At 43.9% G+C, this 144,179-nt stretch overlaps 1 protein-coding gene across 1 annotated transcript; it reads right to left on the reverse strand.

Annotated features, from left to right (window-relative positions):
• Positions 1-26,868: 26,868 nt before the first annotated feature.
• LOC121278251 (amine sulfotransferase-like) lies at positions 26,869-86,344 on the reverse strand. The gene is made up of 8 exons (XM_041188478.1): positions 86,264-86,344; positions 85,672-85,763; positions 79,354-79,514; positions 63,710-63,912; positions 60,949-61,075; positions 54,456-54,550; positions 46,484-46,655; positions 26,869-26,984 (listed from the first exon to the last, which is right to left on the reverse strand). The coding sequence occupies exons 3-8, from the start codon at positions 79,493-79,495 to the stop codon at positions 26,869-26,871; spliced, it is 855 nt and encodes a 284-aa protein (XP_041044412.1). The 5' UTR covers positions 79,496-79,514; positions 85,672-85,763; positions 86,264-86,344.
• Between the last annotated feature and the right edge of the window lie 57,835 nt (positions 86,345-144,179).

Below are 144,179 nucleotides of genomic sequence, written 5' to 3' on the forward strand. Positions count from 1 at the left end.
CCCTCCCAGCATACTCCACGACTCCTGTGCATAGCAGGAGTGGGCAGGCAGGAGTACTCAACCAGCCGGGTCCAATGGCAACCAGGCTGCCTGTATAAGGGAAGGCCTGGCATCCTTGGAAAGGCCGTTTGCAATGGTTGGGTTAAGGGCTCAGCAGAGGGGCAATGGAGGTTATGCAAATCCAGAGGGTAGGCCATCAGGGCAGGCCAGGCCGGAGGGTAGACCATTGGGGCAGGCCAGGCCGGACGGTATGGCAGGGGCCCTGTGTGTCCCTCGTTTTTCTGATGACTGCCTTGCTGCTCTCCTCAGGGAGGTGGCAACACGGTGGGAGGTGCTGGTTCCCCAGGACGGGAGCAGGAGGCCTTCCCACATGACGAAACATGCCTGGGAGGAGGTGGCAGAGGTGGTGAGCTCCCGCGATGTGATGCGGGGCACCTGGATCCAGTTTTGTAAGTGCTTTAACAACTTGTTGTGGTCTGGAAGGGTGAGGACTATGTTGACACTGGTCCCTTAACCCAGCAGGTAGGCTTTCCCCCTTGCTGAGTCTGAGTGTAGTTTCTGCATTGAATCCTTTGTTGGGTGGGCCAGCAGACATTGCCCATGCCGATGTCAGCCTGAGAGGGTGGTGAAGAGATGGGTTCTGCGCCCACAGCATGTGGTACACTGAGACCCACATGACTGTTTTGGGGGCAACCTGGAGGAGCTGCACCTAGGTGCAGTGCTGGAACTCCAGGACATGTCAAAGTCAGGGTCATGAATGCTGGGAGGGGAGCTTCAATGTGGAGTGGCAACAAACCACCTGCTGCCCTCTGCGCTTCACTTGCTTGCGCCTCCTTGCTATGGAAGGATATACCGTGTGGTGCGTAATGTGATGTAGGCAGCATGTGGCAGGCACAGCAGCTGCTTGTCGGCTCTGTGGGCACTTCTCAGGGTGCTCTGGATGAGGGTGGCAGCTCCTCTGCATACCACCCCTTCCCCCCCCCCACCGCCCCCCCACCACCACCACCCAGTGACTGTAGCATCCGGTGAGGCTGCAGCAACTGGGGGGATGCCAGCTGTGGGACTAACAGCTCCCTCCCAGGCTGGGCCAGCACAGGCTCCACAGGCCAGAGGACGACCGCCAAGGTCATCGAGGCCAACAGGACAGCAGAGTCAGCAGGCTGGCTCAGATGCCAGTGCCAGTGAGGGGACAGCACCAAACGCAGCACCCAGAAAAGTAAACATAAGGCATCTTAGGTATAGCATGGGTTTATCACTGGTGCTTTTGTGTTGGGCCGAGATGAGGTCCTTATGATTTGCTTTGAATTGGAACACCATTGCCATTTTGCTTCATTAAGTTTCTTTGCTTATGATATTAAATTCAGACATGTGAACAAAGCTGACAGTGCCTCTTTTCTTCTTCTTATGGTTTCCAAAAATGTTAAGAGTGCGTTGTGGGACATTCAGCTTTATTAACAAGGCCCTTTGTTACTATTCCTAACCTGGAAGATTTGGCACTTCGGTATCGAGTATGGAGCCTACAGCCTAGGCTTGTCCTGGAGGTCCATATGTGGCGTGCTAACTGAAGGTTCATTGGATTAAAGCATCTGAGGTGTCCCTGCCTCCCTGGAGTAGTCCCGGGTCAGCGCCTACCCCCTCAGCATTTCCCTGTGCGTGCTCATCCTCGGAATCACTGCAGGACTCATCATGTGCAGCCGCAGCCACTGCGTCTACATCTCCATAGTCCACTGCATCCGCACTTTCCAGCCCAAGATTGTGGAGAGCGCAGCATGCAACCACTATCACTGAGACAAGATCTGGGGGGGTACTGGCATCGGAAGTGCATCTTGAGAAGACCAATGGTTCTCTCCACCACTGCCGTTGTGGAGGCATGGCTCCTATTGTCCATCTGCTCAGCTTCTGTTCTTGGGTGGCGGAGAGGCGTTATGAGCCACCTTCTGAGGGGATAGCCCTTGTCACCCAGCAGCCATTTATCAAGCCCGACTGGAGCACTGAAGAGCCCCAGCACCTGGGAGTGTCTGAGGATGTGAGCACCATGGGAGCTGCCAGGGTACCCTGCACAGACTTGTAGAATCTGCATCCTATGCAGTTCACTATCTGCATGTTCATGGAGTGGAATCCCTTCCTGTTTACGAAGGCACCGGGCTCACCTCCTGGCACCTTGCTGGCCACATGCGTACAGTCTATTGCACCCTGGATGCAGGGGAAGCCAGCAATGGCTCACTGTGATAGGCTTGACTTGTCCCAAAGGAAGTGGATGAAGGTCAATGCACACCTGCACAGATCGTCTGTAACCTGCTTGACACAAGTGTGGACAGCTGATTGGGAGACACCACAAAGATCATCCACCGACCCCTGGAAAGAGCCAGAAGCATAGAGGTTGAGGGCAGCTGTGACCTTCAGAGCCACTGGCATGGGGTGTCCACCCACACAGTTAGCGGAGATCTCAGGCCCAATCATCTGACAGATATAGTTGACCGTCTCCCTTGAGAGATGGAGCCTCCTTCTGCACTGCACCTCAGACATATTGAGGTAGCTGCTTCACTGCCTGTATACCCTGGCAGCAGGATAGTGGCATCTTCTGTGGCCCCTTCCACTTTGGTCTATCTCTTGGCCCTGCACCCCTTGTGCCTGCGCCTGTTCTCCCAAAGGTGGCTCCCCTGGAGGCTGAATGCGTACTCCTGGCCTCCTCCTGATTCTATCCCTCCCTTCCTCCTCAGAGGAGGTGCCTTCAGTGGACAGTTCAGCTCCCATTCCCAACTATGGGAATGTTTTCAGAAACCTGCAGGCCCAGAAAAGATTCCTCACTGCAGAGTGCTGACCTGAAGGTTAGGAGTCCAGACAAAGCAGCTGGTATGCGCTTTGAAATATTGCAGAGCACACAGGCTAGTTTCACAAAGTTTGAAAAATCAATGCTTGAGAGAGTACACTTGCGACCCCAGTGAGCTCTCCTATCCTGCCCGTGGATGAGGTTTATACAAATGTGTCCCACCCGCCTGCCCGTGTGCCCATGCGCCGACACGAACATTGCACGGGCGCTGAAAAATCAACATTGATTGGTGAGTCGAGGGCCTTAAGTGGCCCGTTAATTAATGGCGGGCGCACAGTGGATAACATTGCGCACCCGCCCAATGAAATATCACGGTGGCGCGTGGTGACGTCGGGAAAATTCTTCCCATTGTCTCAGAGACAGGTCCATTATCTTTCCAAGTACAAGTGGAAGGTAGAATCATTCTTAAGCACGTAGATCATATTCGTGTTAGAAAGACATTCCAACAACCAACTATTCCACTTGTGATTAACATTGAACCATCAATTCCTAAGCTGACAGATCATCTGAGGAGGCGAAGGTGTAGTGGTATTGTTATCAGACTAATGATCCAGAGACCCAGGGTAATGTTCTGGGGTATCGGGTTTGAATCCCACCATGGCAGATGGTGGAAATTTGAATTCATTAAAAATCTGGAATTAAAAGTCTAATGATGACCATTGTCAATTGTTGTAAAAATCCATCTGGTTCCTTAATCCCCTTTAGGGACGGAAATCTTACCTGGTCATCCTTACCTGGCCTGGCCTACATCTGACTCTAGACTCTTAAATGCCCGCTGAAATGGCCTAGCAAGCCACTCGGTTGTAACAAACTGCTACAAAATCACAAAAAAGGAATGAATCCGTATGGGCCATCCTGGCGTCGATCTAAGCACCGGAAATGACAACGGCAATCTCAGCCCTGTCAATCCTGCAAAGTCCTCCAACTAACATCTGAGCACCAGTGCCAAAATTGGGAGAGCTGTCTCACAGACTAGTCAAGCAACAGCCTGAAATAATCATCCTCATGGAATCATATCTTACAGATAATGTCCCAGAGTCTACCATCACCATCCCTGGAAGGACATGCTTAGCAGACATAGCAGCACAGTGGTATATAGTCAGGAGGGAGTTGCCCTGGGAGTCCTCCACATCAACTCCAGACCCCATGAAATCACATGGCATCAGGTCGAACATGGGCAAGGAAACCTCCTACTGATTACTATGTACCGCCCTCCCTCAGCTGATGAATCAGTGCTCCTCCATGTTGAACTCCAGTTGGAGGAAGCACTGAGGGTGGCAATGTACTCTGGGTGAGAGGCTTGAATGTCCACCACCAAGAGTGGCTCGGTAGCACCACTACTGACTGACATGGCCGAATCTTAAATGACATAGTTGCTAGACTGGGTCTGCAGCAGGTGGTGAGGGAACCAACAAGGGGAAAAACATACTTGACCTCTTCCTCACCAACCTGCCTGCTGCAGATGCATCTGTCCATGTCACCGCATAGTTGTTGTGGAAATGAAGTCCTGGTCTCACGTTGAGCCAACACTTCATCATGTTGTGTGGCACTACTACAATGCTAAATAGGATAGATTTCCAACAGATCCAGCAGCTCAAGACTAGCATCCATGAGGTGCTATGGGCCATCAACAGCAGCAGAATTGTACTCAAACACAATCTCATGGCCCGGCATATCCTCCACTCTACCATTACCATCAAGCCAGGGGATCAACCCTGGTTCAATGAAGAGTGCAGGAGGGCATGCCAGGAGCAGCACTAGGCATACCTAAAATTGAAGTGTCAACCTGGTGAAGCTATAACACAGGACTACTTGCATGCCAAACAGTATAAGCAGTAAGTGATAGACGGGGCTAAGTGGTCCCACAACCAATGGATCAGATCTAAGCTCTGCAGTCCTGCTATGTCCAGTCATGAATGGTGGTGCATAATTAAACAACTCACTGGAGGAAAAGACTCCACAAATATCCCCATCCTCAATGATGGAGGAGCCCAGTACATCAGTGCAAAAGGTAAGGCTGAAGCATTTGCAACAATCTTCAGCCAGAAATGCCAAGTGGATGGTCCATCTCAGCCTCGTCCAGAGGTCCCCAACATCACAGATTCCAGTTTTCATTCAATTCAATTCACTTCACATGATATCAAGAAACAGTTGAAGGCACTGGATACTGCAAAGGCTATGGACCCTGACAATATTCCGGCAATAGTACTGAAGACTTGTGCTCCAGAACTTGCTGCACCCCTAGTCAAGCTGTTCCAGTACAGCTGCAACACTGGCATCTACATGGCTTTGTGAAAAATTGCCCTGGTATGTCCTGTACACAAAAAGCAGGACAAGTCCAAACCAGCCTATTACCACCCCATCAGTCTACCCTTGATCATCAGTAAAATAATGGAAGGGGTCATCAGCAGTGCTATTAAGCGGCACTTGCTTAGCAATAACCTGCTCAATGACACCCAGTTTGGGTTTCGCCACGGGCACTCTGCTCCTGACCTCATTTCAGCCTTGGTTCAAACGTGGACAAAAGAGCTGAACTCCTGGGTTGAGGAAAGAGTGACTGTTCTTGACCTCAAGGCCACATTTGACCAAGTGTGGCATCAAGGAGCCCTAGCAAAACTGGAGTCAGAAGGAAAACTCTCTGTTGGTTGGAGTCATACCTAACACAAAGGAAGATGGTTGTGGTTGTTGAAGGTCTGTCATCTTAGCTAAAGAACATCACTGCAGGAGTTCCTCAGGGTAGTGTCCTAGGCCTAGGCCCAACCATCTTCAGTTGCTTCAGCAATGACCTTCCTTCCAACTTAAGGTCAGAAGTGGGGATGTTGATTGCAGAATGTTCAGCACCATTTGTGATTTCTCAGATACTGAAATAGTCCATGTCCAAATGCAGCAAAACCTGGACAACGTCCAGTTTTTGGTTGACAAGCGGCAAATAACATTCGCACCACACAAGTGTCAAGTAATGACCATCTCCAACAAGAGAGAATCCAACCATCACCCCTTGATGTTAAATGGTATTACCATTACTGAATCCCACACTATCAACACCCTGGGGGTTACCATTGACCAGAAACTGAACTGGAATAGCCATATAAATACTGCGGCTACAAGAGTAGGCCAGAGGCTAGGAATAGTGCGACGAGTAACTTACCTCCTGACTCTCCAAAGCCTATCCACAAGGCACAAGTCAGGAGTATGATGGAATAATCCCCACTTGCCTTGATGAGTGCAGCTCCCACAACACTCAAGAAGGTTGATACCACCCAGGCAAAAGCAGCCCGCTTGATTGGCACCACATCCACAAACATTCACTAGGATATTCAATGTTTCCCTGTGAATAGAAATTTTAAAAAAAACTAAATGGGGAGGAAATGTAGTAACTGTGGGTATAGCCCCTCCTGCTCTCTATCAGGGGTTGTGTGATGATCTGGCAGGCACCGATCAATGAGCCTTAAGCAAGGGCAATCCAGGGGCGTGGGGGCTTCCCGTCTATAGTCCTGATCGAGCATGTTGCACCTGAAAAGCTCTCTGTAATAAAGCATATCTGTTTCTTTTTAAAACCTGTCCGCTTCATCAAGTCATTTACACTCCCATGAGGTTCTCTTGTAAATTACCTGCAATCTATGTTTTTTGGTTACCAATCCACCTGCCGGCAGCAACAATTTATCCTTATTTACTCAATCTGTGTTTCTCATAATGTTGAACACCTCTATTAAATCTCACCTTAATCTACTTCAAACAATGTAATGATGCTGAAAAGGTTATGTCAAAAGTAAAGTTTTAAAGAAACCTGCCTTGACTAATACAATTTCCCCATTAAGTGGTTGGGAAATTATGTCAACTATTTTTTTAAAATCAGAAACCAGTAAGCCATAAAGTGAAATTCTCATGTCATCATTAACCAACAATTAATATGCAGTAGTTTGCAGACATATCATGTGACAAAGGGCAGTGAATAGTGTAAATATGTACAAAGTGGATCCTAAATTGTTCCTGAATTAGCTACTCAGTTCAGTTCTCCTGAAGGTTGGGTCTGTACAATGCTAGAAAAATTACCAACACGGTAAAATAAAGCAGATCTTTACAGCTAAGTTATTGGGAATAGAAAACATTTCTGTTTTCTGTTTTCCTTCTCCATTCAGTATCAGACAACCTTCTGACAAACCCAGAGGAACATGAGGCAGGAGGCTAGAATCATACCCTGCTGCCTCATTTCCATGCTGAGTCTACATCTATTGTAGATGTAAATGTGAACTCTGCACCCAACCCCTTGGGAGTAATGTAATGGACTAGACATTATGATACCATTCTGCAAATGCAAATCACAAGAAAATCGAGCCTTGGTTTAATATCGCATCTGACAAATAGCAGCTAAAATAATTCAGCACACTCTTGGTGCTGCAGTGAAGTGCTGGCACGGTTTATTTGTTAATATTCTAGGCTTGGAAAATCTGTTGGATGCCATTTCTTGGTTTAATTGCGAAGTTGAGCCTGCCCCTGGCCTTTGTCACTGATGTTGCTAAACTTTGCAGGGTCTCACAATTTAAATATCTTTGCTAATCTAGGTCTCCCTGCCAGAATATGGCTGATTTGGCTTAATGGTGCACTCCTGCCCTGCAGTCAGGTGGTTATGGGTTCAAAAGCCACTCCAGTGCCTTGAGTACAGAATCCGGTCTGACAATATAGTCCATTCACAGCTTTACAAAGGTGCTATGTTTCAGATTTGGTGTTAACTGAGGTCTTCAGAGTCCTGTTAGGTAGATTTAAAAGATCCCATTCAAAGGAAAGCAAGGGAGTCCTCCTGCTGTGCTGGACAGTATTTATCTCTCAATTAACATCACTAAAACAGATTACCTGGTTATTATTTCATTGAAGCTTATGGGACTTTGCTGTGTGAACACTGGTGCTGCTTTTGCCTACATTTAAACAGAAACTAGACTTCAAATGTACTTCATTGTCCGTGAAGTGTTTTGGGCTGAGCTGAGGTTATGGAAGACTATGTAAATATATATTGCTCCTTCTTTCAACACATTGAGATATCAGCCTAGTTCTGGCTACTTTAGTGGATTCCTGCCAAAGTTATCATGGGACTCTGGAGATTTTCAGGGTTCTGGATTGGGGATTGAACCCATAACCTTATTACTTCTAGTTGGGAGTGCTACCAACTGATATTTCCATTTCACTTTTACCATCTCATTTTGACTACTTACCTTGGCTATTGTACGAATAGAACATATGATGACAAGCTATGGGACACTGACAACAACACAACTGTGACTTCATTACCAGTGATTTATCAGGTCAACCACTCATGGGATATAAATTGTTTTCCAAGGCTCCTCATCAAGTGTTCATCCCAGTTTTGTTTTACTGTAAGATTCTTAATAAAAGTTTGTTGTGCATTGTATTCAATATGACTACATTTGTAATATTTGGAGACCTTGCCATCAGGACTTCAGATAAAACTGATACTTAGTTGGATTTAGTCTGCACAAAGATTGAAATGTAAACACATTCAAACCACATGCCTGAATAGATTGTTTAAATTGTGACTATGCTTCTGCTATAATCTGCCAAATAATATTGTGTGGCTTACCTCAGTATCCTTTAGTCCTTGGTACCTCATACTAAAGAAATTTAGCCAAAGCTGAAAACAAAAATAGCCATTTATATAGAGTTCAGAATAAGTAGAGAAAATCTGAAGTGGCAATTAAGCTGATAAGATGAATTGTAATGTCTTCCAAAGTTCAATCACCCAATGTTGCCTGGGAAATTAATACGCAACCATTGTTCCCACGAGGAAATCTTAATCCAGCATTAGTTTTTTTTTAAAGTCTTTTGTTTGAGATTGCACTTGGTGCTCATCGGTGCAAGAGAATTGATATCCTTTTCCATTTTTGCCAACAAAAGGCAACATCATGCACTTCCAAATCAGGCATCAGCACAGCCAGCTGCAGAGTTAGGGGCCTCAATTTTGATGGGTAAGCAGGTATAGCGCCTCAAAATGGGCAGCACACCTGGAGCGTCCTGTGTTATTGTGGCCCAGACTAATTTACATAAATGACCCCAGAGACCTGCCTGTGTCTGGTCACATCCATTAGTTGCTTGACTGGACAGCAGATGGGTCTTCAGCAGTGGGAGACCATAGCTGGGGAGTCATGAGAGACAGTGCCTGGCAGTCAGTGGTGGGTCTAGAAGTGATTGGGCTGGGATTTAGCTGCAATTGACTCTGGACAGGGGGGATGGGAGGGAATGGGAGATGGTAGGACAAGCTCTGGCTGTGATCAGGGGGAGTCTAGGGCAAGGGAAGCCACCCCTTTCCATAACACCCAAGGCCTCCTTCTGAGGCTTGAAGGAACAATCCCATCTTCAGGATGATAGAAAGACCTGGAATGAGCCAGATAATGGAGCCCACAGGGGGCCATGGTAAAGCAAAGCCATATTTATCTGAATGAGCAAAAGAGGAATTTGGAGATTGTCTCAACTATGTCAGGTCAATAACCCCCTTTTTATGGTAAATTTAAAATTCTCTAAGTGGGGGTGCATGCTTTTTAGACCTGCGCTCTTCCATGTGGTTATCACAGAGAGAGGTGGGACTGACAGCCTAACATTACTTCTGACTTCTGTAGTTGCATTTCACAGGCATTCTTATGTTTGTTGTGAAAAGCTCTTAATGTTCCATCTCCTTCACTCCAAATCCTCAAGAGTAATACAACTTTAACTTCTGTCCTCCAAGTGGTCAATTTAAGTCATCAATTTAAGTCCCTGACAGAAACCCCGCTCCCTTCCGGAATTTGTTTAGGCTGAACCAGATCATACAAATTGCTAGTGCCCTAATTACAGAGCTGAGCTTTAAACTCCACATCCTATCCATCAATAAAATTGCTTATTTTCACCCTTTCATATCACAAGGTAATTTATGATGAGGAAGGCCATTTGAATCATCTTAGTTCTTAGTTCTTAGAATATAATTTGCTTCATATATTGAACACTGTGTGTAAAGAAGAACCTTTTGATATGCTGAATTTGTCTTTTATTTGTTTAAACCTATGGTCTCCTGTTCTACTCTTGCAATTTAATTGAAAGTAGTATTCCAGATTTACTTTCCCCTTACATATGAACATATGAATATACGGATTAGGAGAATAATTAGACACTTGGCCCTTTGAGCCCGCTTCGCCATTCAACAAAATCTTGGCTGATCTGATTTTAATCTCAACTCCACATTCCTGCCTACCCCCAATAACCTTTCATCCCCTCACTTATCAAAAATCTACCTACTTCTGCCTTGAAAATATTCAAAGACCCTGGCTCCAACATCATTTGAGGAAGAGAATTCCAAAGATACACAACTCTTGAAATCTTGTACATGAGGTTCCCAGCTACCGGTATAGTGAGTGTATTTGTGGTTTGACATCTAGAGCAAGGCAAGATCCTGCAGTATTTGGCAAGTTACCTGGGGTAAAGATGCTACAACACTGAGAAATTTAACTCCACCCCTGTTCCCCACCAAATCCATTCTAACTGGGTGGGCAAGGTTAAAGTTGGGGTTACTAATAGTGCCAATTTGCTTGCTATTTTCAGTGTTGTAGTGTTGTGAAAATGTTACAACAGCCTTTTCTGTCTTAAAATTTCAATAGGGACTCATTTCTGATGAATTTCCATATAACTTTATTGTCAGGTCATCTGATTTTGAACTTGCTGACTCATTTTTCTCTCTGTCTTATCTCTGAGTGAGTGCTCATTTAGAGTTACACAAATCATGGGGCTGCTGTAGTTAGACCAAATCCCATAATTTGCAGCAAAAGCAGAAAAAGCTGGAAAAACTCAGCAGGTCTGCCAGCATCTGTGGAGGGAGAAAAACAAAGTTAACGTTTCGAGTCCGTATGACCCTTCTTCAGAAGTTATTCCAGCATTTTTTGTTTTTGTTTCAGATTTCCAGCATCCTCAGCATTTTGCTTTTCCCATCATTTGCAATGCCATTGCAGTCAGTGTAACAGCAAGTTAAAAGAGATGCGCCTGTTACCAGCATCATTGGATACTGTTAGAGAAGAAAGCTTTCATCTGATCAACCAAGAGCCATGAAATCTTCGCTCGTGCTCATATTAATATTCCTATCATATTCTTTTGGTTTGACAGATAGGGAGAAATAAGAGTGGGGAAGCATCTGAGGAGGATGCAGCCACCCAATATTAACCCACACCAAGGGGACAATTTTAACTTCTGAGGAATTGACAAAATCGGGTGCAATGCTGGTTTCACAGCACCTGGCTTTCCTCTCCATTAACATCAACAGAGAATAATACTGGCCAGGATATAAGATCGGTGTTACACTCAATCCTGCAGGTTTCCCATTCTATAAGTTAGGTAAAAATGCACTCAATTGCTCTCTTCTCATGCAGTATAAGTTGTCGTTCCCTTTATAATTGGTATTCTCATGAATTGTCCTGATGACTGCAAGATGAAAATCTACAACAGCATGTTTCTTTTTTCAGCAATACTCAAGTTCTATACTACCAAACAACTACTCAGTGATTTCAACCTTTCTTTCATCCTTTTATGGCCAATATCCTGGAATACTCTACCTAACACCATCGTGGGAGTAACCAGGAAAAGGACTGCAATGGTTCAAGGAGAAGGCCCCACCACCACTTTCACAGGGCAACTGGAGATGGACATTTAGAATATCCCAAAAACAAATGTTAAGAAAAAGTCCTTGCATTCATTTTCCTTATGCTATTTGCTGCAGTGGATCCAGCTAAGAATGGATAAGCAGAATCTGAAGAGACTGAAGAGGCAGTGAAAGGTGAGGATTTTTCTGCTAGTTTGCTACTTTACAGGGTCATATGGTGAATGTATAGGTGACATGGCATCTTGTCCACTGACTGGGTAGCCAGCGAGGGCTCTGCCACATTTATTCAGGAAGACTTGCCATATTAAGCCAATCAGGCACTTAACTGGGCAGTGGTGGACCTTCCCCAGGATCAAGGACACCGGGGATGGAAGCTCCTTCTGCCGAAAACTACCGGCCAATCAGTGGCTTTTCTTCATTGCTTGGCAGCACCACTGGGGAGGCAGTGACTGCTGCTAGTAATGCACCTACCAAAGCCCAGAATTGCCGAAGGACCCAGGTCAAAGATGAGTGATGGGGCTTGTGGACGGAAGGAGAGTCAGCAACAAGTGCTGGAGGTGGCTGTCAGTATGCATTCCCTTCTCAATGCCAGGTTCCTCAATCAGGCTCTAAGTGCCTGACAACAAAGGACTCCCTGCACCCCCCAGAAACCTGCAAGTGACCCCGACAGGATTTGCTTTGCAGGTTTCCCACATGGCAAGTCGTCCCCTCCACCGCTGGAAGAATACCTATGACAGAGGGATGAGCTGCTAAAGTGGACATTAATTGCCCACTTAAGAACCTTAATTGACAGCAGGCCAGTAAGTTGTCCATGAGCCTTCCTGACACAGATTTAATCAGGGCAGACACGAGAAGGTGGCGGTGTCCCCTCCCCCCCACACTCTCGTCCAATTAAATGCCCCCCTGGCTGCCAATTTCACTACGAGGGATTCATCACATTAAATTCCACCCTAGGTCTTCACCCACTAACTTGAGGCTTGCACTATCCCACCAAGTTACGGTTAATGGCGAGTGTCTTGGTTTACCCTTTGTAGGTAGGACATTGGCTCTTTCACGATAGGAAAGTAGTTTCTGACCATCTGCTTTTCATTGGCATCAATGAGCCAGTTTCTACTGAATGAAAATTGAGTGCTTGAGTTGAAGGCTCGTGTGTGAAGGAAGTATTTCATTTTGCACAAGGCTGCTGAAGTTATAGTAACAACATTTATTTAACAACTTTTCACTCCTTCCACAACCAACGCACAGTAGCAGCAGTGTGTACAAGATGCAGTGCAGGAATTCACCAAGGCTCCTTCAACAGCATCTTCCAAATCCACAACCACTACCATCTAGAAGGGCAAGGGCAGCAGATAGATGTGGAAGTTCCCCTCCTAGTCACTCACCATCCTGACTTGGAAATATATTGCCCTTCTTTCACTGTCACTGGGTAAAAATCCTGGAACTCCCTTCCTATCAGCACTGTGGGTGCACCTACACCACATGGACTGCAGCAGTTAAAGAAGGCAGCTCATCATCACATTCTCAAGGGCACCTAGGGATGGGCAATAAACCCACATCCCATGAATGAATAATAAAAAAAAACCTTCACAGAGGGTCGAATGTGGGAAGCCAGCCACGAGGGTATTGGAATAGTTAGGTGTTGAGGTAACAAAGGCATAAATACGGGTCTCAGTAGCTGATGAACTGAGGCTGGGTGAAATCAGGCAATGTCACAGAGGTGGAACTCTGTGATCTTATTGATGATGTGGATGTGTGTTCAGAAGCTCCCCTGGTTTCAATTTGACACTAGGTTTGCAAACACTCCAGTTTATTCTCAGACAGTTACTCAGGAAGAGGGATGGAGTCAGTAGTTAGGGAACAGAGTTTAGAGTAGAGGCAGAAAGCAATGGCTTCAATCTTCACAATATTTAAAATGAGGAAATTTTTTCTCATCTAGTACTGGATGCCATTAAGCAGTCTGATAGTTTAGCAAAAGTGGAACAATTGAGAGAGAGAGAGGTGGCGTGAGCAAAAGCTGGATGTCTTCAGAGTACATGTGACAATTAATGCTGTACTTTTTGATGATGTCACCGAGGGGCCCCATGTAGGTAATAAATAGGAGGGGGCCCCTGTAGATCCTTAGGGGACAACAGAAGTAACTGCGCTGTTGGATCTGCTGTTAGAAATTTGTCAATGACAGTTGTAAGCAGCAGTGACCACTTGCCTAACAGGTAGTGTGATCCTAAAATGGCATGCAATGGCAAGCTTACCAGTATGTTGCATTGGTAAGTTATGATTTGGGAATTTCTTTTTTGTTGATCCAGCTCCATTGTCATAACTTCCCTGAAATTGCAGCTGAAATCACACTTACATTGTCAGGGTGAGACCATCTTCATGGAAATACCTGGTCATTTGCAGTCTACCTGTACATACATTTGGCTACTGTCAACCTGCAGCTAGATTCTCTGAATTTAGCTAATTGTGATGTGTCCTGTAAGGAGAGGGGTTTGAACTCTTAAATCAGGCAGACTTGCTTGGTGTGCCTTGGATCTGAGGCAGAAGGCCGTGAGTTCAAGAGCCACATCAGAGAGTTATGCACATTATTTAAACTGACTGATATAGTGCTACAATGCTGACTTTTGAATGAGACTTTGTCGAATTCCCATCTGCCTTTTCAAATGGGTATAAAAGATCCCATGGCACCATTCAAAAGGAGCAGATTTCAAAGCACACTCATTAATCTGCTGCCACAATCAGCCAACCCCAACATATTCTAGAAATTGTTGATGATTAAATAGCTAACTTGACTCATCTGGAGGAATAGACTCTCAGTGGAAGCTGGGATTGTTTCCACTCAGCTCTAGGTAGCTCTGTTAGCTAGACCCTTTCAAATTGGGTTGTCATAACCTTGGTAAGTAGTAGTGAGTTTATCAGTCACTGCACTAAGTTAATAAGTTGCGCGTTTCATTGGAGCTGATCCAGCTTTGTAGAGGAACACGAATGGGCCATTTCACCCATTGAGTCTGTTCCGCCATTCAAGTAAGATCAAGGCTGATCTATGGCCTAACTACATAAGCCTCCATAGGTCTTTGTCCCATATCCCTTAATGCCATTGGGTAGACTTCCATAACTTCATCGGAAGTGTGGTGAAAGCCTTTTTCACTTAGTGCTCTGGACAACATTTAACTCAACCTTGCATTTTAGTTTGTTTCGGACTAGCTGTATTAGTGGTGCGCCCTTACCTACCCCAATCACTTACGCAAGGAGCAATTGTCTGGACTTTGCTATTATTTCCTGGCATCGGAACAACCTATTGGCTCAATTAAGGAAAGTTAGCTGCTGTGCTCCCCTACATTACAAAAGTCACTATACTTGAAAATACATCATTGGTTATGCAGAGCCTTGGGACATCCTGAGTTTGTGAATAGGAGTACATGAATATATGGCTGTTCTTTCTTTACTAATGTGGATTTTTCAGTGGCTTGATTTGGAGATTTTCAATTATGGTGAGGGTTTCTGCATGTGACAAATACCCAAATATTGGCCAAAACTAACTTAAATTTGTCACCAGTTTCTCTTCCCTGTTGCCAGGCCAGTTTGCTAATGTTCTCAATTTCAGAAACCCTAGCTTTCTTTAAAACTCATGTACGTCTTTTCAGCTGATTCAAACTAATAAGCACAGTGTATCGGTAAGCTTGTCACTGCCCGGGCTGGTTCCATCCCCTATGTTGGGAGGAACTAATATACTGAGATATCAGAATGGGAAAAATTGTGAAGGGGGGAGAAAATAACAAAAAAAAGCACACCATGTTAAAATGTAATTAATTGAAAAGGACAAAAATCATTAATGGTTAATAAGATTTATTTCCTAGCATCAGTTTTTGTATCCAGTTCACCGTCTGAAATAACTAATTATTGAATAATGAAAGAAGTTAATCACTGAAATAAAAATCTCACATTAACATTAGATGATGTGATCTACTTAGTTTGAACATGATAAAAAAGTAAATACTCATGTAATTCATTATATATTAATTACCATTTCCAGGGTTTTCAGAATAAAAGGAAAATGCCCAAGCACAAAACAACTAATAGAACATCTCCCTCTAAACATAGCAAACAATACTTACACAAAAAAGTAACAAGCCTTATTGTGTTTCTTTATAAACACATAGATGAATATCATAAATCACAACATTGTGTCACATCTACTTGTGACAATATCCTGGCTCTTTTGCTTCCTCTCCACCCCCAAGAAAAACAAACCCTTTCCCAATATGGAGATGAAATTCTTTAAACAATCTTGCTATGAAACCAAGTATAGTGTCCTGGCAAATTGGAGGTGTGTGGGGCCAGAAGGAAAACTCACCCAATGGCTGGAATCATATCTGACACAAAGGAGTTGAGATTGCTCCACTTGGGAGTTTGCTGGAGATCAAACACCACAACCCCAGGATATTGCTATGGGAGTTACTCAGGGACATTGTTCTCAACCTAACAATCAACAATTTTACCAATTGCCTTTACTCCATCATAATATGAGGAGTGACCTTCTAATAATGATTCTGTACTATCTTATCAACATTCACAACTTTTCTGTTACTGAAACAGTTTATGTCAACCGACAACTGAACCAAGGCATCATCCAGGCTTGGGTTGACCAGTGCCAGATAACATTTGCACTATGTAAGTGTCTGAGCATGAATATTTTCAACAAATAATGCCAGTCACATCCATTCATGACCATCACTGAGTCCCCCTTTATCAACATCCATGGGGTTACTATTTACCAGGGGCTTAATTCGATTAGCCACAGTAGTCCAGGGGCTGCAAGGAAGTAACAGGCACTGGGGTGGAATCTTTAAATGATAGTTGCACCTAAAACAATGGGGCCAGTAATGGGTCAGGAAACAGTTGGGATCTGCAGGGACAGCAACAGAGAGTCCCAGTCGGAGGGAGCAGGGCGTAGATGTTGAGCCTCTGGGACCATCCAGGGAAAGGGAGATTCTGGAGCAGCAGCGGGAAATGTTTCAGCTTCTGTCAGCATTTGCTGGGACTGTGCTCTGCACTGTTTGGAGAGAGATGGGAGGTTTCAATTTCTACCAGAGTGTCATTATGTCTAACTCATTCGCACTGATGCTCATCTCCATGGAAAGAGTGACCACTTGCAAGGGACCTCAGTCACAGTAGACCATGAGTGAATGCTGGTCCAGGCCAATGGCCTGCAAAATCTGTCTGCCGTTTTACACATGATAGAAGAAAGCCCTGATGTGGTGAGTCATTGCCTCACTGAAATGTAATAAAGTGTTCTCCAGCTCTCTGCTAGAAAAGAAGTGCAGGTGAGCCATGAGGGGAGGGTAGAGAAATGACACAAGGAAATGGGGACTCATCTCAAGGTGCTCCCATTTCTTATGCCTTTGTACCTTCCCCTGCACTCTGATACAGAGCCCCACGCTTTGCCTCTGGCCCTGATGACCGAGTCTGCCCCTGCAGATGTCCAGATGAGGCATTATTTGGTGGAGTCATCATGGGCTCCCAATCACAAAGGATATCTGCCGCAGGCATTTCTTATGTCAAAGCAGGGGAACAAGCAGCCTGCCTCCAGCTCTGCTGAAGCCACTGAGGTAACCCTATATAGGAGTGGTAGAAAGTAAAAAAGGAAAACTTTGTAGATTGCACAAGGGGATTCATCTGGGTGATAGTAATTATGTTTTTTTAAATTTATTCCGTGGATATGATCATTAAAAGGTCAGCATTTATTGCTTCTCCCTAATTTCCATTGAGCTGCCTTCTTGAAGCGCTGCTATCTATGTGATGTAAATACAACCACAGTGCTTAGCAAGAGGTTTCCAGGATTTTGACCCAGCGACAGTGAAGGAACAGTGAGTTTCTGCAGTGCATCATGTAGATGGTACACACTGCTGCCACTGTGCGATGGTGGTGGAGGGAGTGAATGTTTGTGGATGGGGTGCCAATTAAGTAGGCTGCTTTTCCTTGGATGGTGTTGAGCTTCTTGAGTGTTGTTGGAGCTGCACTCATCCAGGCAATTGAAGAGTATTCCATCACCTTGTAAATGGTAGATAGGCTTTGGGGAGTCAGGGGGTGAGCTACTTGCTGCAAAATTCCCAGCCTCTGGTGTGCTCTTGTGGCCACAGTATTTACATGGCAGGTCCAGTTCAGTTTCTGGTCAATGGTAACCCCAGGAAATTGATGGGAGATTCAGAAATAGAAATGCCACTGAATGTCAAGGGGAGATGGTACACACTGCTGCCACTGTGCGACGGTGGTGGAGGGAGTGAATATTTGTAGATGGGGTGCCAATTAAGTAGGCTGCTTTTCCTTGGATGGTGTTGAGCTTCTTGAGTGTTGTTGGAGCTGCACTCATCCAGGCAATTGAAGAGTATTCCATCACCTTGTAAATGGTAGATAGGCTTTGGGGAGTCAGGGGGTGAGCTACTTGCTGCAAAATTCCCAGCCTCTGGTGTGCTCTTGTGGCCACAGTATTTACATGGCAGGTCCAGTTCAGTTTCTGGTCAATGGTAACCCCAGGAAATTGATGGGAGATTCAGAGATAGAAATGCCACTGAATGTCAAGGGGAGATTCTGTGATTTTCTTTTAATGGAGATGGTCATTGCCTGGCACTTGCGTGGCATGAATGTTACATACGACTTAATAGCCCAAGCCTGAAGGTTGTCCAGGTCTTGCTGCATGCAGGCATGAGACTGTTTCATTAGCTAAGGAATTGCCAATGATACTGAACACTACACAGTCATCAGTGAACATACCCACTTGTGATCTTATGATGGAGGGAAGGTCACTGATGAAGCATCTGAAGATGGTTGGGCCTAGGACACGATCTGAGAAACTCCTGTAGAAATGTCAATGTTGTTTCATTTATGCAGTTGTAAATGAAGAAAATTTTTATATGCCTCTCCATCATCTTGCCCTCTTTATTGCTGCATTTCAATTTCTTGATGGACAAAAGACTTCATCACAATGGAAGACATGTAAAATATGTGCTTCTAATGAAGCAATTTAAGAGTCTGCGAATGAAGGCTTGTGCTGAGGATGGGTGGCAGTGGGGGGGGAGGTGGCAAGGGGCCAGGTGGTGACTGACCATTCAGGGGTACAATGCCACATGACTTCAAGCTTGTATGTTATCTGAATTGTGTCTCGACAAGACTGTCACAGGCTTCTCTGGCAGCCAGATGTGTGTCTGCAGCTATCCTGGCCACATTATGCTCCTCTTCCTCCTGCTTGAATGCCAAGCAGTCTGTAGATTCCTCCTCCTGAAGCTCCATTCCTCTCATCAGCGCCATGTTGTCCAAGGCACAGTGAATCGGCCTCCTTGCTGCCTACTGAAGGCTGCTTCCAAATTTAACAAGCCAATGGCTTGCTCAATGATTGCTCTTGTGGTGATTTCGCTTCTGTTGTATCTCTCCTCGGTATTATTGCCTAATCTCCTGACAGGGGTCATCAGTCAAGTCCTTAGAGGGTAGTTCTTGCCTCCAAGGAGCCAGCTGCTCTGTACACATGAAGATGCAAATATCTGTGGTAGACTTGACTGGCACAGGATGTAGGAGTCATGGCAGCTTTCAAGAAATCTTTTGCAAACGGATGTAATAAACTTTCGTGATCATAAACAATCTGAACGAGAAGTGGAGTTCCTTCCATTTGGTGAACATACCAGGATGTTTCAAGGGTGTCTTGATTGTCATGTGTGTACAGTTTTTGATCCCCTGAACCTGTGGAAACCAGCCACTGTAGCAAAGGCGAGAGCTCTCTGTGTCTGGCTGGCTCCAGCAGAGTCAAAATGCATATGTTGGCTGCTGTTCCATAGCATCTGTGAATTGGGACATGGAGTTGTAAGCTGCAGAATGTGAAATCCTGCAATGTCCCAAGCTGATGCCCGGAAGGAACCAGAGGTGAAGAAATTCAGGATGGTGGTGATCTTGAAAATGTGTGCTGACCTGGCCATCTTAGAAGGAATTCTGGTTTCATGAGGCTGCAGATGTCAGCAAGAAGCTGACATGAGAGCCTGAGCCTCCTAAGGTGCTGTTACTTTGTCATTTCGAAGATGCTGGGCAGAATTTTACGTTCATCGGTCCGTTGGGCCCAACTGACTTGGCGGCAGGTGGGTGGCCGATTACCGCTGGCAGAACGGGCCGCGCCACTTTCCGCCGGCAGGCCAATTAAGGCCCACCCAGCGGGTTAGTGACTCCCGAGGAGAATGTGAAAATAGTCACGGGGGCGGGCAGCCTCAGACTGCTGGTTCCAGTGGGGAGCTGGCAGCCTGTTTAAAGAGTGGCCAGGCAGCCTGTTTGAGGCAGTGCACCATGGCCACTTAGAGAGGTAGAAATGCTTCAAGGAGGGCAGAGGAGGAGGAGGTGGAGGAGGAGGGGGGTAGGCTGCAGGAGAGGCTAGCAGGGGGCCACTGTGCACCCAGATTCTCGGACGCATGCCTTGCTGTCCTCCTGGGAGAGGTGGGCCAGCAACATGATGTTCTGTATCCTGAGGATGGGAGGAGGAGGGCCCCCCATGTTACCCGCAAGGCGTGGGAGGAGGTGATGTGAGGCTGTAATTGCCCATGATGACGTCCGGCGCACTGGCACACAGTTCCGAAAACACTTCAATGATTTGCTGCACTCTGGTTGGGTGAGTACCATGTCTGTCTGGGCTATTTGAGGCAGAAGGCAGCCTTAGCCTTTGCCCACCACATCCCACCTCCCCCCAACCATGTATGGCTGCCATTACTGCATTGGGCATCTGTCGCATGCTGGGTGGGCAAATGGGTACTGAAAATGCTTACAGCATCCTTAGTGGTTGAGGAGAAGGACTTTCTGCGTAGCATATGTTGGTTTCTGTGGCATTTGGGTCAACCTGCAGGGGAGGCCAGTAGACACCTACTCAGAACTCCAACACGTGTCATATCGATAGTAATGACATGGTCCAGGGGATGCCTCAAGGTCTTTTGGGCAAGTCCCATCTGCTGGCATCGGCGCTGCAGCTATCTGATCCTGCTTTCCATGGGCACTAGGACCCATGTGCTATTCAATGTGATGGACGCCGAATGTGTCCAAGGGCACCGTTGGGGGAGGGGTTTGGGACCAGTCGTACTATCTTCTGGGGACTCATCACTAGTAGTGTGGACAGGAGCCGCTGGAGGCCTCAGATGGCCCACTGTGATTGGGGTGCGGCGTGTGCATGCAGAGTACATGAGCGGCCTGCCCCAATAAATCCTCATGTGTTTTGCAGGCAAAAAGTAACCACAAAGCTCCTCCAGCGCCTCACCCCATTTGAAGAGCAGGCCATGGAGCTGCGCAGGAGGCAGGAGGCCAGGGCGGCTGGGGGCAGTGAGACTGGGGTCCAGCGGGCAGTTATTTGAGGTCCACAGTCCCAATCACTCTGTCTGTCCACCATCCAAACCACTAATGGTTGCTGCAATCGTTAATGCTGCAATGATGCTCATTCACAGACTACCTTATACCATTTGTCCAATATCACCATGGTCTCACATGCCATTGGATTGTCGCTGCACACCCAAAGACTTATTCCATTTTCGGGGGTTTGGGATCTCCTGCACCCTTTCAGGGCCCCACATTTCTTTGTCCAGAAGGTCCTTAGCACCTCAGCTGTGAACCTCATGGCACTCAACATAGATGAATGCCACCAGGTTACTCATCCCTGCGCTAAGGGGAAATGTTGCTTTCTGGCCACCCGGTCTATATCCCTCCTTACAGAATGAAGGGCAATAACATGACCTCTCAATTTCCTGAGTTCGGCGGAAAATAACACAACTGTTTGAAATGTTTCCTCAGCCGCGCAACTATCCAGGCAACAATTCATCCATATCAGATACTCGAGCACTTTCCCCACCTTCTGGATCTTTACAAGCCATGTGCCATTTATGAGACCATTTAACCAGCCTGTTTGCATGAGCGTTTAATGCTTGGGGCCCATCGTGACTCATTTGGATCTCACCAATGTTCTCCTTTTAAGGGTCTTTAAGGGTGAGCTACTTGTGAGGCTGGGGGGGGTGGGGAAGGGATGAAAGGTTGAAGTGAATGCACGCTAACTGATACACTGTCCTTGTTGTTAATTTCAGCATCACCAACAGAGTGACCAACACGTCCTCAACGCAGCCCCCCCCCTCCACACCTGAGGGGCAACATGTGCAACTTGCAGCACATCATTTCAGCCAGCCAGGCACCAGCGCAGACACACACACCTCGGTGGGGACTTTACCGTCTGCTAGTGTCCCGGGTCACAGTGGAGACGGCACATCACGATTGCTGGAGGAGATGGTAGGGGCAGAGAGTGCTGATGGCTCCAGCAGCCGGAGGGCTGCAGGGAACGAGGCACATGCTGAGTCCAGCAATGATGATGTGCCTTTGGAGTTGTCCCCAATGCAGCAACTGCAGGGAAGGTGGCAGGAAGTGCATTTGCATCTGGCAGAGTTGCATGAGGAAATGGTTCAGTTGCTTTCTGCGACCGAGGAGTCTAGGCAGAGTGCACGTGAAGGTTTGGCCCTTAAGGCAGAGCTTCAGGCTTCCTCCAATTAGTGATTGGCGACTCTCATAGAGAGGGGCTTCCATCAAAAGGATCAAAATATGATTGGGTTACGCTCTGACCAGCAAGCCCTCACAACGGTTCTGGCCACAGGTGGTGTTTTCCATTGTGGGAGATATTGTGGACACCAAGCGCTGGCAATCGGTGCCCATGCATCTGCGGTGAGCAGGGAGGTAGATTTGGACCTCACGTTGGCGCAGCAGCTGCCTGTCGTCGCTGCGAGCTCCTCTCAGGGCGCTCCGGATGAGGGCAGCAGTTCCTCCGGCCCTCTGCCAGTCAATGTTGCTTTCGTTGAGGCTGCGACAACTGGGGAGGTACCAGTTCAGGAGCTGGCCACTCCCTCCCAGGTGGGGCCATCACAGACTCCACGGGCCAGAGGACACCCGCCAAGGTCAACTAGGCCAATAGGACAGCAGAGTCAGCAGGCTGTCTCACAAGCCACTCCGAGCGATGGGGCGGCACCTAGACTTGGCACCCGGAAATGAAAACATACGGGACGTTAGGCACTCCCTGGGTATGTCACTGGTGATTTTGTGTTGGCCTTAGAATAGGGACCCTTTTTTGTAACATTGTCGAATAACCATGTGGGCTTTAATTGTGAACAGAATAAAGTCAACCTTTGTTACCATGGCTGAGTGTCTTTTCATTGCGATGCTTTTTGCATTTTCACATAATTATCATGTGTTAGAATGGAGATTGATGTTTCTGTACTAAGGCCTTATTTGCAGCTGATCAGGTGGAAGAGGTAGCATCTAAGTGCCATGTGTGGAAGTTCCAGGCAATGCTGCTCCTGCTGATCCATGTGTGTGGAGCTAGCTGAAGGTTCTTTGGATTAATTTGTCCTGGGTGTCCCTGCCTCCTTGGTGTAAACGCAGGTTGTCGTTGTGGCCCTCATCATTACCCTGTACTTTCTCACCCTCTGAGCACTGGTGGATTCATCATGTGCAGCCTCATCCAGGGCGTCAAGGTCTTCATCATCAACTGCATCCCCCCTTTCCAGCACAAGATTGTGCAGAGCGCAGCAGACTACCAATATCAGAGAGACGCGATCTGGAGGGTACTGGAGTGCGCCTCCTGAGCGGTCCAGGCAACGGAAGCGCATCTTAAGAAGACCAATGGCTCTTTCCACCACAGCCCTTGTGGCGCCCTGGCTCCTATTGTATCGATGCTCAGCTTCTGCTCTTGGATGGCGTACTGGCGTCATGAGCCACCTTCACAGGGGATAGTCCTTGTCATCCAGCAGCCAACCATCTAGCCGAGCCAGAGTACGGAATAGCCCCGGCACCTGAGAGTGTCTCAGGATGGAGGTGTCATGGGAGCTGCACAGACTTGTAGAATCAGCATTCTGTGATCGCACATCATCTGCACATTCATGGAGTGGAAGCACTTCCTGTTGATGAAGGCACCGGGCTCACCAGCTGGCGCCTTGATGTCTGCAGTCTATAACACCCTGGATGTGGAGGATGCCAGCAATGGCTGCGAGGCCTCTGTTTCGCTGTGTCTGACTTGCCTGGTCACAGTGGAAGTGGATGAAGGTCAATGCCCATCTGAACAGAGCGTCTGTAACCTGCTTGACACAAGTATGGACAGCTGATTGGGAGACACCACAAAGATCACCCACCAAGCCCTTGAAGGAGCCAGAGGCATAGAAGTGGAGGGCAACAGTGAACTTCAGAGCTGCTGGCATGGGGTGTCCTCCCACACAGTTAGGGGAGATCCCAGGGCCAATCATCTAACAGATATAGTTGATTGTCTCCCTTGAGAATGGGACCCTCCTTTGGCACTGCACCTCAGTCATATTGAGGTAGCTACTTCGCCACCTGTATACTCTAGCAGCAGGATAATGGCATCGTCTGCGGCCCTTGAACCTTGGACAACCTCTTGGCCCTGCGCCCCTTGTGCTTGCGCCTGAACACCCAAAGGTGGCTCCCTTGGAGGCTGATTGTCCAGTCCTGGCCTCCTCCTGATTCTATCTCTTCCTTCCTCCTCAGGGGAGCTGCCTCCACTGGAGAGGTCAGAACCCATAGCTCCAGGCTAAATGGAGGCCTCTGGAAAGCTACAAGGCCAAAAAAGAATGCTGTCTGCAGAATGCTTTCACTTTACACAAAAACCTCTTGGACATTGATGAGAACTACGAACAATCACACAGGTATGTCTTAAACACTTTCATCAATTATAACTTCATGAAAAACATGAACAACCCCTCTGAGTCCACATATCCTAACATTGCAAAAGTTTTCTTAAATAATCTCCTACCCACCTTCCCGTTGGGCCCGTGCGCTGACCCGGGCACGGGCTCCTCAAAATCATGGACAACTGGCAAGTTAAGGGCCTTAACGAGCCCTTCAATTAATGGCGGGTGAACTGAGCGCGCCCGCCCACTGATATATCGCGATGGCGCGTGCTGACCTCGGCATGCTCGCATGTCATTTTACATGCGGGCTATGCCATCTGCACGTCAGCCGGAAAATTCTGGCCGCTAACGTGTGTCGGCCTTATTTTTGGGGTATTGCCTCCTTTCATCTGCTGCTCTGAGAGTCCTATGGAGTGATCATACTGCCGTGAAGGCTGACAGCAGGTAAGATTAGAAGATATGTAAAATGACTTCCACTAAAAGTTATTATCCTGTAAATCGGGGAACTCACATTCCATAGACACAAGCTATGGCTTTCCTATAGGCATGGCTCCAGCTATTTAGTTTCCCTATTTAAGTGATTCCGGTTTCAATGGTACATGACGTCCTGCTGTGCTCTCAACTTGTGGACACTGGTCCACAACCTGTGCTCGGGCAGTTAAATCTAGAATGTTAGGTTAAATTGTGAATTAATTGCTAGTTAACATCTTTAAATTTCTGGCCCGACAGTTTCATGGGGGTTTCCTGCTCACTTCCGAGCATGCCCCTGTTAAACGCAGAGGTCAGCGGGAACATTTGAGTCCCCCAGACACTCTCATTTTTGGGGGTGTGGGGGCACTTTAAATCCTCGCATGCACCTGGGCTGCCCTCTCAACCCTTGCCAGATAAAATTCCACCCTTGCTACTTTGGGACAAGTGACTCACTTTGACCCCTCAAAGCCTCTTCACCATCTACAAGGATCAAGTCAAGAGTGTGATGGAATTGTCATCACCTCCCTGAATGAATGCAGCTGCAACACACGTGCAAGCTCAGTATCATCCAGGATAGTAAATGATCAGCATCCCTGCCACAGGAATTAATATCCATGTACTATCTAGGAGATGCACGGAGTCAAACAAACAGCATGCAGATGGTGACAAAGTTATGAAAGCTGTTGTTCCATAGGGGAGAGGAAAGACAAACAGACAGTGAGTCTATACTAAATGTGGAAGTCGCTAGTACAACAATAAAAGCAACTTGGCTTTAAAAAGCACCTTTTGTATAACAAAACATCCCAAGGTGCTTCACAAGAGCAATACCAATAAAAACATTTTTTGACACTGAGCCACAGAAGCAGGGCAGATGATCAAAATCTTGGTCAAGGAAGGTCATTTTGGAAGTGAGTCTTAAAAAAGAAAGAGTTAGAGAGACAGAGATGTTTAGGGAGAAAATTTCAGAGCTTAGCATCAAGGCACCTAAAAGCATGGTAGCCAATGGTGGAGCAATTAAAGATGGACAAGTGGACAGATTTGGAGTGGTGCAGAGATGACAATGGCCTGTAGGGGGAGCAGGTTACAGAGATGGTGAGGGATGAGGTCATAGAGGGATTTGAAAACAAGGATGTGGATTTTAAAATTGAGGTGCTGTGGGAACCAGCGTATATTATCAAGCACAGGGGTGGTGGGTGAATGAGACATGGAGTTAAGATACGGGCAGCAGAGTTTTGGATGAGCACAAGTTTAGGTAGGGTGGTGGATGGGAGGGCAGACAGGAATACATTGAACTAGTAATATCAAGAGGTAAAAAGGCATATAAACGGATTTCAGCAGCAGGTGAGCTGAGGCAGCATCAACTTTCATGTGACGTTACAGAACTGAAAGTAAACAATCCTAGTGATAGAGTAGATATGTGATCAGAAGCTCATCTTGGGGTCAAACACAACACCAAGATTTCAAACAGTACCACATAGGGTGGTTGAGGCAAATATCATAAATGCAGTTAAGGGAAGCTGGTACACAAGGGAAAAAGTAATTGGAGAATATGTTGAAAAGGGGATGAGAGGGAGGAGGCATAGTTCATAATTGGGCTGAGTGGCCTGTTCCTGTGCAGTAAATGTAATTCTATGTGATGTCTTTAGTGTTTTGTGGTGATTGATTTTTAAATCTTACAGCTGAATATCTACATTTATACATCTTTTCATGGAAAAATAAAACAATCATTAACTAGCTGAAAGAACTTCCAACAGAAACTAATATATCCAAACTCTGATGTTGGATTTAAAAAATCATTGAGACTATGCATGCTCCATTGCTTTTCCCAAGCATTAACTTTAAGAAATACATGACAAAATTCTATTCTTTTTGGAAATAATACATAGCTATTCTCTACTTTACACATTTTTTTAATATGGTTGAAAATCTCTTCAGTTTTGAGATTCTACCTCATTGCTTTCCATGCAGAAATTATAAGTGTATTCTCCAACCATAAAACAAAAAAGAAAATCCAAATTATCAATTTTTTGCCAATCCACAGGATTTAATTGATTAATAGTGGTCAAATGGTTAATGCTCATCCTGTAACTAAGCTTTCATACGTTGAATGATTCATCTATATTTAAAATGTATAAATTCACTCTTAGCATAACTCACCACAAATAACCTGTTTAGACATACATTTATGCACTGTCTGCAAACATTTTCTTTCATTTGTTTCTAGAATGTCACATACTGTTAACATTTACATTTTATTATTCATTATCCCAGATAAACTCTATTGGCACATCTTTCATTCTTTCTTGGAAAATTCTGTCAAACATTTCAGATTGAGTCACGGTGAAATGGTTTTTCCAGTCTCCAATTGTACCTGAAACCAAAAATGAAAATACATGAAAATGATCATTCCAATAAGCAAATGAAAAGAGGAAGGGCAGGGGAGATGGTGTCTTGGGATGTGGGGTTGGGACAGCATCTTATCCCTCCTGGATTTACAGGTGGCATTTCTGAATTTTTAAAAGAAACTTGCTTTTCGTGGGTAGCTGCTGCTTCGGCTGCAATGGTCACTGAAGAAGCCTAAGGAGAGCAGCCCTATTTCCTGTTCTACATATCATATTTCAATTATGATAAGGTGGTCATAGATGGTCTTTCATTTAGTTATAATGTTTGTTTTAGATGTTTGGCAAGGACACTTGGAAAAATGGCCCAACCCAACAATAAATCAGCCTTTCAAGAATCCTTTGGTCCTTTGCCCATTTTATGCCAATAAGACAGGTACAATGACATCCATAGAACCATAGAAAAATTATGGCATAGATATAGGCCCATTCAGCCCATTGCGTCTGCGCAGCCATAAAGAGAGAAAAAAGAAACTAGCTGCTCATTTTTAATCCCACTTTCCAGCACCTGCTTCATAATCTTACAGGTTACAGCACTTCAGGTGCAGGTCCAGGTACCTTTTAAATGTGTTCAGCTTTTTAGCTTCAACCACCAAATTAGGCAGTGAATTCCAGACGCCCACCACCCTCTGGGTGAAAAAGGTTTTTCTCATGTCTGATCTAATCCTTCTACCAATCACCTTAAATCTATGGCCCCTGGTAATTGACCCCTCAGCTAGGGGAAACAGGACTTTCCTGTCTACTCAGAAACATAGAAACTAGGAGCAGGAGTAGGCTATTCAGCCCTTTGAGCCTGCTCTGCTATTCATTATGATCATGGCTGATTATCCAACTCAATAGCCTGCTCCCGCTTTCTCCCCATATCCTTTGATCCTTTTGCCCCAAGAGCTATTTCTAACTCTTTCTTGAAAACATACAATGTTTTGGCCTCAACTACTTTCTTTGGTAGTGAATTACACAGGCTCACCATTCACTGGGTGAAGAAATTTCTCCTCATCTCAGTCCTAAACGGTCTACCCCGTATCCTCAGACTGTGACCCCTGGTTCTGGACTCCTCCTCCAACGGGAACATCCTTCCTGCATCTACCTTGTCTAGTTCTGTTAGAATTTTATAGGTTTCTATGAGATCCCCCCTCATTCTTCTGAACCCCAGCGAATATAATCTTAACCGACTCAATCTCTCTTCAGATGTCAATCTCGCCGTCCCAGGAATCCGTCTGGTAAACCTCTTTAGCAAGAACGTCCTTCCTCAGATAAGGAGACCAAAACTGCACATAATATTCCAGGTGTGGCCTCACCAAGGCCCTGTATAATTGCAGCAAGGCATCCCTGCTCCTGTACTCGAATCCTCTCGCTATGAAGGCCAACATACAATTTGCCTTCTTTACCACCTGCTGCACCTGCATGCTTACCTTCAGTGTCTGATGTACGAGGGCACCCAGGTCTCATTGCACGCTCCCCTCTCTCAATTTATAGCCATTCAGATAATAACCTGCTTCCTGGTTTTGCTACCAAAGTGGATAACCTCACATTTATCCACATTATACTGCATCTGCCATGCATTTGCCCACTCACTCAGCTTGTCCAAATCACACTGAAGTATCTCTGCATCCTCCTCACAGCTCACCCTCCCACCCAACTTTGTGTCATCTGCAAATTTGGAGATATTACATTTAGTTCCCTCAACTAAATCATTAATATATATTGTGAATAGCTGGTCCCAACACTGATCCCTGTGGTACCCCACTATTCATTGCCTGCCATTCAGAAAAAGACCTGTTTATTCCTACTCTTTGTTTCCTGTCTGCCAACCAGTTTTCTATCCATCTCAATACACTACCCCCAATCCCATGTGCTTTAATTTTACATGCTAATCTCTTATGTGGGACTTTGTCGAAAGCCTTCTGAAAGTCATGACTGTGGCCTCTCATAATTTTGTCACCCCTCAGCCTCCTCTGTTCTAAGGAAAACAACCCTAGTCTATCCAATCTTTCCTTATAGCTGCAATTTTCCAGCCCTAGCAACATTCTTGTAAATCTCATCTGTACTCTTTACAAGAAGGATATAATTGCTCTGGAATGTGGTGACCAGAACTGTACACAAAATTGCAGCTGAGGCCTAACCATAGTTTTATACAGATCCAGCATTATATCCCTGCTTTTGTATTCAATAGCTTGTCCAATAAAGGAGAGCATTCTATATGCTTTCTTTACCACCTTATCTAACTGACTTACCACCCTCAGGAACCTGTGGACATGGTCTCCACTTCAAGAGACTCCAAGGTCTCCCACTTCCTCAACCCCTCTTAATAGCCTCCCCATTTATTGAGTATCCCCTTGCTTTGTTAGCCCTCCTTAAATGCATTACCTCTCACTTTTCTGGACTGAATTCCATTAGCCACTTGTCCACCCACTCAACCAAACCATTGATAACTTTCTGGGGACAACAACTATCAACTGCACAGCCAATCTTTGTGTCATTTGCAAATTTCCCAAAGATGCCTTCTATATTTAAGCCCAATTCATTAACACATACAACAAACAGCAAAGGCCTCAACACTGAGCCCTGTAGAACACTACTGGAAACCGCTTTCCAATCACAAAAACACTCATCGACCATTATCCTTTGTTTCCTGTCACTGAGCCAATTTTGGATCTTCCCTTGTATCCCATGAGATCTTACTTTTCTGACCAGTCTGCCATTTGGGGCCTTGTCAAATGCCTTACTAAAACCCACGTAGACAACATCCACTGTACTACCTTCATCAATCCTCCTTGTTACTTCCCAAAAAATTCTAATAAGTTAGTAAGACATGATCTCCCCCTAACAAAACCACGCTGACTATCCCTGATCAATCCGTGCCTTTCTAAGTGACATCCTGTCTCTGCGAATTGATTCAAGTAATTTGCCCACCATCAAAGTCAAACTGACCAGCGATAATTTTCTGGCCTATCCCTCGCACCCTTTTTAAAGTCCAATTTCTGCCTCTTGATTTACTGGAGGCAGCTGTAACCCGGGTGGACTATGATATGCCTTATGACATGGTCATATCTAGGCTTTCAGAGGGTATTTGATAATGGTTCTCTATAAAAGGCTATTAAGCTTAAAGCTGTGGTGATCTGGGCTTCCACTTCAAAGAGCTGCCGATGACTAAATGTTGCAGAATGGCACATTCTAAGGGCCAGGACTACATGCTGAGGGATGTGCTAAAGCTGGAGTCAGCCTGTGCAAAGGTACAAAAGCCAGCAGGAAAAGTGATCCAACCATGGCTAACAAGAGAAGTTAAGGAAAAACTCAGCAGGTCTGGCAGCATCGGCGGAGAAGAAAAGAGTCCTCATGACCCTTCGACAGAACTTGAGTTCGAGTCCAGGAAAGAGCTGAAATATAAGCTGGTTTAAGGTGTGTGTGTGGGGGGTGGAGAGATAGAGAGACAGAGAGGTGGAGGGGGTTGGTGTGGTTGTAGGGACAAACAAACAGTGATAGAAGCAGATCATCAAAAGATGTCAATGACAATAGTACAATAGAACACATAGGTGTTAAAGTTAAAGTTGGTGATATTATCTAAACGAATGTGCTAATTAAGAATGGATGGTAGGGCACTCAAGGTATAGCTCTAGTGGGTTTTTTTTAATAATGGAAAAGGAAAATCTTTATAATTTGTTGGGAAAAAAAAAAGAGAAGGGGGAAACAGAAAGTGGGTGGGGATGGGGGAGGGAGCTCACGACCTAAAGTTGTTGAATTCAATATTCAGTCCGGAAGGCTGTAAAGTCCCTAGTCGGAAGATGAGGTGTTGTTCCTCCAGTTTGCGTTGGGCTTCACTTGAACAATGCAGCAAGCCAAGGACAGACATGTGGGCAAGAGAGCAGGGTGGAGTGTTAAAATGGCAAGCGACAGGGAGGTTTGGGTCATTCTTGCGGACAGACCGCAGGTCTCCAAACCTCCCTGTCGCTTGCCATTTTAACACTCCACTCTGCTCTCTTGCCCACATGTCTGTCCTTGGCTTGCTGCATTGTTCAAGTGAAGCCCAACGCAAACTGGAGGAACAACACCTCATCTTCCGACTAGGGACTTTACAGCCTTCCGGACTGAATATTGAATTCAACAACTTTAGGTCATGAGCTCCCTCCCCCATCCCCACCCACTTTCTGTTTCCCCCTTCTCTTTTTTTTTTCCCAACAAATTATAAAGATTTTCCTTTTCCATTATTAAAAAAAAAACCCACTAGAGCTATACCTTGAGTGCCCTACCATCCATTCCTAATTAGCACATTCGTTTAGATAATATCACCAACTTTAACTTTAACACCTATGTGTTCTATTGTACTATTGTCGTTGACATCTTTTGATGATCTGCTTCTATCACTGCTTGTTTGTCCCTACAACCACACCAACCCCCTCCACCTCTCTGTCTCTCTATCTCTCCGCCCCCCACACACACACCTTAAACCAGCTTATATTTCAGCTCTTTCCTGGACTCGAACTCAAGTTCTGTCGAAGGGTCATGAGGACTCGAAACGTCAACTCTTTTCTTCTCCGCCGATGCTGCCAGACCTGCTGAGTTTTTCCAGGTAATTCTGTTTTTGTTTTGGATTTCCAGCATCCGCAGTTTTTTTGTTTTTATAAGAGAAGTTAAGGGCTCTATCAGACCAAAGGAAGAGGCTTATAAATTTGCTGAAAAAAAGTAGTAAGCCTGAAGATTGGGAGCATTTTAAAATTCAAAGGAGAACCAAGAAATTGATAAAGAAAGAGAAAATAGAAAATGAAATTTAACTAGCATGGAGCATAAAAACAGACCGCAAAAGTTTATATAGATATGTAAGAAGGAAAAGGTTAGTAAAGACAAATGTGAGCCCATTACAGGCAGAGAATGGAGAATTAATAATCGGTAATACGGAAATAGCAGAGAAACTAAAGAAATACTCTGTGTCTCTCTTCATGGAGGAAGATACAAAAAACTTCCCTGAAATAATAGGGAGCCAATGGTCTAGTGAGATTGAGGATCTGAAGGAAATTGGTATTAGTAAGAAAGTAGTACTGGAAAAATTAATGGGCCTGAAAGTTAATAAATCTCCTGAACCTGATGATCTACATCCTGGAGTGTTGAAAGAGGTGGCTGTAGAGATAATGGATGCGCTGGTGACCATCTTTCAAAATTCTATACATCCTGGGATGTTTCCTGCAGATTGGAAGGTTGTTAATGTAACCCCACAATTTAAGAAAGGAGAGAGAGAAAAAGCAGGGAACTACAGACCTGTTAGCCTGACAATCAGTAGTTGGGAAAATGCTAGAATCTATTCTAAAGGATGTGATAACTGGGCAGTTAGCAAATAATGATGTGATTGGGCAAAGTCAACACGGATTTATGAAAGGGAATCATGTTTGATAAATATGTTTTTTGAGGATATTACTAGCTGAATAGAACAGAAGGAGCCTGTGGATGTGGCGTATTTGGATTTTCAAAAGACTTTCCAAAAGGTCTCACACAGGAAATTAGTAAACAATATTAGAGCTCATGGGATCGGAAGAAATATACTGGCATGGATTGAGGATTGGTTTATGAACGGAAAACAGAGAGTAGGGATAAAAGGATCATTGTCAGGTTGGCAGGCTGTGACTAGTGGGGTATCACAAGGATCAGTGCTATTCTTAATCTTATCGTGTCCATGGACAGTCTATACATGGCTTAGCCAGAACTGGACACATTTTTGCGCCTTGTTGTCGAATTCAGCAAGATCAGCAACAGTGCAGGGTTCCTCTAGCGATAGGCATTGCAGGAGATATTGCATAGTCTGTGGCTCAGTTCCACGTTTACAAGTTGTCGGGCTGGCTGTATATCCCTGTTTGCTTAGTGCAATTCACAATCTATATCAATGATTTGGATGTGGGGACCAAACGTAATATTTCCAAGTTTGCTGATGACACAAAACTTGGTGGAAATATGAATTGTGAGGAGGACGCAAAGAAGCTTCAAGGAGATTTAGACAGACTAAATGAGTGGGCAAGAATATGGCAAAGGAATATAATGTGGAAAAATGTGAAGTTATCCACTTTGGCAGGAAAAACAGAAATGCAGAATATTTCTTGATTGGGAAGTGTTGATGTTCAAAGAGACCTGGGTGTTCTTGTTCATAAGTCACTGAAAGCTAACATGCAGGTACAACAAGCAATAGGAAAGCAAGTGGTAGCCTTTATTGCAAGGGGATTTGAGTACAGGAGTAAGGAAGTCTTGCTGCAATCGTATAGAGCCTTCGTGAGACCACACCTGGAGTACTGTGTACAGTTTTTGTTTCCTTACCTAAGGAAGGATGTACTGGCCATAGAGGGAGTGCAACAAAGGTTCACTAGACTTATGCTTGGGATGGCAGGATTGTTTTATGAGAAGAGATTGAGGAAATGGCCTGAATGAGAGGTGATCTTACTGAAGTGTACAGAATTCTTAAAGGGCTCGACAGGGTAGATGCAGGAAGGATGTTTCCCCTGGTTGGATTAATCTTAAAATATGAGGTAGGCCATTTAGGACTGAGATGAGGAGGAATTTCTTCAGTCAGAGGGTAGTGAATCTTTGGAATTCTCTACCCCAGAGGGATTTGGAGGCTCAGTCACTGAATATGTTCAAAGCAAGGTTAGATTTCTAGATACCAATGACATCAAGGGATACGGGGAGAGTATGGGAAGGTGGAGTAGAGGTAGAAGATCAGCCATGATCCAGTTAAATGGCAGAGCAACCTCGAGGGGCTGAATGGCCTATTCCTGTTCCTATGTACTCCAACAGATTTTATAGTTTCCGGTCATTCGGGCTGTATGTTCGACATGAAGTGAGAACTGTAAATATAATTTGTAATTATAGGTAGAATTTTCTGCCTACCGGGCAGGCAGGCCCAACCCAATCTCCGGTGGGCGGGGAGCAGATCCCCGCTGGAGAAGTGGGCCCTGCTGACATATTAAGTGGGCGGGCCAATTAGGTCCTGCCCGGCGGGAAGCACTATGCGCTTCCTGTGCGGGCAGGGGGGAGGATTCACCAATTGCGAGAGTGCGCTCTTTCACGCATGCGCACAAAAGAGCGCACATCTCCCTGAGGCTAAATGCTGCCTCAGGGAGATCGCTGTCAGTTGTACAAACATTAAAAGTAGAGAAAAAAAATCCTTAACATGTCCACCTCATATGAAAATGTCACATGAGATGGGACATGTTAATAAATTTCATTAAAACTTTACTCAACTTTTTAAATCCCAACATGAAACCTTCAATGGATGAGGTTTCATGTTTTATCTATTAGCTGGCGGGGCTCCTGGCCTGCCCACCAACCTTAATGTTGGATGGGCAGGTCCTTTAATTGTTTTAATGATCCTGTCAATGGCCTCAATTGGCCATTGACAGGTCAGCAGGCCCGCAGCTGATTTTGCTGCGCCCCTGCCTTCCCGAAGATTTAAAATGGGGTGGGATGACATCGGGGGTTCCGCCTGATGTCATTCTGAGTCATTTTGCGCGTCAGCAAGCGGGCCCCGGCCCCTGCTTGCCGACGGCAAAATTCAGCCTTATAAGTGTGATGAGGCACCTCAAAGTACCACAAAATATATTGAAAGAAACTCATCTGTTTTGCACATTTTGTAATGTCAACTTTGAAATGTTACATAATGTACTTTTATAAATTTTATGAATAAAGTATATTTTGGGAAAATGTGGGGGTTCAGGTAAATCTTGGGTATAGATAAGCAATTGGGTGAAGGTAAGAAAACAGTTGGTACTTATAAGGGGGGAGTTACCTTTGGATGGAAGTGCTAAATAAGATCCTCCTGGGCCTGAATCTTCTGGACGGCATGCGGGGGCAGGCCCTGCTTGCCAACACGTAAAATGACACGCAGTGACATCAGGCATGCATCCTGACATCACCGAGCATCATTCCAATCTACAGTTCGGCGGTGCGTGCCCACTGAACTGTCAAAGACCTATTAAGACTGGGATGAGGTTTCATGAAGACTTTATAATGGAATAAAAATTTTCATTAAAATTCATTGACATGTCCCAGCTCATGTGACACTGTCACATGAGGGGGCATGTCTGAATTTTTTTTTTCTTTATTTCAATTCATAATAATCAAGCTAATCCTTCTGAGGCAGCTCTGTGCCTCCGGGAGATTTCTGCGCTCTTTTGCCTGCATGCGAGAGCCCCGACTCTCTCTCCTCCTCCCGCCCACACAGGGAATGCTCAGCTCCCTCTTCCTATTCATAAACTTAGTTTTTGCTTCTATTGGAGGAAGAAATACCTTGAGACACAATCCTGGTATAACTATTGTAATAGTGCCTGATGCTCTCCGGCGCTGGTCCCACCAGAGTTTGCAGCATCAATGAGAGGGAACTAATTAACTCGTGAAGGTGTCACACTGGGCAAGCCTTAATTGGCCCACCCACATAAAATGTCTGCATGCCCGCCACACTCGCTGCCACTCAGCACCCCCGATGGGGAGAAAATTCTCCCCTAGGTCTCAATGTTGGAACTATGAATGTTATTAATTTGCATCAATGACCTGGATTCATTAACTCAATACAAACAGCAAGAAAATCAAAGGAGGCTGGTTATAAATGACAATGAGTTGGAAAAATATGTAATTTTGCAGATTTAAATTGGCAGATTTAATGAGGTCAAGTGAGAAGTACTGCAGGTACTTCATGAATGATGTTGAAATGCTAAGGATGACATAGGAGTTTTAACAACCTCAACAACCCATATCTCAAATGCAAAACAGAAATTAACAAAACCAATAGTTCCTTGAATTACCTAGACAAGATGGTGGACTACACATCAGAGAAGGTCACGGTCAAACAATGCAGTGCTCTGATCACACCACATTGAGGACTGTTTCCTGATACACAGGAGAAATATTCAAGCATTGAAAGCAACGCAAAGCTATGAGGATCATTTTTACTGTTAGCAATATGAGTTATACTGGGGAGATTAGAGTAATTTTCAGCCCTGAAAAGAGACATCCGAGAGCTGAGGCCAATTTAAGCTGCTCTCACCAGGTAGGCCAGTCACCCCTTTTAAATGCTACCAATTTTCCATTAACTGTAATGGAAAAGGAAAATTGGGCAGAATGGTAGATCCACTGCTTCTTACTTGCCATTTAGCATGCACAATTTAAATAGGCCGCTAACCTCATGAAAGTATGCAACTTAAAAGTGATAAGGAAAAAATATTTCTGGAAAATTATTTGATAATGTGTGAATAGTACAAGGAAGCACTGGTTCAAACTAGCAAAATATAAATTTTGGTCCAATATCATGATGTTTTCTTCACACAAAAAAACCGATCATCACACTGCATGAAGCTCAAGATAGTGTAGTGAAGGCAAAACCCCTGGAATCATTTAATAAGTAATTGGATGTTGCAATGGGGGGACTTTATGGACGTTCTGGATAAATGAATTAAGATTAGCTGAATGGCCTCCTTCTTCGATAATTTCCTTTCATTCATTTTCCTCTTCATAAACTTAGTTTCAGCTTCTATTGGAAGAAGAAATACCTTGAGACACAATCCTGTTGTAACTATTGTAATAGTGCCTGCTGATGTTCTCCAGTGCTGACCCCACCAGAGTTTGCAGCATCAATGAGAGGGAACTAATTCACTCGGCAAGGCACCACTATGGGCAGGTTATTGGTGCCTGCCAGAACCATGCAGCCAGAATGCCAGAGAGGGATAGAGAGGGGTCACCCAGATTCCACAATCCCTGACTCCAGCTCTACTTCTCAACGCCTGAGAATGGAGCCGAATGTCAAAAAATTAAAGAATAACACATATTTCTTCATGGGTTCCGGCCACTTCCATGACTAGAAGCCCCACATTGGGACCAATATTTGCATATGTGAAACTAGAAAGACTCACTTCACTGCATAAGCAGCCTTCCACCATATTCCAGGTTGCAATAGAGCCAGAGAATAGGATCTCTATGTGTAGGGAGTACCCACCCTAGTTCCAACCCTTTTGCAGGCCCCATTGGCATTGTTTACCTTGTATGAGGCAGAAAGATCTTCCACCTGGGGCTAACTCTACAGTTTGCAAAAAACTTGCATTTTTAAGACCATCCAAAGCCAAAAGTGAAACCAAACTAAGCTTCTGTGAAGAGGGTCGATTTGGAATTCCTGGCTGTGAGGTCATTTCTGAGAAATTAGAAATTAGAGTATTGGGTTTCAGCTTGTTGTACTGTAAAAAAAAAAAACTAAGGTGCTCAGAAGAAGCAAACAGATCTCTCTTTTAAAAAAAAGTTCAGTTTTATGTTTGGTAGAAAAGAGGACAGAGGGGAGCTCTTGGTGAAGCAATGTAGAAGCTAGCTAAAAGGGACTAAAACCTAAAAACTGTGTGAACAGCTAAAACACACTAAAGGGCTGAGTGTTTTTAACCAGAGGTGACCAGACTACAAATCAGGGTGTTAGTGGTTGGTTGGTTGAAAAGGCACTCTGGAAAGCTATGCCATCAGGACTGTCGTCACCCATGGGAGAGAGGGTTCGTGGAAGTGTGCCTTGTTGGTGTTAATCGTATCCAGGAAACTAGTGAAAGCAACTCGAAGGCCAAATCCAGTGAGTGGGAAATGTGAGAGACCTTGGACTGAACAAAACCGGGGGGGGGGGGGGGGGGGGGGGGGGGGGGGGGGGGGGGGCGGTGCGGATGGCACTTCCTGCACCCCTCACCCCCACCACCAGAAACAAAGTTGGCATAGAGCCAACCCATTCCATGCCAGCCCGCCCCACAGCCAATAACCTGCTGTGGGCAGGCTTAACAAGGGCTGAGTGGGACCTCCGTCCTTCTCTGGGGAGGAGGTCCCACCATCTGGACCTGCCCGCCAATCTGATCAGCTGGGAGCTCCATTAGTTCTGGCAGTGCCAAGAGCACATAAATGGCCACTGCCGGGACGGAAAAAAGGGGAGGACGAAGGCCCATGATTCCCCGAAGCTGGTAAGTCCGGAGTTTTGGGCAGGGAGAGTTTTGGCAAGTCAGGGAGGTGGGGCATGGGAGAGGGTTGGATTTAAGGCTGTGGAGGTTAGGAAGAAAGGGGGTTTTCCAACTTAGGTGGGCCACACCCGATCTGTAAAGGGCAGCCTCCAAAGATCGAAACCAAGCCACTTCTTTCCTGCACTTTGATGAATGTAGTTCAAAAAAAGTTTGGGCTGCCCACTTCCACCAAACTGCACGTGACATTTTATGGAATGGGCAGCATATTATCGGGGTCAATTGGCTTGGTAACAAACCTAATTGACCCTTGATTATCTATTTCAATACAGGGGGTGGGCTGTCAGTTTTGGTGCCCGTGCACCTCATGTATTATGGGCTCAGGAGTGGGTAGGAAGGTGGTGTGGCGGGAATCCACCCTTTTAAATGTGCTTCCCCCGAGAAACACGCTGGGAGGTGGCAAGTAAAATGCATCCCCTTACGTACAGGAGGCAGAGTCTACAGGACTTTGAGACTGCGACTTGGATTGTTTGGGCATTTATTTCTTTTAAGGTTATTGGTCTCTATGGGGATTGTAACACACTCCATACAAGGTAAATTGCAAACTTCCAATAACAACAGGGACCCTTTTTCAGAAGATTCTACTGTAACTCCAGTAGTGAGCTAATGCAACTCTTGGAGAATTTTGGCATGGCATCAAAGAAATTTACAGCATGGAAAGAGGCCATTTATTCATTCCAGCTAATCCCACTTCCCAACTCTTGGCCTGTAGACTTGCATTACAAGTGCATGCCAAAGTACATTTTAAATGTTATGTGGGTTTCTGCCTCCACCACCCATTCAGGCAGTGAGTTCCAGATCCACACCACCCTTTGGTTGTAAAGAAATTCCCACCAAATACTCCTAAACCTCCCAACACTTATCCTAATTCTATATCTCTTGGTTACGGACCCCTCAACAATGGGAGATAGGGCTTTCCAGTCCACTTTATCTAGACCCCTAACAAATTATACATTTCATTTAGGCTTTCCCTCAGCCTCCTCTGTTCCAAAGAACCTTATCTACCTGTCCAGCCACCTTTACCAAAGAGGTAGATGCTACCCAGGCCATGGGGACAGACAAGGAAACCCTGTCACTAGAAGGGTTCAAAATTGATAACTAAGAACTGTTGAATAGACTATCAGTACTTAAAGTTGACAAGGCAACAGGACCAGATGAGATGCATCCAAGAATATTGAAGGGAGTGAGATTGGAAATTGGAGAGGCACTGGTCATAATCTTTGTCTTCCCTAGACTCGGGGCTGGTGCCAGAGGACTGGAGAATTGCAAACATTATGTCCTTGTTCAAAAAAGATTGTAAGGATAAGCCCAGCAATTACAGACCAGTCAGTTTAACTCCAGAAACAACTATTTGGAATAAAATTAGTAGTTACATGGAAAAATATGGGTTGATAAGGAAGAGCATACAAGGATTTCTAAAGGGGAAATTGTGTTTAACTAACTTGCTGGGGTTTTTTGAAGAGGTAACAGAAAAGGTCGATGAGGGTAATTCTGTTGATGCGGTGTACATGGACTTTGAAAAGGCATTTGACAGTGCCACACAACCAACTTGTGAGAAAAGTTATTGCTCATGGAATAAAAGGGACAGTGGCAACTTGGATACAAAATTGGCTGAAAAATAGGAAGTAATGGTCAGTGGATATTTTTCAGGCTGGAGTCCCCCAAGGGTCGGTATTGGGACCTTTGCTTTTCCTGATATATATTAATGATCTAGATCTTGGTGTGCAGGGGACAATTTCAAAATTTGCAAAGCTTGGGAGTGTTGTGAACTCCAAGGAGGATGGTGTGGAAGTTCAAAAGGACATAGACAAGTTGGGGGAGTGGACAGATAGGTGGCAAATGAAGTTCAACATAGCGAAGTGCGAGTTGATGCATTTTGGTAGGAAGAACATGGACAGACAATATAAAATAAGGGGTGGAATTTTGAAGGGGGTGCACGAGCAGAAAGACTTGGGTGTATTTGTGCATAGATCATTGAAGGTGGCAGGACAGGTGGAGAGAACAGTTAATAAAACATATAGTATCCTGGGCTTTATTAATAGGGGCATAGAGTATAAGAGCAGGGAGGTTATGCTGAATATATATAAGAGACTTGTTAGAGCTCAGCTGGAATATTGTGTGCAGTTCTGGGCATCATATTATAGGAAGGATGTGAACATACTGAAGAGGGTTTAAGAGGTTTACAAGAATGGTTCCAGGGATGAGAAACTTCAGCTATGAGGATAGATTGGAGAAGTTGGGACTCTTTTCCCTAGAGAGGAGAAGACTGAAATGAGACTTGATAAAGTTTTGAAAATCATGAGGGGGCTGGACAGAGTAGATAGAGAGAAGCTGTTCCCACTTGTAAAAGGATCAAGAACAAGAGGGCACAGGTTTAAAGTGATTTGTAAAATAAGCAAATGTGACGTGAGAAAAAACTTTTTTACACAATGAGTGCTTTGGGTCTGGAATGCACTGCCTGGAAGTGTGGTGGAGGCAGGTTCAATCGAAGCATTCAAGAGGGCATTAAATGATTATTTGAATAGAAACAATGTGAAGGGGTACAGGGAAAAGGCAGGGCAATGGCACTAGGTCATACTGCTTATTTGGAGAGCTGGTGCAGCCACCTTCTGTGCCATTAAGATTCTGTGATTCTGTGATCTTCAGAGATCTGTGAACGTGTATCCAAAGGTTCTTCAATCCCTTTACATATCTCAGTATCGTACCATTTATTGTGTATTCCCATGACTTGTTAGCATCTTTGTCTTTATGTTGCTTAATACCAAGCAAAATGAGGAGTTTTTAGTCACATGATATTTAGGGTTTAGAAAAAACTTAAAAGCAGGAAATGAGCAGAAGTAATTTTATTCTTCTGCAAAGACTCCTAAAGCTAAATTAAGTAAACCTCCAGCATTACTATCTTAGCATTTTATCTTACATAATTCATCATTGATCAACTGCATTCCTGGTCAAGAATATTCCACACAGTATTTAATCTTTTCCATCCAAGTTCATCCTTATACACACAGCAACTATTCCTATCCAGATACTCATGCAGTTCAATTTAATGTCACCTGATATGACACTCAGGAGGTCTTGTGGCTCAGTGATTAGTGCTCCTACCTCTGAGCCAGAAGCTCTGGGGTCAATTCCTTTCCTAGGAGTTGTTAGCCATGGAAAGTGTGTTCAGGATGTGGCCAAACAAGTTGATAATCAGCCTGCTAATCCTTCCACTCATGGCAGGTGGTACGAGTGGGAGAGATTCCTGGTCGGCCAAGTTTGATGCATAGTGGTACCCCTCAAGCGATAACCACTTAGAGTCATAGAGGGCTACAGCACAGAAAAAGGCTCTTTGGCCCATCCAGTCTGCACCGGTCAAACAAGTACCTAACTATTCTAATCCCATTTTCCAGCACTAAGCCCATAGCCCTGTATGCCATGGCATCGCAATTGCACATCCAAATACTTCTTAAATGTTATGAGGGTTTCTGCCTCTACCACCCTTTCAGGCAGTGAGTTCCAGATTCCCACCACCTTCTGGGTGAAAAATTCTTCCTCACATCCCCTCTAAACCTCCTGCCCCTTACCTTAAATCTATGCCCCCTGGTTATTGATCCTTCCACTAAGGGGAATAGTTCCTTCCTGTCTATCCTATCTATGCCCCTCATAATTTTATACACCTCAGTCATATCCCCCCTCAATCTCCTCTGCTCCAGGGAAAATAACCCCAGTCTATCCAACCTCTCCTCTTAATTAAAACTATCCAGCCCAGGCAACAACCTAGTAAATCTCCTCTGCACTTTCTCTAGTGCAATCACATCCTTCCTATAATGCAGATTCCAGAACTGCACGCATTACTCTAGCTGTAGCCTAACCAGAGTTTTATACAGTTCCAGCATAACCTATGCCTCAGCTAATAAAGGCAAGTATCCCATATGTCTTCTTAATCACTTCATCTACCTGTCCCGCTACCTTAAGGGACCGGTGGACATGCACACCACGGTCCCTCTGATCCTCAGTACTTCCCAGGGTCCTACCATTCATCATGTATTACCGTGCCTTTTTTGTCCTGCCCAAGTGCATCAGCTCACACTTTTCCAGATTAAATTCCATTTGCCACTGATCAGCCCATCTGACCAGCCCATCTATATCCTCCTGTAATCTAAGGCTATCCTCCTCATTACTTACCACCCCACCAAGTTTCATATCATCCGCGAACTTACTGATCAATCCTCCTACATTCAAGTCTAAATTGTTTATATATATCACAAACAGCAAGGGACCCAACACCGATCCCTGTGGAACCCCACAGGACACAGGCATCCAGTCACAACAACACTCCTTGACCATCACCCTCAGTTTCCTGCCACTCAGCCAATTCTGGATTCAATTTGCCAAATTGCCTTGGGCTCTTACCATGGGCTCTTACCTTCGCTATCAGTTTCCCATGCGGGACTTTATCAAAACCCTTGCTGACGTCCAAGTAGACTACGTCAAATGCATTGCCGTCATCTACACGCCTGGTCACCTCTTCGAAAAATTCAATCAAATTGGTCAGACATGACCTCTCCTTAACAAAACTATGCTGACTGTCCTTGATTAATTCTGTCCCTCAGAATTGCTTCCAATAGTTTCCCCACCACTGAGGTTAGACTGACTGGCCTGTAGTTCCCTGGTTATATCTTCCTCTCTTCTGGAATAATGGTACCACATTGGCTGTCCTCCAGCACTCTGGCACTTCTCCTGTGTCCAGAGAGGTATTGAAAATTATTGTCAGCGCCCCTGCTATCTCCTCCCTTGCCTCACTCAATAGCCTGGGATAGATTTCATCCAGGCCTGGAGATTTATCTGCTTTTAAGAACTTAGAACCTCCTCCCTTTCTATGCTAATTTCTTTAATTATATCACAGTACTTCTGCCCGATTTCCATACCCAAGTCATCCCTCTCACTTGTGAACACCAACACAAAGTATTCATTTAGAACCCTGCCTACGTCTTCCGGCTCCACACACAAATCACCACTATGGTCCTTAATGGGCTCTACTCTTTCCCTAGTTACCCTCTTACTCTTAATGTACTTGTAAAATAACTTTGGATTTTCCTTTTATTTTACCTGCCAATGTTTTTTCATGTCCCCTTTTTGCTCTCCTAATTTCCTTTTTAAGCTCCCCCCTACAAATTCTATACTCAAGGGCTTCCGCTGTTTTGAGCCCTCAGTATCTGCCATAAGCCTCCCTTTTTCTCTTTATCCAATCCTGTATATCCCTCAACATCCAGGGTTCCCTGGATTTGTTGGACCCACCTTCTTTCTTTGCTGTAATATGTTGGCCTTGTACTGTCCCTATTTCCTTCTTGAATGAGTCCCACTGCTCTGACACAGATTTACCTAAAAGTAGCTGCTCCCGGTCCAGTCTGGCCGAATCATATCTGACCTTTTTAAAATCGGCCTTCCCCCAATTTAGTACTCTGATTTCTGGCCCATCCTTGTCCTTTTCCATAAAAACCTTGAATCTAACAGAGTTACGATGACTATCTGCAAAATGCTCCACTATTGATACCTCTACTGCTGCCCGGCTTCATTCTCTAAAATTAAGTCCAGGACCGCTCCCTCTCTTGTAGGATCTTCTACGTACTGACTTAAAAAGCTCTCCTGGATGCATTTTAAAAATTCTGCTCCCTCTAAATCTATCACACTATGACTAACCCAGTTAATGCTGGGGAAATTGAAATCCCCCACTAAATCCCCTAGTATTTTTACACCTTCTGAAATTTGTCTATATATTTGCTCTTCTATTTCTCTCTGAATGTTTGGGGGCTTATAGTACACTCCCAGCAATGTGATTGCTCCTTTTCTGTTTTTCAGTTCTATCCATATGGCTTGATTTGAAGAGCCTTCTAAGATGTCGTCCCTCCTAACTGCTGTAATTGACTCTTGATCAATATCGCGATACGCCCTCCTCTTTTACCTCCTTCCCTGTCTTGCCTGAAGACCCTATATCCTGGAATATTGAGCTGCCAATCCTGTCCCTTTCTCAACCATGTCTCTGTGACATCAATGCCATCATACTTCCATGTGTTAATTTGTGCCCTCAACACATCTGCCTTATTTGTCTAACAAATAAATTAAAATAAATACCATCCAACCTTGCCAAACTCCCTTTTGCCTTAGCTGGCCTATCATTTTTATGCCTTCCAGACTCACTTCCTCTCTCTCTTAATTTTGGCTGTGCATTTCCCCCTGCTGAACCTCCTCTCAGGATCCCATTCCCCTGCCAAGTTAGATTAAACCCTCCCCAACAGCACTAACAAACCTCCCCACAAGGATGTTGGTCCCATTCCGGTTCAGGTGCAACCCGTCCGCCTTGTACAGGTCCCACCACCCCCAAAAATGGTTCCAATGTCCCAGAAATCTAAAGCCCTCCCTCCTGCACCATCTCTCCAGCCACACATTCGTCTGGACTAACCTCCTATTTCTATACTCACTCGCAGGTGGCACCAGAAATAATCCAGAGATTACTACCTTTGAGGTCCTGTTTTTTAATCTGTTTCCTAGCTCCCAAAATTCTGCTTGCAGGACCGCATCCCTCTTTCTATCTATGTTGTTGGTACCAATATGTACCACAGTCTCTGTCTGTTTGTCCTCCCCCTTTAGAATGCCCTGCAGCCATTCAGTGACATCCATGACCCTCGCACCAGGGAAGCAACATACCATTCTGGAGTCACGTCTACAGCCATAGAAACGCCTGTCTGCTCCCCTTACTACTGAGTCTCCCACCACTATTGCTCTTCCCCTCTTTTTCCTCACCCTCTGTGCAGCTGAGCCACTCACAGTGCCATGAGCGTGGCTGCACTCCCCAGAGGAACCGTCACTCTCACCGTTTTCCAACACGGAAAAATGGTTCTCGAGTGAGATGCACCCTGGGGATTTCCTGACTATCTCCCTGATACCTTTCTTCTGACTGATGATCACACATTCCCTCTCTGTCTGCACTTCCCTAAGCTGTGGGGTGACCATGTTTAAAAACGTGCTATTCACGAAACTCTCAGCCTCGCAGATGCTCTTCAGTGCCTCCAGCTTCTGCTCAAACTCCGAAACTTGGAGTTCAAGTTGCTGCAGCTGATCGCACTTCCTGCTCACTTGGTCGGTCAGAGTGCTAGGAGCATATAGGACTTCCCACATATTGCAGGCGGTACATAACATGGGACTGAGCTGCCCTGCCATGCTTCTAGTTGAAAAAAAAAATACTTTAAGTTAAATACAGTAAAAAACATTAAATTATTTATATACTTTAAATAAAAACTAGAACCCTTACCTTCCCTTAGCTTAATCTACTTTAAACTGGAGAAAAACACTTACCCAGTACTCACCAATCAGCTCTCACCTTTGTGCTGATGTCACTTTTTGAAGCGACTGTTTCATCATGATACTGACTGCAGGACACTCTTCCCAGACTGCTTCATTGCAACTCTGACTGCAGATCACTCTTTCCAGACTATTTTACCACGATGCTGACTGCAAGATTACTGCTTCACCATGATGCTGACTGCAGGATTACTGCTTTACTGTGATGCTGACTGCAGGACACTCTTCCCAGACTCACTTATCTCCCTCGAAAGCAGAGAGAGATGCCTATGTCCTTTGTGGACTATGGATACTTACAGACAGACAGATGCAATATTAACTGCTCTACCAGAAACTCTGCTCCACGAGGTAGGTATTACAAATTCATATTCCAATTACATAACTTTGCACAATAGGAATGCTCATCAGGGACTTAGCTCCTGAGGTCAGCATATTCACATGATTTTCATTCTAACACACTGACCTCTCAGTGTTCTGAAAAGTGTTCCCAAAATGAGCAACACCAGGAGCACAACTTCATAATACAAGATCAAGGGTGTTTTGTGAACCTCCATAAAGCACTGGTTTAGCCTCAACTGCCAATTCTCGGCACAGCACATTGGAAAGGATGCGAAGGCGGTGGAAAGATTGCAGAAAAGAATTCTGAGAATGGTTCCAGGGATGAGAGATTTCAGATACATGGATAGATTATCACAGCTTTGGCTGTTCTCCTTAGAATAGGTTGGGAGGAGATTTGATAGAGGTATTGAGGTTCACAAGGAGTCCAGGCAGAAGAGATGGGAAGAAACCTCCCATTGCGGAATGGTTGAGAAGCAGAGGAGACAGATTTAAGCTGTTTAGCAAAAGAACTGGAGACGACATGAGGGAAATGTTTTTTTTTTATGTAGCAAGTGGTTAGGATCTTAAATGCACAGCCTAACAGTGTGGTGGGGGCAAATTCAATCAAACAGGAATTAGATAGTTATCTGAAGAAAAAATATTAACAGGACTATAGGGAAAAGGGCAGGAAGTAGGACTAGCTGAGTGGCTCACACAGAGCCGACATGGACATGGCAGATCAAATGCTCTCCTTCTGTGCTGTAACTACTCTATAATTCTACCAGTATTCAAAAAAAATTCATATTACGCACCTTTCCGTAAAAAAGTTCCTTCTTCAGATTTTTTGGGAATTCCTTCATAGTTGGCCATTGGATTCTTCTTCATAATATCGAACCTGCAGTGTTCCATCGCACAGTCCAGTTTTTCATCACCCAATTGTCTTCCAACAAAGTTGCAAATCGTTTGTATTGATGCTCTAAGATCCTGCCGAGTGTCGATACAGTAAACGATTACTTATCCTTAAGAATGGCAACAGCGTTTTTGACACTTTAAAATGAAATATCTCCCATATTATTCACTGGTTATCCTGTGCTGAATCATTCCATAACTAATATTGCTAAAAATTGGGTAGATAATGAAACTATTGATATATGCTCTAAGTTCTAGAAGTTTAACTGCAGGTTTTTAAGTTAAGCCTGCCAAAATTCATTGGAAAGTTATTGATTCATCTCAGGTCTAATGCTCTGAATGACAAGAACAGGTAACATTGTAGGAAAAATTGCTCTGGTTGCTATGTGAAACAACATTATAAAAGCGTTGCATTTTTTTTTAATTGTTCAATGGACATCTGATAGTGACTGGCAAGGCCAGCATTTGTTTCCCATCCCTAATTGCCCTTGGGATAATGGTAAACAAAGTACTTATGATTTTACTTCACAATGGAATGATCTTTTCTTTAGGAGTCTGTACTCCTGGCATGGACCCACAGCTGGCAGAATCACATATCTGATGCCTTTCAATCTTGCCTTAGTTCATTAATTCCCAATAGCTGCTTGCAGCCATCTACTCTTTGTGCTGGAAGCATGAAATCATGAAACTACCTGTATAGAAACCAGAGCAATTTTTCTCCAATCTTGCTCTTAAGTAACAAGTGACTAAAGTGCAAAAGTTACTTAATTGGCTGTAAAGCACTTTGGGACATCTTGAGGTCATGAAAGGTGCTATATAAATGCAAGTATTTTCTTTAGGAACAAAACTGTAATAAAACCATTTGTTCATTCCCCTCTTTCAAGATTTTATCCTTAGTTTTGAAAACATAACTAGAGCAACTCAAATTATTATGTTAATACACTGAGGCCAACACTTATCAAAATGTCCAATTACAGAAAGTGCTAGGCTGTTCCACACAGTTCAGATACTGCAAACGGACAAAATAATAATATAAAAGCTGGAAACCTGGAACAAAAACAGAAATTGAATTCAACTCTCAAGAAGTCATACGGACATGAGACATTGGGCAGGATTTTGCCCTTGGCAGGGGTGATCGGCGGGGGGCAGGCTGGAACAGTTGGGAAGCTGCCCGCCACCCACAATCAGCTTTGCACCGCAATTGCATGCAGGTAGGCCAATTAAAGCCCGCCCTGCGTGGATTGTGAGCGGCAGCACTCAGCGCTACCTGTGCAGGCGGGGAAGGAGGGAGAACGGGCCTGGCACACAGTTCGTGCATGCGCAAGAAAGAGTGCTTCAATCTCCCCGAGGCACAGAGCTGCCTCAGGGAGATTGAAGTGCTGGGCAGAAAAAAATAACAAAGAGAATAAAAATTTATTAAAACATGTCCCCTCATGTGATTCTATTTTAATTCAAAAATAAAGTTTTATTTAATGTTTATTTGCTTTAGAAAACCTCATCCTGCTCATGGATGAGGTTTCCTAAAAAAATGTAAACGCCGTTTGACCTTTTCACCTGCCCGCCAACTGTTAGGTTGGATGGGCAGTGTAAATTTGAAATTAATTAAATTGCTAATGGCCTTAATAGGCCTTTTAATTATCAGCGGGTGTGCTGCCGACTCTGGCATGTGTCCGCCGAACAAAATATCGCGAGACTGTGAGATGACATCGGGACGCACGCCCGACGACATCGCACGTCAATTTAGGCTAGGGCGCATGGGGGTTGTATATAGACCCCCAAACTGTAGTGGTGATATTGGGAATGGCATTAAACAGGAAATTAGAGATGCATGTAATAAAGGAACATCTGTAATTATGGGTGACTTTAATATGCATATAGATTGGGCAAATCAAATTAGTAATAACACCGTAAAGGAGGAATTCCTGCAGTGTTTTTCTGGACCAATACATTGTGGAACCAACTCGAGAACAGGCCATCCTTGACTGGGTATTGTGTAATGAGAAAGGAATAATTGGCAATCTAGTCATCCGAGGCCCCTTGGGGATGAGCGACCATATGATGTTAGAATTCTTCGTCAAGATGGAGAGTGGCATGGTTGATTCTGAGACTTGGGTCCTGAATCTTAATAAAGGAAATTACAATGGTATGAGGTGCGTGTTGGCTATGATGGATTGCGAAATGTTACTTAAAGGGATGACGGTGGATAGGCAATGGCAAACATTCAAAGAGTGCATGGGTGAACTGCAACAATTGTTTATTCCTGTCTGGCACAAAAGTAAAACAGGAAAGGTAGCCAAACCATGGCTTACAAGAGAAATTAGAGATAGTATTAGATGCAAGGAAGAGGCATACAAATTGGCCAGAAAAAACAACAGATCTGAGGATTGGGAACAGTTTAGAATTCAGCATAGAAGGACAAAGGGGTTGATTAAGAAGGGGAAAATAGAGTACGAGAGTAAGCTTGCAGGGAACATAAAAACTGACTGTAAAAGTTTCGATAGGTATATGAAGAGAAAAATATTGGTGAAGACAAATGTAGGTCCCTTACAGTCTGAAAGAGGGGAATGTATAGTGGGGAACAAAGAAATGGCTGACCAACTAAATACATATTTTGGTTCTGTCTTCACAAAGGAAGACACTAATAACATACCAGAAATGCTGGGGAACACTGGGTTTAGTGAGGGGGAGGAACTGAAAGAAATCAGTATTAGTATGGAAATGGTGTTGGGGAAATTGATAGGATTGAAGGCCGATAAATCCCCGGGGCCTGATAATCTACATCCCAGAGTACTTAAGGAAGTGGCCCTAGAAATAGTGGATGCATTGGTGGTCATCTTCCAAGATTCTATAGACTCTGGAACAGTTCTTATAGGGTAGCTAATGTAATACCACTATTTAAAAAGGGAGGCAGAGAGAAAACAAGGAATTATAGACCAGTCAGCTTGACCTCGGTAGTAGGGGATAATTCTAGAGTCCATTATAAAAGATTTAATAGCTGAGTACGTGGAAAACAGTGGCAGAATCAGACAGAGTCAGCATGGATTTATGAAAGGGAAATCATGCTTGACAATTCTACTGGAATTTTTTGAGGATGTAACTAGTAGAGTTGATGAGGGGGAGCCAGCGGATGTGGTTTATTTGGACTTTCAGAAGGCTTTCGACAAAGTCTCACATAAGAGATTGGCATGTAAAATTAAAGCGCATGGGATTGGGGGTATTGTATAGAGATGGATAGAAAACTGGTTGGCAGAAAGGAAACAAAGAGTAGGAATAAATGGGCGTTTTTCCGAATGGCAGGCAGTGACCAGTGGGGTACTGCAGGGATTGGTGCTGGGACCCCAGTTATTTACAGTATATATATTAATGATTTAGATGAGAGAATGAAATGTAATATCTCCAAACTTGCAGATGACACAAAGCTGGGTGGGTGGTTGAGCTGTGAGGAGGATGTAGAGATGCTTCAGTGTGATTTGGACAAGCTGAGTGAGTGGGCAAATGCATGGCAGATGCAGTATAATGTGGATAAGTGTGAGCTTTTTCATTTTGGTAGCAAAAACAGGAAAGCAGATTATTATCTGAATGGCTATAAATTGAGGGAGGGGAATGTGCAACAAGACCTGGGTGTCCTTGTACACCAGTCGCTGAAGGTAAGCATGCAGGTGCAGCAGGCGGTAAAGAAGGCAAATGGTATGTTGGCCTTCATAGCCAGAGGATTCGAGTACAGGAACAGGGATGTCTTGCTGCAATTGTACAGGGCCTTGGTGAGACCACACCTGGAATATTATGTGCAGTTTTGGTCTCCTTATCTGAGGAAGGATGTACTTGGTATGGAGGGAGTGCAGCGAAGGTTTACCCGACTGAGTCCTGGGATAGTGGGACTGATATACGAGTGGAGATTGAGTCGATTAGAATAATATTCTCTGGAGTTCAGAATAATGAGGAGGGGATCGCATAGAAACCTATAAAATTCTAACAGGACTATACAGTGTAGATGCAGGAAGGATGTTCCTGATGGAGGGAGAGTCCAGAACCAGGGGTCACAGTCTGAGGATACGGCGTAGACCATTTAGGACTGAGATGAGGAGAAATTTCTTCACCCAGAGAGTGGTGAGCCTGTGGAATTCGTTACCACAGAAAGCAGTTGAGACCAAAACATTGTATGCTTTCACGAAAGAGTTAGATATAGCTCTTGGGGTGAAAGGGATTAAAGGATTTGGGGAGAAAGTGGGAGCAGGCTATTGAGTTGGATGATCAGCCATGATCATAATGAATGGCGGAGCAGGTTCAAAGGGCTGAATGGCTTACTCCTGCTCCTAGTTTCTATGATTCTATAATATTCTGCCCATTAACCCTGTTTCTCTCTCCAAAGATGCTGCCAAACCTGCTGAGCTTTTCCAGCATTTTCTGTAAGTAGTTTATCATCATGGTTTAAGTCCTGATCATCACCTTACTATTGCATAGCATACTACAGGGTGTAATCTGGAATCAATAGAGGATCCTGTAGAATCATATGTATGTTGATTGCCACTTGATTGCATTATGCCTCTTCCAACGCATCTTGAGGCTTAGTGCTCAGGGCTGGGTGCAATGCTCCAGATGTAGTCTCACCAACCTCCTTGAAATGGGGGTCAGTATTCCTTTGGACGTATTGAATGGATTTGTAATTGTGCATGAATCTTTGCTGATTTGTGTGCATGCATACCTTAATCCTTTTGCGCCTAGACTGTCACAGTTGAGAAAATATTCAGATTTGTCTCTCTCTGATGTGAAGTAGCTGACCTCACACTTATCCATATCGAACTCCCATCTGCCATAAGTTTTCTCATTTAGTCCAAACTTGGATATCCAACTTTATTCTTTCAACCAAGCCAGTAAAAGTATACTGAATAGCTAATAATACAGAATATCAGGGAACAATATTTGTCATTTCCCACCTGGGTGTTCCTTCAATCCTTACCTCCCAACCAATTACCTATGTCACAAGCTTACTTCCAATTCCAAGTGCTTTCTTTACTGCTAACCTGTTGTGTGGAACCTTATCCAATGCCTTCTGAAAGTCCATAGAGAGTCCATTGACTCTCCCATCTACCATGCAAGTGATCCTCTCAAAATGTAACTAGATTAGCTATTTGATTGCCCCATATAATGATCATATGCAAGATAATGTTTCAGTTCAATTCAAAATGTGGCTATAAAACTTGCTTGTGTTGAGTTTTGTTTAGCAAATAGGCTACTTGAGTGATTCCTCATCCATTCACAGAAATTTGAAAAGATTAGAGTACCTTTCAAATGGTGAAAAGCTCAAATCAGTGGAGGTCCAAGGTGACCTTCAGATCATTAAAATGTCACACACAAGTATAGAAAAAATGTCAAAATGACTAACAAAACGCTGGTATTTATATTAAGAGGACTAGAAAAAATGGGGTAGATATAATGCTGCAGCTATATGGAGCCTGAGTTTAGACTGTACCTGGAGTACTGTGTTCTGGGAGGCATATTTAAGGAAATTTTACATTTGTCAAGAAAAGAAATTGTAATGTTTTTCTTCTGTTAATAAACCTGTCATCTTTCTTAAGTACTGGAAGGCAGGCCATTGGGGATTTGTAAATATGGTAATTGGAATAAGAGCCAGAGTAACTGCAAGAGTTTAAAACTAACAGGAAGAAGCGGTTTTGATATGTTAATGAGTCAAGAGGAACTTCAATCAGAGTTTTTCATAAAACAATAAGAGGAGTAGTTTTGAATCAAATTGTTTTAGCTCAAAGGGGGAATATATGCAGGTTGTAAAAAGGTGTAAGTAAATAAGGTAAAGATAGGGTAAGTTTATTTTTTTTTAAAAACCTATGAGCTAAAGTAAAGTGCCTGGGAAGAAAGCATTTGTAAAGAAACTGGTTGAGACCATAGATAGATCAAAGGGAAGGAATGCATTTAAGGAAATGTGAGGCGGAAGCTGGACACATCTCCCAGAAGATAGTGGGCAGAATTTAGCCCTTGATGGGCGAGCGGGCAGCCGACCCCCGCCACCGAAATGGGGACCCCCGCCACCAAAATGTGGCCCACCGCCATTTTGAGTGGGTGGGCCAGTTAAAGCCCACCCAGCGGCCTGCCCGACAGGAAGCGCTATGTGAGGGGTGGGGGGGGGGGGGGGGGGCGGAGGGGGGGAAGCCCCAACTGTCAAAGCGTGCTCTTTCACGCATGCATGCAAAAGACCGCACTTGTCCCTGAGGCAAAGTGCTGCCTCAGGGAGTTTACTGGCAGGTAAGTCAAAAAATAGAGAAATATTAAAACTATTAACCTTTCCCCCTCATGTGACAATGTCACACAAGATGGGACATGTTAATAAGAAACACAAAGTTTATTAAATTTTTAAAAAACGGACATGAAACTTTATCCCGCCAGTGGATGAAGTTTCATGAATAATCTGGAGCTCGCTGGGGCTCCTGGCCAGCCCACCAGCCTTAAGCTTGGATGGGCAGGGTCTTTAACAAGGTTAATTAGCCTGTCAATGGCCTTAATTGGCTGATTTTGCTGTCTGCCCATCTTCCTGAAGATTTAAATGGACCGGGATGATGTCCGGTGTTCCTCCCAATGTAATCCGGTATCATTTTCCCCTCAGTGAGTGGGCCCCGCCCCCAAATTGCCGAGGGGAAAATCCTTCAGAGTATGAACAAGGTCAGACAAGATGACAGTTGTTATTGACCTCAGAAGACATTCAAAGAAAAAAGGCGCTCTGGTAAAAATGACTGGAATTCTATAGATTTTGAAATCTATAAGGATAGTTGCTGAAAAGAAGAGGGGCGGTTAGGTCTGAGGGTAATTAATTTGAGAGCTTGTGGAACTGTTTTAAAGTAATGTTTACTGTGTGAAGCCATTCTTGTGTTTAAGTGTAACTGTTTTTTCCACTTTTTAAAAAATAAACATTTACTCTACTATAAAATCATCACAAGTAGTCAGGGACATCATTTCCTTATATCAGAACTTCTCCACATACTATAAAAATGGCAAAAAACCATTTCGGCAGCTGTTTGAAGTTTCCCTCTGGGATTTGGGCAACTTGGCATTTACCATCAGCTGTGCCATAACACATTGGGCTTGGAGGGAGCTTAGGGTCCAGGTATCTGGAATGATACCTGGACCCTAAGGATTAAATTACAAGGAGAGATTACACATACTAGTGTTGCACTCCCTGGATTTTAGAAGGCTAAGGGGTGATTTGGTCAATGTTTTCAAGATATTAAGGGGAAGTGATAGGGTTAACACAGGGAAACTATTTCTGCTACTTGGGGGATCTAGGACTAGGGGACATAGTCAATTATTTAGAGCCAGATCACTACTATTACCAATGCCATTACTTATTTAGCACCTTTAATGTAATAAAATGTCCCAAGGTTTTGGACATGTATGAGAGATTTAAAGAGGTAAATCCAGAGTTTGGGGCCAGGCAGCTAAACTTATGGCGACTAATGGAGCGATTAGGATCAGGGTGCTCAAGAGATCAGAATTGGAGGAAAGCAGATTTCTTGGAGAATTGGAAGAAATTACAAAAATAAGGAGGGTGAGGACATGGGGATATTTGAAAGCAACAAAGAATTTTTTGAAATAAAGTTGTAAACACTTTTAAACCCAAAGGACGGTGGAAGTTTGTAACAACTTCTGCAAATGGCAGTTGGTGCTGGGTCAATTGTTTATTTTAAATCTGAGATTGATCCAGTTTTGTGATCAAATATAAGGGATATTGTGCATAGGTGAGCATGTGGAGTCAGTGTGCAGATAAGCCATGATCTCATTGAATGGCAGAGGAGGCCCAAGGGGCTACGTGGCCCACTCCTGGTCCTATACATGTACAAAAATGCAATATTTGCATAATATCATTACTTTCTTCATCTCCTCATAGGTCATGAATAAAAAGTTGAATTCATCCTTGTGAGCATACCACTCCTTGATGTGGTCAAACCAGCAACTGAATTCCACTGTTAGAGAAAAAAAAAATATTCAAGGTTATATTTCATTTTAGCTTATTTAATATTTAAGGATAATTGAGCAAATAAGAATACAGTTATAGCAAACTATAGCATTTTGAGCAAATAAATGTGATCAAATTTCATTGAAAACCAGGATACAAGTCCTCAGCTCGTTCTATAGAAAATACATTGTGCAATTTATTTTTTTTATATAAAGTGAATACCTGCACTATCCCATCCTTAAGTTTCACACTGAGCATGAGCATTTTGACTGCATGGGCATTTTCTAAGACCACATGACTGGCGTAACCTTGCATTATTGGAAAAAGCATGAAAAATTCTGCAATGCTTTAGTTCAAGATAATACTTTTATGGAATACAACCTGAGAAACTGGCCTTTCCAATCCACAACTTTCAATGAAAGTATTACCGTGCTCATTCACAAGAAAGAAGGAACTTTACAAGTCTACCCATCTTCATGTTTCTTGCAGCATAACTGCCAATCACATTCCCAAAATCTATGATTTCATGACAACAATAACAAACTTCTTTCATATAGTGCCTTTCATGAAGTAAAACATTTCAAGGCACTGCACAATCGAAATGTGTCACCGATCTAAAGGAGAAAACTTACAGTTCGGTGACAAGCTTGATCAAAGTGGTAGTTTTTACGAAGTGTCCTATAAGAGGAGGGGTGAAAGGCAGAAAGGTTTAAGGAGGGGATTCCTGGCCTTGGGGCTTAGACAGCTGAAGGAAGGAAACATAAGGCAAAGAAAGCAGGGGATGCATAAGAGGCAAGAGTGTAGGAATGCAGAGCTCTTGGAGGCTTGTAGGACTGGAGGAGATTACAGAGATAGGGAGAAGCAAAGACAAGGAGAGGTGTGAACAAAGATGAGTGTTTAAAATTTATGTACTGTTGGGCTGGAAGCCAATGTGGATTAGCCAGCACAGGGACAGCGCGAGTTAGGATATATGCAGCAGAAGTGTATGAACTTAGAGGTTTCTAGAGGCAGGGTGGGGGGGTTGAAGGTGGGAGGCTGGCCAGGGAAAATTATGATCTACTGGCAACAAAAGCATGGATAAGGGTTTCAGCAGCAGATGGATTGAAGCAGGAATAGAAACAGGTGATTATGGTGGTAGAAGTGGGTGATCTTTTCGATGGAGAGGATAGAGTGTCAGAAGCTCAGCCTTGGGCCAAAGAGGTTGGAAAATGTCTGTCTAAACTTGAGGTAGTAGCCAGGGAGGAGGATATAATCTGTGTGTAACAAACTGCGTTAATGGTTTCAATTTTCCCAATGTATCCATTGCATTTGGCTCATACAGAGCTGGATAATACAGATGCAGAGGAGAGATCGAGAGAATTGGTGTTGGTGAAGTAGAGTTGGCTGTCATCAGTGTACATGTGGAATCTGATTTTCTGTTTTAGGATGATGTAATAGTCGAGGGGCAGCATATAGATGAGAAACAGGAAAAGACTGAGGATAGATCCTTAGGGAACTCCAGAAGTAATGGTGCAAGAATGGGGATATAGGTCATTGTAGGACATTCTCTGGTTTTGTACAGATAGCCAAGATTGGAATAAGGTGAAGATAGTCTCACACAGCTGAATGACAAAGGAGAGGCATTGGTGTGGTCATCCTAGACAAATTCGGCAGGCTGGTTAAGAAGGATGGGGAGAGATAGTTTATCACGGTCACATGTACAAAGGATATCATTTGTGATTTTGATTAGGTCATTTTAGTGCTGTGGCAGGGGCAGAAACTTGATTGGAGGGATTCAATGGAGTTGTTAGACATATGGGTATGAAATTGGGAGGTCATAATACATTCAAGGACTTGGGATGAAAGGGAGGTTGGGGGTGGGACAGTAGTTTACAAGGAAAGGGGAGTCAAGGCTGGGTTTTTGAGGAAGAGTTGATGATGACAGATTTGTAAAGGAGAGCAACAGTGCTTGAGGAGAGGGAATTGTTTCTAATGCCAGTTAGCATGGGGGCCAGGAAGAGAAAATGGGTGTTTAATAGTTTTGTAGCAATAGGCTTGAGAGAGAAGAGGTATTGCCACCCGTGGACATGATGAGCCTAAAGGGGACATAAGAGGAAATAGGTGAGAAAGCACAAAGATATGAGTTCTGAGTTAGGGCAGGGCACAGCCTTGGAGGGAGTTTGGTTTGGTGGGTTATGGGAAGGGAATTAATTGTCACTAATTGTGGAGAAAAACAAACAGTCACTGTCCCATTTTTGTTTAAAAAGGAGCAATGGGATCTCTGGAAATCCTATTGATTTTAGTTGATCTCCAGGGATACTGGGTTAGAAAGTAGGGATAATTGATCCTGGGTGCACAGACCCAATTCAGTTTTTTCAAATGTATTCTTTCATGGGATGCGCACATCCCTGGCAATGCCAGCATTTGTTGCCCATCCCTAATTGCCCTTGAACTGAGTGGCTTGCTAGGCCATTTCAGAGGGTAGTTAAGAGCCAACCACATTGCTGTGGGTCTGGAGTCACATAGACCAGACCAGGTAAAGACAGCAGATTTCCTTCTTTAAATGACATTAGTGAACCAGATGGGTTTTTAACCAACAATTGATGATAGTTGTCATGGTCACCATTACTGAGACTAGCTTTTCAATTTCAGACTATTAATTGAATTTAAATTCCACCTGCTGCTCATGGTGGGATTTGAATCTTTTCACCAGAACCTGGGCCTCTGGTTTACTAGGTCGCTGACATTACAATTACGCCACCATCTCCCAACAAGCCATTGTAAATCATATCTTATTTGTATAAATGCACAGATTTCATTATTTATCGTTAAAAGCAAGCAAAACTTCTGACAATTTGTGAAGTAGAGAATTAGACTTGGCTGGAGCAAAATAAAGTTTCTCTACAGCTAGAGCTAAGGACTCAAGAAGCTCTCGCTCCTCTGATGTCAGTGACTTCTTATCTTTCTTAACCTCTCCCTCCATGAAATCAAACCAACCCATATTCACAACCACCTCCTTGACCTTGTCATTTCATGTGGCCTTGTTATTCCCATCATACCAATCACAGATAAGGCCAGCTCTGACTACTTTGTTATATCACTCTCCATTTACATACCCCATGCAACCCTACCTGTTGGTGTATCCACCCTTGAAGAAAAAAAATTCCCACAATTCATTCACAACTGCACATTCAAAATCCCAACTGTCTAGCCTCTGGCTATCTGTGCACCATAACCTTTCTACAGCTACTGATTTGCTCAATTGCACCCTCAGCTCCATCTCTCTCGCCCTGCCCGCTCCTCCTAGAGTGACCCCCACCCCTGCCTGCTCCTCCTAGAGTGACCCCCACCCCTGCCCGCTCCTCCTAGAGTGACCCCCACCCCTGCCCGCTCCTCCTAGAGTGACCCCCACCCCTGCCCGCTCCTCCTAGAGTGACCCCCACCCCTGCCCGCTCCTCCTAGAGTGACCCCCACCCTTGCCCGCTCCTCCCAGAGAGTGACCCTCAGCTTTGCCTGTTCCCCCTGGAATGACCCCCATCCCTCCTAGAGTGACCCCCATCCATGCCCATTCCTCCTAGATTGACCCCCACCCTTGCCTGCTCCTCCTAGTGTGACCTCCATGCCTGCCCAATCTCCTCCTCGTGTGACCTCCACGCCTGCCCATTCCTCCTAGTGTGACCCCCCTCCCTTGCCCTTTTTAGCCCAAGTCACACAGACTTGAACAAATATTATGGACAAGTGATTTAAGCATTCACCATGAAATCTGGTTGGATATATAAAACACTATCAGGTCCTGTTCACATCTACCAAAATATTCCTGGATCATTCTGGAATGAAAAAGATAACCTCTAGCTTCTTTCCTTTACTGCAGACTATCTTCATAAACCCATTTCAACCACAAAACATTGATACCATCCAAGTTGACACTTCTCTTCCTTCCCCTTGCCCGTCTAGACAAACCTGCTCTAATGCTCCCCACCACAGCTCACACCTTTTTCCTGGTTTCTTTCCAATCTCTCCTCAAGCCTTCTCCATGCTCATTATGTCCATTAGACCCATCTCCTGCTCATGACCCTAGACCCACCAAACTGCTGACCACTCAACTTCCACCTTGGCCTCCATGTGAACTGATGCTGTTAATTTTTTAAAAAATTCATGGGATGAGGGCATCGTTGGCTAGGCCAGCATTTATTGCCCATCCCTAATTGCCCCAGAGGGCATTTAAGAGTCAACCAGGTAAAGGCAGCCGGTTTCCTTCCTTAAGGGACATTAGTGAACCAGATGGGTTTCTATGACAATCAGCAATGGTTTTGTGGTCATCATCAGACTTTCATTTCCAGATTTTTATTGGATTCAAATTTTACCATCTGCCTTGGTGGGATTTGAACCCAGGTCTCCAGAGCATTACCCTGGGTTTCTGAATAACTAATCAGTAATAATACCACTACCTCCCCCTAATGGTTCTCTCTCTTCAGATATTGTCCCCCTCTCCTCCAAAACCCCACCCTTGACTACACCAGCCTATTTCCAACCTCTATTTCCTTTCCCAAGTCCTTGATCCATCCTCCCATGTTCTATCCACTGTAAAGCTGAGATTATTTAAAACACTGCTTCCCATGTCCTTACTGCACCAAGTCCCATTCACCCAACATACCAGTGCCACTGACATTCACTGGCTCCCAGTTAAGCAACACCTCAATTTTAAAATTCTCATCCTGGTTTTCAAATCCTCCATGGCCTCACCCTTTTCTTTCTCTGTTATCTCCTCCAGCCTCTGAGGTACCTTCACTTCTCTAATTCTAGCCTTTTCACTGTTACAATCCAATGTTCATTCGCTAAGTAAAGGAGGAAGCAGGAGCCAGTCTGTCCTCCCCATAGGGTTATTCACGAAACACAGTAAACATGTACAAATTCCCTTTCCTCCCGTCTCCAGAGGTCGGAACCAGTTCTTATATATACTTAAGAATAATGCCCTGATCTTTCCTCAATTAGTAACTGCTGCTCTCACTTGCAATGAGAGCATCAATGTAATTATGACAGGATTTCAGGAGATGATTGGACCGGGATGAGCAGATAATATTCAGTCCCCAATTTAAAGTCATATATTCTGTCCATATACTTATAATGCATTCCCATTTTTCTTTACTCAACCCTCTTTTTAATTCAAAATTATCCAGTCTTATTTTGTTGCACTTTCATCTTCATTATATAGGTTCCTAAGGCTCTTTCATTGCTGTGAATATGGAATTAGAGGGCTAAATTTAATGGCCATGGCCCATCCATCAGCTAGAAAGCCAATGGCATCCCAGCTACAGCCATTTTTGAAAGCCCTAACAGTACTGAATGTTATTCATGGAATTATTTGCTTCTCGTTGGGGCTTCTATGCCTTTAAAAGCAAAGGCTTCACCGTCAAGAGCTGCCAGCCAATCGGAGGGCCAGCAACTCTTCAGTCCCAGCAGTGCCACCTGGTTCTGGTACAGCAGTAGGGCCAGGAGCAGCCATGATACAGCAGGTTAGTGGGTTGGGCTCTCCAGAGCCAGTCAGGTGGGGATGGGGGTCATTCTGGAAGGCAGGAAGGGTGGTATTTCAGCAAGGACAACTCTTGTAAGGGAGGAGGCCTTCCATGAGCCACAGAGTGCAGAAATCAGAAGGGCCCTCAGCCTGAGCCTGCAGGGAGGCTGCCAGTTTTTACTGCATAGCCTCCGCTCATGGGTCTGATGCCACTGCCCTGGCACTGGTATTCTACCAGCAGCAGCAAGATGAGACCTTTAAATGACCATCATTTGGCCACTTAAGGGCCTTACTTGGCCATTGAATGAGAATGTCATTCTTGATCCTCCCTGCCCCTAATTTAATTGAGGGTGTCAGGAAGGCAACAGACACTCCACTTCCCTTTCAATTCTATGCCCAACTCCCTTCTCTCAGCTTGCCCCTGGATTGGAGTGAGGTGGGGGGGTGGTTGTGGGAGGAGGTACATTGCATTAATGGCATGACAACTTAACAAGGACACAAGCACAGCTTCTGGCAAAGATCCAAAATCCTTTGTTGCACAATATGATGTGGAGCATCCTACATACACGAGTCTACCAATCTGATTTTACATTCATCTCTTGTCACTAGCAAGGTTTTTGCTGAGACCATGAAGAGCTTTGCAAAATTGGTCCTTCTGTGTGGGTTATTACATGTTTTTGAAGTTGACAAGGTTAATTTTCTAGATTTAGGTGAAAATACCTATTCCTCTCATCATGTAAAATAAATATAATAATGCTGGTTGGAGTGCATAAAGGTATAAGTCCCATTCAATCAGTACATTAATTACTTAATTATATATTTAAAATAAACAATACTATACAGAGGATGAGGTTTGATGATCAAAGTGACATCTCATTTACATACAGTTCAGAAATTATAACCCAAATATTTACCTCTACCATCAAGGAATTTTTCTAGAAAGTCTGGAAAATCCCTCGGTGATTCATATAGGGCAATATGCTGATGGAAATAATAGGAAGAGACGAGTACATCCTTAGGATTCCGTGCAACATAAATAACCTGAATGGAAAGTAACGGAGCGTGAAAAGCAGCATACCGAAAATTGTACAAAAAAATGGCAGAATGTACAAATATATCCTGATATTAGAAGTTTCAGCAACTCAGTTTTACACCTTTAATTTCATATCATATTGGCTCAGAATTTACTGAATAAACAACAGAGCATGAACAATGCACACTGTTCTTAATTCACAAATCAGCTGGCAACTTGTAGCAAGGAAGGGACACACCATGAATTACAAATCACAAGTTGTTGGCTGATTTGTGCCACTCCAATATCAGCTTTACAAATCAGCATGTTGCACTTAACCTGCCCATGAGTTTCAAGAAGCTGCTGTATTTTCACTTGAATTGACCATTGTAAAATAAAGTTAAGCAATTAAAAGCATAAGTACCCGCTAGGTGTTGTGATAATTGTTAATGCCTGTGAGTCAACTTCTCTTACTCAGAAAGTAAACAATTAAAAATTTGAAGTCTCATTCCTTCAGGTTGTGAATTGTTGTTGATTTTAAAAATTTCAATTTTTTCTCTTACTTTCCCTTTGTCTCTTTTTTTCTCTCTTAATAATCCAATCTTATTTTCTTTCTATATCTGATTTGACACTGAATTTGCCCACTTTAATTCACCCTTTATCTCAGTACTTACTCTGTTTGTTTCTAAATTCTTTAATTTCATTGGTTAGGGAAAAATGCTGTTTACCCCCTGTTCACCACTGTCCTAGAGATCCTGTTGTTCTTGCTGCACCATTATCATTGTGCACTTCTAGCAATATCTTAGGCAAAAACTTTTAAATCAAAATGTACATGAATAAATCTAACTAACAGAACCTCTGCTCCATTAAAATCTGGGCCAAAGTAACTCTCCTATGCTGGCTAATTATATAATGAAAGCAACAATTTACTCAAACTTGCAATTAGAACCTTAGATTCACTTTTAGGGATGAGGAGACAGCATGTCATTTCAAAGAACAGTCAGCGACTGAAACTCCATGACCATTCCAGTGTTCTCATGCTTTGCGTACTATGTATACTTTAAAAGACTTCAAACTTCAACTGGACTGATTCTTCAAACTGGACTTACTAGTTAATTTAATTTAACTAATATCAGTCAATTATTCATTTTTTTTTAAATTCTAGCATATTTTGTGGGGACTGATCATCTTCAGCATAATGATCTCCCTTTTTAAACTTGTCACATAGGGTCTCCACAATGCTGGTTGATCACCTTCAAATCAACCATCACCATTTAGCATTTAGCAGGTAGTTTTCCAGCCAGATGCCCTTCCTGCTGCCAACCCTCCCAGTTATCAAAGTTGGGGTCTAGCGTCAATAAACACTGGCTTGCCTGCACCAGTGGTTGGATATTTTCATAGTCAACAAGTCCTGGAATGGGACTAAAACCAGGGGCCTTCCAGATTAGAGGTAGGAGAGCTACTCAGTGAGGCTTCAGCTATCTTTAGTAGAATGATGAATCTCCTAAAGTATCTTTTCCCGATGTAATACAGGTACAGTGTGTCAAAACCAGCAACCTCAGGACCGAAGCATTGCCAGATTTCAGATCCTGCTAGATTTTGGGTCGGGCTTTTATGACTGTGAGCCAAGCCAGGTCAGGTGGGGTCAAGGGTTACGTGCAGCATGGAAATAGACTGGCGCACAAATGGCAAAGTGGATAACGAATCTGGTTCCACACTGTACCAATACAGTGCCTAGGTGAATTATCCAAGTATTTTTTTTATTTTGCTTAATTAAAATTGATGCAGGGCACATTCTGAAAAATACCTGGTTTTTGGACAGCCGGATTTGAGACAGACACTCCAACACTAGGAACTGTAATTTTGATGCATTTCCAAATAAGCAATTGAATTTATAATTGTGACTATTGCATACCATTAAATGCATTCACCACTATTAGCCTCCCCTCAATTCTAACAATCTGGAAAATTAGATAGGTGTAAAAGAACACAGAGGGACCAGGTGGACTGGATTCACAATTCCTGTTATATTGATTTAGCAGCACAGTAACAACAGAAAGCCTAAGTGCACACAAAGAATGGCAATAAGGTATCAGAAGCCTCTTGCGGAACTGAAGCAACACTAAATGTCAATGCCTTTAGAGCCATCAGATGTGGCAGATGGGTAAAGAGAAAAACTTCTGCCAACCTCCCAAAGTGTGACTCACTGCACCGGGCAGGCACAAAGGGAAGAGATGAATATTGTGGGTCAGAAAGCCTAGTTCATGCATCTCTCACTGTTTTGAAAGGCAGGCAGGAATATGGGACAGAACAACATCAGGAAGAGGGGAGAAGAAATAGTCAAAATCTCAGAAGTGGAGAGGGGTGGCAGTGGGGAGCGTTGGGTAAGAGACCTAATCTTCACAGGCTTGAAGATTGTGGGAAGGCGAATAGCATTGCAAGCCCCATTGAAACTAGAACCAGAGCTGGCAGCCTCGATCACAGGCAAATACAATAAGTGCATTTAGGAAATACCTTGGTAAATTGTGTGAAATGTCTTTATTAGTCATCTATCATCATACATCCAGAACGTAATAAGAAAAATGTGTTTAATGTCAACACATAAATAGCACTGAAGAGCTAAGCTCCTTTATAGAACAAATAATAGGAGAGAAAATTCTTACTTTTCCCTTTTGTTCCTTTAATGCTTTTGGAACTAACTGGTAGGGCAAATGTGTGACACTCAGGCGAGGGGATGGTCGTGCTGGAAAATTTGAGTTTGGCACCTCAATCCAAGGAACACGTTCTATTGCTGGTTTGCTTTGTACAACAGCTGGGTCACCATCAGAATAAATTAAACTCATTATTTGCTGCATCCATACTGTGCCTGGTGTGCAATAGAAAAAATTAGTAATTGAAAGAAAATTACAGGTCAGGTCCCTCATTATACAATGCCTGTAACCTTTCACCATATAGAATAATGGGCTCACGTTTAACTCCAACCAAATTGGCATAAGTGAGATGATAAAGGCTCAATGAGGTCAGTAGACTAACCATCCCATTTATGCCAATACTTTTGCTGCCATCATTTCTGGGACCTTCTAACAGATGGCCGAAGTACCCACCAGTTTCCAGCCATAGGCTTTCTTAATAGAAGATCTAGGTCTTATTATATACATACACCTCGCTTGGAAACAACATTGCGCCATGCACGCGCCAACTAGTCTTACTGGCGGTTTAGCCAAAGGGCCCCCAAAAGGAAATTTTAAAGAACAAAAGATCACAGCATATAAGTTGGCTTGTCATACAAGATAACCTAATTTTTTCAGCACCAAATGCCTGTTTAGGCCTATATGCAGTATATAAATTGGCCCTCCCATTCCTTGGCTAATAAATGCATATTTTGAGCTGAAAAATTGATCCCCACTCTAAATGTGAGTACAGTTCTTAGATACATGTTTAGGGTTATGGATGTGTGTTCATACATTGGCATTATAAGTCACTCATGGAAGCAAGCAGGTGATATGGGATGTGTTGCCAAGAATCTGCGCAGGAATTTAAGACATGCCCACAAAAAGCAGACAGCACATGGCAGCCAATGAGCAGAAAGGGTTCTCCTGAACCACACTGATGGTTCACATTTTATACTCAGCATTTCAGTCCACCTTGTTTTCGGAAGGATTCAGAAACTTCAAAGGTTGACTTATACATCATGATCTATGGTACTTGTGTCAACTTCCTTGTAATACAACAGTTCTCTTGGTATCATGGGATTATATCACACTTTAAGTCAATGAACAAATGGATGACAAAAATATAACCAACTCCCACAACCATAATCCATATCTGTAAGGATACCACAGAGGCAAATGACTGAGAAAATAGTCAGGGATGAGTTACGGGGGATGGGGACAGGGTGAGGCATCTATGGACACATTATCCTAGATTTTCACTTGTCAAATATCTGAATGAGAAAAATGATTTGACCTGGCCAAGTAAGCAGTTAGTGTCAGGTCACAGTTCATTTATCCAGTTATTGTAAAAATATATGTTTGGTAGTTTATAACCTATGTTACAGTTGACTAGAATGTTCATCCTACTGTTTTCCCACATCAAGGGATATAGGATGAAAACATCTTTGCAAGGGGCAGATGTGTTTGATGGTGGCATCATCCATGATGAAGATGTCAGAAATGGCAGATGGTGATCTATTTGTATGCGGAAGCTGGTGAGACAGAAGGTGAGGACAAGGAAAACCTGATCATTTTTCCGGGAGGGAGGGCAAAGGGTGAGAGAGAAGTGTGGGAAATGGAATACTCACAGGCAAGGGCCTGGTCAATCACAGTGAAGGACAATCCTTGGTTGAAAAAAAGGGAGCCACATCAGCAACATTGATATGGAAGTTGCCATTGTTAGAATAGATGTGACAGAGACAGAGAAGCTGAAGAATAGAATAGAGTTCTTATAGGAAGGGGGGATGTGAGGGTGGAGAGGCAGTTTAGTCAAGGCAGCTTTGGGAGTTAGTGGACTTATAATAGATACTGGTCAGCAGCCTATGCCATGAAATGGAGGCAGCAAGTCATGAAAGGGAAGGTAAAATTCAGAGAAGGATCATGTGAAGGTGAGTGTAGGGTGGAAATTGGAAACAAAGTTGACAACATTTTCCAGTTTGGGGTGAGAGCAGGGAACAACACTGATACAATCATCAATGTATTGGAAAATGAGGTGAGGGTGGGGGCCTGAGTAAGACTGGAAAAGGAGAATGTTTCATATATCTCATGTAAAAGCAGGCACAGCTAGGACCCATATGCATTCCCATAGCAACACCTTTTATTTGGACCAAGTGAGTGGAGTCAAAGGAGAAGTAGTTCAATGTGAGAAGTTCAGCCAATGGAGAGGAGTGGTTATGGATTGGGATTTGTTGGGCCCCTGTTCAAGGAAGAAACAGAGAGCCCTCAGACAGTACTGGAGGGAGAGTGAGGTGTAGAGACGTCGGAGGTCCATGATAAAAAGGAGATGGTTAGAGCCAGAAAACTGGAAACTGTTAAAGTGGTGAGGGTGGCAGAAGAATTGTAGATGCAGGTGAGAAGAGGTAGGAAAGGGGAAGAAGAAAATGCTGAGATAAGAAGAAATCAATTTAGTGGGGCAAGTGAAAACTAAAATTATGGGTCTACTAGGAAAGTCCTGTTTGTGGTTATTTACAATGGAGGTAGAAGTAGGCTGTTTGCAGTTAGGGACGATAAGGTTGAAGGGAAGATCTCTGGAGGATAGGTTTGATGCCAATGACAGGGTTGGACCTGAGAAAATGGAGTGCAGCAAATTCAGTATGAGGCAGGTTAGAGGGAGGGAAGCAGAAAAAACTGAGATGGCCAATGTCACATCAGCAGTTCTCAATGAAAAGATCTAGAGAGGGTAAGGGGCCAGAGGGCTTGGTCCAGGTGGAACGTGAATTTTGAAGACAATTGGGACTATTATCTTGATAGGGAAAGACTGAACAGGCTGGAGCTCTTTCCTCTAAAAAAGTGAAGATGAGCAAAGACCAGCTAGAGGTCTTCCAAATTATCCGAAATATTTTGCTTTTGCTTTACCTGGACATTGAACTGGTAAAGGCACGATCTCGGAAACTAGGAGTAAAGTCTCGCCCCCCTGAGTATGCTGAGACACTGAATTAGAGAATTATCTAGATAAAAAGCCCAAAATATAACAATGGAGGGCAAAGATAGGAAACAATATGATTCACAGATGAGCAAGCCATCCAACTTTTTAAATTTAAAAGTAAGTTAAACAGAAGTAGAAAGCAATGGTTAAAATGTCTGCAAGGGGTCAAGAAGATATGGAGAACTAGAATTAGACAATGGGTCAAGCAGGACAGTCCAGTTTTGGTATTTTGACAAGGAGGTAGAAGTGGGCTGTTGGGAGTTTGGGGCTGTTCAGGGTTGGGGGCTATAAAGTTAGAGCCTCTGGAGGGAAAAAAGCAAAGGAATGTCCACAGGCTAGTTAGTGATTTTTATTAAGCTACAGTGCTCATTTCTTTATTTGCTACAAACTATTGTAAAATTAAGATTCTTTTCATTCCTTAATTTCACTTGTTTTAATTGGATAAGATGAAGAAAAACAGAAATATAGCAGCAGAGGCTTATATTTGCACCTACCGTATGAAACCAAAAGGTACTCCCAGGTCCAAATATACCTAAGCTCACAGTGAATGAATAGCAGAGCTTCTATAATAGGCCTGGGGTCATCAGTACCCCATACACTGGGTTCCTCAGCCAGCAGAAAGAACCTCTCTGCATCCATCCTGTCAATCCCCTTCTGTATCTTGAAGTTTCAGTGAGATCGCCTCTCATTCTTCTAATCTCCAGAGATTATAGACTTAATTTACTCAGCCTCTCATCACAGGACAAACCTTTCATCCCAGGACCAATCTAGTGGATTATTGCTGTACTGCCTCCAATGCAAATATATCCTTCCTTAAATATGGAGACCAAAACTGCACACAGTATTCCAGGTGTGATCTCACCAAAGTCATGTACAACTGTAGCAGCACTTCTTTATTCTTGTACTCCAATCCCCTTGCAATAAAGGCCAACATACCATTTGCCTTCCTAAATGCTTTCTGTACCTACATGATAACTTTGTGTTCCTTATACAAATACACCCAAGTGTCTCTGAACATCAACATCTACAAGTTTCATACACTTTTAAAAAATATTCTGTCTTTCCATTCTTACGACCCAAGTGAATAACCTTACACTTTCCACATTATACTCCATCTGCCATCTTGTTGCCTATTCACTCTGCCCATATCTCTTCATAGTCTCTCTGTGTCCTCCTGACAGCTTACCTTTCCATCTAGCTTTGTATCATTAGCAAACTTAGATACATTGCTCTCTGTCTTTGTCTAGGTCATATAATTTGGCTTGTAAATAGATGAGGCCCCAACACTGATCCTTGTGGCACCCCACTAGTAACAGCCTGCCACTTGAGAATTCCCCACTTTTTCCTTCCTTTCTATTAATCAATCCACTACCATGAAAATATATTATCCCTAACTCCATGAGCCCTTATCTTGCCTATTAACATTTGGTTGTAATCTTCAAAGAATCCTTAGATTCTGGAAAAGTCCCAGTGGATTGGAAAACTGCCAATGTAACACTCTTATTCAAAAAGGGGAGGGAGACAAAAAACAGGGAACTATAGGCCAGTTAGCTTAACATCGGTCATTGGGAAAATGTTAGAGGCTATTACAAAGGATGTAATAGCAGAGCATTTAGAAATGCATGATATAATCAAGCAGAATCAGCATGGCTTCATGAAGGGGAAACCATGCCTGACAAATTTATTCGCCGGGATTTTCCGACCCCACCACGGCAGGTTCCCCTGCGGCGGATGCGGTGAGCCATTCAAATCTTTGTTGACTTCGGTGGGACTAGACGATCCCGCTGGCTGAAGGGGCTGAAAAATTCCTCCCTATTAGAATTCTTTGAGGAGGTAACAAGCAGGATAGATAAAGGGGAACCGGTTAGATGTATTATACTTAGATTTCAAAAAGGCATTCGATAAGGTACCGCACACAAGGCTACTTAATAAAATAACAGCCCATGGTGTTGGGGGTTAGTATATTAGCATGGATAGAGGATTGGGAAACTAATAGAAGACAGATAGTTGGGATAAGGGAGGCATTTTCAGGATAGCAACCTGTAACTAGCGGAGTGCCACAGGGATCAGTACTGGGATCACCATATATATTGATGACTTGGATGAGGGAAGTGAATGTACTATCACCAAGTTTGCGAATGGCACAAAAATAGGTGGGAAGGCAAGCGGTGAGGATGACACAGAGTCTGCAGAGGGATATAGACAGGTTAAGTGAGTGGACAAAACTTGGCAGATGGAATATAATGTGGTAAAATGTGAGGTTATGCACTTTGGCAGGAAGAATAGAAGAGCTGAATATTATTTAAATGGAGAAAGACTGCAGAAATCTGCAGCACAGAGGGATTTGGGGGTCCTCGTGCCTGAATCACAAAAAGCTAGCACACAAGTTCAGCAGGTAATTGGGAAGGCAAATGGAATGTTGGCCTTTATTTCAAAGGGAATGGAGTATAAAAATAGGGAACTCTTGCTAAAACTATACAAAGCACTAGTTAGGCCACACCTAGAAAACTGTGAACAGTTTTGGTCCCCTTGTCTAAGGAAAGATATACTGGCATTGGAGGCTGTCCAGAGAAGGTTCACTAGGTTGATCCCAGGCATAAAGGGATTTTCTTTTGAGGAGAGGCTGAGTAGGTTGGGCCTGTACTGGTTGGAGCTTAGAAGAATGAGAGGCAACCTTATTGAAACATATAAGATTCTTAGGGGGCTTGATAGGGTAGATGCTGAGAGGTTGTTTCCCTTTGTGGGAGAGTCTAGGTCCAGAGGGCATAATCTCAGAGTAAGGGACCACCCGTTTAAGACAGAGATGAGGAGGAATTTCTTTTCGCAGAGGGTAGTGAATCTGTGGAACTCTTTACCACAGAGGGCTGTACAGGCTGGGTCATTAAATATATTCACTGCTGAGATCGACAGATTTTTAATCAGTAAGGGAATCAAGGGTTATGGGGAAAGGGCAGGAAAGTGGAGTTGAGGATTATCAGATCAGCCATGATCTCCTTGAATGGCAGAGCAGACTTGCTGGGCTGAATGGCCTACTTCTACTCCCATGTTTTATTGTCTTATCGAATGCCTTTTGAAAAGTGAAGTATATTACATTTCCTGGTTCCCCTTTATCTACCCTATGAGTTACATCCTCAAAAAACTCAAACAAATTTGTCAGTTTCCTTTTCATTAAAATATGCTGACTTTGTCTGAGCATAGTGATTTTCTAAGTGCATTGTCAAGACTTCCTAAATAATAAATCCCAGCGCTTTCCAGATGACTGCTGTCAAGCTAACTGACCTTAGTTCACAGATTTTTTCTCTCCCTCCTTTCTTGAATAGCGGTGTCACATTTGCTAACTTCCAATCTGCTGGGGTCATTCCAGAATCTAGGGAATTTTGGAAAATCAAAGCTAGACCATGTACTACCTCTGCAGCTATCTGTCTTAGAATCCTAGGATGTAGGCCATCAGATTCAGGGGATTTGTTGCATTTTAGTCCCTTAAATTTCTCCAGTACTTTTTCACTGCTGACATTAATTTCCTTAATTTCTTCACTTTTTAGCGCCTAGGTTATCCTCTATTTCTGGTGTGCAACTTGTGTCTTCTGCTGTGAAGACAGATACAAAGTATTTGTTCAATCTCTCTGCCATTTCCTCATTCACCATTTTGGTTTCTTCTGTTTCTGCTTCTAAAGGACAAATATTTATTTTAGCTGCTCTCTTCCTTTTTATATACTTGTAAAAGCTCTTGCAATCTGTTGATGTCGGATGAATTTTATGGGGGGTATATTACTCACCCCCATCTACATTGCAAAAGTTGGTCACATAACGACTGACTTAAAAAAATGCCACCCCACAGCAATAGCTGGCTGCCAGTGGTCTAAACAAGCAGACAGTGGGACTTCTGCCCCTCAGTGGGAGACAGTCCTGCCCTCTAGAGCTGCTGGACATTATGATTGGCTGGTAGCTCTAAGCAGTCCCAGCAGCACCAGATGTCAGTAGTGAGTGCTGATGGGATTGCAAGCAGGCCCAGGAAGAAGAGAGAAATGGATCGCAGAGGGCCTGGGCACAGGTAAATCTGGGATTTTTGGGCGGGGAGGAATCAGACACCCTGGGGAGGGGGGGCCCGAGGAGGGGAAAATTTTGGGGAGTTTTGAAGGCCAGGTGGGGAGGCACAAAGGAGGCCGGTGAGATGAAATGCCCCTATGGTGCATAGGGTACCCTCCAAAGGATGGACACCTGCTTACCCAACTCAAATGGCAAAAAAGCAGACTTGTCACTCTTGCCTGCCTGCCCAGGCCAACAGCTTTATGGCTTGGGCAGCATAATATTCAGGTCATTCAGTCTGTTAACAAGCTTAATTGATTTTTTCAAAATGCCGGATAACCTGTCGATTTCAGCACGTGCCCACCTACCATATTATGGGAAACTGGCATGTTGATATCTGGTTTGCAACCTGACATCATCATGCCGGATTTTATGCACGTGCAGGATAACAGAAGCCCCGATTTGCAAATGTAAAATCCCAGCCTATATTCCTGACTATTTGCTCTCTTATTCTAATGCTTCCTTTTTTATCAACCTTTTGGTTGCCTTTTGCTGGTTTCTAAAACACTCCCAATCCTCAGACTTGCTACTGTCTTTGCAACTTTGTAAATTTCCAAGGAAATCTGGAGCCAAAAGAGCTTGCCAGTGGCAGTCGAGATGATTAGCGTTCTCTAATATTGTGCCTTACTCCTGCCAGTCTGGTATGGGGAAATAGCAGTTTCTGCCTATTTGTTTTTGCAGGCCTATCAAACAGGTAACCGTTGTTCAGAGAGACAATATTTTTAACTCCTTCCCCATTGAAGAGTAATAGTGCATGACAGGATGTGCTGCTGGGTTTTTCAAAGATTATTGCTCCATAAGAAGAGTCATAATGACTCGAAAATTTAACACTGTTTGTCTCACCACAGTTGCTGCCAGACATGCTGAGTTTTTCCAGCATTTTCTGTTTTTATTACTGCTCTATATATTGCAGGGCAACATCTGTCTCACAGGCTGCAGGCAAGACAAACATTTATCCCAGGCTTATTTGAAGGTGAAGGCAAATTGAAAGAATTTTCCTTGGGAACCCAGGTTACCTACTTCAAGTTACAGACACAGCAGAGTGCAGACAAAACAGGCCAAGCAGATACCAGGATTATTATCGAGCATATCATCAACATCTTGAAGCAAGAAGTTTACAGTACAGCCTTGATAAAGTCTCTAAGCGTGTCCTCTTCTATATATTCCACCAGTTTGTAGTACAAGGAAGACTATCCACAGAGAATGAGAGTCAAGACACAAGGTGTCGGAAATCAGGGCCAGAGCAGGACTGCTGGAAGATGAGGTGAATAAGTCCCGCTACTTTAGGTGATTCTTTAGTATTAAACATTTGGGTTAATAAAGTTTTAATAAAATTACTGAGATAAGTTGTTAGCAAGTTAGAAAAAGATGGATGCTACCCACGGGCAAGAACGTGGAATAGAGCAGAGCTAACTGTATGGGAACCAAAGTCAGTCATATTGTAACAAGAGGAGGACTGGTATCTCTGCTAAAAGGCTAGAACAATGGGGTTAGAGATGCCATCTCAATGTTAAGACATACTTCTCTGTGCTGCATAGTTGCAACTGATTAACATCCCCAACAGTCAAACTAGATGATGTATGAGTGTCAGATGTTCTGTGTATGTGACATCTCTGTAATTAGGTAGTGGGTTTGTGTGTAAGCCAGTGATTGGTTTAGTAAGGTTTAATCATTTTTGAATTGTACTCCTCCTCGAGGTACCATGCTCTAAGAGGGCATTGGTGACCATGGACTTCCATTGGATTGGTCCACCAATATGCTTGACAAAGTACTTCAGTGGTTGCCATTGCCTTCTGCAGTATAACTGACCAGAAAACTCCCCCGCTCTTAACACCTGCCTTCAGATGTACGGGAAGGATTTACAGGCTGATAATCAATCAATAAGATCCACATTATGAACACACCTGCCATGGCCATCAAGACCTGAAGCGGGACGTGAATCTGGAGCTTCTGGTAGGGTGAGGTCACCACCATTGCACCATAAGACCTTTTGAATTGTAGTAAAGGTTTAAAAAAGGGGAGTGTGTGTTTGTGTTGGGTGTTGTGAGGAGGATGCAAGGAGGCTTCAAGAGGACTTGGACAGGCTAAGTGAATGGGTGAGAACATGGCAGATGGAATATAATGTGAATAACTGAAGTGAAGTTATTCACTTTGGTAGAAAAAACAGAAAGGCAGAATATTTATTAAATGATGAGAGGTTGGGAAGTGCAGGTGTCCAAAGGGACTTGGTTGTCTTGTTCATGAATCACTAAAAGCTAACATGCAAGTGCAGCAAGCAATTAGGAAGGTGAATGGAATGTTGGCCTTCATCGCGAGAGTGTTTGAGTTCAGGAGTAAAGATGTCTTGCTACAGTTGCATAGAGCTTTGGTGAGACCTCACTTGGAGCGTTGTGTAAAATTTCGGTCCCCTTATCTAAGGAAGGATATACTTGGCACACAGGGAGTGCAATCAAGGTTCACCAGATTAATCCTTGAGAAAGCAAGCTTGTCTTATGAGGAGAGATTGAGGAGACTGGGTCTGTATTCCCTAAAGTTTCAAAGAATGAGGAGTGATCTCATAGAAACTTTCAAAATTCTGACAGGGCAGGGTAGATGTGGGCTGGTGAATCTAAAACCAAGGGACATAATATCATGATAAGGGTAGGCCATTTAAGACTGAGCCTGAGGAGGAATTTTTTTCACTGAGGGTGGTGAATCTTTGGAATTCTCAACTCAGAGAGCTGTGCAGGCTCAATCATTGAGCATTTTCAAGACAGAAATCAAGACATTTCTGGAGACTAATGAGTCAAGGGATATGGAGATAGTGTGGAAAGGTGGCCTTGAGGTAGACGAAGAGCCATGATCTAACTGAATGGCAGAGAAGCTCGGCGGGCTGATTGGCCTGCTCCTGTTCCTATCAAAACCTCTAACCTTGAGCTTTTTCTGCTTAATAGATATGGTGAATGCCCTGCTGGTTATGTGTGGAAGGCCTTGTATCTTATTGGGCTTGCTCCTGTGGTGGTCTTAAAACTCATTCAGCCATGTCTACCACTGATGTGACTGGCTATCCTGTCAGTTGTCTGGCACATTTGTTGTCATTTGCCCAATGCACTACATGGATGTGACAAATGTGGCATCGCGCTGAGACACAACAGCCTCTTCTATGTATTTGGGTTTACATTCATTGGCCATTTCTGGCAGCAATCAACAACAATAGCTTATATTTACATAATACCTTTGACATAATGAAATATCCCAAAGTGCTTCACAGAACCATTATAAAGCAAAATTAGACACCGTGGCACCCAAGGAGATATTAGGGCAGATGGCCAAATGTTTGGGTAAAGAGATGGTTTTAGGGGGTGTGCTAAAGAAGGAAAGAAAGGAAGACAGGGAAAGAGGTTGAGAGAGTGAATTCTAGAGCTTTGGGCCTAAGCAGCTGGAGGCTCAGTCACCAACGGTAGAATGATTAATATCAGGGATCCTCAAGAAGCCAGAATTAGAGCAGCACAGATATCTCAAGAGGATTATGGGTCTGGAGGAGATTACAGAGATAGGGAGAAGCAAGTCCACGGAGGCATTTGAAAACAAGGATGAGGATTTTTAAATTGGAACCAATGTAGGGCAGTGAGCACAGAAGTGCTGGATGAGCCATGGACAGTAGAGTTTTGAATTACCTCAAGCTTATTGAGGGTAGAATGTGGGAAGCCACAGGAGTACATTGGAACAGTCATGTATAGAGGTAACAAAGGCATGAATGAAGGTTTCAGTATTAGATGAGCTGAGCCAAGGCCCCAGTTATGGAGACAGAAATAGGCGGTCTTAGTGATGGCTTAGATGTGTGCTTGGAACTCAGCTCAGGGTCAAATATGGCACCAAGGTTGTGGTATGGTTCAGTCTCAGGCTGTTGCCAGGGAGAGGGTAGAGTCAGTAATTAGAGAATGGAACCTGGAACAGTGACTGAAGACAATGACTTCAGTCTTCCCAATATTTAATTAGAGCAAATTTCTGCTCATACAGTGCTGGATGTATGATAAGCAGTCTGATAATTTGGCAATACTGAAGGGTGCTGAGAGAGGTGGTGGTGAGATAGAGCTGGGTGTCTGGGTGAGATAGAGCAGAGTTGTGAAAACTAAGGCTGTGCTGTCAGGCAATGTCACCAAGGAGTAGCATGTAGATGAGAAATAGGAGGAGGTCAAAGATAGATTGTAGGGGACACTGGAAGTAACTATGCAAGAGCAAGAAGAGAAGCCACTGCAGGTGATACTTTGGCTACTAGTTGCATAAGAATAGAGTCAGGAAAAGGGATGACACAGAGAGGTGATGGAGGACAATGGTGTGGTCAATCACTTCAAAGGATGAAGACAGGTCAAAATGGATGAGGAGGGATAATTTTCTCTGTCACTGTCACATAGGATGTCATGGGTTGATTACGGCACATTTAAAGGAGTAAGGGACAGCATCTGGAGAGAGAACTGTTAACAATATCAGCTAACATGGGGATGAGGGAGGGAATTTGGGTCATCAGCAGGTTAATGAGAATAGCTTGAGGGAACAGAAGGTGGATCTTGGTCAACCATTCTGTTTTCCATCTACTTTCAGGTTTGCTACCTAAATTGTTCATGTGAAGGGTGCTGTAACATTCTTAACTATGTTGCTAAGGAGGAATTTTCATTTAATTTATATTAAGGTATTTCTATCAAGTTCACTTCAGCATACAAGGGGATAAACTGACCTGACACACACACTTTCTGGGAAAGTGTATTCCACCCTGCAGCTGGGACCAAGTAACTCAATTGTGTTCTCACAAACTATCAGTTTGAGACAATGGGATTCATTAACTCTAGTATGTGATGGTTAGACTAGCCTAATTTAATTCAGCCCAGCAGAAGATAGCTGTCAGGGGATCTAAACCTATAAGGATGGTAGATTTGACTGACTGCTTAAAAGGCCCATCTCCAACATGGAGAGGGTTAGAAGTCAAATCTCTGGCTTCCTGTCAAGCTGAAGCATACATTAAGTTTGCAGAAATTTAAGGTATTTATAAATATAAACAAAAAAATAAAATCTTCCTTCACAAGTTGTGTTTCTATTTCACATCTACATTCTATTCCTTGGTAACACCATCTGAAAGCACAGGCCTGGATTTTCGCAATGATGGACAGCCTCTCTATCATTGTGCAAATGGCAAAGGAAGCTGAAATCTGGAAGTACCACCCCCAAACCTGACACCTACTATTTTCATAGGGAAGGGAATGGGCCTGGGCTGGGATTTGTACATATGCTTTTCACAGAGGCAGCTGCCTCCTGTCATGTCTGGTTTTCATTAGCCAGGACTGGAAATCATGTCGTGGGCAGATTAGATCTGATAGGAGAAGGTCTAAACTTTGCAGGGTACTTTGGGGAGGTGGGTTACCCTTTTGAGATGGTAGGGTATCCCTTTGGAGTGGGAGGGTACCTCTTTGGATATGGTCCTGGGACAGGTGGAAGTCAGGTGCGTTTTGTGATTGTTAAAAGTTGGCATGATTGTGCTTAGAAAGTACACAAGAGATGTCAAAAGCAACTGTCAAGTTATCAAGGCATTTAAAACTATTCCCCCTTCAATTATCATAGTGGGGTTCCTTCCATTTCACAGTTTGATTGACAGTTCCAAGTGGTTATAGAGATTTGAAGTGGGACTAGGAAATCAAATGCTTGTTTTTATAAGGGATTAAGCACCTGAATGAAATGTTTGTTCTTATAAGGGATTATGTAGTTGAAAGAATGTAAGTTTAGTAAATGGGTTTTTCTGAATGAGAGTCTTTTTTAAAAAAAGTCTGTAATAGATACTTAGACCTTTATTTTATTTAATCTCAGCATGGTTCCTGAGACCTGCGAATGTTGGATACTGGGTGAGTTGGGTGGGTGGGAGCATTTGTTGGCATGAGTTGGCACTAAGTTTGCATATGGGCTATAAAAGGCCATGGGGGGGTTGGCTGGAGGGCATAGGCTTGCATGGAAGGTGTGAGGCGCTGGGTAGTGGAAATGAGGTGACATTGGTTGGCATAGATGAGGCATGGAGAATGTGTTGGGGGGTGAAAGGGTATGATGGGTGAGGGCTGGAGGGCTGTTTTTTGTTTTAATACTTTTCTAAAAATCTTTGTCAAAGTGCCAGTGCACCGAGACAGGCCTTCCATGCAGCTAGCCTCTGCAACCGGCAGCCTCAGCATTCGTTCCAGGGTCACCTGGCACGACTCCCAGAGAAACCAGCCCCCCACTTTCCACCCTTCATAAACTTAAGGCCATCAAAAACTCTGCTGCCCGTTCCTAACTTGCAGGAAGTCCTATTTTCTTATTAGGCAGTCCTTGGAGATTGAGAAAGGCAGAGTTAACATTTCGAGTCTGTATGACTCTCATACGGACTCGAAACATTAACTATGTCTTTCTCTCCAAAGATGCTGTCAGACCTGCTGAGTTTTTCCAGGATTTTTTGTTTTTGTTTCAGATTTCCAGCATCCGCAGTATTTTGCCTTGACCCTCAAGATTGAGGATGGCTTGCTTCCACGCTGATTCAATGGGTTCCAAGACAGCTGATAAATTCAATTTGCAACTCTGCCACATGCAGAGCAGGTGGTGCTTGGAGGGTCAGGTGGGTGAGTTGTCGATGCCTCAACTGTGCCTCTGAGTGTGCCCAACAACCCTTGTTATGTTTGCTGCCTTCCCAATTGAGCTTTCTCTGTTTAGGTTGTTCACAAGCCAGGGACTCTCATGAGTTGGCGGGGATGTTTGACTTCTCTTGGGATGCTTTGAGGACATCCCTAAAGCATTTCCATTGTCTTCCTGGAAGCCTCCTGCACCCATCACCACTGTGTTCACTGATCTATGTTGGCTCCTGGTTAAGCAATGCCTCAATCTTAAATTTCTCACTCTTGTTTTCAAATACCTTTATGGTCTTACCACCCATACACCTGCCTTCCAAACCCCCAACACCACCAAATCTCTATAACTGCCTCCAGCCCTGCAAGCATCAGAAACACTTGCACTCATTAATTTTGGCCTCTTGTGCATCCCCAATTTTAATTGTTCCACCACTGGCAACTGCGCCTTCATCTGTCGAGGCCCTAAGCTCTGGAACACTCTGCCTAAATCTTGCTGCCTCTCTACCTCGCTTTTCTCCTTTGAGCATACCTCTTTGACTAAGTCTGCCCTCAGATTTCCTTGTGTGATTTAGTGTCAAATTTTGTTTGATAATTTTACTACATTAAACAGTGCTATGCAAACACAGAACTATACAAAAACAAGACTAGCGAATGTCCTCAGTAAATGTCTTCAGATATAACAAATCAGGCAGAGACTGCTATGCCACACCAAATGTTGTCTACCACAAAGTTGACCATCAAGGTGCAAACTATCATCTCACGAGATGGAAGGCTGCCAAAGGCAAATACAAGCACTGTATTGTTAAAGTGACGTTTGATCGATATTGGGCATAACTGTGTCAAATGTGTTACTTATGTGAGAAAGACAGTAGGAATTGGGTTTAATTTCACTGAAAACTTCATTCTATTAATTCAATGTACTGTATTACATGGTAAAATATATTAGACTTCTGGTTCACAGTTGACCTCATCACACCAAAGAAGAGTTTATAGAATTACATAGAATTTACAGCACAAAAACAGATCATTTGGTCTAAATCGTCCATGAACCGCCTCCTCCACCCACCTTCATCTAACCTTCTATTCCTTTCTCCTTCATTTTTATTGAGCTTCTCCGTAAGTGCATCCAAGCTATTCGCCTCAACTTTTCCTTGTGTAGCGAATTTCATATTCCACTGTTTGGGTAAAGAAGTTTCACCTGAATTTCCTATTGGATTTATTAGTGACTACCTTATGTTTGTGGCCCCCAACCTGCTCTTTTGCCTTTTAAGTGATTGGCAAAAGAGCAAATTGTGATAAACAAAAAAAAAAATCTTTTTACGCAACGAGTGGTTAGGATCTGGAATGCACTGCCTGAGAACATGGTGGAGGTTTTCAAAAGGGAATTATATTATTACCTGAAGAGGAAAAAATTTCAGGGCTACAGCAAAAAGGCAGGGCAGTGGGACTAGCTCAGCTGCTCTTGCCGAGAGCCGGCTGAGACACAATGGATCGAATGGCCACTTACTGTGCTATAACCATTGTTTGATCCTATGATTCTAGTTTTAGGCTTCATAGTCTTGAAGACTTCTATGAGGTCACCCATTAGTCTGCCTTCTAATGATCAGAGAAATGCCCATGGGGCACATGCAAAAATCACAGTACACCGTTCACAAAAGGGATATTGATTTACAATCCCACGTTTTGCTATCATACAACTATTTATTCCACTGTAAAGATCAACCCAGTTGGAGGGAGCATGGGATCAGCTTATAGGAGAAGCCAATTACATTAAATTTCAGACAACACAGACACGTAATTCTTAACTGCTGGCACCAGTGCTTAATATGGCAGCTCTCCTGCAAAGGTGCTGATTTAAAATCAAATATTTGCTACTGGTTGGTGGCAGGCTAGAGTTATATAAGAGCAGTTTGAACAATAATCCCTGAGAGTCTTCATGTACATTTAGAAATTAATAAATTTCTTACCAGATTTTGGGTACGTCACAATGAAGACATCTGTGTCCTTTATTTCATAATGTTCCAGTTGTTCTAAATGCTCCTTTGTGTAGATAGTGGAAACAAAGTTACAACCTTTGTACTGAAAGTAGTGATTGTTAGTTGTGGACATGCTTGCACTGTTGAGAAACCTAGAAAAGAGAAACATCAATAATCTTCATACAATTGTTAGATTTTTAATATGAGGAAGAAATGTAATAAACACACTAGTCAATATAGATTACCCTGAATATATGTGGATTATTTCCTATAGAGTGTAACCTGAGAGTAATGATTTGCCATCAATTATCCCTAGCCACTGTCTCAGGTTTAACAAGACTGTTGCCAATCTCTGCTTCATATTTGACGCCAAGTTGAGCTTCTGATCCCTATATCTCTACCAATAAAAAGACCACCAATTTCCACCTCTAACATTACATATCTCTGCCCCTGTATGAATGCTCCACTTTTCCAATGTTCTCCTGGCCAATCTCCCATCCTCCGTGTTCCATGGACTTTGCTCATTCAAACCTCTGCTGCCTGTATCCTTTTTGATACCAATGTCCCACTCACCCATTACTCCTGTGCTCACTGGCCTACATTGGTTCTCCGCCTCAGTCTCCAAACTCCTCCGATTTAAAATTTGCATTCTAATGTTCAAATCGCCATTGGCTTGTCCCACTAAATTTCTATAACATTTATAATCCTACAATGCTGTAAAGACTCTGTGTTCCTTTAATTCTGGTCTGTTGTATATTCAAAAATTCCTTTACCTCACCTTGGCACTCTATCATCAGTTGTCTAGATCTTGAGTTCTGGAATTCCCTTCCGAAACCTATCTCACATCCTTTAAGGCGTCCTTAAACCCCATCTCTTTGATCAAGCTTAAATTATCCTGCCTAATATCTCCTCCTCTTGCTCAAGGTCAATTTTTCCCAATCTACTTTGATGTGACTTGGGATGTTGTTTCTGCATTAAAGGCATTGTATTAATCCAAGCTGGTGTTGTTTTAGGCAGAATATGGATAAGAAGAACAACACTTCAAACGTACTTTCTGTTAATTGAGCAGATTTCTATTAGGAGCAAATTAATGTTTTCACATTTTCAGGATTGATTTAGATTTTAGAAAGAGCACATGGACAGATTAGTCAGGAGGGCAGAAAGTTGGAATTATGTATAAAATTGTATGCTGTGCTCAAATTCCTGATATATACCTTAACAGCAACACTATGCCAAGAGCAGAAATTCATAAAACTGTACTTTATAAGGCGAAGTAAAAGCACTTTATGCCTTGATGCCAGAATCACAGCTTCAACTCACTGCAATGCGACAGTATCAGAATTTTATTTTTATAGAGCACATTTCAAATTGTTGCCATGTCAAGCGTTCTTGAGTTCATCCATGGTTCATTTTACTACTGTTTCCACCAAACATCTCTGGTGGCAACAGCAGTTGGGGAATCTCAAATAACATTTCAGGGTGTGGCAGGAACCCACAACCTTTGTTCCATATTGTAAACTAAACTGAAATTAAATCCTGTGAAGTATTAACACATTATGAAAATAATTCTTTGCATGCAAGACTATTGTTTTGCTGGTTTTCAATTTGGTATAAGAGTGTGATAGCTAATTAGTATTCAGATAAACCTAATCTCATTTATACATACAGGTAATGAAGTTTACAAATTATATATTTTCTTTCTGGCAAGAATCTAAATTTCTGTTGTCAAAACAAATTGCATTAATGACATTTTATTTTTCAGGCCAATGTGAATATAGTTCTATTCCCTCAGAAGACACAATCTTGACTTGCCATGTGGGATCTGCCCTTGCAAATTCCACACACAGCAAATACCTGCAGTGAAAGCTTGTTTGAAAGTAGCCTCTGAAAGCAAAATGCCTAGGTGGATTTTGGTGTCTCTAGAAGGAGTACCATCGCCTTATTTTCTTCATACCACTGCCACTATTTTACAACTCCTGGCAGGATATTTGTGAAGAAAAACGGGTATCTGTAGATGGGTAAACATATTGAACTTTCAGACAGGCAGAGCAAAAAGAAAACTGTCAAAGGGCATAGGAACAATAATCATAATAATTGGCATCAATGACTGGTTATTAAAATGGTGCGAATAGGAGGTAATCAGTTTCATAGGGACTGGTGATCCATCTCAATAACTGTGCAAGGAAAGAATGGGTTGCACATAACCAGGTGGAAAATTGTAGCTCTCAGCACAAAAAATGCAACTAATAATTGAGACGAATTTGGATTGAGTTTGAAAGTGAAAGGTGAACTTTGCAGTGAACATAAATGGAAAAATAGTTGGATCAGAAATCCTAAGTGCCAGCAATCCCGATAATTAGACTGTGATTGTGCTTATTACTGGCTTTTGTTGCTGATCCTACCGAAGCTTGTGGGGTTAGGAGGAGGTTTGCTGTTCCATTAGGGTCATATCTTACATGCCTGTGTAACTCAGCAGCATCCTTTACCAATATCTTTTTCATTTTTGGGAAGTCCAGGTCTGCATTGTGGTCAGGTGGGTTCCACTTCCTCCTTTTGGCAGATAAACTGCTTGGTGAGAATGGGTTACCATCAAGGATGCACCAGGCCTTTTGACGATCAACGTTCTGAAAAATCGGGAGTCCCTGACCTCATTCTGACTTAATTTTCTTTGTAAGGAGAATGCAGATGGGAGTATACTGGAAGGGCTGACAATGTTTGGCCTTGTTGTGTTAATCAAGAGTGAGGAGGAACAGTGTGGGTAATTTAACAAGTCCATAATCCTACATAGAGTTTTTACTGTTGGAAATTCAGGTGCATACTGCCCATGATTTTCCAACTTGTAACATTATAGACTCAGGAAATTGGCCCAGTATTGTTCAGGGAAAAGGCAAAAATGCAATTGTAGGTTCTGTTAATTATTCAATGGTGAAAGGCAACACATGGAAATTTACTGATCAAAGATGCACTTATACGATGAGGAAGCTTCCAGGTTCAATCCCTAGCCTATATCGAGTTAACTGGTCTCAGTCAGTATTTTCTGATGTAAAAATCATTCAAGATTACTTATCATTATTAAGTAACATCTGCCGGAAAGGCCACTTCGATAGACATCAGGTGAGGGCAGAATTAGGCTGTACTATCCTCCATGATTAAATAATCCATGCGCTCTCAAACTAGGCCTTTGCTCTTTGCTGTACTGTAGCAGATCTTTAGCACTCTGAACTCCACCTGCATCCCGACTCTAGTCCATTTCCTGAGGTTAAAGTTATTTAAATGATTAAAGCAGGCACTGAAGCTATTTATAGCTATCTGACCAGCAGCCCTTTAAAATTTAACTCTCCTCTCTCCTTAATGCCCACTGCCCACATCTGAATGCCTGGCATTTCTAACACCCGGTGCTAAGGTATAAACGATGAGCAATATAGTATATGATGTCATTTTGCCAAGCTTCAGGAAGGTGAGGTTCAGTCCTTAGAGAAGCATCTAAGTGACTTGACTCCGAAAACAAAACACATTATACATCAGTACATATCACAGGCCCAACATGAACTTGTCCTTACCGCCACTCACATCCAAGTTTGTACTTTTCTAGTTCCCACCCTCCCCAATTTGTGTTTCTCTTTTTTTCTCTTCTTACTTAGTCTATGATTCAATTTCTCTCCATCCATAGGTACAAAGTTTGCATTATTCCCAGAAACAGACCACTTGGCCCAAAAGGACCATACTGGTATTTATGTTCCAGACAAGCCTCTTTCCATCCTCTTTCTTCTCACCCTATCAGCATATCCTTCTATTTCCTTTTCCCTCATGTGTTTATCTAGCTACCTCTTAAATGCATCTATGCGAGTCGCCTCAACCTCCTTGTGGTAGCAAACTCAACATCCCAACCACTTCTTGGGGATAAAGGTTTCTCCTAAATTTGTTATTGGTTTTATTATTGACTCGCTTATATTTAGCATCCCGAGTTCTAGTCTCTAACAGGTGGAAACATCGACTCAGGCCTAATTTTAACTTTGTAAGTGAATGGATTTTGAATGATTTAAAAATCATTTTTTTTTCATTGATTCATGGCTTGGCCTGCATTTATTGCCCATCTCTAATTGCCCTTGAGAAGATGGTGGTGAGCTGCCTTCTGGAACCACTGCAGTCCATGTGGTGTGGGTACACCCACAGTGCTGTTAGGGAGGGAGTTCCAAGATTTTAACCCAGTGACCGTGAAGGAACGGCAATATATTTCCAAGTCAGGATGGTGAATGGCTTGGAGGGGAACTTCCAGGTGGTGGTGTTCCCATGTGTCTGCTGCCCTTGTCCTTCTAGATGTTAGTGGTCATAGATTTGGAAGGTGCTGTCTAAGGAGCCTTGGTGAGTTTCCGCAGTGCATCTTGTAGATGGTACACACTGCTGTTCCTTTTGCCCAAGGATGCTATGGCAGAAACCAAATGAAATGTGAGGTGTATAAGGTTGTTTCATGATCAAACTATACGACTAAAGACATCCAAATATGACTAGATATATGTAATGGCCAGCATCAATTCTTGCAGAAAATTCCAGTAGTGGCAGTAACCAGGAGGTAATTTCTGCTCCTGTCCACTCCTGATTGGGACTTCCATTTGAAGGTTGGGGCTAACTGATTGTGCTTAACAAATTTACTGAAATTTGTTGGTAAGTAAATTGGTTGACATAAACAATTAAATGAGGCTTATAAAGACGTTTCATCCTTAGGTGACTCACTCTGCTTAAATGATCAAACTTCACTATTCAGTTGCCATGCTTGATGAGAAAACTGATCTTTGGTACAATTTTTAACCATTTAGGCATTTTAGTTCATTGGATCTCACTACAGAAAGAATGGCAAGACAGCAGAGGGACTGAAAGACAGGCAAGTTTTTGTTTTTGTAAATACAAGTTAAAATAGATAGCAGTCCCAATATTTTTCTCTCTAGTGCCTGGCAAATTATTTGTTCTTATAAATATGTAATTGTACTCACTAGCTGGTGCTTGCCTTCCCACAGTGAGAGTATGCCCTATTTTTGAACTGAACACATTTATATTCAGAAGTAAAACCTGCTCTGTTACTTGTGAGTACAATTGAGATAACAACACCAACCTTCACTACTTCACGGAGATTAATGGCCAGTTTTATGTCTGCATTCCCTGGCCCAACACTGCATTAAGCACATTCGGTTCACCCAGAAATATTGTCCCCTCCCCTGAGGGCATCCATGGTCTTTTCTGATTCTGTTGACTTCTTATAGGTAGTTGCTAGCTTTGGAGAACCTACTTTGAAAAGAAAGTTGGCCGATTGGAATTCTTCCAACAAGAGTGACAACCATGATATTGGGATTTCAAGGAAATAAATAGCCAAGATTCTAGAATACATTTTCTTCAATCATTGTTATGTTCTTAGCCAGGTACAGGCTTGAACTATTTAAACAGAAGTTAGCAGATTGAGCAGGGAAGCGCATATCTTATATTATTCTCTGTCAGGCCGATTTCTGTTGAGATAAATTACTTGAATGGTACATCAATCTGATGCTTCTTCTCGGGGTCTTTTGCAGGTTGAAAAAAAGTTGAATTAACTTCCTTATCATTATAGAATCATGTGAAGAATGATAATGGCATTTAGAAGACTAAATTATGAAGACAGGTGGCATAAACTTGTCTTATATTCCCTTGCATATGGAAGATTGACGTATGATTTGAATGTCTGAATTACAAGGTTCAAAGGATAAGATAGATATGAACAAACTATTTCCTCTGATGGGGAAATCAAGAACAAGAATGAACTGTATTAAAATCAGAACAAGGCTGTTTAAGAGGGAAGGAAGGAAGTTCTTTTGCACACAAAGGGTAGTAGAAAACTGGAAACAAAAACAAAAATACCTGGAAATACTCAGCAAGTCTGGCAGCATCTGCGGAGAGGAACACAGTTAATGTTTTGAGTTCCTCTCCGCAGATGCTGCCAGACTTGCTGAGTTTTCCCAGGTATTTTTGTTTTTGTTTTAGATTTCCAGCATCCGCAGTTTTTTGCTTTATATCTAAGTAGAAAACTGGAATTCTCTGCCTCAAAAGCTATGAATAGTGGGACTTGAAACTTTCAAGCCAACTTGTTATAAACAGGTTATGTTCTGCACCAGACAAGAGAAAATCAAGTTGTTTGCATTAAATTTTCATTCACTAATGCACATAACGCAGTTTCAACATCCATGATTTGTTTATATATACATTTATAGACTACTGCTAACAGCTATGCCAATGTATACACAGCAATGACCCACAAACAACAAATTAGATGAACAACCAAATAACCTGTTTTAGATGCTCCTGGTTGAAAGAGGGATGTTGGTCAGGACACCTGGAATATTGCCTGCTCTTCTTCAAATAGGAGCTTTAATGTCTACCTGAATAGGAAAAGGGAGCCTTAGTTTAATATGTTATCCCAATTTACAGCATCTCCATCTGTGCAGTACTCCTTTGGTATTGCACTAAACTATTGTGCAGAGACTATGTTGCACTTTCGAAAAAAAAAAGTTGAATTAACTTCCTTATCATTATAGTGGCAGGCAAACCTTGTCAAATGATAGCAGGCATTAACACCAAGGTTTTCACCAATCTTCCAACAAAATTAGTGGCTGATCGTGAGAACAGAGAAAATGCCTTGCTTTAGATTAACTAAGGGGTCATTGATAAATGAAAAACAACAAACAAGTAAATTGTTATACAAGTTCATTTTCATTTCACATTCATTTTGTGCTAATAGGTGTAGAGCTATTATCTTGAAAACAAAACCTATCTTAAAGCAGCACTTCCTTATCAAAGCAGTTTAAACATTTTTTAAAAATTAAAATATATTTTACTAACAGGTTTCAATTGGGTTTTCTTTCTGCATTCCAAAACCCACCTTCTCTGCTGCTGTAGATCTTTCTTTTAATAAAATTCCAGGAATCTTCCTTACAGAACACATAATAAATTAACACTGCTTCACTTGATGTTTCCTTGTGTTTTGCTGAATGTACATTGTTTTATGTCTTTCAGCCTTATTATCCCATGTCCTCTAGCTTATCCTTAGTTAGGGGGCGGAAATCATACCAGATAATACAATTGTTGAATGTTTTCCAGAATTTCTGTTGCTGGAAAAACTCTCTGTGATCAAATTTTACAAGATGATGCTTCAGCTGTATGTTGTGGTTCAAAACTGTTATCCTTGTAAATTAACAATCTAATCAGCTGGAAAAGAGGGAACATTGGGCTTACGACTGGGAATGCTTTTTAATCAATGCTTTTGAAAAGAAGGGAACATACAACAGCAAGAGAATAGATTAGTCAGGCAGTGCAAGAAACAAATAATCTCCACTGACCAGTGTTCTTGCAACAGAATTTGCAGATCAAGCTATGTCTAATTTTCCAGTTGCCCCAAAAAGGCAGCACTTTACAAAATAAATCAGTAAGCCATCAGCATCTGCATCAGCCTGATCTGTTGTCCATCTCCAATACAGGTATCACACTCCCACTAGTTAGAAATACCACCCTGAATTTTTACACATTGTGGTCATTCCAGGCTGCCATGAGGTACATAAGTAATTTAATCAATGTGCTGCCCCACTCTTTACATTGGCTGTGTACTACTTTAGGGTGAGGGGAAGGGAAGTAAATCTATCTTCAATGATGCCATTTAAAGGCAGCCAGTGCCTTTTAAATTGGGATGCAATACTTCTGCAGATAGCCAGGGTACATTGTGAAAGTTTAAAAAGACTGGAAAAGGTAAACAGAGAACTTTCATTCTCAGAGGCAGCTTTGGAGGCCCTGGTCTAGGCCATACACAGAAGAGATTTTGGTCCTATGGGAGGGGAAAGGTGAAGATGTCACGGGGGGTGGGACGTGGCAGAAAGCCTGCCAGGCAAGACTTCTGTCACATGTAAGAAGAGGCTGTAGAGTCACCAGGAGGGCGAAGGAGGGGTTGCATTTTGTCAACAGTGTGCCGTTCCTAACAGCGTGACTAGAAGTGTGCACCACTTCCACTCTCTTGCTTTTTCCCATTTCCCATGCAATTACAATTAAAATTGAAAGTGCCAGCAGCATACATGGGTGACAGGTGCGATTAAAGGGGGGAAGCTTTTCAGTGGTGACAATGCAGCAATGTGACAATGGGTGGGTTATAAAAGAGCCTCCTGGTCAGGGGGGCTCTACATCACAACCAAACCTTTCCTGCCCAACTCCACTGCCATTAACATAAGCCTGAGAGCACAAAAACGGCATGTTTGTTTTCTGAAATTAAAATTCATTTATAAATATTTCACATTACATTGGTTTTACTTTATGCATATGTGCACCCTCATTATTTGTTGAGACTAGCTTAGTCAGAGAGCTAAATGTACTGGCACTCCTAATAGTTGGCACACATTGGTGGTAAAAGGGGAGTTAGGGACATTTTTATTATAGAAAAAAACAATGTTATTCACACTTTATTGATCGTTCATGTTAGTGTCCAGTGTTGTACCTCCTCACTCTGGTACATGGCTGGATTTCCAGGTTCAGCTGGCCCTCTTCAATGCATTTTAAAGGATATTGTCTGAGATCACTGAGATCAGTGGAGGTAATTGAAATGTTGTTGGTGAATTCAAAGTCCTGTAAGATCTCTGCCAGCCAACACCCTGGGATAGACATACATCTGGACAGTACCGACACTGCCCTTTATGTCCCTAATTTTCTTACCTTGACTAACTGCAACCCCCCAACCCCACCCCCAACACACCCAGGGCATCAGGCTCTTCCCACTTAATTCCTCCATGCCTCCGACTCCACCCTCTGTGCTCCTCAGATCCCTCTTCCATGCTCCCGACCCCACTCCACACCCCTCCACTGACTCATCCTTGCCAGTCCCGAGCCTCCATGCAAGCTGTCATTCTCCTGCTCCCACCTCCTTGTGCCTTAAAGTTAAACGAGGAAAACCGCTGACACTACACAAACTAGACTGGTGCACGCCACCTTCAAACGTGAACGCAAGATTCTCGTGTGCAAATGACTTGATCTTGAAGATCAGATGTAATTGCGCTAATGAGGCTCCATAAAATCTCCCCCCATAGAGTCACTATAACACAGGAGGAGGCCATTTGGTCCATTAACTCCATGATGGCTCTCTGTCCAAAAATCCAGTCAGTCCCATTCACACGCTCCATCCCCATAACCCTGCAAGTTTATTTCCCTTAAGTATATATCCAATTTCCTTTTGAAATCATTAAATATTACCATTTCCACCACTCTCATTAGAAGCAAATTCCAGGTCATTACTGCCCACTGTGTAAAAACATGCTTCTTCAAATCACCCCTGTATCTCTTGCACAAAACCTTAAGTCTGCATCCCTTAGAGCATGGACCATCAGTTAATGGGAACAGCTTTTTGTCTATCTTATCTAAACTTGTCATAATCGCACCCCTGCTTCCTCAGTGCGTAAAGGGGCACTTTATACTGAGGCGGGTCTACTGAATCTGGAAATTTCCCAACCCGAGCTACCTGCCTGTGTTGAAAATCCAGCCCATCCTTCTTAAAGTGGTAACGTGAACTGGATGCAATACATAGTTGTGACCTAACCTACGCAATACAAGTTCAGCATAACTTACCTGCTTTGGTACTCAATACATCTTTTTATTAAGTTCAAGATCCCATATGCTTTGATGACTATTCCCTCAACAAATCCTACCACCTTCAAAGATCTAACAAATAAATCCCCAGGAACCTCTGTCTCTGCATACTATTTAAAGCTGTGCATTAAGTTTATATTGCCTCTCATTATCCCTTCTGCCAACATGCACCATCTCATATTTGTCTATATTAAATCCCATGTGTCACTTTTCCACCCATTTTGCTAGCCTATCTCTGTCCTGTTGCAGTGATTGTCATCATCCTCATTGTTTGCTATGCCATCAGATTTGGTATCAACAGCAAATTTTGAAATTTAACTCTGTATTCCAATATCCAAGTTATTCATATATACCAGAAAAACAAAACAGTGGTCCAGGCACTGACCCTTAGGAAGCACCACCATCTTCCATTCTCCAGTTTAAAAAATAACCATTTATTATGAGCTTAACTTACAATACATAGCGGCAGGATAAAGTTCAATGACCTCACCAGGGTTGTCAAGATAAGAACCCTGTTCTTATTCTCTGCTCACACCTGCACAATTTACACCTCAATATTTGCAATACCACCACCCCCTCACTTCTCTCCACTCTCCTTCAATCATTGTATCATACTTCACCTGCTTTTCCTCCTACTCAAAATTAAGGGCCATGGGGACCTTGATAACTACGGTTAATGCCACAATTAGCTAGTTGGAGGATCCAGTTGTAGCTTCAGCAGGTAACATGGTTCAGTGATAGCCTTCCTGATAAAGCGAAAACACTCACACATTATACCTCATTGAAGTTAAGAAAGAAGGAGTAGCCACTGAAGATTGCTCTGGGTATGATCTTCTGTGTAATGCTACCTTTCTCCCCATTCTTCCAGTGTACTCTCTCCTGTCTTCTTCACTGCTCTCCTTGTCCTTCAGCTCCAAAGGCCACCCATGACTGCCAGACCTCCATCACTACTATAATTATTTTGAAGGCAAGCAAAAGCAATCAGCACCAGTAACAAACTGTTTGCAAAACAGCTGTAGAAGGCACAAAATAGGCAAAAATTACACCCAGTTAACCAACAGCCTAGCAGGATGATCTAGCAACTAATCTGAATGGAGCTGATGAGACCTTTGATTAGCACTGCTGCAAGGCAATTGAGTGAATGGTTCATGCCAGTGATGTGCTCATCATCCTTTAGAACTTCTGATTCTTACATTGTTAGCTTTAACTATTATTTACAGCTCAAATTTCTGGGTGTGACCTTGTACAAATAGTGCTGCAGTTAGGTCTTTTCTGCCTGTTAATAAAGTAGTGCTGTGTGAATTTATTACATGGAAAATCAAACACTAGGAAAGACTCATTTCACAAAAGGGTCCAAGGACCCTTATTCAAATATTATGTTTTTCTGATTCTTGTGACATATACCATGGATGCCTGTGAGGTGTCTAATCCTATATAATAGGTGTACCCCCAGCACCAGATGAGCCATATTTGACCCTAAGCCCTTAATCATACAGCATCTGTTTTACAGGCATAAAATTAAGTTTCTGATCTAGTCCTCTAGTTAAAGAAAAGATTGAATAGCCAGAAGAGTAAAAGTGAAAGTTGACATGTCTGGTTATCCTTGGCTCATTCACATGAGCATATTCCAGGTAATATACATGGCTGTTAGAAGTAATTGATGCCTAAAGAGATAAAACCTGACATTCATTAGACAGACTGGTTAATTAAATAGGCAGGTTGCCTTTTAATTTAAGTATATAAAAGGATGTTTGGCACACACCTCTCAGCAGACTCTGTCAGTTTTTTTTTAGATTTATTCTCACTTAGAAGAACATTTTCTTTGTCACTGTTTGATGTAGATTCTTTCTGTCTTTATTTTCACAAGTACAAGGTATAAACAGAACAGAATAAAAGCTTATACAAGTCAAATGCTTATACTAGTCAAAATGACTAACAGTCACAGGAAAACAGATAATTGTGTTATTTAATTGTACAAGTTGTCTGAGCTCAAGGACATTGAGCATTCAGCCAGACAACTCCGACAGTCCTTATTGTGTTAATTGGAATCAGCTGGTGTTGAGGATCTGAGTGGAACAGGTTGACCCTGCCACGAAAAAGGATAATTGACTTAACATTCCCTTAGCTGCCACTGTCCCATGGGAAGAAGAAGCTCAACTCAACCATGCAAAACACAAGAGAAAAGTTTATTTGAGCTCTGGAAACATTGCTGTTCATTCATAGGTGCTTATCTGTAATTGACTGGCTACCCATTGCTACTAATTTGTCAGCTAAGAACTTTGATCCTAATTGATTTCACCAATTTATGATAATTCCAGGCATTAATCTCAACTATAATTTAATGGTCAGAAATTGAATGAATGCTGAATGGCAGTGATGCACCAATTGTCCTTTGAAACTTCTTTGCTAAGTAACTATGTCTTAATTATTTGCTATTTAAATTGCTGGGTGTGATTTTGTACAAGTTGTGCAGATGAAAGATCCTTCTTGTCTGTTAGCACAAGTTGCCGAATGAATGTTACCTTCTGGTGAATGAGGCTGGGCCAGATCAATTTCACTTGTAAGTACCTCATTTAACTGTTATAATGAGGTTTTTTAACAATTATGGCAAAGCCTGATCCTGGCATAGTTCTGACATGGAATGAGCATTAGCACAGTGTTGAATTAGACCCTTTGGCATCCATATCGTCAATGCTGACCGCAATACTGAAATAAAAAGATTACGGACAGAATTTAGCCCTTGGCTGGCGGGTGGGCAGCCAAGTATCAGAAGTATATTTCAACAAGCCAACAGTCCTCTCTGTGAGAGATGATCTCCCCTGTAAACTGTAGAATATGCATTTCCAAAATTTACCCTTATGTGTAACAAAGTTGCAACTCATTTTTTGTAAATGGCGCACAATTTTGTTGCACATAATGCACAGAGAAAATTTTCCCCCAGGTTCAAAACAGAGCTTTATCAAAATGATGTATTACACAATTACTAGATAGGCTTGTTTGCTGTAAGCCAGCATTTGATCACAGGATGAATGATATAAACATTCAAACTGAGAGAAAATCCAAGCAGTAAGGATATGAAATTAAGGACCTAGATTTTCCTGCCAGCGGCGAAGCTGAGGCTTAATCCACTGACTGCATTTTAAATTACGTTTTAACTTTTTCGTTGGATGTGCCTGTCTTGGATGCAGCGTGGGTTGACTTTTGAGGTGAGTAAGGAGGCCTAGTGGCAAAGTTGAAACAAAATCATGCCCCCTTTGTTGTTATGAACTGAAGGCGCGTCCCTTGAGGTCTGCCTTCAGTCCCGTTGTTCCAAGGGTTTTCAAGGTCATTTTTAATTAATTCTTCATTTTAGCTCCCTCTCCCTCCCAGGTGCTTATCATCCCATGAGCCTTTCAGGTGCCTGCCCTGTTATTACCATGCTTTCTCCCCTCGTTCCCCTTTCATCACCCTCCCTCCCGTCACCCCAACCTCTTGCCTCCCCTCCAATCACAATTCCTCCTGTCACCGCCCCCCCCTCGTCATCTTCCCATCCCATTACTGTCTCTCCTGTCAACCACCCCCCTCCTCTCCTTCCACAGACCCTCCAGTTAACCCCCTTCTGTAACCCTGCCCCTGCACCCTTGGCCCACTCCCTCATTCCCTGGCTCACTGTCACTGGGTCAAAATCCTGGAACTCCCTCCGTAACAGAACTGTGGGTGTACCTACAGCACATGGACTGCAGCAGTTCAAAAAGGCAGCTCGCCACCACCTTCTCAAGTGCAATTAGGGGTGGGCAATAAATGCTGGCCTGGTCAGTAAATAAACTTTAAAAAACCCCAATCTCCCATTCCTCTCCATCACTGCTCACCTTCCCAACAGCACCACCTGCTCTGGTCTGAAATCAGCAGATCTAAGGAGCTGGAAATGCTGGGAGGTGGGTGTGGTGAAGAGGTGATGGTGGGGATGAGGCACTGGGATGAAGCCAGGAGGAAGGGGTCTACCTGCACCAGGACTGACGAGTGTGAAGGCACTTGTCCTGTTTTAAAGGGCTGATCCAGGCAGGCTCTACGCCTGCAAGGAACAGAGCAACATAAAGCAGGATAAAAAACTGGGGAAGCCTGGGCAAACAGCACAAATTTACGCACTGACAGGTCCCATCAGTGTGAGCTCCCATGGAGCAATAATTGGCATAACTTTGCTCTCCAGAGCTTCCGATTCCACAGCAACCCTCAATAGCAGCAAATGTCTCAGAATTCACCACTGTTGAGACCAGAAGATCTGGGCCAAGATCTTTGAACCCATATTAAGACATCTAAAGTTGGAGTGAAACAAACAAACAAATGTATCCAATCTGTTTGAGTTAAGAATGCATAAGCAGGCTAGAAGCACAGAATTGGTCTGGAACACAGACCTCAAATTGTTGCAACACAAAATACATGAATCAAGCAGATGTAAGCAGCTTATTAAAATATAACTAGTTTTGTATTTTATGTGGCATTGTTAGTAAGGCTAGCATTTTTTGTTGAACCTGATTGCCCTTAAGAAGGTGGTGATGAACCGCCATCTTGAACAGCAGCAGTCTGAGTGGTGAAGGTACATTCACAGTGCTGTTAGGCAGGGAGTTTTTATGTCTTGGGTAAATTAGCTCGTTGGCCAACCAAACTCTTAACTGCACACCTTCTAATGTTCTCTTCAGTTGCTGCTTGCAATCAATAATGGGGAGAAACTGATGCAAGAATAAACAGTTATGGTTTATTGAGACATAGGGCAGAGCACCAGGTCATATGTGCTTGCTCAGAAACCTCCAGAACTAGACTTCCAGTTCCCAGTTGCCCACGCTGTACAGTGATTCGTCAGTGCTGTGACATGATCAGTACACTTGCATTCTCTTAAAGGGACAGAGTACCTCACTTTACCACAGAAGTACAAGGAATTTAAGCCAGTGACTTTGGAGGAACAGTGATATATTTCTAAGTCAGGATGATGTGTGACTTGGAGAGGAACTTGCAGGTGGTGGTGTTCCCATGCACCTAATCCTTCTTGGTAATAGAGGTCACTGGTTTGGGAGGGGCTGTCAAAGGGAAAAGTTGCTACAGAGAATCTTGTAAATGGCATACACCACAGCCATTGTGTATGGTGGTGGAAGGAGTGCAAGTTTGTGTTGAATAGGTGCCAAAGCAGATTGCTTTGTCCTGGATGTGTTGAATTATACTGTAGGACCAATGTTCTTGATGAGATGTTAATTGGTTATCTTAGGGAGAATTTAAGCTAATTTGACCATGGAGGGGAAAATAGCAAAAGTGACAAAGGAGGTATTAAATTGTAAGTTCATCAATGCCTGTAATATAACTAATATGGTTGCCAGGCACACATTGCCACATGGGATTATGACATGGGTGTATTAACAGAGATATGGCCCAAAGGCAGCCAGGAATGGGTTTGTAGTATTACTGCTTCCCAAGTATTTAGAAATGGTAAGGAAGGAAAAAAATGAGAGGGCATGGCAACATTGATTAAGGATGATGTTACTGTTCTAAGTAGAAAGGATACACAAGTGATTGTAGGACTGAATCAATGTAGCTTTAGTTAAGGAACAGAGGAAGAGCTGTTGTATTGCTGGGAGCTTTGTTTATATAGAGCTGTGAACGGTGAGAAGGGGATAGGTAAGTACATTTGTCAGTAAATTTCAAAGGTGTGTACCAAAAGTAATTTAGCAACATTAAGAGATTTTAATTATCCTAATATAGACTGGGAAAAACAGTGCTACAGTACGTTAGGAGAATTTCTGATACAGGAGAATGTTCTCAATTAATATGCCTCTAACCCAACAAGGAAGCAGTACTAGATCTGGTTCTAGGAAATGAAGTAGAGCAAGTAGTGTGTGCTACAGTAGGAGATCACCTAGCAAACAGTAACCACAACATAATTTGGTTTATAGTAATTATGGAAACCAACCAGAAAATGTCAATGGTAAAAATGCTCAACTGGGGAAGAACTATTTTCAGTGATCTAAAAATGAACCTAGCGCATGTAGAAAGGGAAAGGTATTTTCAGCGTAAAGCAGTAATGTGAAGGGTTTTTAAAATTCCCACATTTTTCATATCAACAAGGATATGACTTTTGGACTTTTACCTGAAACCCAGCGAAAGACTTCATCTTACAAGAAACTAGAGCCTATCAAAATCTTGCATAAATAATCGCTACTAACTACTAAGGCAGGAAGACAACAATCAATGCAATTATGCGAACCCATCAATACTCCACATATACAATGACTTTCAGTTCAAGATAGTTACGGGGCAGGAAGACAATGATAGACATCATGCGAGCCCATTAAAAATAACGAGACAACAATCACCTGAAGAAGCCCAAATCAGAAAAAAAACTAACCTTGATTTGGTTTCTGATAAGAAATTCGAAAAAAAAAAACAGTATAACAGGGCCAGCATTTATGAAGGGGAGACAGTGAGATAGAAGGGTGGGCAGTTTTGAAAGCTGACACAGGAGGGTGAGCAGTTTTTGAAGCAGTTGAAGCAAAGTTTTAAGTAGGGAGCTGAGCCAAGCGGAGGAAGGAGATCTGGAGGTTTGCAGGCCTGCAGGCAACATCACGGCGAAGGAGACCGAAGACAACAAGGCCACAACGCAGCCCTCAATGAAGATTGACCACTCACAACCACGCCCTCCACCCAACTGAAGAACCTTTGCAGATTCCACATACCATGACCACGTGGGGAAGGCAGGCCCCAGAAGACACAAAGAGCGTACCCCAAAATTGCAACCGGCTTACCTGGCTGGATTTTGAACTTTCAAGGAACTCTGGTTGGTGAGCAGGATCCCTGACCTCTCCTAGTTCAATTTAGTTAGGTATTGGGGGTGGGACAAGGGTAAGGGGATTAGTAGCGTGATTTTTCCTTGTTATGCCGTGTGTTCCCCATTCTTAACTAAGTGTACTTTGTAAGTCTGTATAATCTCAATGTAATCCTAATGTTATAAGTTAATTTATGACTTCAATAAACACAGTCCTTTTCTTGCACCAAAACCAGTTGTCGGCTGCACTTTGTCACAACCCCCAAATAAGCCCAAGGTCTAGAACCCAGGGAGTGGGAGTGATTCAGACCACTCAGAAGTCAGAGGTGAAGCTGATGCACACCACCTTCCCCTATAAATGGATAAATGGAAGTGATTCGGGGAGGAGAACACTCAGTTACAAACTAGCTGTATTCTTTTCAAGCGAAAAGGTAAAGCACCCAAAGCCAGTGAAACCTTGAGGGCAGAGGAAATTAAGGGTTAAAATAAAACAGAAAAAGGAAACATATGCCAAATGTCAGGAGTAAAGTTCAGTTAATAAGCAGGAGCAGGAGTAGGCCATTCAGCCCCTCAAGCCTGTTCTGCCATTTAATAAGATCATGGCTGATCTGATTGAAACCTGAAATCTGCATCCCAGCTACCCCCCATAACCTATCACCCCCTTGCTTACCAAGAATCTATCCATCTCTGCCTTAAAAATATTCAAAGACTCTGCTTCCACCATCTCTTGAGAAAAGAGTTCCAAAGACTCATGACCCTCTGAGTGAAAATATTTTGCTCCTTTTAAATTGGCAACACTTTATTTTCACACAATGACCCTTAATTCTAGATTGTCCCAAAAGAGGAAACATCTTCTCCACATCCACCCTGTCAAGACTCCTCAGGATCTTGTATGTTTCAATCATGTCACCTCTTGCTCTTCTAAACTCCAGCGGATACAAGCCTAGTCTGCCCAACCTTTCCTCATAAGATAACCCACCCATTCCAGGTATTAGCCTGGTAAGTCTTCTCTAAACTGCTTCCAAAGCATTTACATCCTTCCTTAAGTAAGGTGACCAGTACTGTACACAGTACTCCAGATATTGTCTCACTAGTTCCCTGTACAATTGAAGCACAACCTCTCTACTTTTCACAGAATCACGCAGTGCAGAAGAGGCCCTTCAGCCCATCAAGACTGCACCGACACGTGAGAAACACCTGACCTACCTACCTAATCCCATTTACCAGCACTTGGCCCATAGCCTTGAATATTATGACATGCCAAGTTCTCATCCAGGTACTTTTTAAAGGACATGAGGCAACCCGCCTCCACCATCCTCCCAGGCAGCGCATTCCAGACCATCACCACCCTCTGGGTAAAAAAGTTTTTCCTCACACCCCGCCAAACCTCCTGCCCCTCACCTTGAACTTATGTCCCCTCATGACTGACCCTTCAACTAAGGGGAACAGCTGCTCCCTATCCACGCGTCCATGTCCCTCATAATCTTGTACACCTCGATCAGGTCACCCCTCAGTCTTCTCTGTTCCAACAAAAACAACCCAAGTCTATCCAACCTCTCTTCATAACTTAATTGTTTCATCCCGGGCAACATCCTGGTGAATCTCCTCTGCACCCCCTCCAATACAATCACATCCTTCCTATAATGTGGTGGCCAGAACTGCACACAGCACTCCAGCTGTGGCCTCACCAAGGTTCTATACAACTCAAACATGATCTCCCTACTTTTGTAATCTATGTCTCTATTGATAAAGGCAAGTGTCCCATATGCCTTTTTCACCACTCCACTAACATGCCCCTCTGCCTTCAGAGATCTATGGACACACATGCCAAGGTCCCTTTGTTCCTCAGAACTTCCTAGTGTCATGCCATTCATTGAATACTTCCTTGTCAAATTACTAGTGTATCACCTCACACTTTTCAGGGTTAAATTCCATCTTCCACTTATCTGCTCATTTGACCATCCCGTCTATATCTTCTTGTAGCCCAAGACACTCAACCTCACTGTTAACCACCCGGCCAATCTTTTGTACCCAATTCCCCTCGCAATAAATGATAATATTCCATTAGCTTTCAAAATTACTTGCTGTACTTGCATGCTAGCCTTTTGGGATTCATGCACTACAACACCCAGATCCTTCCACACTTCAGAACCCTGCAATCTTTCACCATTTGGATAATATGCTTTTCTTTTATTCTTCCTGCCAAAATAGACAATTTCACATTGTCCCACATTATACCCCATTTGCCAGATCTTTGCCTACTCAGCTATCTATATCTTTTTGTAGCCTCCTTATGTCCTCTTCACAACTTACTTTCCTACCCATCTTTGTGTCATCAGTAAATTTGGCAACCATCCCCTCCATCCCTTCATCCATGCCATTTATATAAATTATAAACAGTTGAGGTCCCAGCACTGATCCCTGTGGCATGCCACTCAATATATCTTGCCAATCTGAAAAAGACCCATTTATGCCTCCTCTCTGCTTCCTGTTAGCCAACCAATCTTCTATCCATGTCAAAATGTTACCCCCTATACCATGAGATTTTATTTTCCGCAATAACCTTTTATGTGGTCCTTTATCAAATGCCTTCAGGAAATCTAAGTACAGTACATCCACAAAGGTTTCCCTTTATCCACAGCACTTGTTACTTCCTCAAAGAACTCCAATAAGGTGGTTAAACACGATTTCCCTTTCACAAAACAATGTTCACGCTGCCTGATGACATTGAACTATCCAAGTGTCCTGCTATAACTTTTTAAATAGTAGTTTCTAACATTTTCCCTACGACTGATGTTAGCTAAATGACCTGTAGTTTCCGGTTTTCTGTCTCCCTCCCTTTTTGAATAATGGAGTTACATTCGCCATCTTCCAATCTAATGGAGCTTTCCTGGAATCTATGGAGTTTTGGAAAATTAAAACCAATCTATCAACTAGACACTTCTTTCAAGACCCTAGGATGAGTCCATCGGGACCCTAGCTCTTTTATGCAAGCAGCTTCAACAATTTACTCAGAACCACTTCTCTGGTGACTGTAATTTTCCTGACTTCCTCCCCCACTTCCATTGATAAGAGGATCACGTGCTTCTTCTCCTCTCCTGCAATGTTGGTCACCTGGAAGAAGAACACGAGGCGTTCGACATAATGAGACCAGTCGTCTGAGGTTGGATCAAAAGGCTGCACTCTTCCAAATTGCAGCATGCTCTGAGGGGATTGTTTCGACGATCAGGAAGGAAATTTTTCTTTACTTACAACTACCATACTAGGTACGGCCTGATTTAAGTTCTCCTGGGGCAACATGTTCCCACCATTAGGGGGGAAATGCAGGAGCGGCTGGTCCGGGGGGGGGTGGGGGTGGGCATTTTGTGTGGGCGGGCCAATTAAGGTCCGCCTAGCATGACGTCTGCCAGGAAGTGCTATGCGGGTGGGGGGGGGGGGGGGGGGGGGGGGGGGTGGTGGCGGGTGGGGTGGGGGGTTGCGGTTCTGTAAGCCAGGAATTCTGCCACAGGAAGATCATCTCCGATTTAAAACTTGGAATAAATGATGCATGCCCGATGTATCCCCGCGTCATTTTACGCATCGGCAAGTGTCCTCCACCCCCGCTCGCCGACCGGAATTAGCCCCTGATTTCCTTCATTCTTTCTTGCTTTTTACTTCATCCTTTCATGTCTTTCCTTGCTTTTTACTCTCATCACCAGTATGTTAGATCCAGTGCACTGGTTTGCTGGGGCTAAAGGATCCAGGCTGCATGCTTGTTTTGGGGTGACCGAGTTGGTGCCAAGACAGAGAAGGTCAGTAGACCATCCTTAGATTAAGCACATTCTGTTTATTTACAAAAGGAAGTCAGCAGCTACGCTTGTGTGCTTACTACTCAAAATTCTGTCTTTGCTCTTCAGACTCTAACTCAAGACTGCTAACTATAGAAATAGCCCATGCGACTCTGCTATTGGGTATCAAGATCATGTGATCTCACATTACATTTGTCTTCAAGGTATATTACACATCAGATTACCACAGTTTGATACTACCTTTAACCTTTCTAGTTAACCACAGATGGTGTATCTGTTCCTTGGACTTTTTCTTACTCATTGGAATGTATCTATTCTGTGCATTCTGAAATATCCCTTTAAATATTAGCCACTGCATCTCTATTGATCTATCCCATAACCTAATTTGCCAATTAACTTTTCATGCCCTCATAATTGCCCTTATTTAAGTTTAAAAACACAGTCTCAGACCCACCCCTCTCTCCCTCAAACTGAATGTAAAATTCAATCATATTGTGGTCACTGCTACCCAGGAGCGCCTTTAATATGAGATCATTAATTACTCTTATCTCATTGCCAGGTCTAGTATAGCCTGCTCTCTAGTTGGCTTCAGAACATGTTGTTCTAAGAAACTATCCTGAAAACATTCAATGTACTTTTCATCTAGGCTATCTTTGCCTATCTGACTTTTCCAGTCTATATATAAATTAAAATCTCCCATGATTATCGTTGTGCCTTTCTGACAAGCTCCAATTATTTCTTCCTTTAAGCTCCACCTTACCATGTGGTTACTGTTAGGGCGCCTATACACAACTCTCACAAGTGACTTCTTGCCTTTACCATTTCTCTTCTCAACCCAAACTGTTTCTATATCCTGGTTTCTTGAACTTAGGTCATCCCTCTATATCGTGTTAACACTATCATTAATTAACAAAGCCACCCCTCCACCTATTCCTTACTTCCTGCACTTCCTAACTATCCTGTTCCCTTCAGTATTCATGTCCAAATTCATGTTCTCCTGCAGCCATGCCTCCATAATGGCTATCAAATCGTAATTATTTATTTCTTTATGCGCTTTCAGTTCATCTGTTTTGTTTCAAATGCTATGTACATTCAGATACAGAGCTTTTAATTTTATCCTTTTATTCTTTTTAATAACCTCTGACTTCATCAGTTGATTTACTGTTAGATTTGTATTCTCTATCCCTTCCTGTCACAGTCTGTTTTTCATTTCCTGCATTAATACTTTTTTCTTTTGCCTTATCTCTGCTCTTTGATTTACCATACCTTCCCAAATTTGATTGCTTGCCCCCACTATTTAGTTTAAAACCTTCTCTACTTCCCTAGTTATGCAACTCGCAAGGTCACCAGCCCCAGCACAGTTCAGGTGTAGGCCATCCAAATGGTACAAATCCCACTTTCCCCAGTACTGGTGCCAGTGCCCCACGAACTGAATCCCATTTCTCCCACAACAGTCTTTGAGCCACACATTCATCCCTCTAATCTGATGTGTCCTATGCCAATTTGCATGTGGCTGAGGTAATAATCCAGAGATTATGACCTTTGAAGTTCTGCTTCTTAATTTGGTGCCTAGGTCCTCATAATGACTATGCAGAACCTCCCTCTTTGTCCTGCCTATGTCATTAGTGCCAATATGGACCATGACGACTGGGTCTTCCCCCTCCCACTGCAAGCTCCTCTCCAGCCCTGAGCAGATGTCCTGAACTCTGGCACCGAGTGGGCAACACATCTGTCAGGACTCACACTCTTTGCTACAGAGAACAGTATCAATCCCTCTGATTATACCATCTCCTACTAACACCATATTTCTTTTTGCTTCCCCCCATTTGAATGGCTTCCTGTACCATGGTGCCATGGCCAGTTAGCTCATCCACCTTACATTTTGGAAAATTAAAACCAGCACATCAACTATCTCACTAGTCACTTCTTTCAAGACCTTAAGGTGAAGTCCATCCGGACCTGAGGATTTGTCAACCTGCAGCTCCAACTATTTGCTCAATCATATTTCCCTGGTGATTGTAATTTTCTGAGCTCCTCCCTCCCTTCCTTCCATTTCCTGATTTACAGCTATTTCAGGAATGTTACTTGTGCCCTCTGTGGTGAAAACTGAAGCAAAATACCTGTTTCAATCATCCGCCATCTCCCTACTTTCCATTATCAATTCCCCAGAAGCACTCTCTTTAGGACCAATGTTCACTTTGTTAACTCTTATCTTATTTATATATCTATAGAAACTCTTACTATCCATCTTTATCTTACTAACTAGCTTTCTCTCAGATTCTAAATTTTCCCTCCCTATTAATTTTTTGTTGTTCTTTATGGGCTGCATTTTCTGGTCGGCAGCGAGGGTGCGGCCCACTCCCGATGTCACCCCACATCATTTACATTTTCAGGCCGGCGGGGGAGCAGCTGAGTCGGATGTGCGCCCGTCAACCTGTCAATGGCCTATTAAGGCCATTAAAATAAGGCCATTAATTGAAGTCATTAGTGCACCTGCCCGTCCAACCTTGAGGTTGGCAGGCAGGCCAGGAGCCCTAGCGGGCTTCTGAAAAAGCGGGATGAGGTTTACTGAGGGATTTTGAAATTTCAGAGTGTGTTAAAATAAAAACTATGGACATGTCCCAACTCATGTGACAGTGTCACGTGGGGGGACATGGCAGCAAAATGTTTCCTCATCTTTATTTAAAGCTTCAAGTCTGAGCCAATCTCCTGAGGCAGCACTTTGCCTTAGGGAGATCTGTGCGCCCTATTGCACGCATGCACAAAAGAGCACACTCCCGGTTCAGGAAATCCCCTCCCCCCCCCATCCGCCTGCAAAGGGAGTGCATAGCACTTCCTGGCGGGCGTCACACTGGGCGGGACTTAATTGGCCCATCCACGTAAAATGGCAGCACACCCCTACAATCAGGTGCCGATCAGGAACCCGCCTGCGCCCGCTCCCACACATCCCCCCCCCACAACCCCAACCCCCCGATGGGGGGGGAAAATGTTGCCCTATATTCTTTTCAATCTTCTAACCTGCCACCCATCTTTGTGTAATTATATGCTTTTTCTTTAAGTTTGATACTACCTTTAACTATTTTAGTTAACCACTTGGAATTTTTCTTTCTCATTGGAATGTTTATATTTTGTGTATTCTGAAATATCCCTTTAAATATCTGCCACTGAACTTCTATTGACACATCTCTTAACCTCATTTAGCCTGTTCTCTGATTGGCTCTGGTATGTGCTGTTCTAAGAAACTATCCTGAAAACATTCTATGAACTCCTCATCGATGCTACCTTTACCCATCTGATTTTTCCAATCTATATGTAGATTAAAATCCCCCATGACTATTGCTGTACCTTTCTGGCAAGGTCCCATTATCTCTTATTTTACACTCTGTGTTGTACACCACTGCCACAAGTGATTTCTTGCCTTTATCATTTCTCATCTCAACTCAAACCGCTTCTACCTCCTGATTTCCTGAACATAGACAATCCCTCTCTAATGCGCTAATACCATCATTAATTAACAGAGTCACCCTTCCACCTTTTCCTGATTTCCTGTCCTTCCTAAATGTTACACCCTTCAATATTCAGGTCCCAATCTATGTCGTCCTGCAGCCATGTCTCTGTAATGGTTATCAGATCATACCTATTTAATTCTATTTGCACTATCAGTTCATCTGTTTTGTTTCAAATGATACAGAGCCTTTAGTTTTGTCCTTTTAACACTTTTGTAGCATCTCACCTTATCTGCTGATTTACTTTCAGATTTGTACTCTCTGTCTCTTCGTCATAGTCTCTTTATCATTTCCCATGTTAATACCTGCCTCTCTAGCTGTGTTGCTACCCTTTAGTTTTCAACAGCTTCCCAAATTTGATCCCTTGCCCCCAATATTCAGTTTCGAACCCTGCTTCCCTAGTTATGCGGCTTGCAAGGACACCAGCCCTAGCACAGTTAAGGTGTAGGCTGTCCCAATGGTACAGATCCCACTTTCCCCAATACTGGTGCCATTGCCCCACAAACCGGAACACATTTCTCAGTTTTAGAGCCACTCATTCATTTCTCTAATCTTATTTGTCCTATGCCAGTTTGCACTTCGCTCAGGTAACAATCCAATTAACTTTGAGGTTCTGCTTCCTAATTTGGTGCCTAGCTTGTCATACTGAATCATAGAATCACAGAATTTTAACAACACATTCGGCCCATTGTGTCTGCACCAGCTCTCCACAGAATCATGGAATTGTTACGGTGCAGGAGGCCATTCAGCCCATCATGTCTGCACTGGCTCTCTGAGCATTTTAACTTAATGCCAATCTCCTGCCTTTTCCCTGTAACCCTGCACATTGTTTCTATTTAAATAATCATCCAATGCCCTCTTAAATGCCTCAATCAAACCTGCGTCCACCACACTTCCAGGCAGTGCATTCCAAACCCTAACTTCTCACTGTGTGAAAAAGTTTTTTTCTCAACTCACATTTGCTTCCTTTGCAAAATATTTTAAAACCATGCCCTCTGGTTCTCTATCCATTTACAAGCAGGAACAGTTTCTTCCTACCTACTCTGTCCAGACCCCTCATGATTTTGAAAACTTCAATCAAGTCTCCTCTTAGCCTTCTCCTCCCCAAGGTAAACAGTCATAACTCTCCAATCTTTCCTCATAAATGAAGTGTCTCAACCCTGGAACCATTCCCGTAAACCTCTTCTGCACGCTCTCCAATGCGTTCACATCCTTCCTATAGTGTGGCGCCCAGGACTGTACACAATACTCCAGCTGAGCTCTAGCCAGTGTCTTTTATATAAATTCCTCAAAACCTCACTGCTCTTGTACTCTATACCCCTATTTATGAAGCCTAGAAAACTGTATGCTTTAGAAACAGTCCCCTTTACCTGTCCTGCCTCCTTTAATGACTTATGTACATATACACCCAGGTCTCTCTGCTCCTGCACACCCTTTAGAATAGTATCCTTTATTTAATACTGTCTCTCCATGTTCTTTGTACCAAAGTGCATCACCTCACACTTCTCCACATTGAACTTCATCTGCCACCTATTTGTCTACTCCACCAATGTGTCAATGTCCTTTTGAAGTTCTACACTGTCCTCCTCACAGTTTACAATTCTCCCAAGTTTTGTGTCATCCACAAACTTTGAAATTGTCCCCTGCACACCAAGATCTAGATCATTTAAATATATCAGGAAAAGCAAGGGTCCTAATGCCGACCCTTGGGGAACTCCTCTGCAAAGTTTCTTCCAGCCCAAAAAATACCCATTTTATTCCATGACCTATAACTTTCCTCACAAGTCTGTTGTGTGGCACTGTATCGGATGCCTTTTGGTAGTCCATGTACACCATATCAACGGCCTTCCCCTCATCAACCATCTTTGTAACCTCTTCAAAAAGCTCCAGCAAGTTAGTTAGACATAATTTTCCTTTAATAAATCCATGCTGACTCTTCCGAATCAATCCACATTTTTCCACATGACCATTAATTTTATCCTGAATAATTTTTTTTAGAAGTTGCCCCACCACTGAAGTTAAACTGACTGGTCCGTAATTGCAGGGCAGATCTTTACAACCTTTTTTGAACATAACGTTTGCAATTCTCTAGTCCTCCAGCACCTTCCCTGAATCCAGGGAACATTGAAAGATTATTGCCAGTGCCTCTGCAATTTCCACTCACTTCCTTCATTATTCTTGAATGCATCTCATCCGGTCCCAGTGCCTTATCAACTTTAAGTACTGACAGCTTATTTTATACCTCCTCCTCCTTATCAGTTTTAAACCCTTCTAGTGACTGAGTTTCCTCCTCTGTTACCATGGCCTGGGCAGCATCTGCCTCATAGGTAAAGACAGATGCAAAGTACCACGGTGCCATGGTCAGTTCGCTCTCCACCCTGCAGCACCCCCTCTAATCCAAACAAGCTGAGAGAATCACAAACGTGTTGGACAATTGCAGAGGCTCACACCCTTATCTGCCTCACTCGCATCCAGGTAACTGTCCCCCTGCCTCCAGCTCAATGACTCTGAGCCGAAGTTTCTCAAGCCACAAACACTTACTGTAGACATGTTTGCCCTGGATCATAATGTTATCCAGGAGCTCCTACATGCTGCAGCCTTGACACATCATCCACCCTGCAGCACCCCCTCTAATCCAAACAAACTGAGAGAATCACAAACATGTTAGACAATTGCAGAGGCTCACACCCTTATCTGCCTCACTCGCACCCAGGTAACATCACTTGTCCTGTCATCCTTAATGTGTTTTAAATAATTACTTGATTATATTAATCACTTATTTATGTTGCTTTCTTATATATTTGATTAACTTTACCACCAAATTGTGTACTATTAGGGATAGAATAAAACATACCCACTTGCCAGATACTCAGCAAGCAGCTAGCTCCTTTCCCTGTAGTAGAGCAAGAACCAATTTCTATGGGGTGAGAAAGATAGAAAGAGGAAACAAACAACTCCTCCACCCCCTTCACCAAACTCTCCCTCTCACCAAACTCCAAGTCTTCACTCAATTAGTCAGCTGCACTCCATTTGCTCCTTAGGTATGGAGACCAAATCTGTACACAAAACCCTTTACAATTGCAGCAGGACCTCCTTACCCTTTGACTCCAATCCCCTTGCAATGAAGACCAATGCTATTTACCTTCCTAATGAAACCAGCATGTCATCTTTGCATGATTTTTTTGTATAGGGGCATCCAACTCCATCTGAACAAACAAAATTTAATAGTTTCACTGCACTAAAGAAAAAATTCTGTGTTCGCTTATTCCAAACAAATTGCATAATTCTCCTATTTCTTACCACAACCACATAAAACATAATGTGTGATGAACTTAACGAGAAAAGAGACTATTCCACAAATATGATGCAGAATGAATAGACTCCGAGACAGTGCACTCTCTGTCTTCATAAAACTCATGAATAGTAACTAAATGATTGAGAATTTACTGGACTCAAACTGACCAAATATGAACTATGGACATTAATACAAAAGGTGGAGTCTAGTAGGCCATTCATTTTTATTGTGTAATTGAATGAATTCTGCAGATTGTAATGTATTGCTATTATTTGTAAATTGAAATTTTCACGGTTGTTCAATTCTTTTGTTTTTGACATGCAATTTTATTTAAATCATTGTTTATAACTATGTAATAAATTATGAAGACTTGTTTTATTTAGCACTCTCTATCTAAGACAGATTTACATCCAATTGACCCTCCAATTCCCCTTGAACATTCACCCCATGTTGACTCCAAATTGACGCCCAACCCGCACCCCCAGAGTTCCTTGACCCTTGAGCCACAGTGGCAAGCGGAAGCCGAGGGATTGTTTCTGTGACAGCACATCCTCTCTGTGACCTGTGAAGGTGGATGTAAGGTTTTTAAAATATTTTGTGAAGATGTGGTATTCTGTAAAGAAAGTTGTGTGTCTGTGTGTGTGTGTGTGTGTGTGTGTCCCTGGTTAATTAAATTGGAGGGAAGGTCCACAGAGACAATTTATCTATGAGAGCTGAGAGATAAAAAGGTAAAAGTGCTAGATACATGCATTTGTAATGAGAGGCTATAATGAAGTTAGATTTTAAAAAAATGCATTATGAGGTAAGTAGGGACTTTAGTTTTCAGTTGTTAAATTTCAAAGGGGAGTTTAGAAGTGACAAGAGTATGTTTACAACTTACAAAAGATTCACAAGTGAACAAGGGAAGGTTATTAAATTTTAACAACCCAGAAGTAGAGGCAACAGCAAAACATGGAAGATTTTTAAATTTTGGAAAAGTTGCATTCATAGAGGTGCTGAGAACAATGGAATCTGAGATAAAAGGGAAAGCGATATTAAAGGAAAGGTGTTGAGTGGTGTTGGCTGTGTTGGGGAGATGTCCTGACACCATCTCTTTACTGAGCGAAAGTGTGCAATCTGAAACAGCCATCCAGTCAAATCAGAAAAAACTTTGTTTTAGAAAGTTGGTGTTCTGAACTCTCTTGGGCTTCCACAGCGGAGTTTGAAGAATTGTTTGATTTACGTTCATTAAAATTACAGCAATTTTGCCTTGGGGTAATATTGTTTGGTTTTTATAGTTAAAATCTATAAGGAAAGTAGTTTACTGGTGTATTCTGACCAAATGGGTTTATGAGGCAATGTTTTGTAGGACTGTTACAACCTTTAATTTAATTCTTATGTGCTTAAGTTTATTTTTTTCTTCTTCTTAATAAACCTTGTAACATTTTAAAACCCTAAAGGTGTTACTGGAGTTCTATACTTCGGTGATCGGTAGCTTCTCCTTCTCCTTTTCAAAATACAAAACAAAACGTTATGATTAGTAAGACAGGCTCTGGAATCTGGCTTACTCAGCAAACAACATCGGCTGTGGTTGTAACAGATGCCACTTCCTCTCTGACCCCCACCCCATGACCTCCTCGAATTGTAGTCTGTGTATCTGGTTGCCCCAAGAAACCAGACTTAGTAATTGAGGCTGAATGGCAACAAGACAAATGATAAAATAATCAAAAGCCTGTGGCTGCTGCGTATGTGAAAGGTAAAACAAAGGTAGGGGGTGCGTTCAGTTTGAAGTCGCCTGGAGACTGAAGCTTAGTCTCCTGGAATCCAAAAGCAAAAGCAGAACCTATTAAATGGCCCTTGTGATCTGCTTGCTACCACAAGCCCAGCACTTCATCTGTTCCCTTAGGGACAAGCCCCACCCCTGATCTAGTCCCCCAGTAACAGGCTGTCCCATCATGTTCCCCTAGTGACAGGCCATGCCTCTGACCTATTCCCCTAGTGACAGGCAGTGTCCATGTCTGGTCTCCTTGTGACAAGATGCACCCCTGATTTGTTACCCTAGCAACAGGCCTCACACCTGATATGTTCCTCTGGTGTCATGCCCGGCACCTGACCTGTTCCCCTCACTACTGGCCATGATGCTGCTCCCTTCCCCTAGCAACGGGTCTATCCCTGATATATTACCCTAGCAACAGATCCCGCCCCAGATTTGTTACCATAGCAGCAGGCCCCGTTGTTGCTCTGTTGGCATTGTGATTGGTCACTCCAGCACACTGGAAATGTGAAAAACATTGAGAAAATGTCGGGAACTTTCAGAGATTGAGTACTTCTTATGATATGATAAGTTGAAAAATTGGAGTAAATGGATTTTTTGGCACATTCCTAAATTGTTCTCTAAACTTAGTCTGGTTCATGGTATAAATACCAGTGTTTGTGCAGCAGCTCAGGCACTGCAGCATGAAGCCCAGTTTATTAACAAAAAAAAATCTAACGTTATGAACTTATACCCCAAATACCAAATCCGCCATCATAACAGAATAAACCATTAACATTGACCATAATAGAATGAAATCGGATGAGCTAACATACAGTAAAATGATGGATTTCATTCGACTCACAATCTCTGGGTCTTTGGAATTCTCCCCACTGCTGTGAGCCCCGAGTTTCCTGCGTGCTCGGCTGGTCACTAAAACGTGTCTAAGGGTGATTACATTGAGCAGCAGAATCAGGACAAATAAGACACCCGGGGTAAGAATATGATGGATGAACTCAATTGTTGCCCAGACCAGAAATCCCAGAACATTGAATGTGGAATCACAAAACCAGGGATTGTTCATTAGCCAATACCAACTTGTTAACATAAAATACCAGAAAATGTTCTTTGCAGAACTCAACACGCTCACTGTTCCCAGAACTACAGCTGCATGTTGTCATGGAAAGAAAATACATTGCGCAGCTTTGGCGGGCAGCCAATTTTCTCCAGCAGTTTAAATAGACCACCTGTGCTCAAATGGTCAAATGCCTTGGTAAGATAGATGAAGACAATATATAGCAGTCTCCATTTTTCATGGCATTTCTCTCGCAGCTACCAGGCTGAAAAGATCATGTCACTTGTGGATCTTCCAGTTCTGAAACCACACTGGGATTCAGGTTAGATATAAAAACAAAAAGCAAAAAACTGCGGATGCTGGAAATCCAAAACAAAAACAGAATTACCTGGAAAAACTCAGCAGGTCTGGCAGCATCGGCAGAGAAGAAAAGAGTTGACGTTTCGAGTCCTCTTGACCCTTCGACAGAACTAGGTGAATCCCAGGAAGGGGTGAAATACAAGCTGGTTTAAGGTGGTGGTGGGGTGGGGGGGTGGTGGGTGGGTTGAGTGGGGGAAGAGAAGTGGAGGGGGGTGGTGTGGTTGTAGGCAAAAGCAGTGATAGATGTTAGATGTGTTCAGCCAGGATCTGCAGTCTCACAAGAATAATGTGAACAAATATTTTTCTCGTGATGCTCAGATAATTGTTGCAATCACTGCAGTCGCCCTTGGGGGGCACAATCTTTGTATCATGTATATCCTGGGGCATTGCCCCTCTCTGCAGCAGAGTCAGAAAACTTTGTGCAGATGCTGCAGTAGTGCCAGTTTCTGCTGCTTGAGGAGTTCAGGTGGTATGCATTATCACCTGGATCTTTGCCCATAGTGAATGAGTCTGCTAAGCTCCTTCACTGTGGGTTCGATATCCAGCTCTTCCCTTTACAGGTAGGCTTTCTATGGTGTCTAGATCTTCCACAGTGACCATGTTCTCCCCTGAGTACAACTCAAGATGGTGTTCCGCCCATCTCTCAAACTGTCTATTGCAGTTGGAATAAACTGCGATATTATGCAGTTTACAATATTGCAGTTATAATATTGCATAATATTATAAGTCCATGACAGCCTCCCCTGCCTTTGTTTTCAATGAAGTCATTTCCTTCGCTGATGTACCTGTTGCTTTTTTGACCCCTTCGTACAGGCCCCTGACATTCTCTGTGTAGAAGGACATCTGATTATTCCAGCAAAGTTTTAGTCAGTAGTCATTGGCACACCACCTAGTAGTCTGTTAGGCTTCACTTTGAGCATTGGGTCTTCTCACTTGGATCTGGCTTATAATTAATGAGAGGGGACCGCCTGGCTTCAATGACAGATTCCATCACAGTGATATTAGCCTCAAACCAGTCAGCATAGCTCTGCTCTTGCTTCCCATATGTTGAGAGTGCAGTATTGCAGTGTCTCGAAGTATGTTCCATTTCGTTTCTGCATTCTACCATTCAGGACCTCAAAGGTAACAAGCTCTGGATTACTCTGAGCCACGAGAAAATTGGCATGGAGTAATAAGGTTGGAAAGATGAATGTGTGGCTCAAAGACTGGTGTGGAAGAAATGGGTTTTGATTCATTGGGCACCAGGACCCAGTACTGCAGAAAATGGGAGCTGAGCCGTTGGAATGGTCTTCACCTGAACTATGCTGGGACCAATGTTCTGGTGAGGCACATAGCTAGGATGATAAGAGACATCTTTAAACTAAGTAGTGGAGGGAAGGGATCTTGTGAAAGGGAATGCAGTAAATCAAAAGGAAATAGCAAGGTAATAGAGTAAGGTAGCAATTTGGGTAATGAGAACCAGAGTGTGCCAAGAATAGACAGTGCATACAAATTTAGAAGTGCATTAGCAGATAAGGCCAAAGGTTTTTAAAAAAAGTGTTTAAAATACAGAATTAAAGGCTGTATATCTGAATGCAGGCTGCATTCGTAACAAAATGGAATGAAATTAATGAAGAATGGAATGAATTGGCAGAGCTAGCTATTATGAACTGGTAAACTATGTTAAAAGGTAGGACAGTAGAAATGCAATTGTAGACTTTTAAGGAGATAATTAATAACTCTCAGTAAAGATTTATCCTAGTAAGAAACAAGGGCTCATTGAGGAGGATGCATCATCTGTGGCTAAATAAATAAATTAAGGATCATATTAAATTGAAAGAAACACTAAAAATCTGCAAAACTTGTGGCAGGGCAAAAGCTTGGTCAGATTTTAAGAACCAGCAAAGGATGATTTAAAAAAATATAGAGGAAGAAGCTAGAGTATGGGACAAAGCTAGCTAGTAATAGAAAAACAGATGGTAAGAGTTACTACAAGTATTTAAATAAGAAAAGAGTAACTAAAGCTAATGTTTGTCCTTTAGAGAGTAGGTCTGAGGAATTAATAATGGAAAATAAGGAAATATCAGAAGCACTGGGCCAGGATTTCTGGGTCGGCGAGCGGAGGGAGGGGCCCGCTCGCCGATGCATAAAATGATGCCGGATGACGCCGGGCAGAACTCCCCACTAGACCCTGCGTCATTTCAATTTTCAGGTCGGCGGGGGCTCAGCCGAATCAACTGTGCGCCCGCCGACCTGTCAATGGCCTATTGACGCCATTGACAAGGTACTTAACGTAATTAATGGACCTGCCCGTCAAACCTTAGGGTTGGCGGGCAGGCCGGGAGCCCTGGCGAACTTCAGAGAAAGCATGAAACCTCATCCACGGGCGGGATGAGGTTTCATGTAGCTTTTTAAGTTACTAAAAGTGATGGACATGTCCCAACTCATGTGACAGTGTCACTTGAGGGGACATGTCAGGCATTTTTTTTTCTATTTTTAACATCTTTTAATGTGGAGCTGATCTCCCTGAAGCAGCACTTAGCCTCAGGGAGATGAGTGCGCTCATTCGCACGCATGCTCAGGGAATCCCCCTCCGCCTGTACAGGGAACGCATAGTGCTTCCTGGCGGACATCACGCTGGGTGGGCCTTAATTGGCCCACCCACATAAAATGGCAGCGCGCCCCCACTCGGGGGGCATTGATTGGAGGCACAACTCCACTCACCTGCTCCTGAACATCGCCCCTAATGTGCGGGGAAAGCTCTGGCCTTGAAGAGGTATTTTAGGTCTGTCTTCACTGTAAAAGACTGAGAAAACTTTCCAAAAATACTTGAAAATCTAGAGATGAACAGGAGGGAGAAACTTAACTAGTCACCATCAGAATGGAGAAGGTATTGGGAAAACTATTAGACCTCAAGGCTGACAAATCCACAGGACCTGATGGCCTGCATCCCAGGGTCTTAAAAGAAGTTTCTGCAGAAATAGTAGAGACATTGGTTATAATTTTCCAAAATTCCTTAGATGATGGATGGGTCCCAGCAGGACGGAAAATAGCAAATGTAACACATTTTTTCAAGAAAGGAGGGAGACAGAAAGCAGGAAGCTACAGCCAGTTAGCCTAAGGTCTGTCATAGGCAAATTGCTAGAATGCATTATTAAGGAGATTATAGCAGGATAATTAGAAAATCATAATGTGATTAGGCAGTCAACATGGAGATAAAAACAAAAAACTACGGATGCTGGAAATCCAAAACAAAAACAGAATTACCTGGAAAAACTCAGCAGGTCTGGCAGCATCGGCGGAGAAGAAAAGAGTTGACGTTTCGAGTCCTCATGACCCTTCAACAGAACTAGGTGAATCCAAGGAGAGGGGTGAAATATAAGCTTAACCTATCTATAAACCTTAGTAGACTCTACCTTCTCTTGACAACTTTCCTACCTATCTCGGTTTCATTAGCAAATTTAGCTACCATATATTTGGTCCCTTCATCCAAGTCATTGATATAGATAATAAATAGTTGAGGCCCCATCACTGATCCCTGTGGCACTCTACCAGTTACAGCTTGCCTGCCTGAAAATGACCCATTTATACCTACTCTCTGCTTTCTTTTAGCTAACCAATCCTTTATAAGAACATAAGAACATGCGAATATGTTACACTTTACACCATGCCCTCTTACCTTATGTAGTAACCTTTGATGTGGCACCTTATCAAATGCCTTTTGGAAATTCAAGTACAGCATATCTAGAGGTTCTCCTTTATTCATTTTGCTTGTTACTTCCTCAAAGAACTCTAATAAATTAGTCAAACGAAATTTCCCTTTCACAAAACTATGTTCACTGCATAAACAAAAACAGAATTACCTGGAAAAACTCAGCAGGTCTGGCAGCATCGGCGGAGAAGAAAAGAGTTGACATTTCGAGTCCTCATGACCCTTTAGCAGAACTAGGTGAATCCAAGGAGAGGGATGAAATATAAGCTGGTTTGAGGTTGGGGGTGGGGGGGCGAGGGGGGGGCGGCAGGTGGGGGCAGAGAGGTGGAGTGGGGCGTGTGGTTGTAGGGACAAGCAAGCAGTGATAGGAGCAGATAATCAAAAGATGTCACAGACAAAAGAACAAAAGAACACAGAGGTGTTGAAGTTGGTGATATTATCTAAACGAATGTGCTAATTAAGAATGGATGGGAGGGCACTCAAGGTATAGCTTTAGTGGGGATGGGGGGGGCATAAAAGATTTAAAAATAATAGAAATAGGTGGGAAAAGAAAAATCAATATAAATTATTGGAAAAACCAAAAGGAAGGGGGAAGAAACAGAAAGGGGGTGGGGATGGAGGTGGGAGCTCAAGACGTAAAGTTGTTGAATTCAATATTCAGTCCAGAAGGCTGTAAGGTGCCTAGTCAGAAGATGAGGTGCTGTTCCTCAAGTTTTCGTTGGGCTTCACGGGAACAATGCAGCAAGCCAAGGACAGACATGTGGGCAAGAGATCAAAGTGGAGTGTTAAAATGGCAAGCGACAGGGAGGTTTGGGTCATTCTTGCGGACAGACCGCAGGTGTTCTGCAAAGCGGTCGCCCAGTTTACGTTTGGTCTCTCCAGTGTAGAGGAGACCACATTGGGAGCAACGAATGCAGTAGACTAAGTTGGGGGAAATGCAAGTGAAATGCTGCTTCACTTGAAAGGAATGTTTGGGCCCTTGGACGGTGAGGACAGACGAAATGAAGGGGCAGGTGTTACATCTTTTGCGTGGGCATGGGGAGGTGCCATAGGTGGGGGTTGAGGAGTAGGGGGTGATGGAGGAGTGGACTAGGGTGCCCCGGAGGGAACGATCCCTACGGAATGCCGCCGGGGGGGTGAAGGGAAGATGTGTTTGGTGGCATCATGCTGGAGTTGGCGGAAATGGTGGAGGATGATCCTTTGAATGCGGAGGCTGGTGGGGTGATAAGTGAGGACAAGGGGGACCCTATCATGTTTCTGGGAGGGAGGAGAAGGCGTGAGGGTGGATGCATGGGAGATGGGCCAGACACGGTTGAGGGCCCTGTCAATGACCGTGGGTGGAAAACCTCGGTTAAGGAAGAAGGAGGACATGTCAGAGGAACGGTTTTTGAAGGTAGTATGATCAGAACAGATACGACGGAGGCGAAGGAACTGAGAGAATGGGATGGAGTCCTTACAGGAAGCGGGGTGTGAGGGGCTGTTTTCGAGGTAGCTGTGGGAGTCGGTAGGCTTGTAATGGATATTGGTGGACAGTCTATCACCAGAGATTGAGACAGAGAGGTCAAGGAAGAGAAGGTACGTGTCAGAGATGGACCACACTCCAACAACTCATCGACACCAACACCCATCTAGGACCCTCCACACCTGTCCCTCTGTCCCCACCCCATCTTCCAATCCCAGCCCCAGCCGTGTATTCACTATAGCCCCTGACCTTCCCCTCTCTGACACTGAACGTTCAGTGCTTAGCAAAGGACTTAGTTTCATACCCTTATGCCCTCATCTCAATGAATTTCGGGCTCGGCATGATGCTGAACTCTTCTTCCGCCATCTTCGTCTCTGGGCTCACTTCTTTGGGCAGGAGTCCTCTCCCCATTCAACAGATCCTTTTACCTACCTCCAATATTCTCCCTCCACCTGGACCCCTCCCTCTGGATTCTTACCTTCTCTTGATCTTTTCATTGAGAACTGTCGGCGCGACATTAGTCGTCTCAATTTCTCTGCTCCTCTCACCCATTCTAATCTCTCTCTCTCTGAACTTACTGCACTCCATTCTCTCAGGTCCAACCCTGACATTGTCATCAATCCCGCTACCAAAGGTGGTGCTGTTGGTGTCTGGCGCACTGACCTCTACCTCGCAGAAGCTGAGCGTCAACTCGCAGACACTTCCTCCTACCTCTCCCTGGACCATGACCCCACCACTGAACATCAAGCATTTGTTGCCAGGGCTGTCACTGACCTCATCTCCTCTGGGGATCTTCCTCCCACAGCTTCCAACCTGATAGTCGACCAACCTCGGACAGCCCGTTTCTACCTCCTACCCAAAATCCACAAACAGAACTGTCCCAGTAGACCAATCGTGTCAGCTTGCTCCTGCCCTACGGAACTCATTATCTTTATCTTGACTCCTTTCTCTCTCCCCTTGTCCAGTCGCTTCCCACCTAAATCCATAATTCCTCTGACACCTTACGTCACATCAACAATTTCCAGTTCCCTGGCCCCAACTGCTTCCTCTTCACCATGGAAGTCCAATCCCTCTACACCTCCATCCCCTACCAGGATGGTCTGAGGGCTCTTAGCTTCTTCCTTGAACAGAAGCCCGAACAATCCCCATCCACCACTACTCTCCTCCGTCTGGCTGACCTTGTTCTCACGCTGAACAATTTCTCCTTCAACTCCTCTCACTTCCTCCAAATAAAAGGTATGGCTATGGGTACCCGCATGGGCCCCAGCTATGCCTGTCTCTTTATGGGGTATGTGGAACATTCCTTGTTCCAGTCCTACTCCGGCCCCCTTCCACAAATCTTTCTCCGGTACACAGATGATTACTTCGGTGCTGCTTCATGCTCTTGTCGGGACTGGGAAAAATTTATTAATTTTGCTTCCAATCTCCACCCCTCCATCATTTGCACGTGGTCCATCTCTGACACTTCCCTTCTCTTCCTTGACCTCTCTGTCTCAATCTCTGGTGATAGACTGTCCACCAATATCCATTACAAGCCTACTGACTCCCACAGCTACCTCAACTACAGCTCCTCACACCCCGCTTCCTGTAAGGACTCCATCCCATTCTCTCAGTTCCTTCGCCTCCGTCGTATCTGTTCTGATGATGCTACCTTCAAAAACAGTTCCTCTGACATGTCCTCCTTCTTCCTTAACCGAGGTTTTCCACCCACGGTCGTTGACAGGGCCCTCAACCGTGTCCGGCCCATCTCCCGCGCATCCGCCCTCACACCTTCTCCTCCCTCCCAGAAACATGATAGGGTTCCCCTTGTCCTCACTTATCACCCCACCAGCCTCCGCATTCAAAGGATCATCCTCCACCATTTCTGTCAACTCCAGCATGATGCCATCACCAAACACATCTTCCCTTCACCCCCCCGGCGGCATTCTGTAGGGATCGTTCCCTCCGGGACACCCTGGTCCACTCCTCCATCACCCCCTACTCCTCAACCCCCACCTATGGCACCTCCCCATGCCCATGCAAAAGATGTAACACCTGCCCCTTCACTTCCTCTCTCCTCATCGTCCAAGGGCCCAAACATTCCTTTCAAGTGAAGCAGCATTTCACTTGCACTTCCCCCAACTTAGTCTACTGTATTCGTTGCTCCCAATTCGGTCTCCTCTACATTGGAGAGACCAAACGTAAACTGGGCGACCGCTTTGCAGAACACCTGCGGTCTGTCCGCAAGAATGACCCAAACCTCCCTGTCGTTTGCCATTTTAACACTCCACTTTGATCTCTTGCCCACATGTCTGTCCTTGGCTTGCTGCATTGTTCCCGTGAAGCCCAACGAAAACTGGAGGAACAGCACCTCATCTTCTGACTAGGCACTTTACAGCCTTCTGGACTGAATATTGAATTCAACAACTTTAGATCATGAACTCCCTCCTCCATCCCCACCCCCTTTCTGTTTCTTCCCCCTTCCTTTTGGTTTTTCCAATAATTTATATTGATTTTTCTTTTCCCACCTATTTTCATTATTTTTAAATCTTTTATGCCCACTAGAGCTATACCTTGAGTGCCCTCCCATCCATTCTTAATTAGCACATTCGTTTAGATAATACCACCAACTTCAACACCTCTGTGTTCGTTTGTTCTTTTGTCTGTGACATCTTTTGATTATCTGCTCCTATCACTGCTTGCTTGTCCCTACAACCACACCCCCCACTCCACTTCTCTCCCCCCACCCAACCCCCCCAACCTTAAACCAGCTTATATTTCACCCCTCTCCTTGGATTCACCTATTTCTGTTGAAGGGTCATGAGGACTCGAAACATCAACTCTTTTCTTCTCCGCCGATGCTGCCAGACCTGCTGAGTTTTTCCAGGTAATTCTGTTTTTGTTTATGCAGTGAACATAGTTTTGTGAAAGGGAAATCGCGTTTGTCTAATTTATTAGAGTTCTTTGAGGAAGTAACAAGCAAGATGAATAATGGAGAACCTCTAGATATGCTGTACTTGAATTTCCAAAAGGCATTTGATAAGGTGCCATGGTGTAAAGTGTAACATATTAGCATGTTCTTATGTTCTTATAAAGGATTGGTTAGCTAAAAGAAAGCAGAGAGTAGGTATAAATGGGTCATTTTCAGGCAGGCAAGCTGTAACTGGTAGAGTGCCACAGGGATCAGTGATGGGGCCTCAACTATTTATTATCTATATCAACGACTTGGATGAAGGGACCAAACTTATGGTAGCTAAATTTGCCAATGAAACCGAGATAGGTAGGAAAGTTGTCAAGAGAAGGTAGAGTCTACTAAGGTATATAGATAGGTTAAGTGAGCAAGCAAAAATTTGGCAGATGGAGTACAATGTGGAAAATGTGAATTAGTCCACTTTGGTAGGTAGAATAGAAAAGCAGAACATTTTTTAAATGGAGAGAACTCTGCAGTACAGAAGGATCTGGGTGTCTTGGTACATGAATCACAAAAATATAGTATACAGGTACAGCAAGTGAATAGGAAGGCAATTGGAATGTGATGCTTATTGCAAGGGGAATAGAATACAAAAGTAGGAAAGTTTTACTGAAGCTGTACAGGGCCTTAGTGAGACCAATCTGAAATACCGTGTACAGTTTTAGGGGAGGCGGTGGTATAGTGGTACTGTTACTAGACTAGTATTCCAGCGGCCTAGGCTAACACCCTGGGGACACGGGTTCAAATCCCACCATGACAGCTAGTGGAGTTTAAATTTAATTAATAAAAATCTAGAATTAAAAGCTAGCAGTGACCGTCAAACTATTGTCAATTGTCATCTCCTTCACCACTGTCCCTTAGGGAAGAAAATCTGCTGCCTTTACCTGGTCTGGCCGAAGTGTAACCCCAGCCCCACAGCAATGTGGTTGAATCATAAGTGCCCTTTGAACTAGCCTAGCAAGCCACTTAGTTGTTTCAAACCACTACAAACTCTATGAAACTATACGTACCACGCAGCATCAACCTCCGCACCGGAAACAACAACACTGTCAACACCGTAAGTCCTCCTTACTAACATCTGGGGTATTGTGACAAAATTGGGAGAGCTGTTCCAAGACTAGTCAAGCAGCAGCCTGACATTGTCATACTCACGGAAACATGTGTTACATTGTCCCAGACACCACCATCACCATCCCTGGGTATGTCCTGTCCCACCGGCAGGACAGGCCCAGCAGGGATGGCGGCACAGTGGTATACAGTCAGAAGAGATTTATTCTGAGAGTCCTCAACATTGACTCCAGACCCCATGACATCAGGTTAAACATGAGCAAGAAAATATCCTACTGATAACAACCTGCCATAACCCCTCAACTGTCGAATCAGTACTCCTCCAGGTTGAACATCAATTTGAAGAAGTACTAAGCTTGGCCAGGGAGCAGAATGCACTCTTGGTGGTGTCACAACTCACTGAGGATAGTGCACTGTAATATAGCCCCACTCTTCCTCGAGCTGCGACAAATGTGAAAAAGTTTGATCAAGCCATCGGATTGCCCCAATTCTACTTGTTTAACTTAGGTTAACAGAATATGAGCACCAGGTTTGTAAACTTAATAAGTAAATAATTGTTTATTGAACAAACTGTCATTAACCAGTGGCAAAAGAAAGAAATATGAACTACAAATTTCTAACCCTATAACCTAAACTCTACCTCTTCTTAAATCCCTATACACACACAAAAAAGACACATAAGACACACAAAAACATGGATTTTAAGGGAGGGATAAAACAGTTCAATAGTACCAATTCCAGAGTACAGGGTTCAAGGGGTTGATTTTGATCGATGTCTTCCAAATTCCTTTCAGTTCTTGTTGATGACACAAGGTGGTCTTCCAACAATTTCATATTTAGTTCGCTGGTTGAGCACTTGCCTTTCAATATCTCAAACAGTGATTTTCACCTTTGCCTCCGTCAGGGGTTTTCAGAGAGAGAGCAGGTTATAGAGAAATGAGGAGAAAAAGCCAGCTAGCTATTATTGTGGAATTACCAGAATCTTCCACACATTGGAGAAAGAGGTTTTAGTTCTTGTTCCTTTCAGGCTAGGAGCTATTCTGCAAAACTGCTTTCACACAAAACCTGGTCACCTGGTCAGGAGACAATTAAAATATTGTTGCCAGGCAGCTCCCTTGGTCCAGGACTCCTTTCCGCCACTATCCTGTCTCTCATGGCACACTCTGTTCCAGGGTTGCATCACTTGTATATATCTCTCATCCTGTTTCAGTGGACATGTCTTTCAACCTGCAGCCATTGTAATTTTAATCCACAGTCCAACAGAAAATAAAAAGATATGTTCCTTACAACGGGGAACTTAAATGTCTATCACCAAGAATGGCTTGGTAGCACCCACGACTGAATGAGCTGATCGAGTTTAAAGGACATACCTGGTAGACTGGCTCTGTGGCAGGTTGTGAGGGAACCAACAGGAGGGAAAAACCTACTTGATCTTATCCTTACCAATTTACCTGTCGCAGATGCATCTGTCCATGACAGTATTAGTAGCAGTGACCACTGCACAGTCCCTGTGGAGAGGAGGTCCTGTCTTCTCATTGAGGATACACTCCATCATGTTGTATGGCACTACCATGCAAAACGTATTAGATTTTGAACAGATCTAGCAAATCAAAACTGGGTATCAATGAGGCGCTGTGGGCCATCAGCAGCAGCAGAATTGTATACAACCACAAACTGTAACCTCACGGCCTGGCATACGCACCACTCTACCATTACCACCAAGGCTGGAGATCAACACTGGTTCAATGAAAGGTGCAGGAGGGCTTGCCAAGAGTAGCATCAAGCATACCTAAAAATGAGGTATCAACACAAAGCTATAACACAGGACTACTTGCAGCCAAACAGCAGAAACAGCATGCAATCTTCAGCCAATTTGATTCACTTCATGTACTATAAAGAGACAGCTGAAGGCACTGGGCACTCAAAGGTTAAGGACCCTGACAACACTCTGGCAATAGCGCTGAAGACTTCTGCTTCAAAACTTGCTGTGCCCTTTGCCAAGCTGTTCCAATACAGTTACAACATTGGCATCTACCCAGCAATATGGAAGATTGCCTGAGTATATCCAATCCATAAAAAATAGGACAAATCCAAACTGGCCAATTACCAGCCAATCAGTCTAATCTCGGTCATCAGCAAAATGTTGGAAAGTATCTTTGACAGTGCTATGAAGCGGCACTTACTCATCAATAAGCTGCTCACTGACGCTCAGTTTGAGTTCTGCCAGGGCCACTCAGCTCCTGACCTCATTACAGCCTTGGTCCAAACATGGACAAGTGAGCTGAACTCCGGAGGTGAGTTGAGAGTGACTGCCCTGGCCATCAAGGTAGCATTTGACCAAGTGTGGCATCAAAAGCCCTAGCAAAACTGGAGTCAATGGGAAAACTCTCCAATGGTTAGAGTCATATCTAGCACAAAGGTAGACAATTGTGATTGTTGGAGGTCAATAATCTCAGTCCCAGGACATCACTACACGAGTTCCTCGTGGTAGTGTCGTAGGCCCAACCATCTTTCGCTGCTTCTTCAATGACCTTCCCTCAATCATAAGGTCAGAAGTGAGGATGTTGGCAGACGATTGCGCAATGTTCAGCACCATTCATGACTTCTCAGATATTGAAGCAGCCTGTGTCCATATTCAGCAAGACCTGCACTATATTCCTGTTTATATTGATAAGTGGCAAGTAACAGTCCTGCCACAAAAGTGCCAGGCAATGACCATCTCCAAGGCAGAATCTAACCATCTCCTCTTGACGTTCATAGAAAGTTTATAGCACAGAAAGAGGCCACGTGGCTCATCATGTCTGCACCGGCTAAAAAACAAGTCACCCAGCCTAATCCCAATCCCATTTTCCTACATTTGGTTCATTGTCCTGCAATTTACTTGAGGTGCATATCCAGGCACCTTTTAAATGAGTCGAGGGTTTCTACATATACTACCCTTTCAGGCAGTGAGTTCCAGACCCCTGCCACCCTCTGGGTGAAAAGATTTTGCTCATCTCCCCCCTAATCTTTCTACCAATCACTTCAAATCTATGCCCCCTAGTCATTGGCGTCTCTGTTAAGATATATAGGCCCTTCCCATCCACTCTATCCAGGCTCCTCACAATTTTGTACATCTCAATCAAATCTCCCCTCAGCCTCCTCTGTTCCAAGGAGAACAACGCCAGCCTATCCAATCTTTCCTCATGGCTGCAATTTTCCAGTTCTAGCCACATCCTCGTAAATCTCCGCTCTACCCTCTTGAGTGCAAGTACAAACTTTCTGTAATGAGGTGACCATAACTGTACACAGTATTGAAGTGTGGCCTAACTAATGATTTATACAGTTCCAGCTATAATCTCCCTGCTCTTATATTCTATACCTTGGCTAATAAAGGAAAGGATTCCATATGCCTTCTTAACCAACTTATTGACCTGTCATGCTATCTTCAGGGATCTGTGGACATTTAGTTCAAGGTCCCTCACTTCCTCTATACCTCTCAGTATTCCCTTGCCTTGTTTAACCTCCCCTAGTGCATCACCCCCAGGCTTCTCTGGGTTGAGTTCCAATTGCCACTTTTCTGCCCACCTGACCGGACCATTGATATATTTCTGCAGCCTACAGTTATCCTCCTTGCTATCAACCACGTGGTCAATTTTTGTTCATCTGCAAATTTCTTGATCATTTCCCCTACATTTGCATCCAAATTATTAATATATACTACAAAAAGCAGGGGAGCTAGTACTGAGCTCTGCAGAACCCCAGTGGAAGTAGCCTTCCAGTTACAAAAACATCCATCAGTAAATATCTTTTGTTTCATGCCACTAAGCCAATTTTGTATCCAGCTTGCCACATTCCCCTGGATCTCATGGACTTTTATTTATTTAACCAGTCTGTCATGTGGTCTTGCTAAGATCTATGTAGACCACATCAACTGCACTACCCTCAATTGTCCTTGTTGCTTCCTCAAAAAATTCAGTCAAGTTAGTCAGACGCGATCGATCATCCCTTAACAAATCCATGCTGACTATCCTTAATTAATCCATGCTTTTCTAAGTAACAGTTTACCCTGTCTCTCAGAATTGACTCCAATAATTTACCCAATGAGGTCAGACTGACTGTCCTGTATTTATTTGGTCTATCCCTCACTCCCTTTTTAAACAGAGGTACAACGTTAACAGTCCTCCAGTCCTTTGGCACCAGACCTGTGTCCAGTGAGGATTGGAAAATGATGATCGGATCTTAAGCTATTTCCTCCCTGGCTTCTTTTAACAGCCTGGGGTACATTTCATGCAGCCCTGGTGATTTATCCACTTTCAAGGAAGCTATGCCCATTAAGACTCCCTCTCTCCCTACATTTATCACATACAATACTTCACACTCCGCCTCCGTAACTACAAAACCTGCATTGTTTCCCTCTTTTGTGAAGACGGATGCAAAGTATTCAATAAAAACCATACCAACATCTTCTGCCTCTACACATAAGTTACCTGGACAATGGCATTATCATCACTGAATCCCTCATTATCAGCATCCTGGGGGTTACCATTGACCAGAAACTGAACTGGACTAGCCATATAAATACTGTGGCTACAAGAGCAGATCAGAGGCTGGGAATTCTGCAGTGAGTAACTCACATCCTGACTCCCAAAGTTTGTCCACCAACTACAAGGCACAAGTCAGGAGTGTGATGGAATACTCTTCCCTTGCCTGGATGAGTGTAGCTCCAATGACACTTAAGAAACTCAACACCATCCAGGACAAAGCAACCCACTTGATTGGCAGCAGTGTGTATCTTCTACAAGATGCACTGCAGAAATTCACTAAGGCAACTTTGACAGCACCTTCCAAACCCGCAACTTCTACCACCTAGAGGGACAAGGGCAGCAGATGCATGGCAACACCACCACCTGTGAGCTCCCCTCCAAGCCACACACCATCTCGACTTGGAAATATATCGCTATTCCTTCACTGTCACTGGGTCAAAATCCTGGAACTCCCTCCCTAACAGCACTGTGGGTGTGCCTACACCACAAGGTCTGTAGCGGTTCAAGGAGGCAGCTCACCACCGCCTTCTCAAGGGTAATTGGCAATAGGCAATAAATGCTGGCCTAACCCGCAATGCCCACACCCCGCGAACAACTTAATAAAAAGACACTTTGGTCTCCTTATTTGGGAAATGATATAATTGCATTAGAAGTAGTTCAGAGAAGGTTCATTTGATTCATCCCTGGGAAGAAGGGGTTATCTTATGAGGAAAGTTGAACAGGTTGGGCTTATACCATGCCCTGATCTTGGATCTCTCCAGGACACTTTCTGGCATGGTTTGTTCAGAAAGGCGTTAGTTACTCAAAGCTCGTCTTAGCAGCATAGCTCAAGCAGTCTCTGCTCGTTCTCATTTATCTTTCCCAGGCTATGATGTCTGAGGCAGGAGGGCCATACCTTATGGTCCACACCCACTCTTGTGTTGAAATCCCCAAGTTGATAAAGATATTCTGCCTTAGGGATTCTGGTGACTGTAGTGCTAAACTCCTCATAGGGCTGGACTTTCTGTAGTGAACCAGTTACTCGATGAGGCTAACAGGCGCCGTTAATGTTGAGAGGTGGATGGGATGACACTTTCTGAACCATTGTTGGGGGCCGGTCTATTATCAAGAATAGCCTGTTCCTTACAGTGAAGCCTACGCCTTGCTTATGCCTTTCCTCAAAACTCTACCCCTGACAACGATCTTCCAGTGATCCACTCCCGGCAAGAGTGGTTTCTTGTAGGGAAGCTATGTATAAGTTCTATCAAGTTCCGTGTTGTTCACAGCTGTCTTGTACATGTTATCAATTAGCTGCAAGTCTTCTGTCAGCCCTGTGCACATTGTCTGGACGTTCCAGCTTGCAAATCAAATAATTAGCATCTTCTTTTTCGTTTGTTTGCCTGGTGTGATGGATTCTGTCCACTTGTTGAGCCTCAATTACCTATTGAAGGAGTTGGACCATGGCATATCAGCACCCTTACCAGTTAGGGGTTCGCCAACTCAATTTGGACCGTCGCTGAGTAGTGGGACACAATGACTCCTCCCAACATCAGAGACAGCTTGTAGCTCCCATTCTCTATGCTAATGGAGTTGGGCTTATCACTTGTAACTACTGCCTCTTATGTTGTGTCAACACTCTGCAACAAAACTGGAGTGTCCTCTCCAGGATGCAATTTATTGAGACTCTGGGCCGCCCATACATCAAGGTTCCCCTTCTGACCTCCCCGGTTGATTCCAAAGGAATTGAACGCACTATATTTGGCACCAGCTTGGCTACAGAACTTGTCTAAATACATCATCTTTCTGGCATCAGTCTGCCACTCCAAGGGCAGAATCTTCGGCTAGGCGAGCAGGGGCGGAGCTTGCTCACCGAGGCGTAAAATGACACGTGATGTTGGGCGTGTGTCCCGACTTCACCACGTGTCTTTCAGATTTTAGTTCGGGGGGGCGCACACCGAGTTGGCTACGCACCCGGCGAACTGTCAAAGGCCTTTTAAGGCCAGTTAACTATCAATTAAAACAATAAACTGAGCTGCCCATCCAACCGTAAGGATTGGGATGAGGTTTCATGAAGGTTTTTAAGGTTTGAAAAAATTTTTGGTAACATTAATAGACATGTCCCAGCTCATGTGACAGTTTCACTTTTTTTTTTCCTTTATTTAATTTTTTGGAACTTAAGCTAATCCCCCTGAGGCAGCTCTGTGCCTCAGGGAGATTCCTGCATTCTTTTGCGCAGGGGGAGTGCAGGGAAAATGTGTTTGGAGGTGGCATCATGCTGAAGTTGGGTGGGAAACCTCGGTGACAGGGCCCTCAACCGTGTCCAGCCCATCTCCCATGCATCTGCCCTCACACCTTCTTCTCCCTCCCAGAACCATGATAGGGTCCCCCTTGTCCTCACTTATCACTCCACCAGCCTCCGCATTCAAAGGATCATCCTCCGCCATTTCCACCAACTCCAGCATGATGCCACCACCAAACACATCTTCCCTTCACCCCGCCCCGGCAGCATTCCGCAGGGATTGTTCCCTCCGGGACACCCTGGTCCACTCCTCCATCACCCACTACTCCTCAACCCTCTCCCACGGCACCTCCGCATGCAAATGCAGAAGGTGCAACACCTGCCCCTTTACTTCCCCCCTCCTCACCGTCCAAGGGCCCAAACAGTCCTTTCAAGTGAAGCAGCATTTCACTTGCACTTCCCTCAATTTAGTCTACTGCATTCGCTGCTCCCAATGCGGTTTCCTCTACGTTGGAGAGACCAAACGCAGACTGGGTGACCGCTTTGTGGAACACCTTCGGTCTGTCCGCAAGCATGACCCAGACCTCCCTGTCGCTTGCCATTTCAATACTCCACCGTGCTCTCATGCCCACATGTCTGTCCTTGGCCTGCTGCATTGTTCCAGTGAAGCTCAACGCAAACTGGAGGAACAGCACCTCATCTTCCGACTAGGCACTTTACAGCCTTCCGGACTGAATATTGAGTTCAACAACTTTAGATCATGAACTCTCTCCTCCAACCCCATCCCCTTTCCGACCGCCCCCACCACCACCACCACCACCCACCCCCCCCACCCCCCACCCCCTGCCTTTTTCCAACAATTTATATATATTTTTCTTTTCCCACCTATTTCCATTATTTTTAAATGTATTTCCATCCATTGTTTTATCTCTACCTTTTAGCCTATTTCGATCCCTTCCCCCTGGGGCATCCTCACTGGGGCTATCTTTACCTTGCTTGTCCTGTTTTCTACCCTTAACGTCACCTATTAGCACATTTCTTAGTTAATATCACTGCCATCAACACCTCTTTGTCCTTTTGTCTATGACATCTTTTGGTAATCTCCACCTCTCACTGGCCCTCTCTCCAGCTCTACCCCTCCCACCCCCACCCCCCTTAAACCAGCGTATATTTCACCTCTCTTCTATTTTTCCTTAGTTCTGTTGAAGTCATACGGACTCGAAATGTTAACTGTATTCCTCTCCGCAGCTGCTGTCAGACTTGCTGAGTTTTTCCAGGTATTTTTATTTTTGTTTTGGATTTCCAGTATCTGCAGTTCTTTGCTTATATTTCAGAATTCAGAACGTGGAAGCTTCTCAGATAGGACCCGGCATGCAGGGCATAGGTGTGTACACACTGACCTCTGAATCTAATTACACTAATGAAACTGCCATGATTCTCAACACTCAGGAAACCAAGCTGACAACAGTTACGGTTGAAAGGTAAATGACAGTGAGATTTACAGCCTCATTATCATGTTCAAAGTTTCACACAGTCCCTCTGGTTGGCTGTCCACACAATTTGCAGCCTCAGTTAAAGATGGAAATGGGTGGGTTGGAGGCTGGCTTGATTGGAAAACAGGTTTTTCAGACAATGCTACCATTGTTCTGCTATTATCTTCTGTTTTCTTACCTTGATGCCACTATCAGCACATTTTTTTTGAGCACTAACCTTTACAATTAAACACTCCCTTTGTCCTTTAGTTCATGACATCTTTGTCAATCCCCCCTTTGTCCCCACATACCGCTGGCTTTCTATCCAGCTTCACCTACCCCATACCAAACAGTATAAATTTCATCACACCTCAGCTCCTCTAAGAAGGGTCATAGGGACTGGAAAAGTTAACTCTGTTTCTCTCTGCACAAATGCTGCTGGACCTACTGAGTTTTTCCAGGATTTTCTATTTTTGTTTCAGATTTCCAAAATCCACAGTATTTTGCTTCTAATTCAGACTTTAATCCGTCCACCTCATCCTAATCTGCGTTCCCGCCCCCACCCCCCCAACTTTTTTAGGTTTCTTAGTAATTTAAGAAACAAAATCAATGCAAAGGCTTTTTAAATCTTTCTTTAAATCTTTTAAATCTTTACCTTTCGTGTAAAAGAACCAGCTTAATTTTACGAGCCTCCTTGAGCTCCGTAAACAGGCACCATGGAAACTCCCAATAACACTTGTATCTCCTTTCCCGGCACTTCTTTCAGAAGAGCCTCTGTGTAACTGAGCACTCCACTGTCTTGGCGTAGAACTGACAAAGGTGGGTTGAGTCCAAGCAATTTGTTTAGTGGTATTTTGACAAGTGTCACTAAGCCTGTTTATAACTTAATATTTGCTTTTATTTTAACTTAATAGCCCTGGCTTGATAAGTCATTCGCACAGTTCATAGCAAACTGTTCCTACGCACACACCAATAATCAGCCAAAGTACAGAATATTAAACAGAAACAGAAATACATGGAAAAACTCAGCAAGTCTAGCAGCATTGGCGGAGAAGAGCACAGTTGACGTTTCGAGTCCTTATGACCCTTCAACAGAACTAAGTAAAAGTAGGAGAGGGGTGAAATATAAGCTGGTTTAAGGGCAGGTGGGGGGGTGGGGGGGAATTATTGGGACAAGAAGCCAGTAATAGGTGGAGATAACCAAAAGATGTCACAGACAAAAGGACAAAGAGGTGTTGAAGGTGGTGACATTATCTAAAGGAATGTGCTAATTAAGGGTAGAAAGCAGGACAAATAGGTACAGATAGCTCTAGTAGGGGTGGGGTGGGGTGAAGGAATACTAAAAAGGCTAAAAGGTAGAGATAAAACAATGGGTAGAAATACATTTAAAATAATGGAAATAGGTGGGAAAAGAAAAATCTATATAAATTATTGGAAAAAACAAAAAGGAGGGGGAAGAAACGGAAAGGGGGTGGGGATGGAGGAGAGAGTTCATGATCTAAAGTTGTTGAACTCAATATTCAGTCCAGAAGGCTGTAAAGTTCCTAGTCAGAAGATGAGGTGCTGTTCCTCCAGTTTGTGTTGAGCTTCACTGGTATAATGCAGCAAGCAAAGGACAGACATGTGGGCATGAGAGCAGGGTGGAGTGTTGAAATGGCAAGCGACAGGGAGGTCTGGGTAATGCTTGCGGACAGACTGAAAGTGTTCTGCAAAGCGGTCACCCAGTCTGCGTTTGGTCTCTCCAATGTAGAGGGAACCGCTTTGGGAGCAACGAATGCAGTAGACTAAGTTGAGGGAAGTGCAAGTGAAATGCTGCTTCACTTGAAAGGAGTGTTTGGGCCTTTGGAAGATGAGGAGAGAGGAAGTGAAGGGGCAGGTGTTGCATTTTCTATGGTTGCATGGGAAGGTGCCGTAGGAGGGGGTTGAGGAGTAGGGGATGATGAAGGAGTGGACCAGGGTGTCCCGGAGGAAACAATTCCTACGGAATGCCGCCGGGGGGGGTAAAGGGAAGATGTGTTTGGTGGCATCATGCTGGAGTTGGCGGAAATGGCGGAGGATGATCCTTTGAATGTGGAGGCTGGTGGGGTGATGAGTGAGGACGAGGGGGACCCTTTCATGTTTCTGGGAGGGAGGAGAAGGCGTGAGGGCAGATGCGCGGGAGATGGGCTGGATACGGTTGAGGGCCCTGTCAACCACCGTGGGTGGAAAACCTCGGTTAAGGAAGAAGGAGGACAGGTCAGAGGAACTGTTTTTGAAAGTGGCATCATCAGAACAGATGTGAAGGAGGCAAAGGAACTGAGAGAATGGGATGGAGTCCTTACAGGAAGTGGGGTGTGAGGAGCTGTAGTTGGGTTAGCTGTGGGAGTCAGTAGGCTTGTAATGGATATTGGTGGACAGTCTATCACCACAAATTGAGACAGAGAGGTCAAGGGAGGGAAGGGAAGTGTCAGAGATGGACCGTGTTTTCCCATCTATCTTTAAATTTATTTTGACCTTTTAGACCATTTCGATCCCTTCCCCCCACTCCACCCCCACTAGGCCATCTGCCACTAGCTTGTCCTGCTTGCTACAATTAATGTCCCCATTAGCACATTCCTTTGATAACATCATCACTGTCAACACCCCTTTGACCTTTTGTCTATGACATCTTTGGCAGTCTCTTCTTGGCCTCCACCTATCACTGGCCCCCTATTGAGCTCTCCCTGTTCCACCCCCCTCTACCAGCTTATATTTCACCTCATTTCTATATTTCTTAGTTCTGATGAAGGGTCATACAGACTCGAAACGTCAACTGTATCCCTCTCTGCAGATGCTGTCAGACCTGCTGAGTGTTTCCAGGTATTCTTGTTTTTGTTCAATCATAAGTCCTGTGTGATCTCTTTAAGTGCCTACCTACCAATTAGCACAATGTCATGCTGTGCAATTTCAGCAGGTGATACACAGGGGCATTCAAAAATTGTTAACAGATTCTGTAAGGAGCACAGGACCCTAATTTAAAATGAATAATCTACATTTTAAATAAGCAAGCTATCTCAATTGATATGGTGGGCAGTAGATTTATTGCCGGCCATACTGTGACTTTAATAGTTCAGTTAATGGGCAAAATATAGGGCTGTGCAGCCATACTTCCAGGCCACCCTCCCTGACAGGTTTTTAACCAGATTGCAATCTACCCAGTAGATTGAGAGAGTTTTACTCCTAGGAGTTTGATGGATTTTCCATTTCCTAAGATCACAAATCACCAAACACAGACCTCTTAACTGATTGAAAGAAAATGTGCAAAATGAGCTGATGTCAAAAATTTGAAAGGGAATAAGGGGAGTAGCAAATTAATATCAGGGCAGTGGATAATGAATTAGCACACTGTCCCTTCATCTCAGACTTGAGTTTGAATCCTGATCAGGCTAATTAAATAAAAGCAAAACACTGCAGATGCTGGAAATCTGAAACAAAAATAAAAATAGCTGGAAAAACTCAGCAGGTCTGACAGCATCTGCAGAGAGGAACACAGTTGACGTTTCAAGTCTGTCTGACTCTTCATCAGAACTGAAGAAATATAGAAATGAGGTGAAATCCAACAGAGGCCGCTGGTGAGAAGTGACTGAAGCATTCTGGGAGAAGTCACCACAGCCACCGTGACTCAGGAGGGAATTGAGGAGAAGGACTCTTGCACTCAACAAGAGGAAGAGCATCCAGAGGACGCTGGTGAGAAGTGACTGAAACATTCTGGGAGAAGTCACCGCAGACACCGTGACTTGGCCTTCTGGCTAAGATCAAGTGTAGTCGTGAAGCGATGGCTATAACCAATCGAGCCCCATACGCAATGGTCATGATGGTGATCCCATGGGCCATCGATTTGGTCAGGAGGAAATGACTCTCGTTCTTCCGGCCTGGATATTCTACTACGGGGAGGCATCTTCACCGTCTCTGAGGTTAAGGAGGTAGTGGGCGGGCGCCTCCTCATAGCAGACGTAATGTACAAGAATGCTCCACTCCGGTTAATTAATGTGTACGCCCTAGCACAAAAGGGCGAGTGGCTGGCAGTTTTTCAGCAGCTCCCACTGCTGCTGGTGACCTCCAGGCCAGTCATTCTGGGCGGTGAGTTCAACTGCATCATCGATGCGGCTGCACGATCCGGCAGGGCCGACAGCAGATTGGACGCTACGTCCAGATCCCTGATGGAAACAGTTAAGCCAAGCTGCACGACGTCTTCAGCAAGCCTGCAGACGGAGCGCAGCATAGGTACACCTGGCGCGGCCTGATGGGTCCATCCGTTCCAGGATAGACTTCCTGTTTGTGTCCCGTGCGCTCACAGTCAGATTCACCAACATCAAGACAGTGTTCTTCTCTGACCACAGCCTCCTACTGGCTGACTGTCACTTAGAGGAAGACCAGAGGGTTGGCAGGGGGGCATGGAAGCTAAAAGTGCAACTACTGACCCCAGAGAACATTGAGGAGCTCAAGAGGGTTACAAAGGTTGGAGAACCATGAAACCCCACCTTGAGTCCCTGACACACTGGTGGGAAGTTAACAAGGGAAACATCAAGAGGGTTTTCATCCCCAAAGGCACCCAGAAAGCTAGAAAGGAACAGAGGGAAATGTCCTGACTCCAGAAAAACGTGCAGAATCTGCTCTAGCTGCAGTCGATGGGGGTCGATGTCAAGGAGGAACTCCAAGAGGTGAAGAGCCAGCAAGCCTCGCTCTTTGCCTCGGAGGCCTCCAAGATCATCTTCCGGCCAGAGTCTGCTCCGTGGAGCAGGATGAGACGTGCTCACGTTTCTTCTTCCAAAAGGTACACAGAGAGAGCTCTGTGATCAGCAGCCTGAAGGAAGAAGACGACTCAGTAAAGTCATCGCCATCCGACATTTTGAGGATCAGCAAATCCTTTTATGCCGGATTGTATGACATGAAGCCCATAGACAGCACGGCCTCCCAGTCCTTCCTGTCCTGGCTCACGGAGGTCTTAGTCGACAGTACACGGAAGAACTTGGACAAACCGCTAACTCCTGACGAACTGACTAAGGCCCTTGAGTCTGTCGAGAAGAGTAAAACTCCCGGAAGCGACGGTTTGCCAGCGGAGTTGTATTCGGCTCTGTGGGACTGGATCGGCCCGGACCTGCTAGAAGTGTACGAGAGTATGCTTCTGGCCAGCAGCATGTCAGAATCCATGAGGAAAGGCATCATCACCCTCATGTACAAGCACAAGGGGGAAAGGGAGGAGATTAGAAATTGGCGACCCATTTCACTGTTGAATGTGGACTATAAGATTCTGTCCAAAGTCATCACCAATCGGGTCAAGTCCGCTCTGGAATTGGTGATAAACCCTGACCAGACCTGCACAGTGACGGGTGCGAAGATCTCTGACAGCCTCTCGCTTCTTAGAGATACGATTGCCTATGTACAGGACAGGGGTGTGATACCTGCCTCATCAGCCTGGATCAGGAGAAGGCCTTTGACAGAATATCGCACACCTACATGGTGGATGTGCTCTCCAAAATGGGGTTTGGGGAGGGAATTCGCAATTGGATCCAACTGCTCTACACTAACATCAGTAGCGCAGTCTCAATCAATGGGTGGGAATCAGATAGCTTTCCTGTTAAATGTGGAGTCAGGCAGGGCTGCCTCTCTCCCCTGTCCTTTTTGTGTGTTGCATCGAACACTTTGCTGAGTCCATCAGGAAGGATCCAGGCATAAGAGGACTGACAATCTCAGGCAGTGGAGGCACTCAGGTCAAAGCCTCCCTGTACATGGACAATGTCGCCGTCTTCTGCTCGGATCTGCTGTCGGTGCGCAGGCTGATCCACATCTGTGACCAGTTTGAACTGGCCTCGGGAGCCAAGGTAAATTGTGGAAAGAGCGAGGCCATGTTCTTTGGGAACTGGGCTGACTGATCCTTTCTCCCCTTCACCATCAGGGCTAACGGCCTGAACGTGCTGGGGATATGGTTTGGAGGGTCCGGGGCATGTGTTAGAAACTGGAAGGAGCGAGTGTCTATGGTGAAAAGAAAACTGGGCATGTGGGAGCGACGCTCCCTCTCCATTGCAGGTAATAACCTGATCATCAGGTGTGAGGCACTCTCGCCGTTGCTGTACGTGGCAAAGACCTGGCCCATTCCAGACTCCTGCGTGATGGTGATCACCCGAACCATTTTTCGCTTTATCTGGAGGTCGAAGATGGATCGTGTCCGCAGGGACGAGATGTACAAGCCTCGAGATAAAGGAGGAAAAAACATGCCCAACATCGTCCTCATACTGATGGCCACCTTTGTGTGCGGCTGCATCCAGCTGTGCGTAGACCCTCGTTACGCAAACACCAAATGTCACTATGTGCTGAGGTTCTACCTGTCCCCAGTGTTGGGAAGGATGGGTCTGGCCACGCTGCCGCGGAACGCTCCAAGTAGTTGGACCGTGCTGTACCACCTGTCCCTGGTGGAAACACTTATGCAGCGAAACACCTTTGACCACAGTCCATCAGGCAGTGGTCGGCACGTAACGTCTTAGAGGCCCTGTGGGAAAAGGAGAGGTGTGGGATGGTTCCCCTAGCAGACTGTCAAGGTCATTTGGCAGAATGCCTCATCGCCAGAATTTTCCAACAAGCACCAAGATGTAGCTTGGCTGGTGGTGAGAAAGGCCCTCCCCGTCAGGTCCTTCCAATACGCCAGGCGTCTCACCCCCTCGCCACGTTGCCCTCGAGGTGGCTGTGGTGGGGAAGAGACCGTTGTTCACCTCCTTGTAGATTGTGCCTTTGCAAAGAAGGTCTGGAGAGAGATGCAGTGGTTTCTGTCGAGGTTCGTCCCGAGCTGTTCTGTGACACGGGACTCTGTGCTCTACTGGCTGCTCCCAGGGACACACACCGAGACAAACATCAACTGCAGCTGGAGGATCATCAACTCGGTGAAAGACGCTCTTTGGTCTGCCCGAAACTTGTTGGTCTTCCAGCGCAAAGAGTTGTCCCCGACCAAGCGTTGCAGACTGGCACATTCCAAGGTCCAGGACTACGTGCTGAGGAACGCATTAAAGTTTGGGGCAGCCGCCGCAAAGGCACAATGGGGAAGGGTCACTGTCTAAGACCTTTCTGCCACAGAGCACCGAGGGACTGGGAACTGTTGAGAGCCCCTCGGGCTGTACAACTCAAAATGAATGTCTGCATTGAATACTAATTGTATTATAATTGTATTGAAGCACCTCAGAGTGCAACATGATATATGTTGATAACTCCAAGACCATTGTCTGATTGTCTGCATTGACCATATTGAATTATTGCAATATTCATTGATTGTATTGATGCACCTTGTGATACATGTGCAAAAGTTGAATCTGATTGTACTTATGTGATGGTGATTTTGAAATGGTTTGGAATGTTCTTCCAGATATTTTATGAATAAAGTATATTTTTCAAAAAAAAATTATGAGAGAGGTCACCGCAGACACCGCGATTCAGGAGGGAATCGAGGAGAAGGACTCTTGCACTCAACAGGAGGAAGAGCATCCAACAGAGGGCGCTGGTGAGAAGTGACTGAAGCATTCTGGGAGAAGTCACCAGAGACACCACGACTCAGGAGGGAATTGAGGAGGACCCACTGTCAAAGAACGGAATAGCCCCAAACATTACATTGCTGTAGTGTTTCCATCCCTCCTTCCTCATCAAACCTAAAAAAAGAGGAAGAGGCAGTGCCTTCAGGAGTGCACCAGATCTGCAAGGGACACTCTTCTGAAAGTGGATTTTAAAGAAAAGCAGCTGAATGGTGAGTAAATCCTGGGAGCAGACTCGGAGGGAGGAGCACCAGAGCGGTGAGTATAAATCTAGCTTACCTTTTCAATTCGCAGCCTTGTCTCCAGGTAGCAGACTCAGAGGGAGGAGCACCGGAGCGATGACCTCGGGGCACAGAGTAACTGAAGCCAAAACCAAAAAAGTGACCTCACAGGAAAGCTGTGACCTGATTGGTTGGTAGGAAATCTATACCAAATTTGAAAAGAAAATACAGCTAAGCTAATTAATAAATTAATTTTGTAAGTTGAGATGGCTGGGCAGGTGATGTGCTGTAGCTGTATGATGTGGGAGCTGGCAGATCCCATTGCGAGCCACAATGACCACATCTGCAGCAAGTGTTGGTTGCTGGAGGAACTCCAGCTCAGAACTGATGAACTGGAGTCCAAGCTCTGGACGCTGCGGCACATCTGGGAGGGGGAGAGTTACCTGGATGCTTTGTTTCAGGAGGTGGTCACACCCGGTAGATTAAGTACCTCAAGTTCGGTCAGGGTCAGCAGGGTGTGACTGTAAGTGAGGCAGGTAGAGGGATCCTGTGTTCAGGAACAGAGGAGCCTCAGCTCTTTACCTTGTCTAACAGGTACGAGGTACTTGGCCCCTGTATGGATGAGGAACAGGGCTGTAGGGAGGATGAGTCAGCTGACCACGGCACCGTGGCACAGGAGGCCATTCAAGAGGGGGGAGCAAAAAGACAAGTGGGGGATTCTATAATTAGGGGAATTGATAGCATCCTTTGTAAACAGGGTTGAGATTCTCGCATGGTATGTTGCCACAGGGTGAGGGACATCTCTGACCGGCTTGAAAGGATATTGGAGAGGGAGGGGGAGGATCCAGTTGTTGTGGTCCACATCAGGACAAATAACATAGGTAAGACTAGGAAAGAGGACCTGTTTGGGCATTATCAGGAACTAGGAACTAAATTAAAGAACAGGTCTTCAAGGGTCATAATCTCCGGCTTACTACCCAAGCCATGTGCAAATTGGCAAAGGGATGCGAGAATAAGGGAAGTAAACACGTAGCTAAAGGAGTGGTGCGGGAAAGAGGGGTTCCATTTCGTGGGCCTCTGGCATCAGTATTGGAACAAGAGGGATCTGTACCGTTGGGACGGTCTCCACCTGAATTGATCTGGGACCAATGTTCTAGCGAAAAGGGTAAACAAGGTGGTCAACAGGACTCTAAACTAGAAAGTGGCGGGGGGGGGGGGGGGGGGGGGAGGGTAAAACTCCAAGAGTTATGACTAATGGGAAACAAAGCAGCAGGTTAGCGTGTGGGAGGGGTGGATTCAACTTCATGGAAAATTATGAAAAAACTGAAAAGAAAGGAGAGCCCAGGAGAAGCTATTAAAGTCTCCAGAACATAAAATAGGACAGAGCGTTTGGAAAGGGCTAGGAATCTAACTTCAAGCACATCAGATAAAGCAACGACAATGAGAAAGGGGACGGGAAATACAGGACTGAAGGTGTTGTATCTGAATGCACACTGTATACGAAATAAGATAAATGAGCTTGTGGCACAGATTGAAATTGGCAAGTATGATGTGGTGGACATCACAGAGACATTGCTGCAAGGGGATCAGGACTGGGAGCTAAATATCCAAGGATATACATCCTATCAAAAAGATAGGTAGGTTGACAGAGGGGGTGAGGTTGCTTTGTTAGTAAGAAATGAAATTAAATCGATAGCCAGAAATAACGTAGGGTCAGATGATGTAGAATCTGTGTGGGTAGAGTTGACTAAACAAGGGAAGTCAGGGACAGCAAAGGTAAAAAAACCATAATGGGAGTTATGTACAAACCTCCGAATGGTAGTCAGGATGTGGGGCACATGATACACCAGGAGATAGAAAAGGCATGTAAGAAAGGCAAGGTTACAGTGATCATGGGGGATTTCAATATGCAGATAGACTGGGAAAATCAGGTTGGTAGTGGATCCCAAGAAAAGGAATTTGTGGAATGTCTACGAGATGGCTTTTTGGAGCAGCTTGTGGTGGAGCCCACTAGGGAACAGGCAAGTCTAGACTAAATGATGTGTAATGAGGCAGATTTGATAAGGGAGCTTAAGATGAAGGAACCCTTAGGAGGAAGTGACCATAATATGATAGAATTTACCCTGCAATTTGAGAGAAAAAAGCTGGAATCAGATATAACGGTATTACAGTTGAATAAAGACAACTACAGAGGCATGAGGGAGGAGCTAGCCAGAATTGACTGGGAGATGAGCCTAGCAGGAAAGACAGTGGAACAGCAATGGCAGGAGTTTCTGGGAGTAATTTGGGAGACAGCAAAAATTCATCCCAAGGTAGAAGAAACATACTAAAGGGAGGACGAGGCAACAATGGCTGACAAGGGAAGTCAGGGACAGCATGAGAGCTAAAGAGAAAGCTTACAATGCGGCAAAGAGCAGTGAGAAACCAGGGGATTGGGAAGCCTACAAAGACCAACAGAGGACAACTAAAAAAGAAATAAGGAGGGAGAAGATTAAATATGAGGGTAAACTAGCCAGTAATATAAAAGAAGATTGCAAGAGTGTTTTTAGATATATAAAGGGTAAGAGAGAGGCAAAAGTGGACATTGGGCCACTGGAAAATGATGTTGGAGAAGTAGTAGTGGGGAATAAAGAAATGGCTGAGGAACTGAATAGGTACTCTGCGTCAGTCTGCACGGTGGAAGACACGAGTAACATCCCCAAAGTTCAAGAGAGTCGGGGAGCAGAAGTGAGTATGGTGGCCATTACCAAGGAGAAGGTGCTAGGAAAACTGAAAGGTCTGAAGGTGGATAAATCACCTGGACCAGATGGATTACACCCCAGAGTTATGAAGGAGATAGCTGAAGAGAGAGTGGAGACGTTAGTGGTGATCTTTCAGGAATCACTCGAGTCAGGGAGGGTCCCAGAGGACTGGAGAATCACTAATGTAACCCCCGTTTAAGAAGGGAGTGAGGCAAAAGATGGGAAATTACAGGCCGATTACCCTGATCTTGGTCATTGGTAAGATTTTAGAGTCCATTATGAAGAATGAGATTTCAGAATACTTGGAAGTGCATGGCAAAATAGGGCAAAGTCAGCATGGTTTCATCAAGGTGAGGTCATGCCTGACAAACCTGTTAGAGTTCTTTGAGGAGGTAACGAGTAGGTTAGGCAGCCAATGGATGTTATCTTCTTGGACTTCCAGAAGGCCTTTGACAAGTTGCCGCACAGGAGGCTGCTCAGTAAGATAAGAGCCCATGGTGTTAGAGGCAAGGTACTAGCATGGATAGAAGATTGGCTGTCTGGCAGGAGGCAGAGAGTGGGGATAAGCGGGTCCTTCTCAGGATGGCGGCCAGTGACTAGTGGAGTTCCGCAGGGGTCAGTGTTGGGACCACAACTTTTCACTTTATACATTAATGATCTAGATGAAAGAACTGAGGGCATCCTGGCTAAGTTTGCAGATGATACAAAGATAGGTAGAGGGACAGGTAATATTGAGGAGGCGGGGAGGCTGCAGAAGGATTTGGACAGGTTAGGAGAATGGGCAAAGAAGTGACAGATGGAATACAACATGGGCAAGTGTGAGGTCAAGCACTTTGGTAGGAAGAATAGAGGCATAGACTATTTTCTAAATGGGGAGGGAATTCAGAAATCTGGAGTGCAAAGGGAGTTGGGAGTCCTCGTCCAGAATTCTCTTAAGGTTAACTTGCAGGTTGAGTTGGTAGTTAGGAAGGCAAATGCAATGTTGGCATTTATTTCGAGAGGACTAGAATATAAAAGCAGAGATGTGCTGCTGAGGCTTTATCAGGCTCTAGTCAGTCCACATTTAGAATATTGTGAGCAATTTTGGGCCCCATATCTCAGGATGGATGTTCTGGCCCTGGAGAGGGTCCAGAGGAGATTCACGAGAACGATCCCAGGAATGAAAGGCTTAACATATGAGGAACGTTTGAGGACTCTGGGTCTACACTTGATGAAGTTTAGAAGGATGAGGGGTGATCTGATTGAAACTTACAGAATACTGAAAGACCTGGATAGAGTGGATGTGGGGAAGATGTTTCCATTAGTAGGAGAGACTAGGACCCGAGGGCACAGCCTCAGAGTAAAGGGAAGACCTTTTAGAACGGAGATGAGGAGAAACTTCTTTAGCCAAAGAGTGGTGAATCTATGGGATTCATTGCCACAGAAGGCTGTGGAGGCCAGGTCATTGAGCGTATTTAAGACCGAGATAAATAGGTTCTTGATTGGTAAGGGGATCAAAGGTTGCGGAGAGAAGGCGGGAAATTGGGGTTGAGAAACTTATCAGCCATGATTGAATGGCGGAGCAGACTTGATGGGCTGAATAGCCTAATTTCTGCTCCTATTTCTTATGGAAATATAAGCTGGTTGAGGTGGGTTGGACAGCTAGAGCTGGATAGAGGGCCAGTGATCGGTGGAGGCAAAGAAGAGAATGCCAAAGATGTCATAGACAAAAGGACAAAAGGGGGTGTTGACGGTGGTGATATTATAAAGAATGTGTTAATGGTAACATTGGTGAAAGCAGGACGAGCAAGTAACAGATAGCCGTAGTCGGGGTGGGGTGGGGGGAAGACTTCAAAATAGGCTACAAGGTGGAAGTGAAACAATGGATGGAAATACATTTAAAAATAATGAAAATAGGTGGGCAAAGAAAAATATATATTTTAAAAATATGAATTATTGGAAAAAGGGGGATCGGAAAGGGGTGGGGATGGAGGAGAGAGTTCATGGTCTGAAGTTGTTGATCTCAAAGTTAAGTCCAGGAGGCTGTCAAGTAGTCGGAAGATGAGGTGCTGTTCCTCCAGATTGTGTTGAGCTTCACTGGAACATTGCAGCAGGCATGTGGGCATGAGAGCAGGGTGGTGTGTTGAAATAGTAAGCGACAGGGAGGTCTGGGTCATGCTTGCGGACAGACTAAAGGTGTTCCACAAAGCAGTCACACAGTCTGCGTTTGGTCTCTCCAATGTAGAGGAGACCACATTGGGAGCAGCGAATGCAATAGACTAAATTGGGGGAAGTGCAAGTGAAGTGCTGTTTCACTTGAAAGGAATGTTTGGGCCCTTGGGCAGTGAGGAGGGGGGAAGTAAAGAGGCAGCATGATGCCACCACCAAACACATCTTCCCTTCACCCCCTTCTGTGGTTGCAAGGCAAGGTGCCGTGGGAGGGGGGTTGAGATGTAGGGGGTGATGGAGGAGTGGACCAGGGTGTCCCAGAGGGAACGATCCCTACGGAATGCCACTAGAGGGGGTGAAGGGAAGATGTGTTTGGTGTTGGAATCATGCTGGAGTTGGCAGAAATGGTGGAGGATGTTCCTTTGAATGCGGAGGCTGGTGGGGTGATAAGTGAGGACAAGGGGGACCCTATCATGGTTCTGGGAGGGAGAGGAAGGTGTGAGGGCGGATGCGCGGGAGATGGGTCAGACACGGTTGAGGGCCCTGTCAACCACCGTGGGTGGAAAACCTCGGTTATGGAAGAAGGAAGACATGTCAGAGGAACTTTTTCGGAAAGTGGTATCAACAGAACAGATATGACAGAGGCGAAGGAACTGAGAGAGTGGCATGGAGTCCTTACAGGAAGCGGGGAGCGAGAAACTAGTCGAGGTAGCTGTGGGAGTCGGTAGACTTGTAATGAATATTGATGGACAGTCTATCACCAGAAATTGAGACTGAGAGGTCAAGGAAGGGAAGGGAAGTGTCAGTGATGGACCATGTGAAAATGATGGAGGGGTGGAAATTGGAAGCAAAATTAGTAAATTTTTCCAGGACTGACAAAAGTTTAAACTCGACTGAATTGAAGGGTTCTATATGAAATGTGTTTATTCAGTTTGAAATCAATTGTAAATTGGTGTAGACTCAGATTACAAAACTGCCCTAGTTCAATCTAAATTGGCAGTCACACATAAAACACAAGATTCAGGACTTTATGAGCATTGTCCGATGGCTGTTGATGGTGTTTTCAGGACTCTCTGATGGAATTCTACTGGAAGTCTGCTGTTATGTTTTGAAATCAGGGAGCAAAGGTCACCTTATATCAAGTGCGGAGTCATTGTCCAATTAAAGTGGTGGGTCAATTCTAAGGATTTTGGACTGTGGCTTTTTACTGTTTGCTTTAGATAAAATGAACTTTCCAGAGTGATAATGCACATTAAACAAAAGCCCAAAACTTAACCAACAGCCTGAAACAGTAAAGAACTCAATCGTAAGTCCTATGTGATCTCTTTAAATGGTACTGGCAATGCCTACCTACCAACCTGGTTTCAGACCGCCAAAGGCCTTTGTAGCTCTTTCGAGTACAAACCCGTTTCCATCTGTTTCAGATGAAGTTACATTGTTTCATAGTTTGCCATTGTGAGATTTGAACTCTTGATCTTGGGGTTACAAACCCAGTACCATAACCACTTGGCTATTTAGGCCAAGCCAAAGGCCTTTGTATTTGAAGAGCAGACCATCACATTACAACGAGGGGTTGAAGGGTTTTGTTTATCGTTTGGTCTGACCCATGACAAGTCAAATCAGTCAATAATGTACTCTTTTGTTCTAGGAACATAGGAGCAAGAGTAGGCCATTTGTCCTGTGGCAGGTGCTTCGCCATTCAATTAGATCATGGCTGATCACCTACCTCAATGCCACTTTGCCGTGCTATCCCAATATCTCTTAATATCATTGGTATCTAGAAATCTATTGAATTCTGTCTTGAACATGCTCAATGATTGAACTTCCACATCCTTTTGGGATAGAGAAATATTTCACCACCTCCAAGCGAAGAAATTCTCCTCATCTCATTCTTAAATGGCTTGCCCCTTATACTGTCCCTTGGTTCTAGACTTATCAGCCAGAGGAAACATCCTATCTACATCTACCCTGTCATGCCCTATTAAGAATTTTATAAGTTTCAATGAGATCATCTCTTATTCTTCAAACTCTAGAGGATACAGGCCCAGTTTTCTCACTTTCTCCTCATAAGACAATCCGGCCATCTCAGGGATTAGTCTGGTGAATCTCCATTGCACTCCCTCTATGACAAGTATATCCTTCCTTAGATAAAGAGACCAAAATTGTACACAATACGCCAGGTGCGGTCTCACCAAAAGCTCTATACAATTTCAGCAAGACATCTTTACTCCTGTACTAAAATCCACTTGCAGTGAAGGCCAACATATCATTTGCCTTCCTAAATGCCTGCTGCACCTGCATGCTAGCTTTTAGTGACTTTTTTTTATTAATTCACAGGATGTGGGCTTCGCTGGTTAGGCCAGCATTAATTGCCCTTGAGAAGGTGGTGGTGAGCTGCCTTCTTGAACCTCTGCAGTCCATGGGGTGTAGGTACACCCACAGTGCTGTTAGGAAGGGAGTTCCAGGATTTTGACCCGACGCCAGTGAAGGAACAGCGATGTATTCAAAGTCAGGATGGTGAACGACTTGGAGGGGAACTGCCAGGTGGTGGTATTCCCATCTATCTACTGCCCTTGTCCTTCTAGATGGCAGTGGTCATAGGTTTGGAAGGTGCTGTTGAAGGAGCCTTGGTGAATTCCTACAGTGTGTCTTGTCGATGGTACACACTGCTGCTACTGTGCGTAGGTGGTGGAGAGAGTGAATATTTGGGGGTGTGGTGACAATCAAGCGGGCTGCTTTGTCCTGGATGGTGTCCAGCTTCTTGAGTGTTGTGGGAGTTGCACTCATCCAGGCAAGTGAGGAGTATTCCATCACACTCCTGACTGGTGCCTTGTAGATGGTGGACAGACTTTGGGGAGTCAGGAGGTGAGTTACTCATTGCACGATTCCTTGCCTCTGACATGCTCTTGTAGCCACAGTATTAATATGGCTAGTCCAGTTCAGTTTCTGGTCAATGGTAATCCCAAGAATGTTGATAGTGGGGGAATGCAGTGATGGCAATGCCACTGAATGTCAAGGGGTGATGGTTAGACTCTCTCTTGTTTGAAATAATCATTGCCTGACACTTGTGCAGCACGCATGTTAGTTGCCACTTGTCAGCCCAAGCCTGGATATTGTCCAGATCTTGCTGAATTTGGGCATGGACTGCTTCAGTATGCAAGGAATTGCAAATGGCGTCGAATATTGCGGAATCATCATCGAACATCCCCACTTCTGACCTTATGATGGAAGAAAGCTCATTGATGAAGCAGCTGAAGATGGTTAGAATGAGGACACTACTCTGAGGAACTCCTGTAGTGATGTCCTGGAGCTGAGATGACTGACCTCTAACACCCACAACCATCTTCCTTTGTGCCAAGTATGATTCCAACCAGTGGAGAGTTTTCCCCAATCCCCACTGACTTCAGTTCTGCTAGGGCTCCTTGATGCCACACTTGGCCAAATACGGCCTGGATGTCAGGACAGTCATTCTCACCTCACCTCGGGCGTTCAGCTCTTTTGTCCATGCTTGAACCGAGATCCCGTTTGGGCATCAACATTTCCCAACCTCTCACCATTTAAGAAATGCTCTGCTTTCTGTTTTTACTACCAAAGTGAATAACTTCACACTTATAGACATTATATTCCGTCTGCCATGTTCTTGCCCATTAACTTGGCCTGTCCAAGGCCCCTTGAAGCCTCCTTGCATCCTCCTCACAACTTACACGCCCATCTAGTCAGCAAATTTGGAAATATTACATTTGGTCCCCAGATCCAAAATATTTATATGTTTGCTCTTGTGGAAGAATTCTAGAACTAGGGGCCACTGTTTACAAAAGCGAGCAGGTTATTGCTAAGCAAGTGCTTCTTGATAGGTGTTGAGGACCCCTTCCATCACTTTACTAATGATTGAGAGTAGACTGATGGGGCGGTAATTGGCTGGAACAAAAACAAAAAATGCTGGAAAAACTCAGCAGGTCTGACAGCATCCTTGGAGAGAAAGACAGTGTTAACGTTTCGAGTCGGTATGCCTCTTCTTCAGAATTGGCTGGTTTGGATTCGTCCTGCTTTGTGTACAGGACATACCTGGGCAATTTTCCACGTTGCTGGGTAGATGCCAGTGTTATAATTGTCCTGGAACAGCTTGGCTAGGGGCACGGCAAGTTCTGGAGCATAAGTCTTCAGTAATATTGCTGGAATATTGTCAGGGCCCATAGCCTTTGCAGTATCTAGTGCCTTCAGCCATATCTTGATATCACATGGAGCGAGTGGAATTGACTGAAGATTGGCATCTGGAAGAGGCCAAGATGGATCATCCACTCAGCACTTCTAGTTGAAGATTGTTGCAAATGCTTCAGCCTTACCTTTTGCACTGATGTTCTAGGCTCCCCCATCATTGAGGATGGGCATATTTGTGCAGCCACCTCCCCCAGTAAGTTGTTTAATTGTCCACCACCATTCAAGACTGGATGTGGCAAGACTGCAGAGCTGGTCAGCACTTGCCCCCAGACACCCCCCACCGCTCAGCAGTCAGCTACAGGGCCAGGCATCAGTTTCCCTTGCCCCTAGGCGCCCCTGAGGCCTGGAAACAACAGGCGAGTTGTGGAGAACGCTGCTGCTCACTCAC

The sequence above is a fragment of the Carcharodon carcharias genome, chromosome 5 (assembly GCF_017639515.1).
Source record: "Carcharodon carcharias isolate sCarCar2 chromosome 5, sCarCar2.pri, whole genome shotgun sequence".
Taxonomy (NCBI): Eukaryota; Metazoa; Chordata; class Chondrichthyes; order Lamniformes; family Lamnidae; genus Carcharodon; species Carcharodon carcharias.

Excerpts from the sequence above, each read along its gene's own strand:
- LOC121278251 (XM_041188478.1), bottom strand. The coding sequence starts at position 79,495 with ATGTCCACAACTAACAATCACTACTTTCAGTACAAAGGTTGTAACTTT. Across the intron at positions 54,551-60,948 it reads AAAATTCCTTGATGGTAGAG|TGGAATTCAGTTGCTGGTTT; the intron begins GTAAATATTTGG and ends TTTCTCTAACAG. Across the intron at positions 26,985-46,483 it reads AGGAACTTTTTTACGGAAAG|GTACAATTGGAGACTGGAAA; the intron begins GTGCGTAATATG and ends TTTTGGTTTCAG.